The sequence below is a fragment of the Rousettus aegyptiacus genome, unplaced genomic scaffold (assembly GCF_014176215.1).
Source record: "Rousettus aegyptiacus isolate mRouAeg1 unplaced genomic scaffold, mRouAeg1.p scaffold_m13_p_7, whole genome shotgun sequence".
Taxonomy (NCBI): Eukaryota; Metazoa; Chordata; class Mammalia; order Chiroptera; family Pteropodidae; genus Rousettus; species Rousettus aegyptiacus.
The window spans coordinates 94,593,642-94,737,820 of NW_023416310.1; the positions used below are offsets into that span (position 1 = coordinate 94,593,642).

The following is a 144,179-nucleotide window of genomic DNA, read 5'->3' on the forward strand; positions in this document are numbered from 1 at the left end:
GGTAGAAACAAGCCAAGAGGGAGACTGGGAAGACAACATTTCAGGGAAAGGAACATCATAAACTAAAAATAAAAGGTAGATTTAAGGCTTAAGAGTTTATGGAGGAAATGAGAAGCTAGCTTGAATCAGGAGCTCAGCTATGGATAACAGAAAAGAATCTGAACTAAATCTTGGAGATATTCCTTAGCATGGGTTTCAGAGTGATGACATAAATTGTATTAAAGTATTTTGTGTATAAAGTATATGCAATTAACAGGTCGGACTTTATGAAATGGAGCTGTTATTAAAGGATCACCCTCTCTTTTCAGATATTTATCTGGAGCCCTGTGTTTTACAATCGTGTTTATTAGCTACTTCTGTTGTTGAAAGCTCCTCTTCCGATTTTTTAAAATTGAAGTGTATATTTTCAGGGTCAAACTAGAAAAGCAAAGTTATAGACCATGATTTCTCTCTCTTTACTCAGAGGCTACCTTGTGTTGAGTTCTTCCAAACTCTTCCAAAAAGTGTTTTTGGTAAATTTCAAATACAGCAGTCCCCCAAAAGCTTGACTTTTTGTGTCAACGTCTGTCTCCGTCTCCCCACACCCCCAACTCTGCCCCTTCTGACACTTTCTGTCGGCTCAAGTTCTTTCATGACTGACACTCTCAAATATGCTTACGTTTGTTTTAGCCTCACATACTCTATAAATTACCCAAAACTTTCATAACTACCAAGCCGACACTTGAGAAACACAGTATGCTATTTTATTTTCCTCTTCCATTATCCAGCCCCTGCACACGTATTTTTCTTGTACATGAACCCAGTACTAAAAATACACATCAGTTGAAGGTTCTGCCAAAATACTTGGTGAATGAGTCATCCAGCTTACCAGAGACCAAAAGAAGTATGGGGGTCCTGAAATAAATCCCTTTGAAATGAATGAACCAATTTGTCTAGAACCTGACTTCATTAAGACATTGTAAGTGTATGACTGTGGGATATAAAGTTACCGGGGCAATCTGACACTCAGTGTACACCTCCTTTCATCCTTCAGGAGTTGACATCTTTCCCCAAACGTTGCAAGTTGAGCCGGTGTTCTCCCGTACAGCTAAAGCGTATTGTAGCCCCTGTTTTCTTTTTTCAATTTGTTCACAGATCTAATCTTTGTTTAAGAGTATTGATTATTTGTTTACTTACTTATTATCTGTATCTTCCCTCTGACTTGTAACTTCATGAAGGAAGAGGGACTTTTCTGTGCTGCTTCCCACTGTGTCCCCGGCCCTAAATTTGTGCCATGCACAGGATAAGGGCTCACGTTTGTTGAATCAGTTTTCAAGCCCAACGTCCTACAAGGCCAAACTAATAACCAACTCTTTTTTTCCTTGCATTTCTCCTAACAGTAAAATAATATTGACGACTACAATTTCCGAGTGCCTGCTACATGGTTAGTACTGTGCTAGCTCACTAATATAGACACACCATCATCCTGTGTAATCCCCACAGTCACCCTACATGATCTGTACTTTTATTGACTTTGCATGTGAGACTATCAGAGCTCAGAAAGGTAAGCCTACTCATCTAAGGTCAGAGCTGGGAAGCGGAAGCCTTCAGGCTTGAACCTAGGACTACTTTACGACAACTTCTCAGTTTATCACACGGCTAGGGTTTACCATCAAATATGATAGATCTTAAGATTATCAAGATTTAAACCCTTTTGTGTTGATTCTGGGTTAGGACTAAAGACAAGAATTGTCAGTTTTAGTGGCTTGCTGCTCCTTTTCTCAGATGTTGACTATAGGGATGGCTGGTTATTGAGAGCCCTATAACTCTGGTTATAGAGACAATTAATCGTCCTCCTGCTTCTTATCCCTCTGGCTACTTCAGTCTCCCACATTCTTTGGAAAGAGCAAAATAGAACCAGTGCCTTTTCCAAAACTCATCAATCTTTCCCAGTTACATCTCTGGCAGGTCCCAAGTTTCACAGTAAAGCCCCACTGTCAATTGTGTCCAGATGCTCTTATGATGCACCTGAAGTGTTTGACAGGCTATTTCAAGAGTGGTGACTTCTTCATGCAAAAGCAAGCAGGGAAGGAAGCGTGCCCTTGATCTGCTGCCTGGCGTTTTTCCTTGTGGATATCATTCCAGGCCTCTGTCTGAGACTTTGCAGGAGCTCTGATTCCATTCATTCTCTCCAGCAAGCCTGGAGTCAGAGCCTCATCCATCCCAATCAGGCACACTGCTCCTTTATTTATTTGCTTAAAAAGGAGGATACCTTGAGTTCATGTGCACATTTAAATGTGTCTTATCCCATTCAATCACTATTGTTTGTCTTGCCTCTGTAGGATGGGGTAAATTCTGAAGAATTGGGGGGGACTTTAAAATTCACCAAGTTTCCTGCATTGACATTTCACTCCCCTGCAATACAAACCCAAATCATGATTCTAGACTCAGTAAAATACAACTTCCAGCATTTTCTGATTATTCAAGCAAAAATTAATTTCTCTATAAACATTAGCACAAACTCTACAGTATCATTTATCACAGAAAATAATTATCTATTTACCTGTTTTTACCCATAATAGACTGTAAATACTGTGGTCAAGAATCATGTCACATTCATCTTGTATTCCTCACCAATCACCTGGCAGATCCTCAATAAGTGCTGAATGCACACAAGTTATTCATCCTCTTTTGGGACACTTTGCATGACAGCTTGCTATTTCAAGCCCCTTTTATTGTGTGGATTAGATTATTATGAAGTCAAATGTCTTGTGCTGAGCTGAGTTCAGTCCTTGACATTTCCACCTTTAGTACTGGTTTGCCTTCTGTACTGAACCAGATGAAGTGGGCTCCTCTTTAAGCATCTGAAGAGAGCTAATGTGCTTCCTTCAGACTGAACACCCTTCCTGCCTCTGCTGAGGGCCTTCAGGGGACAGCTTCTAAACTTTGGCCATCCTGGTTCCTCTTCTCAGGACAATCTCTAACTATCAAGATTCTTCTGAAAGAAGGGTACCATGCCATGTCCCAGATATGGTAATGGCACTGAGTATAACAAGACTCTACTGAACTGGACATTACATTTTTGCAAATTGCCTTAATAACCTTACTTTTTCAGTATTCTCCCAAAGCTCTCTAAGGTCTTTTTTTTTTTTCTTTTAACTGTGGGGAAGTCAGATTTCTAATTATTCTGGCTACCATGAATTTTATAACCTTAGAAGTAAATTTTCATATTTGTCACTGTTTAAAGATATCTTGTTTATTTGGGATTTTAGGGTCCTTAGGTCTAGAAGACTGAACTCTAAGAACAGTCGTGTATTTTGTAGTTAACTGATACCCTGTCTACTTTGATAAGCCTACAAATTTTTAACAGTCACACCTGAATACATTTCCAGATAGGTTCTGGCCTTAAGTCACTATTCTAGGTGAGCACCAGCAAGTAACAAGACAACAGTAGTAACAACAGCAGCAGGAAGGCTTTTGTGCACTGGCACCAGGCTCTGTGCTGAGTCCTTTACATGCCTGTCAGCTAGGGCAGGCTTTGCATGACGGTAAACAACCTCAAATTCATGATGGTATAAAACAACATTTATTTTTCTGTATCACTACTTGTTTGATGTGGGAAGGAAGGGGTTTGATTTTGTTCAACCTAGTCCCTGGAAAGCCGAGTGAATAGAAATTTTTTCTCAACATGTAATCTTCAGCATCATAACAGAGGAAAGAAAACATGATGATGTTGTTTTCTTGTATTTGTTCTTAAAGTTCCTTCCCAGAAGTAACACATGACATTTCTGTTCACATTTCATCAACCAAAACCAGGCACATAACCATATCTAACTTCATTTTTTTTTTTAATTTCTGTATCCAGCTCTTAGTACAGTGCCTGACCCAGAGTTGCCACCAAGAAAGTATGTGTTAAATTACTGAATGAATGAATGGATAGAATCCATTTAGTTATAATGTCCCTGGCCCAAGAAACCCCAGCTCCGAATGGCTTAAGGCATAAGGAAATTCATTATTTCACACATAAGAACTTCTAAAGTGAGCAGCTCCAGAGGTAAGTGATTCTGAGGCTTGGGGAAGTGATTAAGAGTCCAGGTCCTTTCATCTCTGTGCTCTGTCATCTCTCAAGTGCTACTGGGCTGTCTCCCCTTCTTATGTCAAAAGATGGTCACAGCAGTCCATGAGTCATAAACAATGACAATAGCATCCAGAGAAAGAAGAAACCAACTTCTGTGGGATCCTTTTTAAGAAAAGGGAAAGCTTTGCCAAAAGCTCTGCTAGCAGACTTCATCTCATGTCTCTGTGGCCAGAGTTAGGTCACATGCTCATGCCTGAACCAGTCCTTGGGAAGTGATCTGGAGCTTCTGCAATTGATGTAGTTCAGTCAGATCTATCTCTAGGCTAGGGGTGAGGTCACTCTCCTCTAAAGTCCATATGTGTGAGGAGGAGGGTGGACCTCTGAATACAATTGGAGTTTCATCAGCAAGAAAGAAGAAAGGAATGCATGTTGGGTAGAGCACATCAGAGTCCCCAAATCTCTTCTGACATTAACTGCTCCTCACCATCATAGCTTCAATCCCTTTAGCTTTCCGGGTCTATTGATGACTTCTGAGCTTTTCCTTTGTTTATTTCATCACCCACTGGCTTCATTTAAGTCAGAAGTTTGTCATGGTCATGTTGGTTAGCTTTGGAAGGGCCCGGTTCATTTTATATAGAATAACTTGGTATTAGCTGTATAAAGTAAACCACTCAACATATACAAGGCATAAATCAAATTCGGTTTCTTCACAGGATTACTTTAGGCCACCAGTCTGCCAGCATTTACGTCACCTTAGTTATCACCTGAGCAAGGAGAGATTACTCAGTGAAGTGATGAAGAATGTTAGAAAAAAAGACTAGCATGGACTTTGCACTGCATTGATCCAGAACTCTTGGCCATGCCTCACCTGTGCTGAGATGAGATCACATGCCTGCTTCCAAACTGTTCAACTTATCACTATCTCTCTCTAGAATCTGCTCCTCTGTCTCATTCCCCACTTCCACTTCTCTGTTTGACTCCTCATTATCTTTCAGGTCATCATTTAAATATTGGTGACTCTTAGAGGTACAGTAAGTACCTTGCTGTATTCTCTCAGACCACCAGAAGACAGCCTATCATAGAGTTATCACACTTTATTTTAAGGTTCATCTTGTCAGTCTCTGCTTTGAATCCATAAATAACCACATGAGCCACAGAGATCACATCCGTGTACTCACCATTGTACCCAAGTGCTTAGCACACAGAAAAGATTAACTGATAATTTTTTTTATGAGTGAATAATGGAATAGTATCTGTCAACTTTACAGCAAGCAACACATCCTCTCATATCATCTGCCAGATTCACTGTTCTTAACTATACACCATAGAATATAACTTTTCATTGTCTTGCCATGATCCATGGGGCTGGGCTAAAAAGAGGTCTATCTGATCCCCATATGGTTTATATCTCATCACTAATGCCTGCGATGATTTTAAGTTATACAACTCCTTGGTTAGTTTTGTGCTCATTTCTATGGTGATATTATGGCAGATGATACTTATTTTCCATTTTCCATAATTTAATTTCTTTTTATTTCACTTTTTAAAAAATATTTTTAATTAAGTCTTGTAATAGCCAAAAACTAGAAATAATTCAAATATATATCAACAGGTGAATGGATAAACAAATTATAGTATATCCATACAATGGAATAATATAGTAATGACAATTTAATAAAAGCAGTAAAAAGAAACAAACTATTGATACATCAACAGCATGGATGAATTTAAAAATCATTTCTCTGTCAAACAAGGCAGAGAAAAAAATACATATATTTATATATACTTTAAAGTTTTTATGTACGTGTAAAGTTCTGAAAAAGGCAAACTAATATACAGTGACAGAAAACAAGTCAATGGTTACTTGAGCATGAATATGAAAGGATTCATAGATTTAAAAGGGGCATAACAAAACTTTAGGGAATAATGAATAAGTTCTTTATTCATTAAAGTTTTGTATTGTAAATATTTGCAGGTTATTGCATTTCAATATTTTCTCAAAGTTGTTAGAAAAAAGGGCATATCACAGAGGGCTGTGGAAGGTATTTGCACGAAGTATAAATTGAATTCTAATACAATGGGAAACAACTAATGGATTCTAAAGAAAAATAGGCATGATTAGATTGAATATTTAGTGTGGCAGAAACACTTAAAAGCATGTTTTAAAAAAAAATCGTTTGTTATATGTTCTCAAAATTTTCAATCTCCCCAAATAAGGCAGGCACACAAAACTCAATACTTGCTTATACTTAATTGCTAATACTTTGAATTAGTCAGATATTTTCTCTCCTAAATGAGTAGGAAGGTCAAAGCCAGGCTAGGAAGACCACACTGACTATAGTACATGCTGAGTAAGCAATGGGCAGAAAATGTAGAACCACACATCCTTCTTCCCACAGTCAATTGAGAAAGGAATCACCAAAGAGGCAGAGAATAACCACTATGTACTTCCCATTTAAAGTCCACAATATAGTATCTGTTCTCTCAAATAGTACTTTGAAAAGCTTTGAGGTACCCAGAAGACTTGAGAAAGTAAATATATGTTCCGGCCCTTTCATATAGGATGAGAATGGAGCCAGGATATTTTAGGTCAGGAGGTTTGACTTCGATAGCAAGTGAGGATCGGGAGAGATGGATGAGGGATGCGGTTACATCCCATGTGGTCCTGGCTTTTCATCTTCCATTATTATGTGAGAGAGCACAGTGTGTCTGAGAGCCTCGATGCCATTTTCTTAGGAGATAAAGCATGAAAAGCAGTGACCAAACATCAAAGATAATCGAAAATCGGTATTTAAAAACTCCTAAAATCTGAAATCACTATCTTAAAGGTAATGGCTCGTTTGGTCCTTGAATTTAACTGTTAATGGCTAAGGGTAAAGAAGAAAGGAGGGACTGACTCTCCCTGTCCACTGCAACTTGTTCCTGAGGCACTCGAAAGCCCTTGAAGAAGCACTTTTGAATTCTCTTAAACGTTTTGAATTCTCTTAGAACCTTTTTCTAATATCTGACAACCAGGATACTGCTCTGGTTGAGGCAAAAATTTTATACCTTATTTTATCTCTCACTTCATCAGGACACTGTATAAACAACCTGACCAAACTAAGTATGCTGTCAGTGCTGAGAAGTGCCTTTTCCTCCCACTCGGATAGGAAGTCACCACTGTTGGTTTAGCTAATAGAATTTCTTGAAAGTTCCTTTGACACACAGCTCTGGAAGCTGTGCTTTGTTCTCTTCTTCTTTTAAGGGATGAAACACATTGAAAATGGTCACATTCAGGCACATTTGTGGAGGGCCTACTGTGTGGTAGCTAGGTCAGAAGCATCCAGGAGGGTGTGCTTTCTGGCTGAAGGAATAAGGTGGCACGTGGCACCTGGAGTATCGGCTTGTAAATAACAGTTGATTAACTGCAGAATTCATGAAATGCTGGAACGACAAAAGTAAAAGAGTTTTCAATGAAGCCTAGCTTTAAGTTAGATACAAACCTAGTTGAAAGAATGGGCTTTTCGAGCACATACTTCAAACGATAGAAATAAAAATTAAAATACAGTCACTTATGAATTTTTCAGACCTGGGACTTGTGACCCATGGTAGTGCTGCCTCTCTAAAGTTTTAACTCCTAAAAAATGAAGGGAAGTGTCAAAGTTGTTCTTTGTTCAACACCCGAAAGGTGTTTTGTACCTGGGAAAATAAAGACACAGACTCAATTGCAGATAAAAGTTAAAGACTGCACTTAAGCTAGTTACTTAAAGTCCAACCTAGCTCTTCTTTCTCCCTCAGTGAGAGAAGATTGAGATGCAAGAGAAGTTAATTAAAATAAATTTTCCCCGGCTTCTGTATAAATACAGTGAGAAAATGAGAAACTAACTTTAGAGTTCCGGATCATACTCTAGTTTGAAGCCAGGAACCTCTGTATTCCCTACTATCTCCCCAGTGCCTGGTACCTAGTACATGCTCGATAAATATTTTTTAATGAATTCAAGAAAACATATGTTCCTTGTAGGAAAGCAAACACACAAATGAAAAACCATGAATTTCTGGAGACATGTCTAAGAAATAATAGTTACCTCTGGGAAGAAGTGATAGGAGAGAAGGATTTTATTTTGTATCTTTTTTTATGTTTAAATTTTTATTGTGGGCTTGAGGCATTTTTATAATTAGGGTGAAATATTAGTTTAAAAATATATCACTCTTGGGTTACCCTTAAGAAACAATTTTAGCAGAAAGAAGAAAAAAAGTTCTTTCCCCTTGATCTTGCACAGCAGCCTTGCAGAGTGCCCTCCGGGGGCTGAGCTCTGAACTACTGGGTGTAGGCTTTGAGGGAGGTGGCTCGGGTTCTTGTGTCAGGGTTTATGGTTCTTAATCCCAATGAAATACTGAGGGGAGCTACTTTGAGAGCTGTTTTGGAGTTGTATAAATATATCTGTTGAAGAGACAAAAACAAAAGAAAAAGAAAAACCTAAGGCATTTAGCATAAAGAGTAAGAAATCTGGAGGCAGCCTGCCTGAGTTTGAGCCTTCCCGCCCCGCCCCCCAACTTATTAGCTGTGCAATTAATCTTGATCAGTTCATTTTGCCACGCTTCAGATTCTCATTGGTAAAATAGAGATTAGATAGTATACAGTTCCTAAGATTGCCGTGAAGATGGAACATGAGCCAATATTTAAAGTCACCTAGGAAAATGTCTAGCATTATAATGTGTGCTCAGTGTACATTTGCATTTATTAATACAGAAAAGCACAGGAAGAAAAATTAAGTTAAAAAATGTATATTTATGTAAATTTATATGCATCAGCTGTGTAAGTTTTTTCTGTATTCATGTGAGTACAGAAATTTAATAATAACCTTTCTCTTTCCTTTTGGGCATATTAAATTGTTCTCAATTTGACATAGGTACAATTTCATTTTTCAACCAATAGATATAAGAATAGCCCCAAAGGTGAAAAATAAAAGATCCGATGGTGAAATGAGAGTCTTTGCATTCAAGCGATCTTTGAAATGTCTTCTCATTTTACCTTTAAACAGACACATTTAAAAGGAAAGTCAGGAAAGCAAAAATCCGAACACAAAGAAGTGGCAGCACTCACGTTGTACAAATGACTTAGCTTGTGTTTTGTGAACATACCTATGTTTGTTCACTGAAAGACAGATAATGATAAAAATTTCAAAAGAAACTGCAGGGCTTCCTCCGAATGTGGGTGGCTGAGTTGACTTTAGAGCATAAAGCTTCAGTTTCCATGATCTGCCCACTTAGAGTAATTTGGAGACCAAGCCCAATTTCCAAAGGCAGTAACGAAAGACCAGGCAGGTCTGTCCACCCCTCCTGCTGAAATAAACTGGCCTTGCCTTCAGTGCTCTCTCTGTGTCTCATTTGTTAAATATACTTTCTCTGTCTGCCATTCGCCCCCACAGGCAACACGTTCCTGACAGGTCTCCAATTCATCCTTCCCCTCACTTCCCAGTAAAAAGCAGCTACTCAATTCAAAGTAAAATAAAGATTATGGGTCAAATCAATCTAAGTGACTTGAAAATCAAACTCCCTGCAGAAATCTTTGTTGGGTATCAATTTTGGCCTTCTGCTTTGGCTGTTTTCATTTGATGCTAATCAGAAACACATTGCTATTGCTGTTTAGTCTTAGTGGGAATTTTTTTAATCTTTTTTTTTTTCTCTACACCTCTCATTGACGATTTTTTTTTTTTAACATTTGGCTTTTCTTTTATTCCCTCCAAATAAAGACTTATATGACATATAAAATATTTAAAATTATCTGCCAGATCTATACCCCCAACTTATCTCCTTCCCAGTCACCCGTTTGCTGCCCCCTGAGACTACCTCCTTCCCACAGCCTGCCCAGCACTGAGGTGTAGCCCCCCAACCACACAAGTCGAATCTACCCTTGGACACAAGGCTCCTTCTACCGCACTGTCATAGGCTAATGACCTATGTGCCCACTTAATAGCTGACACAGAGAGAAAGGGAAAGGAATGTTGTCAGTGCGTAGAGCAAGAGTTGTTCGAGCAGGCCACGACCCCATTTGCACCAAGTTTGAGAAAGTGGCTCATACCGGAGTTAATCATTGTTTCCCAATAAACTGACAACCTTATGCAAACAGAGATCCTTGGCCTTTTAGCCTTAAAAGGATTTAAGAGATAACATCAACTACCACTTGAGCACTTTTTGTGAACCGGGCACTTTCTAAACACTTTGTGTGGATTCATTTGTTCAGTTTTCACCACAGCCCCTGAAGGGTAGGTATCCATTTTACAGAGGAGGAAACCGAGGCTCTGAGACATTAAGTAACCTGCCCAGGGTCACAAAGTGGTAAGCTGAGGCCCTGGGAGACTAACACGCCCACGAGCAGAAAATAATCCCTCTACTGAGTCTCTCATATCGTCGTCCACCCATGTTCCCCACCCAGACTCCACTCCAGGAAGAATGGCAACTCTGTGCTTCTACTGTTTCCTACACTGACTTCTCGCCTATCATCTCTACCACTTTCTGCCCTTTATCTGTTATATTGACGAGGGAGGTTTTCAAGGCTGATCTCCTCAGGGTGCCAGATATGCTAGGTATGCTAAGCCTGGCCTCACCCTTGAGATGCCTAGAGCCCTGCGGTGAGAGACCCAGCACAAGGAGATAAGGTTCATCAAAGGGTGCAGGTGACAGTGGGAGCAGAAGGTTGCCAGTTCTACAGGGGTGAGGGCTGAGTGAGGCGTTTCAAGAAAAACCTAATAGAAGGATTGTTACCCGGCTGTGGAAGTTTGGGCGGGTGCTGAGGATAGACTTCTTGTAAAATGGTGAGACTTAAAAGGCACTGTGGCCCTGTCATAAAGGATGTACTTTCCTCCTCTTACGAGCTGTGGGCCTTGGACAAGTCTATGTAATGTATGTGGGCCTGTCATTGTCTGTAAAACGAAAAATATGAGTAATAATAGCGCTTGCCTTATTTGACCGTTGTGAGAATTAAACAGGAATAGGGCTTAGAACAAAGGCCATGCTTAAATAAGAGTCGTGAAGAAACCTCAGAGTAACTGCAGTGATGTCAACCCGTAAAAGATAAAGGAATGAGTGGGCAGCAGGGCTTCAGGTCCCAGTGGATCCAGCCACACTTCCTGGAGATTGGTCCTGACTAGATAGAGATGCTGCAGAAGATGGAGTTGGAGAGGAGGGAGCAGACATTGTGGATCCTATCACACTTTCATTCCAAGCTTCAGGCTGTCCTAGGGTGGTCACCCTGAAACCCCATCAATCTCTATTAATCTCATCACCCTGTTTTATTTTCTGTATAGTGCTTGATGCTATCTGACATTATCTTGTTCATTTATTTTATTGTCTTCCCCCAAAACCCCCTTCCACATTTAAATTCCCTGAGAAAAGCATCTTGACTGTATCTACAAAGTCTAGAATTATCCCTAATTGCTAATCAATAAATATTTGTTACATTAATTAATAGTTGAAGTAATGCCATATATCCTCAATCCCACCTAAAGGGGTGCTGTGAGCTCATTTGTCAGCAGAGAGGAAGAACCCAGGAGTAAGAGAAATCTTGACAACCTAGAGAGCAAAAAATGATCCAGGAGCCCAAGATCCAAAGCATAGGTGGAGGGATGAGTGTGGAAAGGACAGAGAATGTTTCTTGCTTTGCATGTTGAATTTCATCTGCAGCTGACTAATATCCCTTTCAGACAGCTGGATTCTGATATCATGTGATTAAGCACATGGTCTAATTAATCATTTTTTAAATACAGCTCAGAAGATTATACCCAATGAGCAGCCATTCAGTCTCATTATGGTCCTTGTAACCTTTCCTTTACGTGTTGGTTTGCTCCCTAAAGAGAGCAGACATTTTCTTACTCTTAGCAAATCAAAAATATGCACGAGTGGTTTGTGTACACCCTGTTTAGAAAGCTCCATATAACCATGGAAGATGGAAGGTTACTCAGTTTGCTCTGTTTTTTTAATGTATGCACAAAGAGATAATATCTTTCTTGTAACATTTGCCCTTAATATAGTAATTTATCTTTGGAAAAGAGTCTCATTGGAACATTTGGCAAAGACAAAATTCAGTCCTCTATGACCATTGATGCAGAAATGCAAAAATTTCTGGAATCCCCAGCAAACTTCCCAATCAACGAGAAAGCCAAAACTACAATAAAAGATCAAAAGATGTTTCTCTGTGACAATGGTAAAGGATACAGGTCTTCCCCCTCTTTTCAAACATTTGCTTTACACCACTTTGCTTTTATGGACAGACCTGCATTAGTGCCTATTTTCACTAACATTAGAGAGGCAGTGTGCTCCCCGAGAAGCGAGAGTGGCTCTGCCAAGCTCCTTCCCCCGCAGCTGCTCTCAGCATCTCAGCATCAAACCACCATAGCTTTGAACTGTGTCTATGAGCATCTGTGCTTTATCTTGATTTATTTTGTGCATCCGTTAGCAAGATGTGTCCTAAAGTAATGGCTTCTTTGCTGTATGCCATTTCAGTTTATGAAAGGTTTTGTAGCAATACTCTTCTTTCAGACTGTGGGTGGGGGAGATCCTCTATAAATTAGTTTGGTTTTTTTTCAGTGTAATTATTATTAATAGTGAAATCAGATAACCTGATAAACAATAAAAAAAAAATCACAAGCATTTTCTCAGAAAAGTTAAAAGACAAGAATATCTGATTGGGATTAGAAAGAAGTTTCTTTAAAGACATCCCAATCCCGGTAAGAGTGCTATTGGGGCATTCTAATGCAGAGGATCTGGATTCCACTTGTCTTTTTTTCATTGTAATGTTATATTTTTATATTTTTAAAACTGGCATGACTATATATATGAAATACAACAACAGAAAATTTTCACTGTCTGCATTTCTTCGTTTCCAATAAATATTTGTTAAATTAATTAATTTTTGAATTAATGGTATATATCTTCAATGTAATGAGCTCATTTGTCAGCAAGGAGAATCCAGGTGTGGGAGGAAGCAAGAATTGCTGGAAAACTTCATTCCCAATGTTTGCACTCACTCATTCCCCCAGCATTTATTAAACTCCTCTCCTGTGTTAGGCATTTTTGTAGACAGTGGAGATAGAAAGGTGAACATGATGAAGACTCTGCCCTCCTGGATATGCTTATCTACAGAGAAGGTAGAGAAAAGAGAAAAGCTGAGGACAGAGCTGCAGAGTACAACATTTAGAATCTGGCAGAGTAGAGAAAAAAAAGGGCAAGAAACTACCAAATACCTTGTTATGATAGAAGGGAACTAAGGAGAGCTTGGCATCATGAAAGCTTTCAAGATCATGGCTTTAAGGAGGAGGGCATGGCCACCCAGGTAATTGCTATAGCAAGAGACCACATACATCAAAGACAAAGGATTTGGCCTCTGGATTTGGCAAGATTTTAATCAGCAAAGACATTGAAGAGAGTAAATTAGGTGGAGTCGTTGGGGACAAAAGCTATCAAAAGAAGAATGAGGAAAGATCTGGGACGTGAGAAAGCAGAAACATTATGTTTAAACAACTCTTAAAGAGTTTTGATATAAAGGGAATTTTGAAAATGAAGCTCTACTGGGAACTAAGCGAGTCCACTTCAGAAGACAGTAAGTCACAAGGACGTGGTAAGGCTGGAGACCTAGAACATCCCTGCTGGGCTCAGCTTCCTCCTAGTGTGGCCATACAGAAATTGAAGGCTGGTGTGTCAGATTTTCGAGTTTTCAAGAAAATCTAGAAAGCCGTATATTTTTTATATCTCCCAATTGTACATGTTGATTCATTTTATTTTAAAAATTTATTATGACAGTCAAACAAATCACATCTGTAGGCCAGATGGTTCAACAAAAGAAAACCCCCTGGTTTAGTGATTAGAACTGGAAAGGAAGAAGGTTGCCTGTCTGCGCTCAGTCCTACTTCTGTTCCATTTCTGAGTAATATCCACCTCACATACTCACTTTTCTGTTTCGTTCTAAAGTGGAAAAATTTTAACCACTTGATTTTTGTCTAAGTGGTACCAGATAACTAGTTTTACCTTTTCTCAGCTGAGTTGTTTTGACTTGTTCGATTAACTCTTTATTAAACTAACAATAAAACATATAAAAGAATAATGATAGAAAGCAATAACATTTACCTTCTTTTTAATATTTTGTAGTGAGAACACCCAAGATCTACCCTTTAGAGAATCTCAAGTACACAGTACAGTATTGCCAACTGTGGTCACTTGACTGTATTCCATTCTCCAGAAATTACTCATCATGCATAGCTGAGACTTTGCGCACCTTGACCAACGCCTTCCCATTTTCCCCTGTCCCAGCCCCTGGCAACCACCATTCTCTAGTTTGCTTTCTATTTCTACAGGTTTAACTATTTTATATTCTACATATAAGTGAGATCATACAATATTTGTTTTTCTGTGGCTGGCTTATTTCACTTAGCATAATATCCTCCAGGTTCATTCATCCGTGATGTCACAAATAGCAGGATTTCCTTCTATTTTTTTAGGCTGAATAGTACTCCATTCTGTATGTATGTGTGTGTGTGCATGCATGCACATGTGTGCATGTGCATCCCACATTTCTTTATCCATTTATCCATAGATGAACATTTAGGTTGTTTCCATTATCTTGGCTATTGTGAATATATGGTGGATATTTTATAGTGTATACATCTATCAGGTCATCAAGTTGTATACCTTAAATAAATACAATTTTTATTGGTAGTTATACATTAACAAAGATGAGGAAAATGGTAAGATATCACCTGTGGCATACATATATACTCCATGCGGATAAGTGGATAAAAGAAACTGTGTACCCGGGAAGCTGCCAGGCATCCCAGCAAATTGAAGATGCTCTACTGCTGTGTCGTGTGCCCTGAGCCATTCTATAAAGCTAAATAAGTATACTATGAGATTAAAACAAAAAGCAAGAATATTTACAGTAGAAGCAAGTTAAATATCAAATACCTAAAGTATAAGTCTAACAAAAGATGGAGAAAACCTCTACACCAAAAGAAAAAAATCCTATAAAACTTTATTAGAAGAAAGTAAAAATGTTATATAAATAAAAAGATATTCCATGTTCAGCAATTGGAAGATTCAATATTTAAATAGTATCAGGTCTTTCCCAATTGATCTATTGATTCAATAACTGGCCATTCAATAGCTGGCCTTGAAGTAGGCAATCTCAACCAAAATCCCAGATTTTTCTTGTGGAAATTGACAGAGAGATTCTAAAATTTAAGTGGAAATGCAAAAGGCCAAGGGTGCCGAGGTAACATTGAAGAACAAAGTTGAATATCAAGATTCACTGTAAAGCTACGATAATTAAAACAGTGTGGTATTGGCACTAGAATACACAAATTAAACAATGGAAACAGAATACAGAATATAGGAATAGACCCAAGCACATATAATCACTTGATTTATGATGAAAGATGGCCTTTTCATTGTACTGGGACAATAAGACATTAAATTCTGACCCCACTATACACAAAAATCAATCCAGTTATATTTTAGATCTAAGCAAAAAGCAAAAAAAAAAAAAAAAAAAAAAAAGTATAAGAAAATATAGGAGAATAGCATTATGACTTTGTTATATTCAAAGATTCTTTTAAAAGACACTAAAAGCATTAAAGTGTCAGAAAAGAAAAGATCGATTAATTGGATTACACTAAAATAAGAAGTTCTGTTTATCAAAAGCCCCCATTAAGAGAGTGAAAAAGCAAACCATGGAGGGGGAGAATATATTGATAATACTTATATCTGAACAAAGGACATATCCAAAATATATGTAGAACTCCTTCAAAGAGAAAAAGGACCAATAACCCAATTAAAATTAAAAAGGGTAAAAGATTTAAAGGGCTAAAGAAGATATTTATGTTACCAAAAACATATGAATAGGTGATTGACATTACTAGTCATCAGAGAACTGCCAATTAAAGCTACAATAAGATATCACTACAGATCTACCAAAATGGCTATCATTTAAAAGACAGGTAATTCCAAGTCATTGGCAAGCATGAGGAGCAACTGAAACTCATACCGTTAATAGGACTGTAAATTGGTATAACCACTTGGAAAACTTTGGTAGTTCTTACTAACATCCAATATATGCTTGAGGAATTTACTCAGGACCCAACAGTTCTATTTCAAGGCATACTTCCAACAGAAATTTGTACGTGTGTGTGCCGAAAGACATAGTCACGAATATTAATAGCGGTATTACTTTTAAGAGCCCCAAACCCAAATATTTATCAACAGAAGAATGAATAAACTATGGTATAGCAATATAAGGTAATGCTACATAGCAAGAGAATGAACTAATTCAAACTACATGCAAGGTTATGAATGAATCTCTCAATCATAATGTTGAGCAAAAGAAGTCAGATGCAAATGAGTGCATACTATATAATTCCATTTACATAAAGTCCAGAATTTGGCGAAACTAGTCTAGGGTGATTGAGGTCAAGATAGTATTAACCCTTTTAGGGGCAGTGAGCACGAGGGTCTTTTGGAGTACAAGTAATATACTCTTCCCTGATCTTGGTGGTAGTCGTCATATCATGAGAATTCATCATGAAGTGCACTTACGATCCGTGTAGGTTTCCATTCAATAAACAGATTTCCTTTAGAGAATTTTATTAAGCACCTACTGTTATGCCTGATTGATGAAGGTGTAGGGGACATGGCTGGCAATAAACAAGAGGAGCATGGGCCCTGACTTAATGAGACTTGCAGTTCAATGAACCCTTTTTCACTTTGTGTAGAAACAACAGACCATCTTGAAGATCAAAGATAGATATACAGACAAACCAAGTTTAATGGCTGTTCCTTCATTCTGGTTTTTGTGAGAGATTATGAACCTTCGCTTTCCCCGAAACTGCATTCACCATTTCCTCCTCACCCATTCACAAAGGTAGAGGTGTCTTTTACCTTGTCCAAGGTTCATCCCTCTACCTCTCTTCTGAGCTCTTTCTACTTGTATCTAGATCTTTTAACACATTGCATTTTGTATTTTTTATTTACGTGAATGTTTCCCCCACAAGGCTGAGTTTCTTGAGAGAAGAGTGCTGTTACTATCCTTTAATCCTCAGGGCTAGCTGAGTGCTGGACCTGTAGTAGATATGCCATAGATATTAGCTAGAAGGATGGATGGATGGATGGATGGATGGATGGATACAAATATATATCTTCTATGAAGAATACCTAGTCTTTCATTTTGCTTCTGATATATCTTAAAATATATTTGAGCAACAATCCTTTAATTCCTCATATGTCAATTGATTGAAGAAGGAATATCTTCTCGTAATATAAATTGTTCCTTTCTCATAATTTCAACACTGCCCAATATGTGATAGCTGAGTTGACTCACTTACCATATGACTCCAAGTGACTCTAAACTGTGTGAATTGAGTAATCCCTAGCACAATCAAGCTACTAAATATATCTAAAGTAAATATAGTTGATCCTTGAACAGCACACGGATAGGGGCACCAATCCCCATGTATAAATTTTGACTCTTCAAAATATTAACTACAGTCTTCCTTTGGTATCTGAGGGAGATTGGTTCCAGGATGCCCTGTGGATACTAAAATCCACAGTCGCACATGTCCCTCATATAAAGTGGTGTAGAACAATGCATGCAACTGGTTCTCCACATTCACAGATTCTCAGCTGTGGATCAGAAATACTGCTTTCCATTTACGTGGAGGACAAACTGTATATTTATTGAAAAAAAATCCATGTGTAAGTGGACTCTCACAGTTCAAACCTATGTAGCTGTACTTTAAAGCTCTCAAAGTGTTTTTTTTGTAACCAGTACTACTTTAAGTTCCTCAATGTGAAATTTCATAGCAAAATAAATCAGTGGCATAACAAAAGAAAAAAAAGTGAATTAGCGACTTGGCAATTAAAACCGGCATTATCTGTAACCTAGCAGCCCAGTCCCTCAAGTTTGCCAAAAGCATCTAATTCATACTCTTGCTTGGGATACCTTTTGAAGTGTCTTCCCACAATAACTTTCCTTACTCTTGCCTGGATAAGCCCTCAGTAAGTCATTTGCTGCTACAGACCCAATCCCACCGGCCATTCTTGACTGGGCAAAGACTGGAAACTGGGCACGAGCTGAGCTCATCAGAGACTCTGCTCAGAGCATTTGCAATTGGGATGAAGGGAAAGAGACTTAGTTTCTCTACTTGACTAGTCTTGTGATATTTGGGTTTGAGAGCCATGGGCCACCATGTTCTGCCATGAGAACTGGAAGACATCAAAAGAACAAGACACAATGTAGAGAGAAACAGAGGCAAGAAACGGAGAGAGCCCATGACCTGAGTTCACAATGATCTTCCACTGCCAGATATTTCTAAGGCCCAGCTGTGTTTCCTGCCATGCAGTTGAGTCTATGAAATAATGTTCTTTTGTAAAAATATTTTCCTTTATGTGTTGCATGAGTTGGTTTTTGTAACTTGAAACCAAATGTCCTAAATAATATAAGTGTTCATTCTGTTGTCTTGGAAGGAAATATTAATGGCTTTTAAACCTTCCATTGGGATAATCTAGTTTGAACTAATTTTGATTTATACATGGTAAAAATTAATTCATGACCATGTCATAAGTATATAAAGTAAAAAGTGAAAATCTCCCATTCCTCAGTTCCTAAATAACTGCCCTTAACCATACCTTATATATCTCCTAAGACATTTTAAATAAATATACAAACAGATGTATTTACACCTTATGTTACGTAAATGGAATCATTTTATAAATGTCCTGCAGCTTGTTTTTTTCATATAGTAATGTTCCTATGTATGATATGTTCTAATATCAGAAAATACAGATTCGTCTTATTTATACAAGCTGTATAATAGTCCATTGCATAGAAATACTCTAATTTATTTAATAAATCCCCTAAGATTTAGGATTTAGTTTGTTTTTAATTCTTCAGCATTACGGTCAGTGCTGTAATGTCTCACACATGTATCTTTGAGTACTTTTGTGAGTATTCAGAGAATAAATTCCTAAATTGTAATTGCTGCAGCCCATGATTTAGGCATTGTAGGGTCAATGAATACTGTTTAATCACATCCCCCGCCCCTCCTTCAATCCCTACCAATGACTCTAACTTTGAAGAAACCATTAAAACCTCCTGTAAGTGGGAACGGAAAGAGTATGAAATAGTGAGTCAGATGAAGCTCAGAACATTAAATGGTGAAAGGTTTTGTGTAACAGAAGCCAAAAGATGTCTGATTCTTCCTAATCTGATATAATCAAGGTCACTGAGTTCTTAATGGACCATACCGAGTCACTGTGATATAGATTTACATTCACCCACATCCTGCCTGGTAGAGTGAGATGTGGCCACTAAAGCCCAGTCCTTCTGTGGTTGAGAATTCATGAATTTGGGAAATACATGGAGATGGGAATTCTTTTGTCCTTCTGAACAAAATGGAAAAATAGTACAGATTTCTCCACCTCTAAAGGTTTATAAGGCACTTAGTGGTTTAGAAAGCACATTTTAGTCCTCATAGGATTCTGGGATAGCTATAACTAAAGCACCTGTATTACAGACAATGAAACTAATAACAAAAAGTATTTGGTGTCTTTCTCACAGTAATAGAACCAGTAAGTTTTATAAACCAAGAGCTTCTGGTTGCAAAACAGGCTGCCTTTAAGCGGTGCCACTTAGCTGGAATAACTGATTTTGACACCTAAAATAAGCCATTTAGTTGTAGCTAGTACAAGCTGGCTGTTAAGCAATAAGTTAGCTTTCATTTGGGTATTTGCGAATCATGGAAATACAGCTCCAGGGAACAAGCAGGGATCTGTTATGGTTTGAATCTTCAAGGTTCCTGTCTCAAATTATTGGGTCAAAATCCACATGTTAGAAAAAGATGAACTCCACTTAGCTGAGAGTTTATTAAGCATGAGCTCTTAGGAAATAGATGAGTAAATACTTCTGAAAATTTTCCCAAAGTCCTAAATTAGCAAAGCTTTCTGAGAAATTTTGACATGTTCGGAAACCCTTAGAACTATAGTACTGGTTTTCTGCAATCATTTACCAGCTCCCTTCCACTACCCGCCCCACCCCCATACAGACACCTCCATACAGGCTACCAAAAGTCATTCTTAAATTTCTTTGCGGTTTAAATTCTGTTGCCAAATCAGCAGCAGTAAATGTTTGCACACAGGGACACATCGCTCTCTGTGTCCGGTTGCCATGGGTCTCTGTTGGGAAACACAGTTCCCTCAAGCAACAGGGGCATTGCCTTTCAACAATGAGTATTAAAAATAGATGTGTACAAGCAAGAGGAACAACCATGGGAAGTGGGTTTTGGCATTTCCCTTGGTCATGTGTGCATCTGTTACCCACCAACTGATTTCTAGAATGTGATTACGGATAGCTTGCACTAACAAGTTTTATACCAAATTTCTAATTAATGAAAATATGTGACACTTCAGAGGTACAAAAGCGAAGTATGATGAAGAAACTATCAGGATGATTCAGACCCTAAAATAAAATAAATCAGCATAGCTCACAGGCTTAAGTATTCAAGGCATTTGCCTCCCTTCCCTCTGCTCTTCTTAATCTACATATTTTCTATCAATGATCTCATTCAGAACCATGGGGTTCAATGCTGTCATGTGCTGGTGACACCACTCAGGCCTAGCCCTCTCCACTGAGCACGAAACATGTGTGGCCACGTACGCTTGACATCTCCAAATGACTGTCTAACAAGGGTCCAAACTTAACATAAACCAAACTGAACTTTGTGGGTTTTTTTTCCCAAGAACCTATTTCTTCCCTGTTTTTAACTCCAAAGAGTAAATGGTCCCATTATCCACCCAGTCACTCAAACCCACCCTTAGGAATCACAACTGACCCCACCATTTCCCTCATATCCAGTTCATCAGGAGGTCAGTTTTCCATATCCACAGCTGTTCTTCTAATCCAAGCCTCCATTTCTCACCTGGACTACTAAAATGTACCTGCGTTTGCTCCTGATCCCTGGCCATTCATTCTCCCTTGATAGAACCATCTAATATTTTCCCATCACACTTAGAATAAAGTGTACATGCCTTATCAAGACCTGTAATGCTACATGAGATCCAGCTCCTATCTACCTGTCTGACTTGACTTAGCTCATTCCACCGTGTAGAAGCTCAGCATGCTCCAGTGTACCCATTTCTGACTCTCAAGTAACAAGCTTGTCCTTTAGGGCAGTTGCTTCTTCCTCTTCCTGGAATGCTCTTCACCCAGATCACCATAGGATTGGTTCCCTTTGTCATTCAGGAGTCAATTTAACCACGCCTCCTCAGGACATCCCTGAGCACCCAAACCTATATTACTCCTTCTACCCCTTGATCACTATCATAAACATCATCTCACCTTGTTTCGTTTTATTTTCAACATGGCCTGCTCACTACCTAAAATTATATTTTCTTTTTAATTTCTGGTCACCATTAGAAGGTGAATTCTTTGAGGGTCAGGGACCTTGTCTAACTCCTCACTGAATTCTCAAAGCCTCACTTAAGTTGAATGAACCCCTGACTGATTTTATAGATGTGTGAGAAGCTTGCGTGTGACTGTTAACCCAGGCAGAATGAGGGTGCATTTCTGCTTCATCTAGGAATTTCTTCTGGAGAAAGAAAAGATTCCAGCCAGGGATACCTGATAAATTGAGGCAGTTTTGTCACAAACTTAATCTAAATTGACACTTCATATTCCTGAACACATAAAGAACCAGGAAGCTAGTGACAGATTCATGTTTTCACTTGCTCTGCAAATATTTATCGAGAACCGACTTTATGGAGGGACGTTGATAGAGAGTAAGAATTCAGTGGTGAACAAGACAAATAGTCTCTGCTCTTGTGGAATGCACAGTGTGGTGGAGGAGACATGGTTAACAATGAACTATACAAATAAATGTCTTGGAACTAGGAGGAAAGCACAAGATGCTGTGGCAGGGAGACCCCTGTACTCTGGGATTTGGAGAAAGACTCCCTGGGGAACTGCCATGCCGAGTTGGCATTGAGGCAAACTGACAGAAAGAAGCGCTAACACCAGGCCAGTCCTTGGTCCTGCATCATCTCTCTTCTCTTTCCCTCTGTTGTCATTCCCTTTACAGGAAAGGAGGGCATTTTCTCTACACAGGAAGCAAGACAGAGTGACCCCACTGCATCTGACAATTGGTCTCGTAGGACCTGTCTGGGGCAATAAAGGGAAACGCAGATGACCCACTTGACCCAGCTTCTCTGTGATATGCTCACCCTTGTCCTTTACATATTCACTACAAATAAGTGCATAGCCAAGAACTTACCCATTTGGGAACAATTCCACCAACACCACTGGTTCATCATCATCCTCATTGGCTAGTATCCACTTAGAGCTTCGGGGGTACTGCCTAGCATCGTAAGTGTTTACTTTCCTGATCCCCTTCCATTTTAACTACTGTGCTGGCTACAACCATTCACATCCCTTTTCAGATAGGAAAACTGATACATAGGGAATTTAAGGACTTGTCCAACTCCACATGAGAAGGTGACAAACTCAGAATTAAAACCCTGGTCTGTAGGTCCACTCTTAGCTACAACTTTTATGCCACTTCTCTAGGGTAGAAATCAACAAGTGGAACCTTTCCTAGAGCAATTTGGCAAGAGGTTGTATTATATGTGTATACGGTCCTGTGACTTCTGAGATAATTCAGATTAGATGAAGCTTCACATATTCAAAACTTTGTGTTACTTGATTTTACCGGATGTGTATTCTCCAGAGTAATTTCTTTACTAGTTACATTTTGTACTCTCCAGGCACAGCATACTTTAAAGATAAGACCTCATTCATTCTCAGAAACTTGATTTGAGTCAGAAACCATTGTGACTACTTTGCTGATAAGGCAGCTGAGGCAGAAGACTGACAAACCAATGTGACCCAAATCTCATAAGTTGTGTCAGAAAGAGATGACAAACTGCACATCCCATCTCTTGTGTCTTAGGCTGGTCACCCACCATCTCTGACCTTCAGCTTTCTCATTCGCAGCATGACAGACATAGGCAAGGGCTTCTCTGAGAACCACCCTTTTCCCCAAATTCGCAGGCTCCATGGTGGGTGCAGTGGTCACCAGTTAGCTCTGTCTGCCCAACAGGCATGCTCTTTTCTCTTGGTACTAGCTTGTTGGTGCTCCTGTGGGGAGCTACCCTTCCTTGAGAGCCCAGGTACAGCTCCCTAGCCAGAGGAGGGCAGGATATGAGGGTCAGTAACTCCCCCCCCCCCACCACCACCACCCCTCATCCAAAGAGGAAGGCAAGGTTTCCCGAAGGAAAACGAAGGTGCCATTAAGCAGAGCTCACCATGTCCATCACAAGATAATTCTCCCTTGTAGCACCTGCTTGAGAACATAAACTTTCTCCAAACTGGATGTAAGAAGCCCCAGGCATGCTTCAGTCAGTAGGGAAAGAGATCTGTGAAACAGGAAAGGCAGGAAGGGCTTTGGGGAGAACAAAGGACAAGCATGGAGTTGAGCAACGTGTTGGAGGTGAGGCTCTGAGGAAGGAATGCAGACCATGTGGCTCGTATTCCAAATTTCCTTCTAACCTCTCTGCTCCTTTGCTCCAAAGTCTGCACCAGGTGGCTCTGTTCTCCCATTGTAAGGATTTTCGTTTTGGTTTTTGAACTTTCCAAATTTATGTTTAAGGAAGATGCCTACTGTTTCTTCCTCCATTATGGAATGAAACATAGAATTCTAGACTAATTTGAGGCCACTTAGATGAGAAGAAACAAATGTGACACCAAGCCAAGAAGAAACTAGTGAGATGATGGAAGAAAATAGAGGTAGTAGTCCAGGCCAGAAGCTGCAAAGGTGGCCTGAGCACCGATTCAGGCCCTGTTACATGTCTTATTCAGCCAATACAATGGGTCTTTTTAATTGAACTAATTGTCAACTTTTAAAAATCGAAGCATTTTATATAAAACGATTTTGCGTGGAAGCCTTAGGCCAAAATTTGAGCAGCAGCTTGTTACCTCTGGACTCATCATATAAGTTTTCTGTCCACCCTGTCTCTTGAAGCCTATGCTTCATTAACATTAACTACTAGGCCTTCACAGCCATCTGTATTTTACAACCTCTGCCTAGATGGTTCTCCAGCCTTCGCCGCAACTGCCAGAAGCCAATGAAGACATTTCCCTCTGCTTCCCTGCCCACCCTGGAAACTGAGCTCGTCCTAAGACTATTGTCAGCACCTGTGATATTTATCTTGTCACGCTTGGGCAGCCCTCACTTTGAGGAAGGGAACCTAAATCAATACGCGGACTAGTTGGAGAAAATGAGCTCCATCACAGACGGGGTTTACATTTCACTTCGTCTTCTGCTGCCAGACCCAAGAGTTTAATAGGAACAGCTTGAAGGAAGGCAAATCAGTGAAGATGGGATGGAATGAAATTAAGAGCTGCACACTGCGAAAGACCTGCCAGGCAGAGGACCCGGCCAGCTTCTAGAAACTGCCAGAGCCTGGATGACCATCATCTGAGCCTCCAGCAAGTCTGAATCTTTTCGCTGGTGGAGAGCCTTGCCTTAGTGTTGATGGCTGCTGCCTGATCAAGGTGGTGCTGCCGAAGGTCTGGGTTGCCTTGGCAACTTCTTAAAATAAGACAACGATAAGGTTTGCCATGTAGATTAACTCTTTCTTTCACAAAAGAGTTTTCTAGCATGTGATACTGTTTGATAGCATTTTACCCATAGAAACTTCTCTCAAAGCTGGAGTCAGCCCTCTCAGATTCTGTTGCTACTTTGCCAGCTAAGTTTATGAGATATTCTAAATCCTTTGTTGCCATTACAGCAATCTTCACCAGGAGTAAATTCCATCTCAAAAATGAACAAACAAACAAACAAACAAAAACATTTTTCTTGCTCATTCATAAGAAGCAATTTCTCATTCGTTAAAATTTTATCATGAGATTGCAGCAATTCAGTCTTATCTTTAGGTTCCACTTTTAATTCTAATTTGCCTGCTTTTCCCACCATATCTGCAGTTACTTCATCCACTGAAGTCCTGAATTCCTCAAAGTCATCCATGAATGTTGGACTCAGCTCCATCCAAACTCTTGTTGATGTTAATAGTTTGACCTCTTCCCATGAATCACGAATGTTCTTAATAGCATTTCTATTAGTGAATACTTTCCAGAAGGTTTTCAATTTACTTTGCCCAGATCCATCATAGGAATCACTGTCTGTGGCAACTATATAGCCTTGCAAAATGTATTTCTTAAATAATAAGCCTCAAAGGTGGAAATTACTGGATCCAGAGACTGAAGAATGGAGGTTGTGTTAGCAGCATGAACACAGCATCAATCTCACTGTCCGTCTGTCTCCTTCAGAGCTCTTGGGTGACCAGATCATTGTCGATGAACAATAATATTTTGAAAGAGATCTTTTTTTCTGAGCAGTAAATCTCAACAGTGAGCTTAAAATATTCAGTAAATCATGTCATAAGCAGACGTGCTGTCATCCAGGCTTTGTTGTTCCATTATAGAGCACAGGCAGAGTAGACTTAATATAATTCTTAAGGAACTTAGGATTTGGGGAATGGTAAATGAGCTTTGGTGTCAACTTAAAGTCTCCAGGCACATTGGTCCCTGTCGACCTGTCCTTTGAAGCTTTGAAGACGGGCATTGACTTTTTCCCCTCTAGCTGTTAAAGTCCTATAAGGCATCTTCCAACATAAGAGAGTTTTATCTGCATTGAAAATCTGTTTAGTGTAGCCACCTTCGTTAATTGTCTTAGCTGGATCTTCTGGATGACTTGCTGCAGCTTCTACATTAGCATTGCTGCTTCACCGTGCACTTTTATCTTATGAAGACAGCTTCTTAAACCTCGTGAACTAAGTAAGCTCTGCTAGCTTCTAACTTCTGCAGCTTCCTCATCTCTCAGCCTTCATAGAATTGAAGACAGTTAGGTCCTATTCTGAATTAAGCTTTGGTTTGTCTTCTGTCCAGACCACCAAAACATTCTCTATATCAGCAAAAGGAAGTTTTACTTTGTTATCAGTCATGCGTTAACAGGAGTAGCACTTTTAATTTTCTTCAAGAACTCTCCTTTGCATTCACAATTTGGCTAACTGGCTTTCAGCCTATTTAGGTTTTCAACGTGCCTTCCTCACTAAGCCTAATCATTTCTAGCTTTTGCTTTGAAGTGAGAGACGTGTGACTTTTCCTTTCACTTGGACACTTAGAGGCCATCTTAGGGTTATTAATTGGCCTAATTTCAATGTTGTTATGTCTCAGGGAATAGGGAGGTTTGAGAGAAGAAAAGATATGGGGGACTGGCCGGTTGATGGAGCAATCAGAACACACACAGTTATCAGTTAAGTGTGCCATCTTATATGCATGTGGTCCGTGGTGCCCAGAATAATTACAATAGTAATATCAAAGACAACCACAAAAATATAATGATAATAAAAAAGTTTAAAATATTGCAAGAATTACCAAAATGTCACCCAGAGACACAAGATAAACAAATTCTGTTAGAAAAATGGCATCAACGGACTTGCTCAGTACAGGGTTGCTACAGACCTTCCATCTTAAAAAAAATACAATATCCATGAAGTGTAGTAAAGCTAAGTGGAATGAATGAGATGTGCCTGTAGTTAACCAAGGGTGTAATAGTTCTATTAATTGATGAATTTAAGCCATTAAAGAAAATTAATAGGTATGTTTTAGGTCAGAATTAATTACATTTTTACTCAATAAATTCTTTGTTCATTCTGCAAACATTTATTGAACACCTACTACGTGTCAGGCACTGTCCTCGGCTTTGGAAAGTCTGAGTATGGGAGATAAGCACAAGTTTAGTTTTACCTTGTTATTTTTACTTGGTTTAGTTTATTGATATGAATTTTGGCCTGTTTTCCCTAAATCTTGTAGTATATGACAAGAAAATTCTAGAAGAGTAATTTCGGGGGTTGAGCCTTTGAGACAGATAAGACATCATAGCGTGGAAGGAAAAGCCACCCTATTAGTTAAAAGCTTTCCAGCACCATCCCATATGTGCATTTTTGTTTATAAATTATATATATAATTATATAATTATTAGGTGACACGTAATAATTATTATATAATAATTATAGCAATGTAGAATCTATTTTCTACATTATAAAATATATAATATACAATATTATTATATAATAATGTAGAATGTATTTTCTACATTATAAAATATGCAAAGAAGGTGGATACTTTGAAACAAATAAGATTTGTAATTTATTTTTATTTACTATTTTTTTAAATAGAAATCCTAATATTTCCCTGCCATCCTGCAATCAATTGCCTTGTGCACTTTCTGGGGTATGTCATCCCAAGGTAGAAATCACTAGATTAAGCCACTAGCTCCTAAAATTCTTGTGGGTCTGTATGGTGAGAGTATCAGACGTTTGCATCCACAGGAAGTGGATGCAATTAAGTGGCCGAGGCATTGCAAGCTCAGCACCTCCCCAAGGCTGCTCGTGGCCCTTTGGAACCTGTCCTTGCACAAACCATAAAGCCCAGAACCCCCAAGATGTTCTCCCAAGCCCTGACCTGCCTGCCCCTTGTAGCCACACCTCCTCCCCTCCCCCACTGCTTCTCTCCACCTTGACTTTCTTTCAGGCTCTGCCTGGCTGAACTCTTTCTGCCCCAGGCTGGTCCCTCAGTTGTTTCTCTACCCTGAAGGCCCTTCACCCATTCTTCACCTTGGATGTCATCACTCTCTGGAGGATCCTTCCATTTTAAGTCCAATCATCCATGAATATTCTCTCATCATAAATTTTATTTTTCCTTTACAGCACTTATAATAATAATTTGGAATCACAAATAGATTTGTGTGCTTTCTGTTTAATAGCTATTTACTCAATAGACTGACTCTGAGCTCTACAAAGAGAATTCCTGGGGCATTTGCAGCTACTATGTGTGGGCTGACTAAGTGGATAGCATTTAGCATATGCTCATTAAAGATATAGTAGAAGAAAGTAAAGAAATGAAATTTGAACAAAACTGGATTCTCCATAAATATATAGGCACATGCATATATATGTTTCAGAATACTGAGAAAGAGAAATTTTCTAGGAAAGAGATTTTGGCAAAAATAGATTCTGGTGAGGTTCTCTAATAATACCTGCTAGTGAGACAGATCACTAAAAGTGTGTGTAATTACAAGAAAAAAGAAAAAGAAAATTTCAACTAAACTAGGCCAATAGTAAGTGCTCAAAAGGAGTAATTCAAGTGTTCTTATATCTGGGTTCATGATAAATGCTAAAAAAAAAATTCTCAAAAGACTGAATAAATGAACAAATGACTGAACAAGATATAGAGACCAGAAAAATATTAAATGCTAAAAGAATAAAATAATAAAAATAATGTTCAGGGATGATAAACTGGCTAGCTAAATAAAAATAATAGGAGAATAGAAGTGATACCACAAAGTAGTAATACATTAGAAATGTAATACTACTTAATATTCATAGATAATGGTTACTTCGTATGAGGTACCACTTCAGAAAGTTTACATATATTAACTCATTTAATTCTCACAACCATCCTTATGAGGTAGGTTCTGTTAACCCCATTTTATAGACAAGGAAACAGGTACAGTTAGTTGACAATGTGTCAACTGACTTGCAGCTGGTAGGAGACAGGCTCGGAATTCCAGCCCCGGGCACCTGGCTTCAGTCTCGGCAGTCCTAACCACTGCACTGATCTGCCACTTTTAATTAAATGAAAATATGTCCACGTACCGTGACATCTGTTGTTTCAATGAGCAAGTTCAGTTTCATCCGTGGCCCTAAAAAGATTTATTCCAGATTTTTTTATTTTTATGATATCAAAAAAGCTGTTCATCTTTGAGGTTAAAAATGTGTCCTAAAAAGGGAGGAGTGCCCTGACTTTCTAGGGATGGAAGGCTAGATGCCACCCAAGGATTAAAGATCTTTGTAGAAGGGAATTCATTTACTCAGCAAAGTTTTATTTTATATCTACTTAGTTCGAGTCACTACTAGGATAGAGAGTTCAGCACTGATCCAAATAAGCATGGTTCTACCCTCAGGAAGCTTATGATTCGGTAGAAGAGAGAGACAATAAACAAAATAGCTCCTCACTAATTACTGCTGTGAGAGCAGTTAGGGCAGGAGTGTCAGGGTGCTGTGAGCAGGGCAAGCTCAGCCCTCCTGAGCAGTTCAGAGTAGAGGGAGGCTCTGGAGCTTTGTTTGCAGCCCTCAGCCTGTGTTTGCGCCACAGCCCCCCACCCCCAGCCACAGAAGATACTTCTTTGATCAATTCTGCCCCTCCCCTACTCCCATCCTATGTGTGACCTTAGGCAAACCACAGCATCCTTCAGTGCCTCCTTTTCACATCTGTAAAATGTGGATAATATTAATACTCATCTCATGAGAATATTGTGAGGATTAAATGAGGTAACAATTGTATAGCACTTAGAACTCTGCCAAAAAGTTAGTCAGCACTAAGTCTCAGCTGCTCTCATTATTAGGAGTATGATATTATCTCAAAACTGGAAGTCTGAATTTAATAAAATTGGAAAGATATTGAAGGGGGTATCAATATGAAGGAATACTTTAAGCTCATAACCAAGATGAATTTTTAGACCTAATCACTAAGAGGGTTGCTGAAGCAGCTACAGGATCTGCCACAATGGTTCTCTCCCCATGTCTCCCACGCTCATTCAAGTCAGAATTCCCAGAGGCAGAGGAGTCCATCTTGGTTTTTCTCTGAAACTTAATTGAGTGCAGCTATTTTCCCAGACAGTGTATCCTAATATTTCAGAGTTTAATAAAGTTACTTGGGGTTTGTAGGAAGGGTCTTGGATACCTCTCCACCTTTTGCCAATTTTTGATGTATTGTTAGAAAGTAATAGTAACCACAATTATAATCTTATATCCTTTTGAGTAAATTAAAAATTTTTTTAATTAAAATCTTTTTAACTTTGTTGTCTAGAATGACTTTAAAACAGAACAAAACCAGATTCAAACCAATCCATATTGCTTCAATTTCTTTGTAGCTAGATAACATGTTGCCTTAAATTTATTTGGCATTTGCCAGGGTTCTAAGTTTTCAGTGTCAGAAAAATAACTGGAAGTTCATATCTTCTATATTAAATAGAAAAAGTCATACCGGAGTGAAACTTCCCGGGCACGTCAGCCCTCCTAACGGTGTCACGTCCTGGTAAGTCCTCAGGCCTATCACATGTAGGCACAATAAAGAAATACCCACATCAGGGACTTGCAAAAAGGTAAGGGTAGGAGGGCAGAGGGAGTTGATCATCAGGCCTGAACAAAGGAACAAAAATATTTACACCTCTTGTGAGTCATCAGGAAAGGTCTCTCCAGCATACTCAGGAGGCCTCCTGAACTTTAAGACTTGGATTAAGTCCAGACACGAAATATGGAAAGGCATTTTCTATGCAATGCTTTCATCACCACCCTCATTCGGCCCCTCTTTCATCTGGATTAAGAGATACAAGACAGATTCTTGTAACCGCTCCCTCCGATTGGCCAGCTAACAAACTTGTTTACATGGACACCAGGAAGATTTTAGAATCAAAGGGCAAATGGACATTGAAATCAGGAATATCTTCACGTCCACAAGACTGTGCCCATATGGTAAGAATTCCATTTAGATGCTAAGTCTGATTCCCATCTTTCCTGGTACGTTGAGTAGTGCTCAACATTGTTGACTGTTTAGAGAGAAAGAAAATTAGACATTTATATGAGGCCATAGTGTTGGTTGCATGAGTTATCAGAAAGGTCATTCATAGGGATTACAGAACATACGCACACAAGCACGCATTTGTTAGGTAATTGTTCAAAAGTCACTTCAATTTCTGATGAAGACACTGCCAGTTCTGATCTAGTAATCCCAAACTTCCCATGTGGACAGATGTCGTCTTAGCAGCAAAGCTCATGCCATCTCATTACCAGAGAAAGGGGCTAGTACCAGGCAGAAAGCAGATTTTACCCTGGAAACTGCAGTCAGTACTCATACCAAGGTTTTTGCCCCTTTAAGCAAATCTTCCCCACAAAAGAAAGATATGTTTATTTGTATTTTTGGTTGACTATTTATTCACATTTCCTGCTGATGAGTCATTTATGCAGCTTACTGAAAAAAAAAAAAAAACTAAATAAATTGAGAACTACAGCTCTGCAAAAATTAAAGATCAAAGACGTACAACTGACGTAAGCCCCAAATAGGTATGGGTTAAGAATTTAATCAGCAAACAGATCAGTCAGAACACGAGGACAGCACTGCCCAGGAGGCTGGGTTTCCAGACTTTTTTCTTGGGGTCGGCACGGCTGGCCTCTGTGGAGCACCTCTGTTGGTTGTTCTCCTCAGATATTTGTAAACAAAGCACGCACTAATATTCGGTCAAGGAACCAGACCACATTTGCCTGGACTCAATGGGAGGAAAGGCTCAAGCTTGTTCCACATGGTGCCTGTGTAAAAGCTGTATGTTTGTTTCTGTAAGTAAGAGGCCCGAGTTGAGGGAAGACCAAAGGAAAATTGCCCTGGGTTTACAGTGTGCAGAGGCAAAGAAAAGCACCAAGTCTTCAGCAGGAACTTGCGGGCTGTGCAGCTGGGGCAGCAGGCGTGAGGTCCCCACATAGACCCTAAGTGGCTGGCTCTGCATTCCACATTCTGACTCTCTTATCCTTTTCTACTGCAGCCTTGTTTGGCTGCAAATCTGGAGGATGAATATTATTTTCATCTCTTCTTCTGGGCACATTTAATCCAACATTTTTAAAAATCAATCAAACATACATACATATACATACAGTAGCTTCACTAAAATATCTGGAGCGATCGAAAAGATAATAATGTGTATTTAGTGAGCACGTATGATGCACACATGCATTACCTGTGTTAATCCTCAAAACAATCCTATGAATGGGTGACTGTTAGTTATTATTCTCTTTTCAAGGATAAAGAAATTTGAGATCTGATCTTACTGACGTCCACAGCAAGTAAAGCATGGTCTACCTTGACTCAAAGTTTGAGTTCTTAGTCACTACTTTGCTATCTCCTTTTGGAAATTAAGTCTTTCTGCATCTGATTATTTTATTGTATCAAATCCTTTCTGTTTTGCAAAGAACCAATTCTCCAACTTAAGAGCCTCTTAATATCACCCTAAATCCACACTCTACAGAGCACACCTTTGACTCGTTATGCACTTTTTTCTCTACAATGAACAAAGAGAAAACAACTCTTTATTCAACTAGTCGAAACACTGACCTTCGCATGTTGTGTAACATAACAAGCGAAGTCGCACAATCATTGTATAGCCCCATTTCTATCTCTGCTATTATAACCGCCAGCCTTTAAAGGACTGTCCCAGAGTAAAAACCACAAGGTTCTCTGGAACTCACACAGTTCTGCATGCAACAAGCATTCAGGCACGTGCATATTAGGTATATTCTCACATGTCTCGGGTGTCTCGGGTGTCTTAGCTCCCCAGAAGGTGAGAGACATTCCTTCTCCACTCTCTTTCTCCTTTTACAAAATTGCTTTCAACTACCTCCCCACCGCCCCCCTCCTCTGCCTCCCTGCTCCCACAGCCTCATCCTTCTCAGATTTGCATGCTTCAACAAGTGCAATGTAGTTGAACTGCAGGGATGATTCCACTATTGTCCAAGGTCAAGGAGTGCATATGACTTCACCAAGGGCTGAAGAAAAGGATCAGCCTTACACGTCAGCCCCTGTATTCTCTCCCCTTCTCTGTTGTCTGCCTTTTCTCCCACTGTCTGCAGACGATGACTAGTTTTGAAAGTGACATAGGAGAATGACCCACATTAGCCTTTATTTTCTAAAGCTCAGCTTAGGAATGGAATCGGTTACATGTGAACCTGCAGTTTGCAAGCCAATAACCTACTCTTCTTAAACATATGTTCATCCAAAACTGCCCCTCTTCAACAAAGCGTTTTCATATTATTCACAGGATCATCCTTCCACTCACTGGGACCCAGTTTGCCCATCTGTAAAATTAAGGAGTGGATTAAACCACTTCTGAGATCACTTCTACCTTTAAGGCCCTTTGATTCTAATCTAGGTTTTCATTTTTCTACACTGGAATTTCCTTCCATTCATCCATTTATTCATTCATTCATTGAAAAAAAAATGTATATATGGAGTGGCTACTGTGCACTAGATATTATTCTAGGTAGAAGGATTAAGTAATAACAGGACAGATGACATCTCTCTCTCATGGTGTTTAAAAACTTCCCTCTTTCCTCTCCGCAAAACAATTTGAAAGTGTAAAAAAAGCCCCTGGTAGAACTGATCCAACAATGTTGCATAATGGGGTGAGCTCAAAGCCTGTTACTACACATATAACCTTGTGTAAGTCACTACCTTCTCTGAGACTTTCTTTATATAGAGAAACAGAGACCAAACCTATGTTGTAGAGTCATTATAAAGAACAGAGATGTGAGAAGAGAGCCTAGTGCACAGTAAGTGCTCAGTCATGGTAGATGATGTTGTTATTATTGTGAGTAGTAAGAGTTATTAATGTACTGAAAAATTTCTCCCTTGGGCTCTTCTCCTTGTTTTTGCTTAACCGATGGGATTTTTACCATAAAGGACATCTACTCTAAGTCAATCCAGACTTCTCTACCCACCGCCCTTGTTAAAGTCCACAGGATTGCAATATAATGACCAAATGGGATGTATCCCATATTCTTTTTCTATTGCCGTTGTAAAAAATTACTGCAAACCATGGCTTCAAACAACACATATTTACTATCTTACGGTTCTGAAAGTCAGAAGTCTCAATGGGCTAAAATCGAGGTGTCAACAGAGCTGCATCCCATCATGAGGTTCTAGAGGAGAACATGTTACCTTGACTTTTCCAGCTTATATGCAGATCTCCTGCATTCCTTAGCTTATGACCCCATCCTCTATCTTCAAAGCCAGCTGTAGAGCATCTTAAAATCTCTCTCTGACTCTTATGCTTCCCCCCTTATCCACTCTGAAAGATCCTTGTGATTACTTTGGGACCACTTAGATAATCCAGATTTTATATCCCTATTTTAGAGGTAGCTGATTAGCAATTTAATTCTATCTATAACCTTAATTCCCCTTTTCCATGTAACCTAACACATTCACAGATTCTGAAGATTAGGCCATGGACATCTTTGAAAGGTCATTACATCACAGGAGTCAGCAAACTTTTTCTGTTAAAAGCCAGATAGCAAATATTTTAGTCTTTATGGGCCAGTCTCTGTCCCAAATATTCAGCTCTGCCATTGTGATGTGAAAGCAGCCATAGACAAAAAATAAATAAATAAACAAATGGACACAGTTATGTTGTAATAAAACTTTATTTACAAAAACAAGCAGAAGGCCATGTTTGGTCTACAGGCCTGTTTGCCTGCTCTGTGGGCGTATATCAAAGGATCCCAATGAATAGTCATTAGCTTATTATTGCCCAAGTGAATTAAACAAATATAAATGTTAAGGATGCCAAATTCTTCCATAATCTGCTCCTTGCTTTGAGCTCAGAATCAGAGTCCCTACCCATACTTGGAGGCCTTTTTAATATCACATATTAATTCCTCCACCAATACGGGAGGCTAATGATGGTCTCAGATGTTTTTTTTCTTCCCCTCTTGATATGTGGACTCTAATTCCCCTTGTTTGAGTCTGGATTGGGCATGGTGACTTGCTTGACGAATAGATGGTGGCAGAAATGACATTTTGGAACTTCCGAGGCTAGATCATAAGACTTGAAGCATAAATCTATATAATTTTAAACAGATATAACAACAACAGCGACAACAAAAAGAATCATTGAAGCTTCTTCCCAGTCCTCTTGGAATGCTCACTCTGTAAAGCCCAAACCACACAGGCAGACCAGGTGACAGCCACAGCTGAGCTCCCAGCAACCAGCCAGTATCAGTCACCCTCCATCCAGGCACAAGATCCAGTCACGTGAGTGAAGAAACCCCAGTGACACTATGTGGAGATGAACCAACCAGCAAAACCCTTCCTGTTAACCAACACACAAAAGTATGAGCAAGATAAAATGGTCATTTTAAACCACTAAGTTTTTAGGTGGTTGGCTACATAGTAAGAAATCATCAGAATGACTGGAAATTTAACTCTAGAAGCAGAGCAATTTTTCCAATTTGCTCACTAGTGCTTCCTAATATTCTAGAACAGTGCTTGGCCTTAGGAAGTAGTCAATAAGTAATTATTGAATAAATGAGTGAATGATGGATCCATTTTGCCTCGCTTTGCCTAGTCACCTTCCCTGTAAACTTCAGGCCTCAACTTAAATCAGTCTCCCAAAGACTCTCTCTGGCTGCGACCTGCCCCTCCCTGACTAGATCAAATTCCTCCATTCTTTGCCTTTTCCTTCATTATGCTAATCTCTGTTATAATGAATGTTATGATTCTTTTAAGCAAATATTTAGTGCCTGTCTTCTTTCTAGAACATGAGCTCTCTGAGGGCAAGAAAGGGATCTTTCATGTTCCCTGCTCTACCAAGCACCCAGCAAATGCCCAGCATCAGTGAGGCACATAGCAAACATCATTGAATAAATGACACAGATTGCTCTACAAAAAAAGATATTATCTAGAGAACTCTGTGGATTTGTATATGCTTCATCCAGACAGTGGCATATGTCATCATTGTGCACGAAATACCAAAATATTTTTAAATCTCCTTCAGGGGCTTTTCCTCTTGACCTTTTCTGTTTTTTGCTTGACTGCCTGACAGAGGTTTCTGCTTTCCCCACGCCTTGATTGCCCCCACAGCTGCACCCTGAGCACAGACTTACTCAGAGAGGCAGCTTCCTGTCACGTGGGTGCTCCAGAATTAGTTTTCTGCCACAGCCGAATAGTATAGAAGGTCCTGAGCCCACTTCTGCTGATCCTCTGGCTGACCCCAAGGTCCACACTCTGAAGCACTGCTGCCTTTGCAGGCCCAGCCCTGGCTGCCAAGCTGCCCTCTCCCTAGTGGAAAGGAGGCCATCAGGTTCTTCACAGGCCTCTCCTGGGAATGGGTGAAGAAGAGGGACGCTGATAGGGGGGCCGTAGCAGCGCTTTCTGCGTGGGCACCTGAGAGAGAGGCGCAGAGCATGCCAATCAGAGCCTGAGTGGGGATGCAGAGAGCTCACTGAGGGTTAAATAAAAGCAACACTGTTGATTTCAGTGCTCTGTATTCCCACAACATGTCCCTCACCGTCAGCTAATGCCCAGCTTCCCAACTTCACTCAGGGATGAGTCGCTGTATCACTGGTGTTTAGGAGCTAATCCAACCACAGCAAGTCAGGGGGCCCTACCCTGGCCACTTCATCTGAGCCATATAAAAGCCCTGAGCCTGAGTTTCCTCATTGTGAAGGGGCCACAATGCCTATCTGATGCTGTACAGGTCCAGGATTCATAAAAATACTCACAATATTGACAAATAACAATGTGTGAGAGCTTACCATGTGCAGACATTGTGTGATAAACTCCAGACATAATAAATCGTTGACTCCTCACAACTTGCTTCTGAGGGAGAGCCTCTTATTATTCCCATTTTAAAGATGAGAAGACTGAGACTGCAGGGAGATCACTTGCCCAAGGCCACCCGCTGGTACATTGAGATGTGATCCATATGACTTTCCATTTCCTGAGAGGTTCAGAGCTTGGACTCTGGAACCCAAAGGCACATGTTCAAATCTAGGCTCTACAGTGCACCAGCTGGTGACCTTACCCCATTCACTCACTCATTCCTCAGCCTGGCCGCACAGCAATGTGGAGATCATCTCCCAGGAAGCACCCTGCTCACCTTGATGTTTTCCTCGGCTGTGTTATGGGTAGTTCAGCAGGAATACAGCCATATCCATAAAGGTTTCATTTCTCCCCTCTGACTATATAAAGGCAGTGTTCTAAAGGGAGCTTCCAGTACAGTTTGCTGTTCCCCATCCTTCAGGTTGGTGTTCTTCCAGGCACAAGAAGCTGAATATACTTTTTATACCTGCCCTTGTTATTCTGTCCTTCTAAAGAAGACCCAGAACTGGGTGGGGCTCACTGCAGACCACAGAACTGTCGAGCTCCAACTCCAGGAGGGTTCTTGATGCGGTGGCAGAAGAATTGGGAGGAGTATGAAGTAAAATTGTCCCCATTGGTAAAAATTAGACCAAATAGTGCCAGCCTGTGTGTCTTCTCAGTAAACAGTCTGCAATCCTGCTTCCCCTGGAATTACCAGCTCATTGAAATTTGCTTTCAGTATTTACGAGATGTTCTGAAGACAGGGATGTGCTACAGGAAACAAAATCTCACTAGAATGCCCCAAACTACATTGACCCCAGCCTACCTGAAAACCAAACTGTCTTTAACCTAAAACCCAAGATATTTCTAAAGCCAATAAAGAGGACTTTGAATTTAAAAAGGCAAATGAGAAGGAAAACTCCGAATAAGAATTTCAGGACAATTCTGCTTTACAAACAAACAGAAATGGTTTTCTTCAGTATTTTGACAATAATATAGGGAGGATGTGGCAGGTGCTGTGCTAGGTGCATTTAATCCTAAAGCAAGCAACTGAATTGCAGAATATGCTCCTGATTTGCAGATAAAGAAATAAGGCCCAGAAAAGTTGAGGAACTTGCCCACAGTCACAGAGCCTGTGAGGGCAGATAGAACTCAGATCTATTCTTTTAACCTCTAAAGCCCAGTATTCCTCTGTGCCTCCCTGCTAACTGGGTTAGTTTCATCTCGGGCTGAGAAGTCTTTGGGCCCCCACCACATAGCTGCCAAGAGGCAGCTTCAAGGATTGTTTCAACAAAGGAGAAATCGACAATTTAACAGCAGGAGAGCACTGTGCACATTTTCAGCTATGTCTGAAAAGAAGAGGTGGCTGCTGGTGGAAAGGGAATGTTTCAGTCTGATAATTGGGCTTATTGGCTGCATGACAAGTAGATCTGGTTTGACGGATGTCAGTGAGCTGCATGTGGAGGGATTAGGCCCATGTTTGTAGTTGAAGCAACTAGTTAAATTGACTGAATTTTCCACTTTTCAAATTGACACTGTGGCACCATATAGACCAAACCAAGATGCTCAGCTCAGAGGTTTCACACATTTTCATAGGCTTTGTCGTGTGGCTAACTTCCTAGAATTGTACGTTTGACTCTGAAAGATTAAGTTTGAGGTTTCTTCTTGATGGGCATGTTCCAAATGTCAAAGGCCACTTCTATGCATCTGAAATTTCCCAACAATCCCCAGCTTCACTGGAGACTGTATTCCTGCCTGATGCTCAAGATGGTATTTTGGAGGCCAGTGGAATTTACAATGTAAGTTTTATGTTTTAGCAAGAGTTTTATATGAATCCATGCTCAAAATAAAAAATTTCAAGTGATGCAGCAATATACAGAGTTAATATCCCTTTACCCATTCTAGTCTCCATTCCCAATCTTATTCCCTTCCTTAGAAATAGCCGCTGTTAACATCTTGTACACATCATTCCATGTTTTTCTGTGTAGTTAGGCGGGTAAGCGGGCAGGCGGGTAGGCAGATAGGCAGGTAGGCGAGCGGGCGGGTAGGCGGGCGCGCGGGCGGGTAGGCGGGCGCGCGGTCCGGTAGGCGGACGTGCGGGCGGGTAGGCGGGCCCGCGGGCAGGCGGGTAGGCAGATAGGCGGGTAAGCAGGCAGGCGGGTAGGCGGGTAGGTAGATTAGATAAGTAGGTAGGTAGGTAGGTAGGTAGGTAGGTAGGTAGGTAGGTAGGTAGGTAGGTAGGTAGGTAGGTAGGTAGGTAGGTAGGTAGGTAGGTAGATGAGATAGATAGATAGATAGATAGATAGATAGATAGATAGATAGATAGATAGATAGATAGATAGACAGACAGACAGACAGACAGACAGATAAATAAGAAAGAAAGAAAGAAAGAAAGAAAGAGAGAGAGAAAGGAACAAATAGAAAAAGAAAGAAAGTACGTGTATGTGTGTATAGCATTTTTAAAAATCAGAATTGTTATCAAACTATATAAATTACATGCTTTTTTAACTCAATAATATCTTTCCATTCAGTATATAGAGGTCTATATTATTGTTTTAAACTGTTATATAGCATTCCATAACTGACTTAATCATTCCCCTATAATTAGACATTTAAGTTATTTACAGGTTTTCAATATTGTAATGAACTTATAGACTTATCCTTGTATACTCTAGAATGTGTCTGAGGAGAGAGCCCTAGAAATAGAATTGTGGAGTGAAAGAATGCATATTTTTGTGTCCATTTTTTATTTTGATGGGAAAACTGCCAAATCCTCTCCTCAAAAAAAAAAAAAAGAAAGAAACTAACAATAAACAATTTCCTCCGCAATCAACAGAACATAAAAGAAAATGTGGAAATTTTGTGGCACTAACTTCTCAAAACACTCCATGCCAACTAAAATCTTATTCTTGGAATCAGAGCTTCCTGGTAGCTGATAAGCTCTCTACTGCCTGGTTCTGTGGAGGCATTTGGTGAGCTGCCTCTTTCCTACCCTAGCTAAAAGGACAACACTCTACTGCCAGCTGGGGCTCACACAGTTCTGTGTTCTCCATAACACTCATTTTTCTGTATTGTAGCTTGTCTACTCATATTCTGGCTCCTTGGCTAGGAAATAACCTCCTCTAGGGAAGAAACCATGCCTTGGTCACCTTTGTATTCTCAACACCTATCATGGTGTCTGATACTTGTCTGTGCTCTCCGAGCTGTTTGAATGAATGGTAGGATGGAGAGAAGAGGAAAGAGAGGGAGAGAGAAGGAGAGGTGGAGGAAGAGAGAGAGAGACAAAGAATGTAGGTTGGTTCCCTGACAAAGCCGTGAGGGTTCCAAACCCACTGAGACTTAGTAAAACTCTCTGTGAAGTAGAGAGACTTGAGGTCCTGTCACATTCTAGAATCCCGAGCATTTGGAACCAGAGAGAGAATGTGTTTAATTTCTAAGACATTCCCCAACCACATACCTGAAGCGGGTATAACACTGCCCATCTCCAGTCTAAAAACTGCTACAGGATTTTTGAGACAGAAAAGCCACGTTCATTTTGTTCTTATGAGTTTTCCGCATATCCTTCACCCTTTACTTGCTCTGCAGCTGTCTTAGATACTGAAAAAGTTGTGTTTTGAAAAAGGAAAATCAAGAGTTTGTGGTTTGACATGACTCTTAATTCTTGCCCAGGATCTGTCCCCTAAGTGCTCAAGGTCCTTCCACCACTACCCTGTCTTCTTTCCCACTTAATTTTCCAGACTTCCTGCAAGCTTCCTGCCCACTCCATCCTGCCTTAACTTTCTTTCCTATGCAAAGGAACCCTCTGAAGGGAATCCTGTGCTCGTTATTTAAACAGCTGGAAAACTGCTTTGTCTCTTCTCTGCCCACATGTTATACCCAGGACTTACAGGACATGTTTTATCATTTGACTCTTGGGCTGACTCAGGAAATTTCAGGAAATATCAAAAAGTTCCCAAATCCACTCAGGTTCAAGGAACTACCTAGAGCTGAACTTGTATAACCCATATCGCAGGCTCCCAGTGTTAATAATCTCAAGTGTAAGAGGAGAATCTCTACGTAAAGGTCAGTATCTACATACAAGAGAAAGGGGAAAAAATGAAAGGAAAGCTGGGAGGGAGAGAGGGGAAAAGATCTTAAAAGAAAGACAAGAACATTGTAGTTGAAGGACCTGACAAAAGATAGCATGTCTTATTTGAATCAACTAAAATAAGGGATCCACAGATACTGCCTTCTTTGAACAACCCTCTAACATTCTAGTTTAAATAAGCTGCATTCATATAACTAGCTGCTTGTGTGACTGGAACACTTGTTTTTCTGTTAATGACCAAATGTCTATTGCAAACACCAGTTGCTTGACTACCTTACACCTCCAAGATGGCTGTAATATGTCAGCAACATTGCTCATTAGCTTCACAGGTTAGTCCAGCAATATTTTAGCATTTCCTGTCCAAACCCACCACCTGTTAACCACAAGGGCTTTCCCTTCTTCTAGCCATGCCTCTAGCATTATTGCTCCTGAGTGTATAGCTTGATGATTGAAAGACCTTTAGTAAGTCTATATATTCTAGAGCCAAATATAAGTAATTCCCCACCTGGAGTTTTCATTTTCATTTCCTGTCTTTTGTCTCACAAAATCTAAGGACATCTTTCTTAATGCTATTGCTTGCTTTTTTATTTCATTCGTCCAACTAGTTATGTATATGAACTTCCTCTAAACCAGTTGTTCTTAGCCACAGTGTTGAAAGACTCCTTAGATGTATCAATGCTTTTGGTGACAAGTTCGCAGTGGCTGATTCAAAGTGGGTTGAACAATAAAAGGAATGTATTAGCTCCTATAACTAAAATACATATATAAATAAATAGATAGATACTTATATACACACAGATTGTGTGAACTTTAAGCATATTTCTGTATGGGTCTAGTTCCTTCAATCCGCAGCTCTGAGCTCTGATGGCTTTATCTCAAGCTGACTCCACTCATGGGAGAAAAATGGCAGCAGCGGTTCTATCTATGCCTCACTGCATCTAGGAAAAAGAGCTCCTGTTCCTCACCCTAGGCATCAAAACACAATCCTAGCTTTCTCTCCAGAGAAATCTGCTCCTGAACCAAACAGCATGATAACAGGTTTGCTTGAGAAAATCAGAGCCTACTCCTGGAGCTGGGGATGAGTCAATATCAACCTAATCCCATGACTAATATGCATTGGAGGGTGGGGCTGTGAAATGGGGACAGAGAGGCTGGCATAGCCACAAGAGAGGGCAGCGGAGCAAAGGGAGGTTTTGTAACTACTGAGCTCAGAAATGTACATAATCTTTAGAGTATCTCATGAGTGTCACAGTCCAGAAGTGTTCGCCCTAAAAATGTGAGTGGGTTGAGCATCTGAAATATTAGTGAATAAGTATGATTCAAAAGGTTGAGAATTTCTTTTCTAACCCATCAGCTACTCAAGGGCAAGAATTGTGGGTTAAGTATCTTTGTTGCTGTAGCATGTGGCAAGTGCGAACTGAGTTTACTCCTGATCTCTTTCACCACCCAACTGCTCTCCCTCTCTTTTCTCTCCTGTTAATATCCTAATGTTTACCCTCTCTTTCCTAGACCTACCTTCTATTTTCCCCAAAGGTCCACCATAGGGAAAGACACCACACCACCCTTTTTCTGGAGAATATAATTTGGAAAAAAGACTATAAATGCTCGAATGTGTGATGACATGAAGTAACTTCATTGAGAGGGTCAAATAGAGGGTGATGTCTTTGAATGTGAACAGCAAGAAAAGACACCCATCTATGGGCTTAAATGCCATTTGTCCATGGAACTGCATAATGCTTGGATGCAATTGGGTTTTATTAAATAAAAAGCTTTATTTAGACTGAACACGTGCCATTTGTCACCTGTAGAGATGATACTCTGGCCCACTATTTTAAAATGTGCATTTCTATTATTCACTTAGGGGTGATGAGCTAAAGCTGAGCTTCAGGTGCTTGTTCTCAATCCCCCTAGGGACAGGCATTTGTAAAAGATCTGTTTGTATAGTCTGGGGTGTAATCTCTGGCCATAGATCAGGATTTCTTCTACTCAAAGGGAACTGGCTTAAACAGAACTGAATTATGATATTTAAAAAACATAAGAATTGACAGATTCTGGTGCCCTCCTTTCTGTAATTGAAATCAAAGCAATGCTTAACTGTAAAATGCAAAACTTGCATGTGGAAATCAGAATGACTTCATTTTGGCTTTAGAGATGGCAAAATTCTGAATAAATGCAATTAATCTGAATACTTACAGACACTGAGCATGTTTCCAACATTTTGCTATCACCAAAACTGATGTAATGCGCTCTCTTATGCATGTATTGTTGTATGCACATGGAAACTTTCTCTAATACACACATACACGCATACACGCTTACATCTCGGAGGGAAGTCCTGCCACATAGGCCATGCACATCTGTGCAATTTCAACTTCTCTTGACATTACCAAATTACTCTCCAAAGTGCGTGCACTAATTTATACACCCACCAGCAGAATTTCCCCATATGCTTACCAGCAATAGTAATTGTCAGACTTTTAAAATATTTCCCTGACACATATAAAGTTGTCCTTTTTGTTATAATTTCTCAATTACTAGTAAGGTTGACCATCTTTTTATATCTCGACTGGCCAGTCTGTTTCTCTCTTCTAGAAATTCCTTTTTTATATCTTTTGTCTTTTGTTTTTAATTGGAAGGCTTATCTTTTTCTGGTTCATTCGTAATTCATTATATAATCCAGAAACAATTTTTTGATTATTATAAGTGAAAATATCTTCTCCCAGGTGATTGCTTACTTATTTAATTGTATTTAGGGAAGCTTTTAAAAAAAAGAAAATGAAAGAAAAGAAACTGATTTAATTGTCAAACGTATCAGACTTTTCTTTTGTGCTGTGTGCTATCTGAGTCTTGTTTGAGAAACCCTCTACCCTGAGAGGTTTTGTGGAGGTGACTTATGGACCATCAAGAAAGGAGAGAAGTGAGAAGGGGCCAGATCTGTAGGCTTTTCTATCCCTGCCCCCCTCAGAATAGCACCTCCTATGTCTGTTTTATATTTGGACTCCTGCATAACTTTGCATTGAGGTTGTCTTGCTGTTGAAGAAAAAAACATAACTTTGAATATCGTTGTATTTGTTCTGAGAAAAAGAGAAAGATGATGAGTTACATTAACTCACAAGAGAAATTAAAGCATAAATATAATGTGTCATGAAGCTTTTGTCTGCTGGGAAAGGGAGGAATGACCGATTTCCTGAGAGAAGGAAACTCTTAGCACTGTGTCCTAAGTGCGGTGAATCGCATGGACTCTCATGTAAAGGAGAGACATAGTGAGCAAGCACATAGTAGGTTTCAGAAGGTTCAGAACGATTCTCATATAGCCTTGCTTATGGAACCAGAAGGACACAAGGAGTTCATCTCTGAATACCAGGTCCTTTCATGGCTCTGAAATAAGAAAGTATGTGTGTCCTGGCCACGTCCCAGATTTGCTGTGAGCTCCACATAAGAACTCTGACTAGTGCCTGAGCATCTGGCGAATCGAAGGGTCTGTCTAAGGGAGAAGTTCTCCCTCATCAGGCATCTATCCTAGTTTTCAGCCCCTGCTCTCCTCTTTCAAGTAGAAGTAAGAGGGCTCACTACTTAGTGAACTCAAATCCTTCATGCTTTGAAGGATCTGCATGTTCAGCAGCCTCCAGCGGTGAAAAACATACACACAAATCACTGCTACCTTCCAGTTTCAAGAACTTTTCCCACCCACAACTCCGTGTTTATGAATTTAATGCCCGTCACCCAGTGGGGAAACCTCACTCCTTCTTTTTTATGGTGATGTCTGTCTAGTCCCTATTAGCTGGAATATCTCATTTTGAAATAAAACACACATACCTTCAGAGATATGTCTCTATCACTAGGAAAAATATAATGGTAAAAGAATTAAACATTTTACTTGATTATTAACTTGGCTTCCCCTTTAACTCTTACTCTTCCCCATATATTTCTATTTTTCCCTTTATTCTTTTTCTTTTTTCTTTTTTTAGTTCATACAATAGTATCATTTTACATTCTCTTTACTAGGGTTCTTTGGTTATGTTTCACTTTGGGTTTTTGTGTGTGTGTGTGTGTTTTTTTTTCAGTATAACCTGCTTAGGTTTAAATGATCTGTTTTCTTAAACAGGGTTAGCACACATGATAATATTTTTCCTGGCATTTCGCCACTGCCCTGTCACCCAGCTTTCTGGATTTAAGGCTTGTTTCTTTAGGAATGTGCACAACTGCTCTGAATAAAGATAAAGTAAAGAATTCAAAACTCTTCTCCCAAGAAAGGCATGCCGAGTGGTTTTTCATACCTGTACAGTAAAGAGGTTGAGTAAGGCATTTCCTTTGAGCAGAAAGAATATTAAAATTAAATAATACTCAGCCAGGTTTTCCTACCCCCAGCTTGGAGTATGTATCAGTATGACTTCCACTGTGTGTCAATCCATGGACATTTGCCCCACAAAGTCTTTGTTTTATAGGTCTGGGAATGGAACCAAGTGAAAAGAACACATAGATTTCTCCCCACGTTGTGAAAGATCTCTAGGTCCAGCTTTAAACAACTACATGGCCAACACACATGTAGTCTCAAGTGCTTACTCAGAAACCATCATGTATTTCAACTTACACTTTCAAAGTACAAAGGAACTAGATTCACTCTCCACCGTCAAGGTCCTGGCAGACAAGAAACAGCATTCCACTCACAGGGTTTCATGAAGAGACTTTAATAAAGGAATTATTTATAGGGTAAGTGGAGCCAATAAAGGACGTTAAAACTTCAGGGAACAGCAACAGCAAGAAAGCATTTCTACCTCTGGAGCTGAAAAGAAAGAGGAGGGAAAGGATGTTGTGGGAGCCTAGGGAGAGCAAGAGCTGGGGAGACAGGGCTGCCTGGCAGGAGCTGGGGTCACACAGGTGTGTGGCCAGATGGCAGTGGGGACACAGAGAAGGAGAAGGCATGGAATATTTCAGCTCCTCTCTCTTCTTTCCTCTTACCTCCTGCTTCCATTGGCCAGACCGTAGCAGCAAAGCTGGTAGACTAAGGAGCTGGGTAAAGCGGTCCATGGATCAGCCTCCTGAGCCACAAAGAAGAGCTGAGGAGTAGATGGTAGGGAGAGATAGCTGAGGTGGGCTAATGGCAAGTAACCAGCACTGGGTTAAGAACGAGTGGGTTTGCAATTTGCTCAAGACTTTCTTTGTAAGGACAATCTTATTTAGTTCATGAGACTTGCAGGGTGGTACATGGTTTAATTTATTGTGAAGAAGCACCCTGGTCTTCTGAGTGATCTGGCCTAGCCAAGACATGAGCTGAGACCCAGCTAAAAGAATTCCACTGACCTGATAGAGTGATGAAATGTTTGAGCTGGAAGGGACCTTTTAGAGAGCATCTAACTCAATCATCTCTCTTTAGAGATAAGAAAAACAAATAATGTTCCTTTCTTCTTACATCTTTTTCTTCCATCCTTCCTTCCTTCCTACCTTCCTTTCTTCCTTTCTTCCTTCTCTTTTCCTTCTTTTCTTTCCTGCATTACAAGACAAATATTGCCTACTATGTACCAGTCACTGCTCTTATGATGAGAATTCAGCAGCAACCAAAACAAAATCCCATTTTCATGGAGCTTACTTTCTAGTAGAAGGAGAGAGACAATAAGCAACAACAACAAAAATATATGATACATTAAATGAAATATGTACTATGAAGGAAAATAAAGCAAGATAAAGGGTGAAAGAGTAAAGGAGGATAAGGAACGGGGCTTCCTTTTTATATATTTGATGTGGAAGACTTCTCTGACTGGCACCATTTGCAGAAGGACCTGTAGGAGGCAAGAGATGAGCTATGTGGACATCCAGGGTGAGCATTCCAAAGAGAAGGAACAGGAAGTGTAAAGGCTCTGAGTGGGAGCATGCTTGGTGCAAAGCTCAGTGACAGAGAGGTAGGGTGATTGGAGATGAGACTGGAAAGCAGGCTGAGGAAATGTGTAGGCTGCATGAAACTTTGTTTCATTCTCAGGGCAATGGGAAGCCATCAGAGGGTGGCGAATAGAGCAGTGATCTGACTTATGTGTTGGAAGGTCCTTCTGGCTGCTGTGTGAGAGTAGACTGAAGGAGGGCAAGGGCAGAAGTAGGGAGACCATCGAGGAGGCTATTGAAATAATCCAGGGGAGGGAGGATGATTGCTGGCACCAGAGTGGAAGTGGCCGAGTTGATAAAAAGTGGTCAGATTCTGGATTTACTGATGGAGGAGAATGAAAGTCGTGAAACAGGAATCAAGGGTGACTATAAGCCTTTGGGCTTGAGCATCAGGAAAGATGGGCTGACATTACTGAGCTGGGAGAGAAAAAGGTTTGGTGGAGAAGAGGGAGAAATAGAAGTCAAGTGAGGGACTTACAGAATTCAAAGCCCTATTAAATGTCTATGCAAAAAAAAAACCCTATATGTACATACACACATACACATACCCACGCAATTTACATGTTCACCTATGTATGTGTGTGAATATGGGTGAGGTATAAAGTCGGAGATAGTTTTTAAATTCATGAGAGGATGAGGTCATCTACAAAGTAAGTGTATCTATAAAAAACAAAACAGCACTGAGCCCTAGAATGCACTAATAATATTAATATTTATTACATTCATTATTATTTCGCTAATACTTATTTAGCACTAAATATGTATCAAGTAGGGTTTTAACCACTTCACATACATTATCTTATTTAATTCTCGTAACAACTCCATCAGAAATTCACTAGCATCCCCATTTTACAGATAACAAAACTGAGGCTCAAAGAAACTAACCACACTTCCAAAGTCACAAAGCTAGTATGTGACAAAGCTGGAAATCAAGCCCAGATAATCTGACTCCAGATGAAGCAGTCAGCTCAAGCTTACAGGGTGAGTTTGTGTCAGAAGATGGCTTACAATCTCCTCTCAGAGATCTGCTGCCTCTGCTAATAAGTCCTCTAATTTCCGTGCCCAGTTACTCAAAGTGCAGAACTGCTCTTGAACATGCAGCATCCAGACATTGAATTTGCCCAGCCACAGTTTACACATTTGTTCTCATCTCTTTCTCCAATATTATGAAGTGCTCAACTCTATGCAGAGGCCAATCTGCATCATACATCTTATGTGTCTCTCTGTGCTCAGCATGGACCTTGCCCACAGAAGATACTCTGTGGTTATGAACTGACTGTGACTTCTCTAGCTTGTCTTGATGGTGAGACTGAGTGAGAAAGGAAGTCCTGTCCTCATGGCCGAGGTTATAAATGAAGGCCAAGAAAAAACCCATCTTTTGGAAATCACGCAAAACGGAGGACCTCTGGTTACATCTATGATACAATGACTTGTCTAGGAGAATTAATCATGACTGAGGACATGAGCTGGAAGGATGTCAGCATCCATTCTAGAGGCTGTGTTTGATATCGACCTTCTCTGGGGCGTGGCTGTCCCTGCACCAGTCAGGGCTCCTCTCAAAGAATGGTGTTTTGCAGTGTTTTGTACACAAGCACAGATAGCATCACTTTGGCTTTCCACAGCTAGTTTTCAGAGCTGTGGCGGAACCATAATGGGAATCTTCCAAAGAACTATTAGGGTAAACAAACTGTCAGTTCTCAGTTATAAATAAACTGCTATCAACCATCTGAAAAAGATAAAATTATAGCAATGTACCGAAATGCAAAGGGATGCACACCTCAGAATGCCATGCTATCCAAGACCTGTTGTAAAATTTATAACTTCCACCACTTCTATTTCCCAAATTGCTCAGGAGCATGGCGTAAGAAAAATATCTCAGGCTTTGGAGCCAGACAGGCTTAGGTCTGATGTTCTCTAGTGGTAACCTTGGGCTAGGTGTTTAATTCCTTAGCACCTCATCATCCTCATTTATAAAGTGGGGAGTAAGATAATTCCTAATTCATAGGGTTGTTTTGAGAATAGAAACAGAATAGATATGCAGAGCACCAATACAGAAACTGGGACATATGGTACTTGGTACAGTATAGCACTAGTAATGATGATGATGATGTTGACAGTGGCAGTTATGGTGATAATAACGATGGTGATTATAATGGCGATGATGGTGATGGTTATGATGGTGAAGGCTACCATACTGATGGTGATAATGATCGTGATGATGATTGTATTCATGGTAGCAGTTTTGGTGATAAGGATGCTGATGATGGTGACATTATCATCTTGATGGCGATAATGGCAGTGATAATGATGGTGATGATGGTGGTAAACATCATCATCTAGAATTTGAGAATTTGGGCTAGGCCCCTGACTCTGCAGGATAAAAACTGAAAGTCTGAGAGAGAATTGCTGCTTTCAGGAAGAATGTTTAGTGATATTAAACTAAAAGGCTTGAAAAACAAACTATGCAACTATTTATTATTATTAACAATGAGAATATTTATCATTCAGTTCATTTATGTGCCAGGCATGACATCAAGTAGAATATATGTATTTTAGTTAATCCTCATGATACATACCCCTTTGGAGAATAAAGTATAATTAGCTCCATGTCAGATTAGATTCCTGAGGCTCAGAAAGGTTAAGTGTGTGATCTGAGGTCACCCAGCTGGAAAAAAACTAAAGCAGGAATTTAAGCCCAGGGCTATCTGATTCCAGACCCCAAGCTCATAACCACTGTACCATACTGCCTGCATCCTGGCCAGATATACAATAGTTATTCTAAGAGAGAAGAAGTCAGGGTGTTCTGAGATAGTACAGAGGTCATAGGGCTTATGCTGATGGTTCTTGTGAGAAATTCACATGAATAAATAAAAGTGTTTTTGAGATACATAGGAGAGTTTAAGCAAATTGCAAAAAAGCATATCAGAGAGATACCTTGTTGGTCCCAAAGAGCATTTCTACATTTAAGATCAGATTTCATTTCTAAAATCCTGATTTCTTGCTTTTCTTAAAAGTTAGATGATCTAGAAAAACTTGATTATATTCCAGAATAGCTTCAATTAACTGGAGCAACTGCTGCTTTATTTTAGGTACACGTTCTTGAGTTGGCCCAGTGTCCAGACCTCCCTATTTCTTTTGCCTGCAAATTTCACTGGTTCGGACACCTGGCCTCATCCTATTTGAAGAGTGACTTGCTGTTGAGGCTCACATATCAACCAGGGCACAGTTCAGGTTGCAGTTAGCAGAGCAGGGGTCCTTGTCCAGTAAATCCCAAGGCTGAAGAAAGTGAGGAGGACCCAGACCTCCCATGGACCAGTCCACCTCCACCCAGGAAAGATCAATGTGTTGCAGTAACAGTAGGTGTTAGCTCTGATCAGCTCCGCCGTCAACAATGGCCTCCCGCTCACCTTTCGCCTGCTCTTCCTTCCCTCTTTGCTGCCGAACATTATTCTTATTCAACTTTCCTGCTACCTATTGTTTTTACTGTGGACTTGCTCCTAAAAGCGTTTAAGGAAGGTTATTTTCTTTCTCTTTTAAAAACGTCTTGTTTTCTACTTTCCATAGTTAGCACCCCAAGTTCATGAGAAAGCAAGACCCTAGCAAGCCAACAAAATAATAAAAGACCTCCTTTTGTTGAAAAAAAAAGGACACATGTAAATAAAAATAGAGATAAGGAAACATCATGTCTTTGTCACACTTCACAATTTTCAAGGCATAATCACATCTACCATCTTGTTTAATCCTCAGTACAGCCCAGTAAGGTAGATAGAGTGGGAGTAAAGTGCTCATTTTCTGAGACTACAGCTTAGAAGAGAAGTACTCTGAAGAGCTCAGTGGTCAGTAGTGCCCAAGCCTGGCCTGGAGTGAATCACCCCAGCCTTGACTCAGCTCTTGTCTCCCCATAGTTAGTTTACTGCCTTATCATGGACCTTTGCTCTGAAAACTGAAACTAAAACATGAAAGCCAAGGATCCACTTGTTATACTACTGCCCTTCCTCTTTTCCTTCCTTCTTCCCTCTTTCTACAAACGTGCCAGGCTTTGTGCTAACCCCAGGCCACACAACGAAGCCCATGTGAATAATGCCAAGAGAAGATGGCTCAAATGTCACAACAATGCCTCCTCTAGTTGTATGGCTTTTCATGATTTTCAGAGCTCCTTTTCAGCAATCCCATGTGCTGAGTGTGGGCCCATTTAACAGAAGGAATTTAGGCTCTGAAAAGCTAAGTGACATACAACTAGTAAGCTGTAGAACTGGGACTCAAACCCAGGTTTTACTACTTTGGGTCCAATGCTCTTTTCACTACTGATACTACTTGCACTTAACAGTGCCGGGCACACAATAGCTGCTCAAGAAATGTTTGCAAAGCCTAGTACCACATCGCCTCTCCAAATGACTAAAAACATCTAACATTAACATTTCTCTGTCAAGGCCAAGAAAACAAGGCCTCTCAAGAATCTTGCAAACCTATTGCTCAGTAAAAACCAACAATGCGTGAAACTATCATATTGTATTCACCCAAAGCAACATATGAGGCTAGAGAAATGTGAAAACAAACACCTCTGCTGAGGCAATAACTGCAGATAAATCTTTTTCTTAGGTTTGTTGACGTTCTTCTTTGCCCAAGGACAATCTGTTAGGAAGAAAATAATTTTTGCTATCTACCTAAACCCACATTCCAAACTCAAAGTCCAATAATGGATAGTAAGTAATAGGTCAAATTGCTTAACCTTCTCAGGCTCTTTTTCCTGAGATGGGTTTCCGAGTCTACCAGAAAGAGGGTCCCAAGAGCCTTCTCTGTGGTTTTTGTTCTTTTTTGCAATTTGGTGGGAGATGCATGGGGAGCAGTTTAATAGGAAATGTTAGGCTTGGCTTGGTTCATAGATCAGCACAGAAATGTGGGTGAGCAATTCAAGAGCCAAATCTGTGGTTTGACCTTCCCTGTTGGAGGTCTGACTATCTACACCCCTCACCTTGGAATAGTCCAACAGGATCTATGACCTGATACCACTTTCTAATCTGGTCCACCACCACCACACTGTATCCCTGAAGAAGGCCAGGCCGGAGTCAGTTCTTTCTTTGAAAAGAGCAATCTGGATGCTGGTGAGCAACAGAGTTGCTATGTAATTCACCAAGTTGCCTGCCTTCGTTTCCTTCCCCACCAATTTGGCCTCCTTTCCTTCATCCTGTTCAACCATCTCTCTACCACTCCTAGGACTGGTGATAGACAACAAGAGTGTGGTGGACCCTGTGAAAGAAAGGATATGGAGCTGTCAGGGAATAAAAACTTTTATATTTAACTCTCTGGCCCAATGTCTTTTCCATTCTTGTTTCCTTCACATCGTTTAAACCCGCCAGTGCTTCTCAGAGTGTCATCGTGGACCAGCAGCATCAATACCACCTGTGAAGCTGGCAGGAATTCATATTTTCAGTTCCCGCCCCAGAGTCATTGAATCTTTCAGGGTGGGACCCAGCAATTTGTGTTTCAGCCAGAACCTCCAGGTGATTCTGATGCTCATTCAAGTCTGAGAACCACCAATCTAAATAATTTCTTCTTCCTACTGGTTGTCATTCTCCTAGCTCCCCTCCTAGCAATCTGTCTTCTAATATTTACATAAATAGACAAAGATTTTTTGATCACACTAACTGATAAGGAGTCTTCAAGCCATAATCTTTGAGGTGATGTCAAAAGAAATGTTAACCTCTGAAAATTCAGCTAAAAGTAGTTCGGAAGGTGTGGTGGAGAGAACGTGGACTCTGATAACAGATAGCTGTGGGTTCAAGTCCACCAGATGTTCAAATCCGCCACCTGCAGGCTGTGGGTTTTAGGCTAATTATTCATACCTTCTGCACATTGTCCATGAAATGTGGATAAAAGACCAAAGTTATGGGATTGTTATGAAGAAAACTGAGATAGCATATGCGAGGTGACTATAACACACATCAACCACTCAGGACATATTCGGTTCTTCCTCTTCACCCCATCTTCCAGTAAAATCACAATAACAACACACACCTGACCGTAGTGTTCCTTCTTGCCTCTTCCAAGGCATTATCAAGCAGCTCAAGGTATCTCCTTAGGCCAGTCAAAAGACCAAGCATTTGTTAGTCTGCTGTCTAATCAAGATGCCCAGGCTCTATCCTCAGGGTTTGAATATGACCAATACAAATAAATCATAACTTCATCCTTTTTATTTGATCTAGTTTATGGTGGCTGTCATTGGAAGAGGGTAGAAGTGGGCATGAAATCTAGAGAACAGAGATTCAGTGGGAGAATTTGTTAGTATTCATCAAACACTATCCAACAGAAAGAAAGTGACAGGTACTTTATCAGAGGAACCCTAATGACTTTGGCCCCTAAAAAGGAAGAGGGGCAGTTCAGAGTTTTCCATAGTCCGGGCAGAACAGTCCTTAAAAATATTCCATTCCCTTTGTGCTAAGTCTGTGCTAATTGTCATTTACTGACTTCTTACTATTTGCCCAATCCTAAGCTTTTAAATGATGCCTATGCATTAGTGCATTGAAGCATTAGAAGCAATTACTATTACCCCCACCCACCCTCAATATACAGATGAGAAAACAGATTTAGATGTTAAAAATTAACTTGCCTAAGATCACCAAGACCTGGATTCAAACCTGAGATTCCACTCCAGAACCTGAGCTCTTAAACACTAAACGTTGAATTCTTACCTCAGTGTTCCAGGCAGCTCAATACAAGCGAGTGGGTCTCCTGAACAAGAGAAACCGCTATTCTACCTGTCAGAAAGTTTAATGCCCCCACTTCAAATCAGTATTTGTAGTGGGTGCATTTCAATTTCTAAACCTGTGCCCAGTTAGTTTCCTTATGAGCCACACCTGGGAGCTTGATGAACTCAGGGGCAGCTGATTGGATAAAGTGTCTAAAGCTACAAAGGTGAGTGTTGTGCTTTGTCCTGAGATGACCTCACCAAGGAATTGCCTACCTGAGCAGCCTGCTGGAGTCAGTGAGGCGGCCAGTTCTTTTCTTTATTACCACCTTAAATGCAGTACAGTTCAGTCACAGCTATATAATACTAGACAATTCAAAGAAAAATTTAGGATAATGTTGGAAGAAGCGAGCTTCTAAGAGCTTTAAGAATATACCAGAGTTAAGTGCCACCAGAAATTCTACGTTAAAGATGGCAAATAGGTTTCATTTCAAGTGACAAATTCAGTCAACTGGTGATGTGATTGCTTGGATGCCTGCCTGCATTAAGAAGGGCTCTGAGGCCACTGCTGAGCTAAATAGTAGAGAGTATTATGATTGATTAGCAATGTCTGCCATGATCACAGGATGTAGGCATAGAGTCCATGTGCCTTCCCTAAGTGCTAGAATCTCAGTTAATATAGACAGTTATATTGAATGTAGTGTCCAATTGCATTTAGGTAGATGATAACATATTTTGAAAATATTTACCAATGATAAATTATATGAAATCATTGCATACATTTCATATAATACAATTGTATGAAATCATATGGGAGGGGACTTGCTGGTATGTGCAAACTCGAATTTACTTTTTGGCACTTTTGTCCCCAGAGATTAGTTTTTACCTTAACATGGTAAAATATGAAGGGAAATAAAATTCTGTCAGTGTAAGGAATTTGGGGGTTTATTTGGGTGCTGAGTTTTCTTGTGAATGGGCATAGATGTCGCTTTTGGAACATGGGTCTGTCTGTTTATCCCACATAATCACAAATTAACAAGTTAAATAAACATTTTAAGGCAGTAAAAAGCAGTTTGGTGTTTATTTTAAATATTTTGATGAGAAATGTGTTTATTCTATAAATTGGAAGCATAAATCCCCTAAAACTTCATTTTAACTGTCATTATTTACAAATGATATAATTGTGTACACAGAATTTTTTTTTTAATTTACAGATGGAATATTAAAAGTAATAATCGAATTTAGCCAGGTTGGTGGATACAATATCAGAGTACAAAAATCAATTATGTTTCTGTATGCAAGCAACAATTACAAAATGAAAATTTTAAAATACCATATACAGTAGCATCAAACAAGCATGAAACAAGTAAGGACAAATCTAACAAAAGATGTATAAGACTTATACACTGAAAACTACTGAAAGAAATTAAAGAAGGCCTTAAAAAATGAAGGTCTCTACCATGTCTATTTATTAAAAGACTTAATATTCTCCTCAAATTGGTCTATGGATTCAACGCAATCTGAATCAAAATTACAGCAGATTAGTCTGTGTGCGCGCATGCACACACAAACAATTGGCAAGTTGTTAGTGAAGATAAGCCTTAAGAAAAAGAAACCTGGAAAGTTTGCATTACCATATCTTAAGGTTTATAATAAAGCTACAGTAATTAAGAAAGTACAGTAATGGTATAAGAACAGACAAACAAACCCATGAAATAAAATCCAGAGACAATTCCCACATATAGTCACCAGACTTCTGACAACAGTGCCATTCCTCTTCAGTGAGGAAAGGATGGCCTTTACAACAAATGATGCTGAGTCAGGTGGATTTCTATATAAGGAGAATAAGTGAATCATGACCCCTACCTCATACCACTCACAAAAATCAACTTCAGATGTGAAAGGAAAAACAATAATCTTCTAGACGATAACGTAAGATCACATTGGGATGAGCAATGATTTCTTAAACAGGATCTTAAAAGCACTGACTATGAGAAAAAAAAAATGTATAAATAGGACTATATTAAAATTAAAAACTTCTGCCCACCAAAAGATATTGTCAAGAGAATAAAAGGATAAGCTACAGAGTGGGAACAGATATTTGCATATGTCTATCAAAGGGCATGTACCTATAATGTATATTTTTTAAACTTCCATAAATCAGTAAGAAAAAGATAGCTAGTGTAATAGAAAAGTGAGCAAAATGACTTAAGTAGGCACTTCGCAAAAGAGGATGTAAAAATGGCCAATATAAAGAGTCAATATTTTACTCATCAAGAAAATGCAAATCAAAACCACAGTGAGATACTCACAAGAATAGCTAAATTTTTAAAAAGGAATTTCTAAGCACAAGTGTTGGTGAGAATAAAGAGCAACTGGAACTCTCATCTACTCCTGGCATGTAAACTGGTACAGCATTGAAAGTTGTTTGCATTATCTACTAAAAACTAAACACATAAGCACTCTATGACATAACCAGTTTCATTCTTACATATGTAAAACACAGAAATGTGTATGTATGCGCACCAAAAAAAAATATAGAAGAAAGTTTATGCCAACATTACTTGTAATAGCGGGGGAAAAAAAAACCGGAAACAACAAACATTTGTCAACAATAAAAAGGACAAGTATATTGTAGAATATTCATAGAATGCAATACTATACAGCAGTAGGAAGAAATGAACATCTGCTCTACACAGCACATGGACGAATCTCACAAGTAAGCATATGGTTGAGAAAAAGTTGCCAGACACAAGGAGCACATACTGCACGACTTGTAAATTTCGTTTATACCAATTCAAAACCAAAATGTATTGTAATAGAGGTCAAAAGGGCCATTCTCTTTGGGTGGAGTGGGGATTAATCTGAGTTGATGAAAATGTTCTATATTTTTATTTGGGTGGTTGCAAGGATGATTTTACTTTAAAAAACTAATCTATAGCAATAGAAGTCAGAATAGTGAAAATAATGAGTTTGAAGGAGGCATCTAGGAGTTGGTGTGCTATATATGTTGATCTAGGTTGTGGTTACATGGGGGCATTTACTTTGTGAACATTCACCAAGCTATTCACTTCTGATATCTCCCCTTTTTAGTATGGATTTTTCTTTTTACCTCAATAAAACTTTACTTTAAAAAACAAGTTCTATATTTATGAGAGAGAAGACAGTAAAAGCCCAAATGATATGGGCTGACCATCCTCGCTGGTGAAAACGATAAAAGAAAACATTTATTGAACATGTAATACAAGCCAGACACTGTGCTAAGAACTTAATTTACATGGACACTCTCATTTAATTCTCATACGTCCCATGAAGGTCAATCCTATTATCATACCCATTTTACAGGTGAAGAATCTGATGCTCAGCAAGTGTGTGGGACTTGCCAAGGTCTTACAGTTAGTAGAGCTGGGATTCCAACCTTGGTAGTTTCTGAAACAGAAAAATGGGAATTCAAATAATGATTCCTTAAAAATGAAAGGAAGTAGTAGTCAGGGGTGTGTGCCCCTGACGTGTCTAGTCATGGACCCACCCAGAAAGCTGCCCACTGTCTAACCGCCCAGAGGATCCACCCTCAGCCTCTCAGGCCCCACAGAAGGATGCTGTGAATTGGCTTTTCCTTCACACGTCGTCAGCCTCCATGACTGAGTAGGGGCGGGTGTGTTTGCATTGGATCTCAGGGAGTTGCTGCGGCTGTGTCTGGCACTCACTGGATTTCCTGTAACTGGAAAAGAGTGATGTAATGGTATTTGACCAGAGTGGAAAACAGGCCTCACCATAAGCAGTGTGTGAAACTGCCCTCTGTCGTGCCAGGCCTCACACAGGCCCTCCGCCCGTTCCACCATGTGCACCTGGCACACACACCCCTTCACACCTCCTCTCCTAGCCCTCTGAGACCATCCTCTTCTAAGAACCCCATGACTGAAAATACTAACATTTGGGTGATTTCCAAGCACTGCCTTTCACCAAGAGCGTAGAGTTGCTCACCAGATAGAAACGTTTCCGTGGTCTGGGTTGGAATGGTACAGTGAGGAATTTTGCTTGGAGAAATTCTGCAGAGGTTTTTTTTAGAGAACTCGTGGTGGGTGACTGATTTCTGTCATTTCTTCTAGACTGTAAATAAACTCAAGTAGCAGGAGGCCATGAGACACCAGGAGTCAGGGGGAGTGTTCTAGCATTTGCAGGTCAGGAGCCTCTTTGGGGCCTATGGACAAGTGGGAGCCAGACTCAGGAATGGGGACCTTCAGCTCCCTTCAGAAACATGTTTGTGCAGCCCAGGGAGACACAGTAACAAATGAGGAGACGCTGGTCTCCCCCTTCAGTGACTGACCAGGCTGCCCAGTTCCCTTTCTCCCACAGCATTCCAGGGTGATTTCATGAGATTCTGCTCTTGCCAAGAAGGCATCAAGTGCCTAAAATAAGTTTTACTGATATTTCTAGAAAAATCACCAGCACTCAAAGATTCTCCTCAGTCAGTAATTTTCCATTGGGTTGCCTTATATTTATACTACATTGGCCCATTCTTATCATTTATCCACTTATATATTTTTTATGAATTCATTCATTGGCTAACTCACTCTTTTAACAAAGAATTATCGACTGTGTGCTCTGGGGAATCAGCTGTAAACAAGAGACATTCTTCCCTTTCCCAAGTCACATAGCTATGTGTTCCCAGTTCAATTTTTACGTATAATTGTACTTCTAGATAGAATTTATTGAGCACCCACTATGTTTTAGGCACTCTTCTAGTCATTTTACATGTAGTAATCTCATTAATCCTCACAGTACTCTGGGATAAATTTCTATTTTATAGATGAGGACACTGAGACAGGGGAGCTAAAAATAATTTTTGTAAGGCCCCTTGGCTAAGGGGTACAACTGGGATTTAAGCCCGGCAGTCTTATTCCACAATCCACGCTCTTAACCACTTAATATATTTATGTAGACAAATAGGAAAAAAACCCAGAAGGCTGTAACTAAATGTCAATCAAGGTTACATCATTACCTGGAGGTAGGGAGAGGATAGAATGATTAGTGGTCTATATTTTATTCCTGCCATATATTCTGTATCTCTCACTCTCTCACTCTCATATTCATTTGTACCGTGAGAAAAAGTCAATACAGTTATACAAGCACTTAAAGAGCAGGTTTGCAGGAGTGAGGCAGGAGAAGGGGCGACTGGTGGGCAGGAGTGCATGTCTGAGCCGAGGTCTGAGAGAGGAAGATACCTTTCCCTCAGGAAATACCACACAAGAAGGAGACACAGCTTCACCTCAGGGTTCTTTCATCAACTCTGCCAGAGCTGTAAGCCTTTTTGGTGACATCGCCCGATATTTGCAACTAGGAAGATTCTAAAGTAGGTAGAATTTTTAGTGACTGCGCCAGCCATGTGAGAACAATGTGTGCTCAGGGAATAAACACGTTTCATAATCACCAGCCCAGAGAAGGTTAACTACACAAAAATACCTGCTTCAGAGTAAGGCTTGATGTAAACTCAGTCGCTATGACAAGTGACCAGTGACCCAGGCTGCAGGTGCCTCCTTGCCCCAACCACTACCCTGCTGTGAAATAAACAATTACGTAATTCTTATCTCATCGTCATTCTCTTATTCTGATGTCAACATGTTTGTTTATTTACAACAACAAAGGATGAATGCTATTTCATTTTGCAAAAGGGAAGAACCCATAATTCATTTAGTCTTCAATGCAAATGTATCAAGTAAAATATGACCATCCCCATTTTAGAGATAAGGAAACAGAGGCTCAGAGAGGTTAAACAACTCATCATCTAGTAGTTTTATACAAGATGAGCTAATAATCAAAAGGAAACCAATCTTTTAATATTTCCTTAAATAAACAAGAAAAATGTTGATACAAAACAAAATACATCACCAGCTCACCCATGTGGATGTTGAAAATGAAAGGTTTGGGGAAGATACCTATGTTTTTGAGAATTCATTTGCTTTTCATAAAGTAGACCTGAATGGTATATTCAGACCAAAATCTTATCTTCTGTACTCAACATAGTGAGGTTATGTTGGGAAGTTGTTTTTGATTCTAAGTGCAACAGGAAGCCATTGAGAAGTTTTAGGTGACTACTCTGATCTGATTTGTGATTGAAGCTCTCACTCGGTGCTGAGAGGATACTGGATTGAATGTCTGTCTCCTCAGCTGAACAATAGGCCCTGTTCTTATTTGCTCTTTTTTCACTTGTGCCTGTCTGTATCCATTCAAGTGTCAGCTCTGTGAGAATAGAGACCTTGTCTATGTCCTCATTACTGTATCACTCATGAATGGAACAGTGTCTAGTCCAGAGTAGGCTTCCGATAAATATTTGTCGAATCAATGAATGAGTGAATTAATACAAGAACAAGTGAGTAAATGAAGTATACAAATGAACATGAAGTGTGGTGAGTTCTGTGAAAAAAAAGCATAGAGGGCTGTGACACATTTTAAGAGGAAAATTTGACTAGAGATGGGAGAGTGATAATTGTAGCTTAAAGTGATTCAAAATATATTTATGACATAAATTTAATGGAACTTGCCGATGTACTCAATATGGGATATAGAGCCTCGGAGAACGCACTAGGTATGAAGGCGAGCTTCATTTCTTCAGGCCTCCAAGCTGGACATCCAACTGAATTTAGCTTAAGATGAGTGACTGTTTTTAAGTCATTTATTAGCTATTTGTACAGGAAACCTGCATAATAGCGAGCATGATTTTCTAAATAATGACATTCACTGAAAATAGGGGAATAAGAGCGGTTATTTTTATAGTATCTACAGGAATCAGTTGATAGCAGTCTCTCTATGATGCTTTCTTCATCATTCCCTCCCTTAGTCTCCTGATATTTCTATAAGGTTTCCATGGCTAGGTTTCCATGACACCACAAAAGTCAGTTTCATCCATTCTGTCAAAAAAAAAAGAAACTGGTCAGAAAAGAAGCTTTTTCCTCTTTTCCTGCACCTGAATGAATGCATCTACTCTCCATCCCCCAAGACACACAGACAGACACACACACACACACACACACACACACACACACACACACACACACTGCTCTTAGCAAAGAGCTAGGTACACAGATATTTACAACCATCAATTGACTTGTCTTCTTGTCTTCTTGGGTTAAAATACCTTTCATATCTTAGAGACTTTTGTGGATCATATGATTAATATTTATAAAGAGTCATTTCCAAGTTAAGTGTTCTTCCACTCTAGACTCTAAAAGTGAATCTCTTGAGATTCGTTTCTGAAGGCAAACACTATTGTTTTACAAGCTGCAAATAAAATTTCTCCTATGTTATCATCCTCAAAGGCCTGCTCTTATTTTATTATCTTGATTTCAAAAGCTAGAAACTGAGATTATTTTCGTATATGTATAGGAAGCATAGATTTCTTTTTCCCTTCAGTCTCCTCATTCAGATTTTGTTGGCTAGACCTGAGCTCTCCTGAGCTTTCCCTGTGATAGATTTTATATGCAATTTCTATTTCTTTAACGTGAGTGTTTTGGCTGTGCTCACAGAGGATTCATTCACAAATTTCAGGAGGACTTCACTGTCCAGATGCAAGATATGCTTTTCTGCAACACAGTGAGCTATTGACTCCCTGATGGATGCATGTCTCTATTAATATTTCCAAATCATAAAGCTGGGATGACTAAGTAAACATCATGTGAACTCTATCACTTAGGCTTCCTCCGTTGACTGTAGCATGTTTACTTTTCTTGGGTCAGCGCACCTGTCTGTGTATGGACAATGACTGTGAAAACAGTTGAGAGGCTATGGTATTTTCTCAGGCCAAATGCTTCTGCAAGGCAGTAGTAGCATCATAAAACACATCTTAACCATCAAAACTCTTTGGGAGTCAAATAATGGGGTGAGTGTACTGTGGGCTCTCTGATACCAAAGATATTGTTCTGGGTTCTCAGAAATGCCCACACTCATTGCATTGTTTTAATTCAACTGGAAACACATCCAATTTCTGTTTTTTTTTTTTTATTTGTCTCTATAGGTGTAAGGGTCTATTAGCTCAAACCAGGCACTGAGTTACATCCTTATGGGTCCGGCTGGGAATGTTGTACCCTTTTGATGTCTGTAGGGTAGTTATATATTTTTATGTGTCTCAGTTTCATAAAGAGCTCAATAAAGAAGCTCCTTGGTGGGTGAAACACAAAAATAAATGAATATTTAATTTTTTTAAAAAACATCTCTTTGGGACTTTTTCTGTCACGGTGATACATGGGACCCTGAGTAAGAATATGAGACAGTTTTAATAGATAGGTGTTTAAAACACACCACAGTGCCCCAGTGGCTTTTAGATATATAATTAGGGATGGGGGAAGGAGAGCCTTGTTTATCATGCTTCTAACTCTTCAAAGTTTTTCCACTGCATCTATTTGTTGCCATAGTTGACAATGCCCAGCATGTTCTGGGCCCCACTTTTCCTCATTTCATGCTCAGTCACTTGATCTTGTTTCTCTGTAACCCAGCTGCCTGTCATTTTTTCAATTCTTTGACATCTTCTTCTCTCTTCTTACCCCAGGGCCTTCATACATATAATTCCCAGTGCTAGACAACTCATACCGCATATACGTGCACACATGCACTCACTCACGGTCATCAATCACACACCCTCCCCTTTCCACTAAATTCCTAGTCATCCTTCCTACCCTAATTCAAGAACTACTTCTTCAGGAAAGCCTACCCCAGCCCTCCCAGGTTAGATTAGGCTCTTATCTTATACATTCTCATAGAACCTACTCTTTTCCTTTAGAGCACTTGACTCAGTTGGCAATTACATAACCATTTGGGTAATTCTTTATCAATGGCAGTCTCCACCCTAGATCCCTAGATTTTTTTTTCTTTTTTTTGCTTAACATTATAACTTCAACCTCACATATAGAGCCTGGCCTCTAGTTGGCTTACAATAAATATTGGATGGATAGATGGATGGATGGATGGATGGATGGATGGATGGATGGATGGATGGATGGATGGATGGACGGACGGACGGATGGACAGATGGACAGACGGATGGACCGACGGACAGACACATGGACACAGGAATACACATGCGTGCACATGCTTCTGTCAGGGAATGGGAATATTGCTAATGTAACTTCCAGAGTATATTTTGGGTTTTCTTTAATTCACAGTGCTGTGATAAACAAAGTAGAAATGACAATATTCTTCATATGACTCAACTTCTTTGCTAATTCTGTTTACAGAATCAGCATTCATTCAGTCACATAAATGCCATGAATGATTCATGTGCCTCTGGTTAGCACTCAAGAAAGAAAAATCTATTTATAGGACTTACAAATATCATATAAATACCATGTCTTGTTAACTATGCATTTGTGTTCATTTCAACTTAATCACAGAAACAGCAATTACTCCTCTCTAACACCATTAACAGCCTCCTAATGTGCTAGAGATAAATTACTCAATAAACAAATGTTTAAATACATTAGCAGGGACCAATGAAGTGTTATATTATACACTCCGGACCATCAGCAGCAGTCACCTTCCCTTCGTTTTCTCTTTCCCTCTCCACCTCCGCATAGTGCAGCAGCCTGTGGAATCTGGGACAGCTCCAAATAGATGGGGTAGAGAGTACGCTGAAGCTTAAATGATATGGGGAGGCCCCGTCAGTCACTACTGACTGGTACAGTACAGCTGGGAATGCATTTTTGATCAAGTACCAGATAATTAAAATAGTTGTAGGATAGAGAAAGGTTGATAAAAAGCACATGGGGAATCAGAGAGCTTAAAATAGTCAAGATTGCATACCAAGACCAGGTTTGAATTTTAGATACTAAAATTTTGGATACTGAAATATGTGCACATCCAAAAGCTGGCTTAGGGGAAAATGGTCATATTATACTTCTGGCAATAAAATTTCATTTAAACACAGAAATCAAGGCCTTTTAGAATCACCTTATGTTTTGGCTTCCAAATATGTAGTCTAGTCTTGCCTAAAGGGTCCAACAGTCCAAGGAATCATGGAAAACAGGTTTTGTGGTTCATGAAAAATGCCCTCTCCCAGGACATAATCTATGAGGACTGTAGTGGTGAGTTCTAGGTCAATAGACACCAAATGTCCTAATATACTCCTGAATTGTGGCTTCCATTTTCTTTTAAAATTTGTCAAAATTAGAATAACTAATTTTTCAAAGTTTAGTTAAATTGCATGGATTTGCCATCATAGTAATCATCCTCCCAAATGTATTTTTCTGGTGTTTTGAAAAATAAAAACAACACATGCTCATCAAAATATACATCTATATCTATATATATAGAAATCTATATAGATATATAAATATAGGTATCTACATAAGATAGTGCAGATATTTATAAATTAAAAAGTAAAAGTCCTTCATTTGCTCCTTCTCTTGTAAATCATATCTCATTCCTCAGAGATATCCAGTGCTTACAATTTGATAGATTTATTTTTACACAAATAGGATTCTACCACATATACCATTCTGTAACCCCCTTTTTTTCTTTTAAGATATATTTTAAATGTCCTGTTGGGATGAGATGAAGGGTACATGGAACTTCTTTTGCTATAACTCATGAGTCCATAAATATTTCAGGATAAAACATTTTTTAAAAAGCATTATTTTCTATTTTAAAAAAATGTCTTATAGTTATAGGGCCACTTCAGTACATTACAACTACCTCATTCTGTTGAACAGGTTACTAATATTTTATTGTTAGGCTGTATGGTAATTCTTTTAACTAGTCTCCTATTAATAAGCACTTAGGTTATTTCCCATTTTTTAATATTATAATAATAATGCAGTGGACAACCTTGTGCTTTTAGCTGTAATTGTGATACAGTTTGGCAAGCTAAGTGCCTCACTGATTTCTATTGTTCTTTTGTATGAGGTAAGTATCTAAAACTTCACAATTTCAGGTAATCATGTCAGCAATGTTTTTGTATTAACATATCTGCATTTTTGTAAGAAATATCTAGCCAGAGCAGACACAAGCATATTACTGAAAGTTTTGTGTCTATTCCCACAAAGTTGCCTTTTTGGCTATGGTTTCTCCTGGAGGGGACACGTGTTCACCAGATCCTAACCATGTGTTCGGAGGAGACTCTTGCTGAGGCCTTCATGACTAAGCAGACTTCAACTTTGACATAATCAAAGAAACAAAACCCATCTGCAAGTTTAACAAAGAGGAGAGAAGGAGCTTCCCTGATCAGTTGAAAACGAAAGAAATAATGAACTTTGAAAAACAATTGCTTAAAACTGTGCCATTGCCAGGCCTCTTCCTATTTGACAGCCAGTGACAGAAATTAATATATCCTCCCTAGAATAAAACCAATTCATCAAAATTCAACACTTCATCCCTAGGATGAAGCCAGACTTATTTTAAATGTTAATATGTGCCATGGTAACACATATCCATCTTGAAATTTATTAATATAACAAATTTAGGAGCCTCTATAATGTGCAGGGGACCACAACATAGGTATTGAGATACAAAGATAAATAAGGTAACTTCTGCACTCCCCAAAAAAGCACTCTGTCTAGATCAGCAGTTCTTAGCCTCTTTTACAGCCATGGACCCCTCTGAGAAGTTGATAAAAACTATAGAACAAGGAAAATGCACATGTGCACATACACCCAAAACCCAAGTGATCTTAGCCACTACCCTAATTTGAAAGCCAATTAATAAGCAACAGACCTATGTTAAGATACCTTGGTCTACTAGAAATACAAATGGTTAACTGGAAAAATTAGAGAGCATCCAGCTAAAGGGTCCTTTAATGAAAAATGAAATCATACCTTATAGAATTTCTCATTTACAAAATGCTTTCTTCTATCAACATCTTTCTGTAGTAAGCCAGCTCCATTTTTGTCAGATGAGGTAGTATGCTCAGAGAGCATGTGATTAGCCCAAGGCCACTCAGCTATCAGCTGCAAGAACTCTGACCAGAATCGAGGTCTATGACACGTACTCTGTTTTGCCAAATGGAGTAGATGACTAATGTGAAATGCCATAAGCAAGGTTTTAAAAAAATTCCTAGTATCCATCATATAGAGATGAAAAGTTCTGAATAGTCATCAGGATTACCTTTGTATATGGACATTTTTAAATTTTAGAGTCTTTCACTATTCCTTTCTCTCCCTTCCTCCCTCCCTCCATCCATCCATCTTTCTTTGCTTTATCACTTAGTATATATTGGTTTATATAGTCAGCTTCCCCTACTAAATTACATATACCTTGAAGACAAGGACTACAGTTGCTTTACTTCCGTTTCCTCTGTGCCTAGCAAAGTGCCTGGTATAGTCAGCACTAATTGTCTGTTGAGTGAATGAGAGTTCATTTTACAAAGAAAGAAATTAACAACATTGGCTTCTATCAAATGTGTCCTCAAATAGTGTTCTACCTGCAAAGCTTGTCTCTAGGACATGAAAAGTGTCATCAGTGGTTTGACATATTACTTTTTGGTTTTTGTGCATTTTTTGTTCTCTCTCCTCCCCATTTTTTTAACTGACTGTGATGTTTGATAAATGGAACCAAGCTTGGTTGAACATTTAACACTAAACAGTCTTTCACTTCACAGAATCAAAACTTTGCCATGTTATGTGCCAAAATAGAAGAGACCTTAAACGATAATTTAATTATTTAATTTAGCTGCAGAGTTTAGATATTTTTTTTTAGCTGAAAGCTTATTGAAAAAAAAAATAGGAAAAAGCCAAAATGTGACTTGCCAACCCAAGCCAAACGACAACTTTGGAAGCAATGTGGTTATAAAAACGATGAATGAATGATTTAATGGCTCTTTGGTCTTAGAAACTATACCCACCCTTGCCAAGAAGGAGTGAGAGAATAAGTCTGTCCTTTAACCACACTGAACTCCTTGAAGGCAGGGTTTATCCCTAATCTATCCTTGTAGTCTAGAAAATTGTCTGGCACACGGTGAGTGCTCAGTAGATTTTTGCTAAATTAAATTGTATTTTTGCAAAATTTACATGTATCTGTAATACATGTTCATATGTTGCACATATTATATAAATATGCTATGTGGGTGAATACTCTAAAAGGGCAGGCTATGCTCCATGTCTTCCCACATACAAACTGAAAAGCCCATAGCACTTACTTGTGCATGACCACAGCTAAAGTCAGTTATGTTACAGAGCTCTGTCTAATACGAGCTCTGTCTAATATGTGTTACTGTCTATATAGTAACAATGTGGTCTCTGAATTACATAGTCATAATATGTTCTCTGAAATATTTTCCTAAATATAGAGGTAAAATGATCCATTCCAGTATATACTTAGTGTATATATTCAAACTCAGGCCAGGACTAGAGACAATACTACCCTGCTTCTACCAGTCAGTTTCCCTACACCACACAGCCCAACCTCCCAACCCTAGGGAGCTCCGCTGCACCATATTAAGCTGAGTATGGTTCAACACTGTGGCTTGTTACCCCGTATAAAATGGCCTCTTCCTGCCATTCATCTTAACCTCGGTGGATGGTTCCAATTCACAGTGGCTGACGCAAGTGTGTGGCTAGTGAGCTAGACTCTTAGCAAAGAAGCTAAGGGAGAGCAAAACATGATGCTAAAATGCCAGCTTTATGAAGGCTCAATGTATTTTTAAAGACATGGTTGACAGAATAGAGGGTTAAGTTGATGACCTCCTGCTGGGAGCAACTAGGGCCCAAAGTAAGTCAGGACTCAGAGGAATTAAAGAAACCAGGAGAATAATCATTAAAGCACAATCCCAGGAACATACATTAACAAGTATTGAGCAGATTCAGGCAGAATTCCCATTTTCAGGAACACATGCATGCTTATACCATGAAGTTCTGAAGTTTCTTATTACTTAGAAATACCTACTCATCCCAGAAACAACAGATGACCCAGGAGAACCTAGCCACAAGGAAAATTAAATTGGAGAAAATACTGGGGGCCATTATAACACTCAACGCAGAATAATTCTACTTTCTCTCAAACCACCTCTCATTTAGGGAGTGGATCCTGAGGGCTCTGAGGAAGGGGGCCAGGACCTCTCCACACCTCTCTCCTTTGTGCTCTCCAGACCCACACTGGCTGGACTGAAATGTGGTCACTTTCCACCAGCACCTAATTTAGCGCCCTGGCACTTAATAAATATTTAACACTATTGAATGTACTTACAGGAAACAGCTTGGAAATGAATTGCCTAGTTTTCAAGCAGCTGCTTGGGAATTGTGCATTTTGCAAAAACCAAATTAACTTGTTAATAAAAAAAAATGATTCCATGCATTACATGATATTCTTTTCATGTTAGTTTCAAAGCCACATGACCCAGAAAATAGTTTCCTTACTAAGAGGAAATGACTCGGGTTTTTTTTTTTTTTTGGTATTAAAATAATGGTGATATTCATCTGATCATTCAGCAAATATTTGAGCACCTATCTTGTATGTCCTGTGCTGTTGTAGGCACTGGTAAACAAGGAGAAGGGCTTTTCTAGTGTTTACATACTAATTAATAAAAGCAAATATACAAATAAATAGATATATAATGTGTACTGTGAAGAAAAAATAGAAAAAGGGAATAGAGAGTGATAAGAGACACTATTTCAAAAAGAGTAAAAAGTGTCTCAGAAGAGATGATATTTAAATAAGTGATCGAAATGGAATGAGAGTGCAAGGCATATGAATATCTGGAGAGTTCTGGGAAGATGGGGGGCCCTAAGACAGGAACGTCTTTGGCCATACTCAAAGAAGCTCATATATTTGGATGAGAGAGGAGGAAATGAGAGAAAATGATAGAGGTAGTAGGAAATCAGATTTTGCCAGGCTTTACAGGCTATGGTAAGGACTTTGGATATCAGTCAAAGTATGAAAGAAAGTCACTGGAGGACTTTGAGCAAGGCATGATCAAATGGAACTTCAGATTACACACCCAAACAACTTTATTTTTTTCCAAACAACTTTAAAACCATCCAAGTAGAAAGTTCTGTTTCAAAAAATAACAAAAACAACAACAAACTTCTGTTTCCAATCAAAGATGAACCAGATATTTAGAGAAACTCTACCAGTAAAAAAATTGCACATCTAAAAGTATGTTGAACTGGCATAAATGTAAGGAAATTCCTTGAGGCTAAAAATATGTCCAGAAGGATAAATAAGTACTGTAGTGGCATTTGTCATGGGATTATCTGTCAATTCATGGTGACCTAGAATCTTAATTTTAGAAGGTCTTTCATCTAAAAGATGGAGACAAATGCTAAGACATAAGAAAAGTAGGATACTAGCTCATGAGACTCATAGTTGGCACCTCATTGGTTAAAAAGCAAAAAACCATCCTACAAAGAGAGATTGTGAACTCTCATATATCACTAATGGGAAAATAGTACAGTACTTTGGAAAACAGTTTGACAGTTTCTCAAAAAAGGTGAGATTATACTTTCTATATGACCCAGGAATTTCCTCAATATCTACCCAAGAGAAATTAGATCGTATGTTTACACCAAGATTTGTTCATAGCAGTCATGCATAATAGCCAAAAAGTAGAAACAATTCAAATATTCATCAAGCGGAGAATGAACTTAACAAAATGTGGCATATCCATACAGTAGAATACTACTCAACAGTAAAATAGAAATAAACTACTGATACAATGGCATTTTTGAATCTCAAAAACATTTTGCTAACTAAAATAAGTAATGTACGAAAGATGAAATACCATATGATTTCATTTATATTAAATTCTGGAAAAGGTAAAGCTATAGGGGCAGAAAAGAGACATATAATGGTTACTTGGGGCAGAGATTGAACACAAAGAGCTGTAAGAATTTTTTTGAGGTAATCCAAGTTTTTTAAAGCACATTGTAGTATTTGTTGTTTGTATGACTGAACGCATTCATCTAAACTCATTGAACTTTACACTTAAAAATGGATGAATTTGTTGCATTTAAATTACACGGTAAAGCTATAATGATTGGGAGAATCATTATAATATGATAAAATATTATAAACGACATTGTGTTAACAAATTTGAAGATGTATATAAAATGGACTAAAAGTTGTCAAAACCAATCCTAGAAAAAATAGAAAACTTGAATGATCCTATCACTGTAAACAAAAATCAATTACTAGTTACGAATCTTTCTTTAAAAATACATAGAATCCAGACAGTTTTACAGGTGAGTTGTATCAAATATTCAAGGAATGGACAATTTCAACCTTAAACTATTCAGATTATAAGGGAAGGAAGGGTAGGACAGGAGATACTCTCCAATTTTTTTTAGAGGCTTGTATAACTTTCATAGAAAAAACAGACAAGAAAATAGGAGAAAAGAAATCTACCTTCCAATCTCATTTACTAATATAGATACAAAAGATCCTAAGCAATATATTAGCAAACCAAATTAAGAAATGTATAACAAAATATAACTCATAACTTGGATTTGGGTCTTATTCCCAAAATGCAAATTTAGTTCAAATTTACAAAAATCTATTAATGTAGTTTGCCACATCATTGAGCAAAAGGAGAAAAATACATGTGATCATTGCAATAAATGAGAAAAAATTTCAATAAAATTCAACAGACATCCATGATAAAATATCTTGGGAAAACTAGGAATGCAAAGGAACAATCTTAACCTGATGAATGGTATCTTTAGAAAACCTGGAGCCGCCATCATATTCAATAGAGAAATACTGCAAGCATTCCCGTTAAAATCAGGATCATGCCCTCCATCACCACCTGTATTCAACAATGTGCTGAGGATCCTAGCCAGAATAGCAAGAAGAAAAACATAAAACATACAGGCATTCAAAAGTAAGAACTAAAATTCACAATTGATATAATTATCTATCTAAGACAGAAACATCTACAAATTCTTATAATTAACAAGAGTTTAGCAATATTGCTGAATATAAGATCAATATACAAAAGTCAATTTTATATCTAGTTACCAGTCATAAACAGGTATAAAATTTATATTTTTAAAAGATACCAATGAGGCTGGAGGCATCACTCTGCCCGACTTCAAATTATACTACAAAGCAACAGTAATCAAAATGGCATGCTATTGGCAGAAAAACAGACACATAGACCAATGGAACAGAATTGAGAGTCCAGAACTAAACCCATATTTATATGGGCAAATAATTTTCGACCAAAAAAAGCCAAAAACATACTGTGGAGAAAGGAAAGTCTCTTCAATAAATGGTGCTGAGAAAACTGGAAAGCCACCTGCAAAAGAATGAAACTAGATTGTTTTTTATCGCCATACACCAAAATTAACTCAAAATGGAGCAAGGACTTGAAACAATAAGACCTGAAACAATAAAATGCATAGGAGAAAACACAGGAACTAAACTCGAGGACTTTGAAATTAAAGAGAATTTTATGAATTTGACCTCAAAGGCAAGAGAAGTAAAAGGAGAAATAAATGAATGGGACTATATCAAACTAAAAAGCTTCTGCTCAGCAAAAGAAATTGTCAACAAGGTAAAGAGACAACCATCTGAATGGGAAAATCTATTTGCCAGCAATGCCTCCGATAAGGGCCTAATATCCAAAATATACAAAGAACCCATACAACTCAATAACAACAACAACAACAACAAACAATCCAATCAAAAAATGGACAGAGAACCTGAACAGATACTTCTCCCTAGAGGACATACAAACAGCCAAGAAATATTTGAAAAGATGCTCAACATTGCTAGCTATTAGAGAAATGCAAATCAAAACCACAATGAGATACCATCTCACACCTGTCAGGATAGCTATCATCAACAGGACAAGTAATAACAAATCCTGGAGAGGATGTGGAGAAAAAGGAACCCTCATACACTGCTGGTGGAACTGCAAATTGGTACAGCCACTATGGAAAACAGTATGGAGGTTCCTCAAAGAACTTAAAATTGATCTACTATATGATCCAGCAATCCCTCTACTGGGTATTTACCCCAAAGACTTGAAAACCGGTATCCGAAAAGATATTTGCACACTGATGTTCATAGCAGCATTATTCACATTGGCCAGGACATGGAAGCAACTGAAGTGTCCTACAATAGATGATTGGCTAAAGAAGCTGTGGCACATATATACAATGGAATATTAATCAGTTATAAGAAGAGATGAAATACTGCCTTTTGCAACAACATGGATGCACCTCAAGATAATCATGTTAGGTGAAATAAGCCAGACAAAGAAAGTTGAAAACCACATAATATCACTTGCATGTGGAATTTACATATAAACCTAAAAGCAACAAATGGACAGGGCAAACAAGCAGAGACTCATGGACATGGACAATAGACTAGTGGTTACCAGAGGGTAGAGAGTGTGGGGAGGGGAGAGGTAGATGGGGTAAAAGGGGTCAAATGTGTGGTAACAGAAAGAAATCTAACTATGGGAGGTGAACACACAGTATATATGTATGTATGTATGTATGTATGTATGTATGTATGTATATATGTATGTATGTGTATATATATTTATTTAAATGTATATGTTTAAATTTTAAAAAAGGTACCACTGTAATAGCTATTAAAATATAAGGTATTGTGGAACAAAATGCTACAAAAGATGTGTAAAGCTGTATGTAGAAAATTATAAAACCTATTTAAAGGATATTTATTAAGTGCCAGCACTCTGCTAGGTAGTGGAAAATCAAAGGCTAGTAAGACAAAGTGTTCCTACTTTCCAATGCTGAGAGAAACTGGTGCCCATGAAAAATGAATGCCAGACTGCAAGGCAAGTGCAATGGAGGTGAGTTTAGGTACAATGACAGGGATGATTCGTGTTTGGTAGGGTCAGAAAAGGATCATTCAAAGCTGGAGACACTTGTGCTTACTCTCGATGATGAGTAGGGGATCTTTCCAGGAGAGCAGGGAGCAATAGGAAATAAGCAATGCTTGCAAAGCAGAGGGAACACTATGGGAATAGAAAATGGCATGGAATTTTCAAAGCACCCTACCCTCAACATACCATACAAGCTCAACAGGAATTTGCTGAAAATGCCATCAATTGCCCCACTCCAGACCTCTTGGACTGTCACATCCATCCCATCCTGCCTCTTCCCTTCATCTCCTGTCTGTTAAACTGTTTCCTGGACCTGAAGGTCCAATTCCAATTGCTTTCCCTACTCTCCCACCCTTACCCCACTGTGGTCCATCTCTCCCCTCTCTTCTGATACTACCTTATATCTCCAATTTTAGTGGAAGGCCAGCTGCATTCTTCTGTTTAGCAAATAGCAGTTGAAGAATTTCTACTAGTTTTGCACACAAGCAAGTTGCTAATTGAGTGGGCATGCCACATATGTGTTTCAGATAGATTGTCATCGCTCAGTGTAAGGGCTTCTTCAGAGCTGTTCCTTGCAGTACATTGTGATCTGAAGGAAATCTGCATTGTTGTCGGTTTTGTTTTAGTGCATGACATCACAGTGAATGACCTTCGTCTAACCCACAGGGAGACCGAGAGACAAAATCTGTAACTCTTGGCCTCGCAGATAAACTCTACCCTGTGTGCTTCAAAACAATATGAATTTCCCTCCCTCTCTCACCTCACTCTCCTCTCTAATTCAAATCCCCTGTGTAAGAATGCAAACAAGTTATGGACTCCTGGGCTGCATTCTGCTGGTTACAATGCTAATTTGCACGTCTGCTTCCTGTGCACCACAAAGCAGGCTCATCAGGTCGTGCATGGAAATAAAGTCTGATATTTCTCTGCTGTAAACGTTCTACATTATTTTTGAAAGTTAATAATTTCGTTCAGTTCAGAGTAAGCAATGCTATCTCCCTTCAGGTTCAGAGGAAGTATGGAAGTAGGGAGTAGTAGGGAGAACACTGGACTTGAATTTACCAGGAAAATACTGCTGGGGAAATCCCTCAGGTCTGTAGAGCCTCAGTTTCTCATCTTCAAGGAGGTAATAACATAGCTTTCCAGACCTGTGTTATTTTGCTGTTGGGCCAGTGGCTGTGTCAACACTTTGAGAAGTATACTCCATCCCAATGCCACGTGCTGTCGTTACCATGCATTCAGGAAATGAAATACTATGCAGCTTTTTTAAGTTAAATTTATTGGGGTGACATTGGTTAATAAAACTATATAGGTTTAAAATGTACAATTTAATAATACAGCATCTGTATATTGCATTGTGTGTTCACTACTGAAAATCACATCTCCTTTTTTCACCATATTTTTGACTCCTTTTACCCTATCTACCTCCCTCCCTCCCTGCTTTCCCTCTGGTAAGCACTAAACTGTCGTCTGTGTCAGTGAGTTTTTGTTGTTTGTCTTGTTCATTTGTTGCTTTCAGTTTTATATCCCACATGTAAGTGCAGTCATATGGTTCTGAATTTTTTCTGTCTGACTTATTTCACTTAGCATCATAATCTTAAGATCTCTCCGTGTGTTGCAAATGGCAACATTTCATCTTTTCTTATGACTAATAGTCCATTGTATATATGTACCACGTCTATATTCAGTCATCTATTGAAGGGCACTTTGGTTGTTTCCATGTCTTCAGCCTTTTAAAATGAGGTTGAAACTCTATATTAACTATGGTGAATTTACTCTATGGTTAAATGTTAAATGTTAAATGAAAGAAATAGTATATGTCGAAGTAGTGGTGTGGTGTGTTCTCATTCTTGTAACAGAAAATGTAAGCGTGTATTATCACATAGCTCAAGATCTGGATGGAGGCAACCTAGCGTAATGATGAAGCATATAGACTTTAGTGTTGTAGCGACTTGGTTTCAAATCCATTCTCTGCATGACAGGATGACCTTGTGCAGGCTGTTGAGAATCTCTCTCAGTCTCATTTTTTTTAAGGAAATGATAATGGAATTTGCTTCCTGAGGTAATTAGGAAGATTAAATGGGTAAAGTGTGTAAAGTAATTAGCATAATGCCTGCCTCACAATATGTAATCTATAAATGATGGCCATTATTATTACAATAGAAGAAAAGATAGAAAAAATGTCAATAGCTACTATCTCTGGGTTTAGACTTAAGAATGATTTTTATGGACTTCTTTAGGCCCCATACCCACCTTAGTCAACCATTTTGATGTGTTAACATGCATTTTTTTTTATATATGCATATTGTAACATAGGTGTCATTTTATAATGTACTTTTAATATACTTTTAAATTATGTGAAACTATCACATTATAGCTCAATGATACTACTTTTTTCACTGAGCACTGTTTTTAAGATCCGCCCCTGTTGCTGTGTTTACATCTAATTTATTCTTTCTAAATGCTGCTTAGTACTTCAGAGTGCTCATCCTCAACATTTCATCTAACTGCTCTCTCAGTGGTTGGACTCATAGGTTACGTTCAGCTCTTCTCCACTACAAATATTGCAGTAAGTCTCTACTTGCAAATCCTCTTAAAGATGCATGCAAGATTTTCTTTGAATTCTAGGTGTGGAATTGCTGGGTTTGGGGTATGTATATTTTTGATTTAACTAAGTGGTGCCAGATGCTCTCCAGAAAGGCTGCAGTGGTCCATTAGTAATGATGAGGTTCCCCTAGCCCCACATCCCCATCAAGATTTGGCTGTATCCATCTTTCTAACTTTTATCAGTCTAATAAATATAAAGAGATAATTCATTGTTGTTTTAATTTACATTCCTCGGATTACTACTGATCTGAGGTATAACTTCATATCTCTAGCAGTAATTCAAGTTTCCTCATATAAGTTTCCTATTGGTATCTTTTGCCCATTTTTCTTTTGAGGTTGCTGCCTTCCTCATTGACTTGCAGAGATTACCTGTGTTATTCATTTAGCTCTTATGGGTTTTAGACATTTCCAGTATTTTTTTCATATCGCCATCTGTGTAATTTTCCATGGTGTCTTTTCTAAACAGAAAGCCTTTATGTTGACGGACTCAAAGTCATCAGTACCTTGCCTTATGATTTGTGTTTTTGAAATGTTGTTTGAAAGGCTTTTCCCTGCCCTTAGGTCACTGAGATATTCTCTCTACATCATGCTCCATTCACTTTATAGTAGTACATTTTCTTCTTAGGTCTTTAATCCATGTAGAGTCCTTATTTATATGTTATGCGAGACAATGATCCAGTCTTATTTCTGTCTCTATAGTGAGTCGGTTTTCCCGATGTAAGCTTCTAGGTGCTGATTTGTGATATTTTTTTCATCGTATTTAAGCTTCCACATGTACATATAGGCCATTTGTCTAGCTCTCTGTCCTATTTCATTGGCCCAGTTGCTCGTTGCACAAATGCGTCACTGTTGTTCCTGTGCTTTGTCGTGTGTTTTAATATCCAGTAGGGCAAACTCCCTTTCTATTCATGTTTTTTTAAGCTTGACTTAGCTATTCATAAACTTTTATTTCTCCAAATAAATTTTAAAATAAATTATCATGTTCCTTAAAAAAAAAATCTAAGTAGAATTTTTATTGTATTGTATTGAATGTATAAGTTAAATGGGAAAATTGATGTCTTTATAGTATAATATTAAGTTGTCTCATCCAAAAACAGAATTTTCTTCACTTATTCAGATCATCTTTTAAATTATTTATTAATATTTTTTAAAGTTTTTTTTTCCTCTGCAGATACTTTGTATATTACTTTATTACTATAATTAATCAACTCCTAGATATTTAATAAATTTCTTAGTTGTGAGAATACCACATTATTATTTATCATGTTTTCTGATTGGATGTTGCTAGTGCTAAAAAAGGTTGATCTTTTATGTAACATCTTAGTCAGTTCTTGTACTGGTTCTAATAGTATATCTTTTGATTTAGTTGGTCTTTCTAGATAAATGTGCAAATGAAAACAGTTCTATATTAGTCAGTTAGGGAACTTTTTTGCTATTTCTAGTGCTAAGAATTGATCATAAATTTATGTTGAACCTTATCTTGACTATCATTATACAATTTTTTTCTCCATTAGTCTGCTAATACACTAATATATAATATAAATTTTCTCTGTTGAACAATCTTGTATATCTAAGATAAATTCTACTTAATCTTGATGTGTTATTTTTAAATCTATAGTTGCATTAACTAATATTTTATTTCAGATTTTCAAATCCATGTTAATAAGTAAAATCAGCCTATTATTTTAATTTATGTGTTGTCCTCATCTAATTTTGAAATAAGGTCATGCTAGCATATGTAAAATGATATATATAAATTTTGCCCTTTTTCTATTTTCCAAAAAATCTATGAGATAAAAATTAATATTTCTTAAAAAGTTAGTAGAACTTTCTATAAAACCATCCGGTTCTAGAGTTTTGGGTTTTTTTTTGTTTTTTGAATTTGTTTTTTTTAATGGTGACATTGGTTAATGAAATCCAATGTTTCAGCTGTACACATTAACAGTAAGGCATTTATATATTTACACTGTAAGTTCACCTCCCTGGAGTTTTTTGAGAAAGACAGATATCTGTTTATCATTTCAAAATATTTAATACACATTAATGTATTCAAATTCTATATTTCTTATCTATACTACTTTTGCTTATCTGCTTTGTTTATCTCTTTTTAGGAATTTATCCCTTTTAACTAGGTCTTCAAACTTATAAGGCTATAGTTGATCATAAAATGTATTATTATGATGGAAAAAATATGCCAGCATATTAGGAATTATCCCCAAGTGTAAGCTTGAGGATAATTCCTATGTTTAAATATGTTATATGTTCTTTTCATTATAGTCTGAATGTTTTATACAGATAAGCTATTGCTTTTACATAATCAGAAACAACTTATGATATTTCTGTTTTGCATCAGAATTAATCCATAAAACTTACCTAATTTCAGAAGGTATTTTCAAATGCCAATGCCCGATTAGGTGAATCCTCAGGCAAACTTGCTTTCTCAGGTACTAAATTCATCTGTAAACAAGAAGAGCCCTTCCAAAGGGGAAATTATAATTTGTACATTGTCTTGAATTTTTCTGTATACTTGCAATACTTCACAAATAATAATAATTAACAGGCAAAATCTGACCCTCTTGGGTTTATGACAATTTATATAAAAGGGCATTTTAACATAGCCAGCCATGGGTACATTTTTTTTTATTTACAATTGAACTCTCAAAACATTAATCATTTGTTCTTTTTACTGCTTTTACACTCAACTATGGGTTTTATCAAGCAGTGTATATTTCACTTAAGGCCTCAAAAATATTCCAAGTTTTTCTTTGTATTTTGTGGTGAGTGGTGCCTTACTTCTGTTTGGTCTTTAATGTGTGTTGTGTGTGGGTCCTGAGGATTCGATGAAGCTATTTTCTTTCAAAAAGATGTCACATAACACAAATTAAATCCAATAATTAAAGAGACACAGACAAATGGATTCAGCTAGCTCACATATATTTTTAAACAAATGAAAGAGAATGCACGTGTATAAGGAGGGATTTTCACCATCTTCCCCTTTAATTACGTGTCTTTGACTTTCTATGTATAAAGATAACACACACACACACACACACACACACACACATCCACCCCAGAGTAATTCATTCTTCACCCCAGCCCTTTTTTCTTGCAGTCATACTGAAATAATTCTAGGTGTATCTGTACTTTTTCTTGACACCAACAAAGGCGACCACAGAATCCTGGAGTGAATTATTTGAGAGGGGCTAAAAACCACACACACACACACACACACACACACACACGCACAAAGATTTTCATTCATAGAGCTCCCTACCCTCATCTTCAAAAACAGAAGAGCATAGTTTGGAAATGTGCCACACATAGCAGATGTTCAAGAATATTAAGATGGATGTACAAGAATATTGAGGGAGAAAGAGTCTGAAGGCACAGACCCAGGTTCTGTCAACTCTTGTCTGTATGACCATGGTCGAGATATTCAACCTCTCTAGCTTGGGTTTTCTAATCTACAAAATGGGGGTGATAACAGCACCAAACTCATATGGTTGGCAGAAGGATTAAGTGAGATGACATATTGAAACACCGTATTTTGTAACAGTTACATATACAGGTATAGTATATAGCTGTGTATGTAACTTTTGTTTGTTTCCCCACTAAACTTCATCAGGTCAAGGAGCTTTGTTGGTTTTGTTTGCCATTATATCTCCAGCAACTAAAATAGTGCTAAGGATATAGTAGATCCTTAACAAAAGCAACACTAATGCTGAGTGAAAAGTGTTTATCTTAGTAACCAAAACACATCTAGTAAATGCTTGATAGTACTATAGTGATGGTGATTACGGGCAGTAGATGTGGTTGTGGTGCTGGTAATGGTGGAGGCAGCTACGATGGTGATGTGGGTGGTAGTTGGGATGGTAGAAAACTGATAGAAAAGTGCAGTGGTTGAGAGAGAGGCCCCGGGAAACAGGCTGCGCGTGCTGAGTCCTGAAACATTAGTTAAGGACTATGACCTGGATCTCGCTCTCCCACTCTGTGAGATGTGTATGAAGAACATCTCCTTTGTAGGGTTGTTGTAAAGATTAAATGAGTTAATATTTTAAGCATACTTAGAAGAATGCTGGCCATTATCAACATTGTTACTACCACACCTACTACTTACATAACTGGTCAAGAACTGCTGTTATGGACTATAATTTTAAAGGAATGCATTCAGTAAGGTGCTATGTGAAAGACTGAATGAAAAAATCATCAAAAGGATGGAGGATACAATTTAAATGATCAGCAAATAAATATAAGAATTTGTCTACCTAACAAGTAATCAAAAAATGGTAATAAAAACACGAAGAAACACATGTGATCCATTAGAATAGCAAAAATGAAAATAGTGATAGCACTCAATATCACCAAGGGCTTGAAGTAACAGGCACTTTTGTACGTAACTGGTGGGAGTATAAATTGGGACATTTCTGGAGGCCAATTTGTCAATATATGTCAATATTCTGGAAAGCCCATTGGCCCAGAAACACCAGTTTTAATCATTTAGCCTAAAGAAATAATCAGAATAGTGTTTTATAATACATGTATCTATGCATGAAATATAACCATAACATTGTATGTAATAGTAAACATTAGAATTTGCATCTGTATAGGAACTAGTTAAATAAAATATTTTTATCCATATAATGGAATATTTTTTCAGTCATTACAAATGACTTATTTGTTGACTTGGAAAGATGTTTGTGTTGTGAAAAAAAATCATATTATAGGACAATTGGTAGTATGATTACATTTGGTTTTTTAAAATTTATGTTTATACATATTGATAAAAGCCTAGAAAGATATCACAAATGTTAAGAGTTAATGTTAACAGTCATTACCTCTGGGTTACAAAATTACAGGTGACTTTCATTTTCTTCTCTACATTTACTTGTATTTTCCAAAACTTTTACAATAAGTATCTATTACTTTTATAATGAAGGGAGAAAGCAGTCAAAAGGCTATTTCCATATTGTAATTGATCAAGTGTCTCACTAATTTGAGCAAGGGAGGTTAACCAAATTAAAAAGTTCTAATCCCAGACTCAATTCTATCATCTGAAACAGTAGCAGCTAACAACTAGTAACCATTTAGTTACCATTTTTGTGACCGATAGTCTTTACTCTGACCCAAACGGGGAGTTGTGGTGGGATCTCCCAGTGCATTTAGTGCAATGACTCATCTAAAATAATGGCAAAACCATTTGAGACCATGCACGGTCAAAGGCTGGACAGGGCCAAAATGATCTGGGCGCCTTCAGAGGAGATCAAAAAAACAAATATACTCTGCCACGGGGATAAACTAGCAAAGGGCGCCCTGTTTCTTTTCTGCAGGCTCCACCTTCATTAACACCTCTTCTCCCTTGATATGTTGTATCTGTTCATCCGTTTGTTTCATCCAGTGGTTTTCAAACTTTGATGCATCAGACTGACCTAGAAGGCTTGGCAAAACAGATTGTGGGCAGCTCCCCCGAAGTTTCTTATAGATCCAGGGTAGCCTGGAGAATTTGCATTTGTAACAAGTTACCAGCTGATGCTAATGCTGATGGTCTAAAGATCACGCTTTGAGAAAACGGGAATGACCAGCCTATATAACACTAATGTAGCCACGTGTATCATTCCGTTTTAAAAACCACTTTATTGCTAGAACAAAACTAAAATAATAAATTAAATTTAAGGTTTAAATTGCCCATAGTCTGAGTTCCCAATAAATCAATTTTAATTTGTTTCTACTCCCTTCTGAATTCTGTCCATGAAGACATTCATTTTGTTATATTTGTAGTAATCATAGATAAAAGTATGAAAAATGATAAATTTCTCCATATTATTGAAAGATATGTTCTCCTTATCTCCTCCAGCTAACCATTGACAACATGGTTCTGACATAAATTCTTCCACAGTTTTCTCTGTGCTCACACAAACATGTATGAAACATAGTGTACAAACATGGTCAGGAGCTCTGGCTGAATCCAGGTTAAAATCCTGGCTCAGCTCTTAGCAACTATATGTCCCCGGGCATCTCTAAGCCTTAGAATTTTTTTTACTGCAGAATCGGAATAATAAGATATCCCTCGGGTTGTTGTGAGATTTAGATTAGTTAACATATGGGTAGCACTTAGCCCAGTGTCTGACTTGAAATACATAATGAATATAAACCATCGTTATTGGTGCGCATTGGAGAGGGGTTACACACATTTCTCTGCACCTTGCTGTCCCTGCAGCACTGACATTCCTCCAGGTGAAGACACAGAGCTCTAACTAACTCTAATAGATAATTTTCTGCAATAGCATGGCTGCATCCCTACCCGGTGAGCCATTCTTCTGGGGATGGACATTCGGTTTGGTTCCGGATTTTTTACTACTACAAATCCTGCAGCAGTGGCATTAACAAGGAATCCTTGTCCCCCTCAGCACTTCGAGGCAGTCAGTTCTGCCTTTCTTTCACCCTTTTGCACAGAAACTGCCTCTTTCCCCAGACCCTTCCTCACACATGGGTTTCCTCCCCAGTCCACCTCCACTTGTCTGCTCTCTTCCTCAATCTTTTCCCTGTCAGGCTGGCCAAGCCAAGCCAGAAACCCACAGAGACTTGAGGAGGACTGGCTGGCAGTTGAGGTGCTGAAGCCAGAGCCCCTGAAGTCGTACTGTTGCCATAGTTCCTGGGTTGGAGTTGAAGGCAAAACCAGTCAAACATGCCAGGAAGCCATTTTAATTGTGATGAGGGAACAAAAAACACCCAGGCAATCGGTTTCTGGATGTCCCCCAGGTGCTTCCATCCACCACCTCCAGAACATCTCTGGCAGGGACACCAGCTGCATATTTAGCCTGTTTGAGGAATTAGCGACTAATCATACCTTGTATTGGCAGAGTGACTTATGCATTCTCAGAAGATTCTCTTGGCTCTAGTATGTTATGGGTTTTCCTGCTGAGTTAAGTGACCCCCAAGGCTCACATCAACAGAGCTGTGATTTAGCTGTGCTGTTGAGGTTTGCTGATATACTGCATCCAGCCACCTGTGAGCCAGGTGTTATGTGTTGTAAGGTAGTTTAAAATGTTCCCTTAAAATTCCCATGAGCTCTTCCAGATCCCATTAGATATGGGAACTAACAGTTATGGAATGTATATGTCCCCAGCATTGATTGTTCACTAAGTGATCCGTCACTTAGTCCTCCCTGAAACCCAGGAATTGTTATCCCCATTTTGCAGATAAGGCCACTAAGGCTCAGGGAGGTGAAGCAGATTGTCCAAGGTCACTTACCTAGTCAAGAGTAGAGCTGAAATTTAAGACCAAGTCCACGTGAATAAAACTCTGCATCCTCTCCACCACAACACACAACTAAACCATCAAAGCATAAACTTTAAAACAAACACAAACTATTTCTGAAACATAATCAGGAAAAAGCCACTTTCCGATAGTAGACTAGGATGTGTTTGTGTACCAAACCTCTTTGACAATTCTATCAAACTAGAAGCCAAATTACCTCTTATGCTCCTGTCCGAGCAGTTAGGTGTAAAAATGACGCTGTGACGACGGTGGTGGTGGTGGCGGCAATTACCTTTCATCCACTGAGCACCCTCTCTGTGCCAAGCACGATGCTCGGCTCTTTTCCATTCTCGCCCTGACCCTTTTTCATTCTCAAAACGAGCCAAGAGTTGTGTGCTGTAAGGCACATATACACACAAAAAATCCTGCCCAGGTGTCCAAGCGTGCAGGGCCAGGACACAGCCAACCTGAGATTTGGCCTGAGGCCCCTGGCTCCAGAGCCTGCGCTCAGAACGGCGTCTCTGCGCTTCATCTCACATCGGGTGCCGGTCAAAGAAAACAGATGTTGGAAATGCCCCACAAACTTCCCCCGCGGTGGTGGCCATTCTTAGATTTATGTGTTTTATCCTGCAAGGCTCAGGCATATTTAGACACTTTAAGCTAATCATTACCTGTCACAATTTATCTGGGTTGTTTATTGTCAGCAAGTACATGTAGACTTCAGGACCCAATTGCCCTCTGCTTTACATCACCTTTTTTTCCTCTATTGTACAGCCATAATGTTAATAGGCGATCTCTATTGCTAGCAGAAGGTCATTTTTGTGGAGTTGATGATACTATAGGTACTTGGCCTAAATGCACTGGATAATTGCCTCAGTCTTTTCGATAATTTGCCATCACAGGCTCTCACACAGCAATTGTCAGTCACGGCTAAGACAACACCATGACCTCCAAGAAAGCAAGAAAGAGCATAACTGAATTTTGTGGTCAGGACCACAAAAATCTCTGACCCTGAATTTTAGATCTCTGCCCAAGAATTGCCTCTCCAGACTAGAGCAGAGCTGCCCACTTGGTTACCCAACTCCTCATCTCACTATCAAAGGTCATATTGTAGTGACGTATCCCTGCTCTGTGCCAGCCAAGTTGGCGGGCGCAATGCATACCAATGGCATGGCATTTCTGCTTGACTCGACAACAGGCTTCTATATAAGCAGACTTGTAAAATCTTACTAGCTAAAACTACACAAAGTATCACTCCTTTTCAATGTGAGAGCCAGCTACTGAGTCCACCCAGCATCACTTTTAGTTGGCACTTTTAGTGTAGAGAACTGCCGCTACACTAAAATGAGGTAGCTCTTCCTAATTCTGCCTTTGGTCAACCCGTATTCCAAGGCACTCTCTGCCGCGGGAGTAGGCAAGGGTGGAGGAGAAGAAAGGTCACATACATGTGGAAACCCACCGTGTGTGCTAGTCCCCTCTTGGAGAATCACGGTGGGGATTAACACGTCAAAGGCTCTGAAGCGTCCTACAGTGTAGACACATATTAACTTTGTTTCACCCAGTGTTTCCCAGCCTTATCTGAGTACTCAGCTCTTTTTGAGGACCGGAGTTCCATATGGCTGTAAAGGCACACTCTACCATGTGGCCATGACCCCTGGACTCTAGGGTAATGAAAATTAAGACAGCATGCAGAGGCCAGTGGAATAGTAAGGGATTCCGTTGACTTCATGGCGCCCCACTCCCTTCCTGAAAGTCCCAGAACAACCTGATTCAGAAAAGTTTTCCCAAAGCTCCAGAATGAGAACAACTGCCCAAAACCCCTTCCACCAACTCCAACCCACTAATAACATTCACCATAACATCCTGCATTGTTCCGAGTTGGGGGAGAAGGAAGAGATGCTTATCGAGAGACAACAACCTTGTCCTGTTAGGTTAGATTTTAATCTTGCATGGAGGTCATGGCAAGACTCCTTCAAACCGTTACTAGATTTCAGAATCCTGACTTTTTATGTAGATGACAGCATATATTCTTTATCACTCTCACTCCTTTTTACAGAGGCGTGAAACTAAACCGTAAAGTCTAAAGTCATAATTGTTCGAGAGAAATATTATAATGCCAGTAAACGAAAGGAAAGCTGCTGGAGCCATTTAGAATTATCCTGGCAAAGATCAAAGATGCGAGGAAAGTTGGAGAGTTTTCTGCTCCCTGAGTTCTGCTTCTGAGTTCACTGCTAATTCAGTTTCAGTCTCTGACTCCTGTATGATTGACAGCAGAGCTCAGCAATATTCATTGGCGCCAGTGCGTCAAAAAAAAAAAAAAAAAAAAGAAAAGAAAAAGAAAAAGAAAGGAAGAAAGAAAGAGGGAAAAAAAAGAAACCCATTTTGGGAAATGTTTTCACCTTATTCAGTTCTTTTTAAAAGGCAGAATTCTAAGAATTTCACAAGTAATACACATGACTCATTTCTCCTTTTAAAAAATTGCAAGTAAAGCTAAGTTTCCCTTTAAGCAATATGTTCAATCCCAGTGCCTTCTCCCTACTCCCAGAAATAATAAGAGTGTTTAGTCCCCTACTTGTACATCACCCCAAGCATGCACACCTGTGCACACACATGTATGTGTAATTCATATGAAATATGTAATATGGTTCGGGTTTTTTTTTTTTTAATCAATGATATACTATTTTGCAACATACTTTTTTTTTTTTTAGTGCAAAATGTGCTTGGAATAGCTATCCTACTGATATATATCTAGTCATTCTTTTCGAACGCTGTGTGGCATCTCCTCAGTTCTCCCAGCACGAGCAGGGGATTGCTAGGGTAGACCTGAAGATGTTACTGCTGGGTCACAGGGTACATTTTCATTTTCAAATGATGCCGCCAAGCTGTGAGCAAAGAGCTCCCATCTGCGAGAGAGCCAAGGGAAGGAATCCCCACAATGACTCAAGGAAGTCAGAAAGGAAATGAAGCAGGTGGTTGCACTGGCTGCTTTTGAGAAGCTTCTGAGATCCGTTTCCATGCCAGCAGTCCCCAAAACCCATTCACTGTCAAGACTACTGCCGTGGCTCCTTTTCTCCGTCCCAGGGCAGCCTTCTGCCTCTCCGAGCTTTCTTTTTCCCTTCCAGATTCTCCTTGCTCTTCTGTGTAAATTGCTATTCCGATCTTAACTACTATAAAATACGAGTGTGCTCACGCATAGGTGAGGAAGGCAGACATATTATCATTGAATGTTTACCATTGAATTTTTTTTTCTATAGGAAAACTAAATAACTTTTGTTTCATGAGAAAGTAGTGAGTATATGGCAGCCAGTTCATATACTCTTAAACAGAGTAAAAAAGCAGAGGAAAAAAAATATCTACGTCATAATGATGAATTTTCACAAAAAGTGATAGATTTGCACTAAAGAAAGGTAGGATATTATAAGCAAGATATTGGACACACTTGTATCCAATTAGGTTTTTTTCTAAGCTTAACATCTAAAACCTCAGACATAAATTTTAAATCTAGACATAACAATTGCAAGCACACTATTTGTGATCTTGCTTCCATCTAAATCTAGGCACAGAAGGTCTGATGATGATGTGTTACACCGTGGAACTTTAAATAATGGGAAGGCCAAAAATAGATATCTATAAGCCTCAAAGGCCCAAGTCAACCACTAAAAAGACCATACAGTCTTTTATTGAATAATGCAGTTCTTTCAATCTACCCTATACCAGCCCCTAATACTCCCAACACCCCCACAACTCTGATACCATCTAAAGGAGGGAGTGGAATTGTGACATAAAAGTCTTTCACTGAGATTTGAGGGAAGTTTTGCAATTCTAGCTTGAAGTTTAATTTCCTTCAGGGTGGAAAGTTTTAAGATTTGGTAATAGGAGTCAAAAGATAAGAACAAGAGTTTATAACTTTTTTACTTTCAACTCATATTATCATTTGTGGCCTACCAAGCCAGCAAGGATAGCAAACAGTATAAGTTGAGGGGCACCAAAAGGCCTAAAATATGATAACATACCAGTCCCTAAGATTCCTAACATTAACTTCACTATGTAAGGGCTTAGTAGACGTGCTCACAATGTTTTTAGTGCTATTTTTTAATTTTAAAATTGATATATGCATAAGATTTTAAAGAAAAAAAAATCTAACATTACAGAAGCTATACAATAAAAACTAAAAAGTCTCTTTCCGCTTCCTTCAGCCTATATTACATACTCTGAGCACTACTATTAAAGTTTCTGTATAAGGATAAACTGTATATCCTTTCAGAAATCAGGTAATATACATTAGATAGATAGATGATAGACAGACAGAAAATAGGTATATATATATATATATATTTGTGCATTAAAGTTTTTCAAACAAATATCATTCATACTGTCTTTACCTTACTTTTTTACTTAATATAGTTTAGATATCTTTCTAAATCATCGTTTTTTTGTTTTTGTTTTTGTTTTTGTTTTTGTCACCCATGTTCTTCTCAATGTCTGCAGGGTATTTCAGAGGTCCATACTCCTCTGAATGTGTTAAAATTAATTTATAAATCTGATCTCCCGGGGAGGCATCTGAATAATTTTAATTTTTTGCTATTAAAAAAATAATAAATCAACATCCTCAAACAGATGCTATTGCATATAGGAATAAGTATGTCCATAAGATCATTTTAAAATAGTGGAATTGCTAGAGCAAAGAGAAGAACACATTTTAAATTTTGGTAAATATTGTCAAATTTCCATTCAAAAAGTTTATACTCATGGTGTCTGAATGCCAGTCTTCTCCCACATACTCACCAACCCTGAGTTTTATCTAGCATTGTAGTTGTTGTTGATTTAGTGAAAATGATTTATTTTGATACTGTTTTTGTCAATCTAGTTTAAGTATGTTGCTTTGCTTGGTGTTTCTTTTATTATGATGCCATTGAACATCTTTTCATGATTATTAGTCACTCATATTTTTTTCTGTGAGCCTATTTTTTGTAATCTTTGCTCATGTTGTACGAGCTAACTCTATATAAAGATTTTATCCTAGTTGATCATTTATCTTTTTATTTTGTCTATGGCATTTCTTACAATATAGAAGTATTTCTATGTACAGAAGTATTTCACTTATATAGTTAACTATATGACATTTTCTTTATAACTGCCGGAATATATTCATTTTAGTTAGACATTTGATGATATCTTCTTTTTCTCACTCTGGAGCACATACAATTCTTACGTATATTTGACATTTAACTTTTACTGACCTATATTTTAGTTAACATCTGTGTGTCATGTATATTAATCTCTCCAACTAGATTAAAAGCAACTTTAAAATCTGGAGGAACAAAGGCCTTCTTTATATTCCCCACCCCCACAGTGTCCAGTATCTAGAAAGGAAATTTTTAGACCAAACGAGAGCACTGCTAAGAATACTGTGAAACTCTAGAGAGGTATAGGCCCAAATTGACAAACTGACCCAAGGAAAGAATAAAAGATTCCCCAGATAAGGTATGACTGATTTCCGGGACAAATCCACTCTCTGTTCTGCCTAGAGTGGAATTGGCTCCTAGTTCTTCATGATCTTGCCTTTGCCCGTCTTCCCATCTCAATCTCGTACCACTCTTCCCCTTGCCCTTTATATCCTACTCCCCTGGCCCTCCTCTGTGCTTCAAATATGTACCAACTTAGCTTTTACCTAGGCCCTTTGCCTGGAATGTTCTTTCCCTTGATTTTCACACTCCCAACTCCTTTTGGTCACTCAGACCTGTGGCAGATTGGATTTTCCAAATACGGCCACATCAATACATGTCCTACAATGTAAGGTTGACACTCCTTCATCAAGACATGGGGTCTGTGTTGCTCCCTGTTAAAACTAGGTGGATCTTTGTAATCAACTTAATCAACAGGGCACAGCAGAAATAATACTACGTGACTTCCAAGGCTAGGTCATAAAGAATAATAGCTCTCCCACCTGGCTCACTCTCCCAGGACACTTACCCTTGGAACTGAGCCACTACATTTTGAGGAGATCAGAACACGTGGAGAGGCTCCGTGTAGGTGTGCCGGCCAGCGGTCGGCTAAGCACTCAGCCGACAGCCAGCATTAACCACCAGACATGTGACTGAGAAAACCCTGAAATGGTTCCAAGCCCCAGACTTCGTGTCTTCCAACTAGGCCCCAGACATTGTGAGGCAGAGACAAGCTGTCTCCACTATGCTCTCTCAGAATTCCTGACCCTGAGAATTTGTGAGCATAATAAATGGCTGTTTTAAGCCACCAAGTTCATGAGTAATTCATTATATAGCCATAGTAACTAGAATAAGACCTCAGCTTAAATGACCTTAATCTAAAGCTGTGACCCAATTATCTCATCACCTTATTTAACTTTAGTTCTCTGCATGACATTCTGTTAATTTTCATATTTGTTTTGGTTCATGGCTTTGCTTATTATCTGCCTCCCTCCACTAGGAAGTAAAGTCAGTCTGCACAAGCATCCTATCTGTCTTGTCCATCTCAAAGTCCTCACCAAATATGACAATGTCTGGCACATAGAATAAACAAATGAATACATGAATAAATGTTCCCAGGCAATTAGTTTCTTCCATTAAACCTTATGTTTGCTACTTGGTATAACAAACTTTTACTGGGACCTTACTCTATTCTTAGGGGATGTGTTATAATTTCCTATTCTGTAGGTGCATGTGTACTTCAAAGAGTGATTTAATGCAAATAGAAATAAAAATAAGTAATAACCAGGAGCTACATCTAATGAGGATTTTTTAATTGGGTTTAGAAATGACAGTGTTAGGGGAAAATAAAGTAAGGCAAACTCTTTGAATATTAAAAAAGAAAAAGCAAAAAATATAGCTTACCAAAGAAAGTGATGGACATCAATCACATAAAAAACTGAATTCTACCATTACCCTATGACTTGTAATTTCTTAAAAACAGGATCATCCTCTTTACTTACTCAAAGAATACCACCATATTGGTCAGGGAATTCACTAGATGATATGGGAAAAGCCAGCTCTTTGAAATCTGATTCTTGATGGTTGAGAAGAATGTTAAACCAGTAACTTTCCTCTCTTCCCTACTTACCACTCTTTGCCCAAGAGGCGTTGGAATCAGTGATCAAACCAACAGAAGAATGAGCAAGCCCCATAGTGTGTAAACAGAACTCAGGCTTTTAAAAGTTTGAATGTGATTGCTCTTAGAAATTGTTTATAAAGTAAGTGTAGTTTAGCCAGCTACCTGGGAAGTTTCTTCCTGAGACAGCTAGCTTAAGGGCATCTAACAATGTCTGTTTTCTCCCTTGAACAAGCACATTTACATATTTGTTTTCCAAATCAAAACCACCCTTGCTGTTTTATAAAATGTTGGCGCCAGTTTAACAGTTCCATTGGCCTCTTAGAGAGAGAACTGGAATCTCAGCGAGGAGCACAGAACTAGCATGTTGTAAAGAATGCAAGGGTAAAAATGTATTTTTTATGACATCCTGGGGAAAATGAACACCTAACAGCCATGAGCTTGGAACTTGCTTGCGCCTATTATAACTTACAGCTTACAGTGATGACTTCTCGTCACTAAAAAATGTTCAAAGTTCCTTGGCTAGAAAAAGCATAGGAGATGAGGTATGGCCTGTTTGAAGCTAACTATTCCTCTGGAATAATAATACAGTGCATAACAACTAATGCTTTCCAGAGGATTCTAGGATTAAAATGAGAGGGGCTAAATCCTCTTCTCTTTTCTATAGTCCAGCACTTAAATGTTACTCCAAGGCTCTTCATTATGTATCTACTAAAATACCCAAGTCGATACTATTTGCTGCCATCTATACCTTTCCTTCTGATTTGGCACCGATTCTGTAACTTTTATCCTGAATCTCAGTGTAGCTAAAATTCCTCATGGTCTTCTTTTCAAATGTGGACTGAGAAAAGTGAATTCAAAGACTATAAAGTAAAATTGCTCACCAGTCTAAATCTTCACCTATTGAATCAAGAAGATAGCTGAGGTACTGACCTGAAAACAGGACTATGAGCAATCAGTAGACTAAGTCTTAATAGGATCAAAATTGTGGATTCAGGTCTACACATGGATTAATTTTACCTACTTATTCAGGACTCCAGAGGATATTTCTCTAGTCCTTTCGCATGACCTTGATGGAAAGGCAATTAAATGAGGAGAATGTGAAACTAGCAAATGTCCATTATACAGTCTTTGGGAATTTGTGCTCCAACCTGCATTTATTATCTCAGGTTAGGCCAGGTCCCCATTCCCTCAAACAGATGACCCGTGGATAAAAGTTACCATTGGCTTTCCAACCCTGGAACTTGCCTTTCTGCAAGGAGACTAAGTGGAAGCTAATTAGATGCTTTTTACTTAGAAAGTCTATTCACAGACTAGGTTTTCTGCCTTCAAACTTAAAGACCGCATGTGTGCCAATGTTTTTAGCCCAACTATCTCTGAATATTTTTTAACTTACTCTTTCAGTTCTTATGCCTGCTCTATTTGTACAGCATAATTATTTGGGAAAAGGTTGTTCCAGGAGCAATCAATCAAAATAACCAAAACCCAATCAGTAGAATCATCATAAACATCATCATTCTTATAAGAAGATAGCAAAGGTAAACCTGGTTTTAAAAGAACAGATTCCAGCAAGCTTAAAATTCATGAGAGTTCTTTCTATGTTAAGTACAAACTGATAAATCAATATTCTCTTTATTTCTTTTACCAAACTCCATATTCTAGTTCAAGAAAATAAGTTTTCAGAAACTCTTTTAGAACAATTTGAATGGCAAGTTGAAAATCAAATGGTTCTGACACAGCAGTGATTTTGATGAGTTAACTGCCAATGAATATACCATATAGGTAAAATTTTTCCTGAAGTGCATGTGGGTGTGTTTAAGGGTAGAGCACTTGGGGCAAAACACATCTTAAGCTTTTCAGAAACCCCTATATTTGCAAAATCATTTGATGGATTTTTTTTTTCACTGATTCCAAATCTGGCCTATTTCAAGAACAAAGAATTCCTGGCCTTTTCTAGGCATCCTCCCCCTTCGTTTCTATATGAGCATACTCCTTCCTATTCTCCAAGGGAGAAAATGTCCAACTTCAGAAACTCAGCTTATCTATACACTTAGGTCTGCAAGCAAAGCAGCAGGCTGGAAGGAAGAGACCCTAAAATTCAGTTCCAGTGGTGTTGGGCTACCCAGTTCAACTCTAGCACCCCATAATTGCTCTGGAGTATTTCGTAGCCACCCTTCTAATGATTCATATGGAGTTTAGGGTCCAGTTTTTTTCAAGCCAAGCTTCTCCAATCCCAAGATGTAACCTATCACTGAATTGTGATTATAAATGCAGGAACATATAGTGGTCCTCAGTCTTCATCTTGCTGGTTTTTGATTTACTGTTTTAGCGTATTAAGATTATTTTGAATCTGAATTTAGGCAAACACTCAGGGAGATTTACATTATACAAGAGGATTTGGGTCTAACTTAGTCTGTTATCAGTGGTCTTAGAGATAAGACTCAGAATCCTTCTCGAACTGTATTCCAACTCTTGTGACCTATCAGTCTGGGTTGGCAGATGAGATTAAATCTATTCACTGTGCCTGCTTTAGATGTTCTCTTTTCTGTTCATTAGAATTATTCACAAATGGAAAGTCAAAATTACTATCTTAATACCTACATATCTCAAGAGCTAGATCTATTTTAGAATTTCTGCCCATAACAAGCTTGTCCAAGTCCTTTGGAAGCTATCTTCCCCAACCTTGGGAAACATGTGAGTGCTGAGAATCACCTAGCTTTAATGGTGGGGTCACCTTTCCCAGGTGTACATCCTTTCCACAGCACCAATCAGTGGTCTGTTGCTCATAGAAAAAAAAAACAAAGGTAACCTATTGTGGGTGTTCCCATATTTTGACTGACAAAATCAAAGCAAATCAAGAATTTATCAAGTTATATAGAAAAAAAAAAAGAGAGAGAAAGCAATGGAACCTTAACTACGGTTGATATTGATACCAGGCTGGGTGGAAAATATGGAACATACTCTCCTAGTAACAGATTATGTAGACCAAAGGCAAGAGAGCACACTTCCTCCATTTTTTATTCCAGCCAAGAGCCTCATCCAACTCTGTGTTAACAATACCTCTGATGTAGTTTTTGCTTTCTTATGTTCCAATGTCAGATTGACTTTGTTTATCACATCTAAGTATTTGTACACAGATTATAAATTTGGCGAAAGCAAATTTCACTTCTACAGCCCCAGTACTGAGCCTGATATCTACCATATATTAGACACTTAATAATTATTTGATGAATGAATATGAGATTTAAACAATTATTTTCTATTGTCTTCTCCTGAGAAGTATTAAAATCTTCATCTCTCTCCACCATTATTTTTACATAAGAGCAGTCTAAATAAGAATGAACAAGTTGTTATATTTATTGAACTGGATTTTCTGAATTTGGCAAATCACAAGAATTTATTTTGAAAGTGAAAGTGGGAGAAACTGATTTCCATCCTTTCTCCTGTCTCTCTCTACTTTTAACCTTAAAACACAGCATAAACACACACACATGCACATGTGTGCATACACACACACACACACACACACACACTAGAATAATGCAGGCAGTTTAAGAACATACTCACATATTTTGTTCAATAACAGAAATGAGTTTGCACACAGAGCTATCCATGATGTCCTTTCAATCCCTCTTGTATCCAAGAATATTTTTTACTAAATGGCTGGTATAGGTGAAGCCGGCCAGTCAGCTCTAGAATCAAAGAGGAGTGAAGTGGCTCCCATGAAAATAAAACCACCATATTAATCTTGTTTGGCTGGGTACCAGTCCAGATAGCCATCCATTGACAATCACATAACCTGCATTCATCCAAAGCAAACAAAACAGCACCTGATTCCAAAAGAGAAAAGAGGAGAAAATGAAATGTTTCTGTCCCATTGACCTTTCAAACAAAAGACAAAATGTAAGCTAGGATGTAATATCGAAAGCATGGGTTTGGTAAGATCACAGTAGCTAAGTCATTTTGGGTACAGAGTGTATATTTTTGAGTGTACCTGGTGCTTTCAAATTGGGACATTATAATAACTGAAAATTATAGGGCACCGATGGAGCCTCATAGTTAAGAGCACAGCCTTTGAAGTTATGCAGACCCAAGTTTGAGTTCCTATTTTGTCACTTTCTTACTATGTCCCTTGAACAAATTAGTTATTCTCTGTGTGCCTCGACTTCCTCAGATATAAAGGGGATACTGATACTTTCTATTTCATGGGGATGTTGTGAAAATTAAATGGGATAACCCACATAAAGTACTCCCAAAATGCCTGGCACAGAGAAACACTTAGTAAATGTTTAGTATTATAGCTGTGATTCTTACATTAATCTGAGAGAAATGAATTTGGCAGGAAGTTTGATGGATTGAATGAAATGTCACAGACGTGTCTTATCACTGAGAACATAGCCTTGCTGAGGAATTAGCCAACCAGCAATCTCAGTAGCTAATTACAATTCATTTGGAATGAAACAGAAACAAATATGCCATTGTAAAAACCAACATAGAGAATTGCTAATTAGGATTGTGACAGTGGTTTGGGGGTGGAGGGCGGAGGGGTGGAATCCAGTGTGCTGTGGACAGAACCTCTGACCAGTGGTCCCAGACAAGAACATACTCTGAAAATCTTCATCCAAAAGCTGAATCAAAACCCTGAGATGCCAAATCAGTCCTGTCACATGCCTGCCTTTTGGAAGCCAAAAAACTGGTGCTTGGGGAGGTAAACACTCTACCTGGGAACTGACTAAGACCCTTTCCAGGACATTCTATGAGGTTCACTGCACTAGGGGTCCCTAAAGTGCCTGAGATTGGATGTTCAAATAGAGGTCCTTCCGGCAGAAGCTCGCGCCCCATACAGGTTTATGTTTCATTAATTTCATCAAAGAGGAGTGAAGTGGCTCCCATGAAAATAAAACCACCTGCAGACACCAACATGGACAGGCCCTGGCCTCATGGAGCTCACAGCTCAGCAAGAGGGTGACTGATGGGTGTGACAGTACAGGGGCAACAGGTGCTTTGACAGGGATCTGTAAAGGGTATTTGTGGAGCTCAAGAAAGAAACATGGAAACAGTCTTGAAGGTGAAGAGTCTTCTTGGAGAAAATACGCTGGATGGAACAGGAAGGATGAATAGAGTGAGAAAGGCAGTAGGGGTCAGAGTGAGAGAGCAGGAAAGGGGGAAGAGCATGGGCAAAGGTCCAGAGGAGGCGCGAGAGCGTGGCATATTGGAGGGATTGAAAAATGGTCTATGCAACTGCAGCAGGGAGCGAGAAGTGTGTTCATTTTTGTGATAGATAGCCCACATTAATTTGCACTTACTCTCTGCCAGACCCTGTGACAAGCAGACCCATTATGAGTATTAGCTCATTAAATCTGCACAATAATCCTATGAGCTGGGACTACTGTTCACCTCATTTTACTAATAGGGAAATTGTGAATTGGAGAGGTTAGGATTCGTGATATTAAAACCTGAGCCAAGATCTCACATCCTCTAAGTGAGCTGAGATTTCTACCCAGCCAGTCTGGCTTGAGCGCTCATACTCACCACTGCACCTCCCCAGAGGCATGGGGACCTGCCACCTCAGGGTCGCTCAGGCAGAGGGTTTAAGCACAGAGAATTGGAAAGTGCTTTTGTGTAGACATTTACATCTATGGGTGGCCTAAAGTTAAATTGAAATAATCTGTCCAAATAAAGAAATCTCTCCAAATGTTTCTGAGCGATGGGAAATATGACCCCAGGTTTTCACTCCTACCTGATTTTTATACAGGTTTTACCTCTGTGGACTCCCAACTCTTGCAAAGTCTTGACTGAGGCTATTTTGAAATCCTTTGGGTAGAGAGGGCTGTTCCATCTGAGAATCAGGGAGTTTCTGAATGTGCCTGAGGCTGGAATTCTATCCAAATACCAGGGGAAGGAAGAATTTTACCTAAGCTCTGAGCTTCCTGGTATCAATTTGGGAAAGAAGAAAAGTCACTATGTATATATAACTTTCCTACATACAATGGCCAAACAGAGTATTGGTCACTGTCAAAGTCCTGAGCACCTAACACAATAACTTGCACATAGTAGATGATAGAAGAAATATTGAGAATGAATGAAATAGAGCATGAATCTACAAATAAAAGGAGTTTTCGTTGCTTGTTTCTTGGCTTTCTCCTTAACATGGGTTATGATAGTGTGAGGGGAAACACTAATAGGATCACAAGTTATAATAAGCTCAGATGCAACTTCTGTGACCACTGAAGTAATACTGTCTCGAAGAGATTTTCGCACACCTACATGGTAAACCTGGGGTGCTTCTCAGGATACAGTTGCCTCGCCTCTTCCCACCCCTCAGATTTACTGCTCTGAGTCTCTGGGGGCAGGTTATTAGAAATCTGTATTTAACAAGATGATTCAAATGTTCTCTCAAGGTTAAGGGTCCTGTTCTCCCTGGTAAGGTTCAGGGAGGAATCCAAGAAGGAGAAACCAACATCTTTCCTACTTTTCTTATCACCCCAGTCCTAAGAGCCAGAGAGATAGACTGCAAGAAACTTCACCAATAGGCGAGCCAACTGACAGAAGATGAGGAATTGAATTTTCCCCTTCTCTGTGCATTAATTTAGAACATTGACTCTCAGAGATCCATGTGATGCTACTTAATATGGTGCACAAGGCAGCAGTCACTCACAGCTGACCCTGGGAGTATTGACCAGTCCCTATGGAAACGGTTTTTGCTTCTGAGCCTGACTTTACCAGTCTGCTTCACAGCAAAGGCCATCACCCCAACACCGTTGAGACAGGTTTAACATGACAGCAGCAGCCAAGCCGTAGGCAGACACTAACTAATGTCTTGAGTACATCCCAGCTGAGAACCAGTTCTCATCTGAGACACTAGCCAGATAGCTGACTCCTAAAGAGTATCATACACGAATCATTTATTAGCAACTCTGTCACTGACAGCTGCTAGCAGCCTCCGTGAAAAGAACTAGGGGAATATATACAGGGAAATTGTTTTCAAGACTTTGAGTTTGAAAAGACAAGATCAAAAGAACCAAGAAGAAAGGTATAAGATAGATAACTTGCCTTTTTCCAAATACTAACAAGAATCATAATTAACATGTAGAAGTAGTTACTACATGTTAGGCACTGCACTAAGGAATTAACATGTCTCATTTAATTCTCCTAACAGCCCTATGAAGTTAATATTATTTTAATTATCTCTATTTGACATAGATATGTAATGCGGTCACTTTACAGGAAAAGAGAAAGAGGGGAAGGGAGAAAAAGGAAGAGAGGGAGGGAGGAAAAAGAGGAAGGGAAGGAAGGAAGGAAAGGAAGGAAGGAAGGAAGGAAGGAAGGAAAGAAAGAAGGAAGGAAGGAAGGAAGGAAGGAAAAAAAAACAGAGCTCTCAGTTTTCTTCTGGGATAGAAAGAAAAATGACTCTGAAACACCTAAAGCAAAAGAAATTTCTCTGAAGATCAGGAATAATATGAATGGAAACTGACTTTTTACCTAAATTTGGAACAATGGAAATACTTAAGAGATTGATTTATTTCATGTTCTGTAAACTCAGACAAAAATAAGTTGGCTGAATTTTAACCACTCCCAATTCTCTCTCTCTCTCTCTCTTTCTTTCTCTCTCTCTCTCTCTCTCACACACACACACACACAGAGACACACGTTGTTTGTTTTCCTAATTATGACTTCTTGGGAATGAATGGAAAATTTGGCAATCTGATTAACTGGAGCTTACAATATAATACCACAAAATGGGTATTTTAGATGCCCTTTGTTTCTTATTCTCCTTGGAAAATTGTCAAGAGTTTAATGAAACTAATACGTTGGGATTTAGATCTCTCATAACCAGAAACCAGAGCCTCTCCAACACTAACTAGAAGTAACTCAAGTTCTTTGTGCCTGTTGAATGTCAGGCACTGAGCTAAGTGCTGTGTGCGCACTGTCCCACTGACTCCTCTCACAATCCTGCAAGGAATATATGATTAATAACTCCATTGTACAGATGAGGTAACTGAGGCTCAATGAGATTATTATGCAACTTGCCTAAATGGTAAGTGAAGGGACTTCATCAAAATTAAAAATGGGTATGCTTCAAAAGACACTATCAAAATACTGAAAAAACAGCCCTCAGAGTAGAAGAAGATATTTGCAAATCATATATATCTGACAAGGGAATTGTATCCAGAATATATAAAAAAATCTTTTACAACTTAATTATTTAAAAAAAAAAAGAAAGAAAGAAAAAGAAGAAGGCCCAATTTTAAAGCAGGCAAAGGATTTAGGTAAACATTTCTCCAAAGAAGATATTCTAATAGCCAATAAACACATGAAAAGATGCTCAACATCATTAGTCATTAAGGACAAGAAACTCAAAACCCCAGTGAGATACCACTTCACATTCATCAGGACGGCCATAATAAAAAGATAGATAATATGTTGTGCAAGGATGTAGAGATTGGAATGTGTATTGCTGGTGGAAATGTAACATGGTGCACCTACGTTGGAAAACAGTTTGAAAGTTCCTCAAACATAGAGCTACCGTATAATCGAGCAATTCAACTCTAAGGTGTCTGCCTAAGAGAAATGCAAACATACATCTATATAAAAACTTGTACATCAATGTTTCTAGAAACATTATATATATAATAGCTGAAAATAGAAATAACCTAAATGTCCATCAATGGAAGAATGGATAAACAAACTTTATTATACCTGTATAAAGGTATATTACATATCAATAAAAGAAATGACATACTGCCACACCCTACAACATTGATGAAACAAAAACATTATGCTAAGTGAAGGAGGCAACTCACTAAAGACCACATTTTATATGGCTCCACTTACGTGAACTGTCCAGAACAGGCAAATCTGTAGAGATAGAAAGTAGGTTAGTGGTTTCCTGTAGCTGGGACAAGGTTGGGAGAATAGGGTTAGGGAGTAGCTGGTGATGAGTATGGGGTTTCTTTTAGGGGTGATAAAAATGTTCTAAAATTGATTATGGTAATGGTCACACAACTCCGTGAAAATACTAAAAACCATTGAATTGTACACTTTAAATGGGTGAATTTTATTTCATTTAAGGTGTTTAAAAAAAAGTGCTTCTGTGAATTAGAACTACCCTAGAATTTACTAGAACTGTACTTTTTCTTTTCGTTTTTTACCTTCAGCTCCCAAGGGAAGACTCTAGAGCAGAGTGACTTTTCTCCCCTCCCCTTCCCATAAAAAGCACTATTTCCAAAAGAGACATAGTGTGAATGAAGACTGGTCGGGTCTTCTCAGTGTTCTACATCTATAGCCCTGCCCAGTCATGATCATCCTCCTCCTACCGAGTGCCGAGACTCTACAGAGTCTCAAATTATTTAAAGATAAAAATATTTCCCTCTACTGTTTCCAAGCCTTCCTCACTACCTATCCCCCCCCCCGCCAAAAAATAATCTGTGAACAGAAAACTGAAATAATTTTTTTCTTAGCCCGAGCTAAGAAGAACAGCAAAAATAACAACCATAAAACCAACCCATTCTCCAAGAATTCTAGTTATGTGGGTTTTTTTTTTTTTTCTGTAATTGCAGCAGCATCTTTTAGGCAGACTTGAGCTGCAGTGTGAGGAATTTCGTTTACACAAAAGTCATTTTCTTAGAAGCATTGCTGAACAATGGGCCTTTGAGCAAACATATAAGTTTTCCATCTATGGACTTTTTTTTTTTTTTAGTTTCTTTAAAGATTTTTATCTGTGAACTCCAAACTGCAATATGTTTAGTCTTCCCATAAAGTAAGAGAGTGAATGTAACTTCTTATAATCCCCTCTATTCTTGTTACCTATAATATTTTATGGTTTCCCTTTAACTCTGTCAGCCCTTGCGATCCCTCCCTGTTTTACTGTTGTTCATTTTTAGCTTAATAACCACCTCATTCTATGCACCATCTCTGAAAATTTCGGGGAATAGCCATGGAAGAGAAACACGCTCTTTGAATTTAGAACAGTACATTATGTGTATACTTTTATATTACGTTCCATTTGTGCTGCTCCAACAGCATTGGCTAAAATCAGTGGCAAAGTGAAATGACTGCGATGTTTTCCATTCAGAAAGGATGGCTTATTTAGCAGATAGATAATAGCATTTATTTTCTTAACCATTAAACATAGTTTGGTGTCTTTGCCTCCCAAATGAGTTCTAGGCATCAACCTAGCAAGTTTGAGCCATTTGGCATGGCCAAGAAGATTATAACTTCAATGTTTTTATTTTGTTTTTAAAGCCTCTCCTTAACCCTGAAGAACTGATAAACTTATCAGAAAAGCTCTGTCTTTAAGTTTGCAGAACTACTGTACTGTTTTTAGTACCAACTACAGTCTCTAGTAGAGTAATAATAATAGTTAATGTTTATCGAACTCTTCCAAGAAAGAGTGGTCCAGCCACTCTTTAAAGATATATAGACATAGACATAGACATAGATATGGATAATTAATTTATTTAACCTCGACAACAACCCTGTAAGACAGGTACTGTTATTATCTGTATTTATAGATGAGGAAATTGAGGCACAGAGAGATTAAATAACTTACCCAAGCTCACACAACTGGTAAGTGGCAGAACTGAGATTAAAACCCAGGAGTCTCACTCCCAAGCCACTATGCTTTGTTGCCTAGTAGCGGGAGCTTAATAAAGTTCTTCGGGTGAACCAGTGGAGATAGAGCAACAAAAGAAATCTGTGATGGCAAAATTCCATGTACTCACCTCCACCCATCTTTTCCAGGCATATGCCCTCCAGGAAGCCTCCCCAGATTACAGGAACAGAGAGGACATTGTTCTGTCCCCCCTCCTCCATGCTTGTTCACCTCCTTCCCAGTCGTGCAGACACCTTTACAGGGGATGTGTTTATACAGAGAAATGTGTGCTTGCAAAGCAAGCTGGTTCCCAGGAACCCAGATGGCAGTGTGCAGATCCACAAGGTAAATCTCTCCTGTCACTAATTATGACCATAAGAATCGAACAGAAGGATTCTGGTAAAGCAATGATGGATAGCAAAAAAATCTGCAGGAATCCAGAGTTCCAACACTGGGTTTTAACCTTATCCATTCCTAGTATTTCCATGAGACCAAGATGTCTTGATGAAAAATGAACTTTATTAACTAACTTGAAACTCTCTCTTTGGTTCCTTACTAATTAATCTGACAAAGTACCTGGGCTGCTCTTTCTCAGTTTCTAAACCAGAAATCAATATTTCGGGTCAAAAGCATTTGGCACCACATAAAAATTTGTAATAGAGGCAGCACTCTATTCACTGAATGCATCATCGCTGCCTCGGCCATGTATTTGGAGTGTCAGCAGATACAGAGCTGATGAAAGTCCTGACAGAATAGTTACACTAACACTTTTTAAAAAGTGAAGAGGAATGAGGAATTAAACAGAGGTAACTGAGATCACGTAAGAGAAAAAAAGGCCCAGCAACCTTGCCTCACCTGCTGGGAAATTTCAGCTAAGCCTGGTTTTGAGCCGCATCCTGCGGGCACTGAGTATGCTGCTTTACATGCGTTTGCTCATTTAATCTCCCCAACAGTCCTACGAAATTATTTTATGATTCTCATTAAAAAGAAGTAGAGGCAAGATTTGAACCCGGGTCTTTTAAGTTCTAAAACCCTTATTTTAAACATCATAATTCTCCTACCTCAACATATGTCTGAGAATAAAGACAGAACCTTTGCAATAAATATCTTTCTGGAACCAACTGCACTCATTTCAACAGTCTCCTCAGTAGGGTTTTACAGGTAGTAGAAACTCAGGAACCCGAATATATTTCTCTCGAGAGCCTCATTTCCCCAGGTCTGTCCTTCAGGAATACGGAATTATTTCTAGGACTAACTGGGGAGTTAGATGTAGATAAAAGAAAATAAATTGTAGGTAATAACAAATTTAAATATAGGAAGTGATAAATTATGTTCTTGTTATATTGTTTTCTTACAACTCTTCTGCCGTATTATACTTGTGTAATAAAATTTGGTTGTTGGTGTCCCAATGTTGCATAGTACATCAGGTTTCAACAACTTTTCAGCAACATTTTTTCATTTGATTATTGTAACAACCTTGTAAGGTAGGCAGATAGGAGACTATTTTCTAGTTTTACGAATGAAAACTATGGCTTTGTATTCCCAAGGTGGCATGATTGCTAAGCAGTTGAGCTGTACTGGAATTCACCTCTGTTTAACTGCTAGACCAGTGTTCTTGTCAGTATTCTGCATTGCTTCTCCAAAATCCACTGATACACATTTTCACACAAACCTGAAAGATGCCAGTTGCAAAAGGATATATATATAGTATAACATTTACATAACCTATAAAAACATGCAAAATAATACTATAAGTTCACATATGTGTGTAGCGAAGGTATTAAAAATGTATGAAAGTGCTTGTAACCAAATCCAGACCACGGCTAGTTGCCTCTAGAGAGCAGGATGCAACCAGGGAGAGTGGTAAGCAGGGCCTTAAACTTACTCTATCTGTGGTCCAAACCAGGGACTTGTGTTATTTTTCTTTATATATTTGTATATGTCTTACATATTCTATAATACCTTTTTCAAATAAAAATGAAGAAGGCAGCCATTAATTCCACAAACATTGACAAAGGGGAGGTGACATGCCAGGCATTGTGTTCAGTGTTGTAATATAGTAGTGACAATATAAACACTGCCTGTCCCCACAGACCCTCTGATCTTGCAGAGAAGATAGAAGAGAGCACAAGTAGCTATGGAAGCTTGTGACGAGGAGACCTAATATATTTCAAATGATCCAGGAAAGTTTCCAAGAGAAAAATGAAGCTTAAGCTGAGACTGAGGAATGAAAGTTTTGGTTATTAGGAAAGGGAAGAACAGCCCAGATTGATTGTATTCAAAATGTCCAGGTCTAAAATTAAACATTGGAGCAAGCGGGAGAGAGAGAGAGAGGCATAAGATAAGGATGGACCATGATGATGACAGAGCCAGATCATGCAGGACCTCACATTTGTTTCTTGCTGATATTTTAACTTGATGGAGCACTGTGGATGTGTCCAGTATGGGGCTGCAGGCTGGCAAGTACAAAGCATGTGTGGGGAAGGAAGGGGAGTGAAGCAGAGTATTTAGTTTTTGTGACTTCACCCTCTTGCTAGATCCAAAACTGGTTCCATGTTCTACTCTAATACAGAAGCAATTTCAGCAATTGAGGGCAGGGAGCAAGAGGCTTGGAGGCAGAATGTGAGTGTTAGTGTGAGTTAGCTAGTGCTTTCCCTCCCCTTCCCACGAAGGAACTGCTCTGGCAGATTTCTACATCGTAGGTATTTTACCATTTGTCCTGGCAAATTACACAACTCAGTTAGTGATTAAATTACCAACAGAGCTGCTATTTGAGTAGGGAAGGTTCAAGGTTGTTTCTTGCTCCTGCACTTTGGTTTAAAAGGAATTGAATTAATTCTTTCTTAATCTCCTTGGTTAGAAGAAGGAAACATAAAAATCATATCTGGTCTCCAGTAGACAATGTAAAAAGTAGCATTCGAGTTCATTCAACAGCCTCCAGCGTCCTTGTGTCTAACCTTGGTCCCATGTTTAGGTTTATGAAGTGTGAGATCATTGTCAGTTTCATTTATCTCTGTTATTAAATTTACTGGGCCTCCTTCAAAGGACATTATATCTTCTTATCTAATTCAAATAAATGTCTTACTCATGGCTAGAATGTTGATAGTGAAATCTCATTGTTAACTCAATAATTGAGATAATCTCATTGTTTTGCTTTCCTAATAGAATCTTGAATTCATTGCTTGTGCCTGGGATTCCATTCAGTTTTACCAAACTTTTCTTAAATGGCCACTTTTGAGCATTCTCTGTGTCTCAATGTTTCTACAAGAATGAAACATTCTCTCCCTTTTCTTTGACTAGCATTTATCTTGGTCTGTTTATCTTATATAAAATAATCACTCAATTTGACATTTTCATTTATTGTTATTAATTATGATTCAATATACTAATGATGTGGTAGCTAAAGACACAGGCTTTAGAATAAGTCTTAAGTTTGAATTCAAGCCCTGTGACTCAAAAATGACTTACCTCAGCTTCATCATCTGTAAAATGGGAGAGGATAATAGCTGACTTATAAGGGTGTTGAGGAAACTTAGGGAGATTATTTTCAGTGCATTGCCTGGGCTGGGTAGCTCGCGGTAACCATTCAGAGTTTAGCCAAATAGAATAAAATACTTTACTCGGTATTTAGCTTGACTAGAAATATGATTTATCGTTTAAAGATTTGAACTAACCTTCTGAATTGTGACTTGTAAAGGGATTCGCTTTCTGCTTTATACCATCCTGTATTTAGAGCATTTGTATCTGAATCACCAGTGTTTCCTGTATTATGAATACAAACTGGCTTATAAGTTCATTTTGATTTGGTCCATCTTTCTATTGACTTTCAGAGCTGCTAGAGGTAGGCCTCTTGGTCTGGAGGAGGCAGTAGACTGCCCTTCAGCACCAGCTCAGGTGACTTTCCCAAAACAGAATGTTTGAGGTTCCCAACCACAGCAGCCAATGCTGCCTGGTAACCAAGAGCAACAGCCTTCGGGGTTGGAGGCAGCCAAGATAATGAATGGGATTATTACCCATAATCAGCCTGTAAGAACCATGGCTACCACCCGCACACCGCATGCACTTTCTTACATTTGGGGCTTTATGCATACTCTGACCTCTTCCTAGAACAATCTTCCCTACACTTCTTACTCACACTAACTCCTACTCATTTATCAGGTCTCAGCCTGCATGTCACCTTCTCTAAGAAACCTTCTCTGACTCCACAATCTGGGTGGTAATCTCTATTATGTACCCCCCCCCAGCCCCACCCCATGACATTCTGTAGTTATCATTCTTATGCGTGGGCAGTTCTTGTTTTGCATAGTTCTGGTATGCATGATCTCCAGTTACCACAACTTTGGTTATATAACATCAGCCCTGCAACAACCCAGGTCAAACTTCAGTTACCACGACAAATGAACTGAGTAGTTAGTTGCATTAAGCCTGAACTTTATTGCTTGCTTTTCAGTCCACAGATTACTTCATTAAAAAAACAAAACAAAACAACAACAACAACAACAACAGATTCACATCATGCTCAGTAACAAATCATTTCTTCCAAAGTCTGTTGGTGATTGGTCACTTCACATTCATTATCCAGTTCCCATATAGATAGCAAAGTATGTAGTCATGTTGCCTTTTTGTCTCCCAGGAATAAGCCCGTGTGACATTTTATGAATATGGTTGAGCGAATGAGAGAATTAGCCAGAAAAGATGAAAGTGCAGCAAAGAAATGAAAAAGCAATTACTCTGAAAGTCGAATTCAAATTAAACATAAACAGAGTTATAGAAGAAATACCTGACATGGAGTATGACCATTTGCCAAGACATACAAGAGATGTTTTCTCTGTGTTGTTATATGATGGGAAGAGAAGGCAAGTGCCGTACAAATGACTCTGGTAAAATGTTTACACTAATTCTCAATGTGTCTAATGTTTTACATTGCATTGTACTAAATAATAATTTTACTATTTTTTTTCATTTCCCTATGCACTTATAACCAACAGTAAGAGACCTTTTAAATAAAGATTATGCAACAATCAGTTTTTCCCATTGATTTGGATGATCACTTTGCACAATTTCAGCTTACATGATAAATTTTATGCTCCTACACTGCTGTACAAAGTGAGAGCTGCTACATTGTACTTAGTTACCAAACATACACAGATATAATTTTGAGTTTAGAAGAATGAGTGAGTGAATGAATGAATGAACGAATGAATTCTAAGTGGGCTTCACATACATAAAATATTAGAGATGAAAGAGGATATTCTTTCCGTCCCTCACCAGCATGATTTGTCAAAGTTTCTTCTCCATCTGGATGCTCATAGCCTCTATTCCAAGGAGTAGATCTGCTCTGTGTTCATATTCATTCTGTAGCCTTAATAATAGCCCTGAAACCAAGGTCCAGCTCCTCAACCACCAGGTCAGCACAGCAACCATCTCAGTCTGGAGGGGAGTTTATGATTCAGGTACCCCCAGTCTTAGACTATAGTTGTGAAGCATAGAGATATCTTAAATAAATGAAGTTTATTGTTATAATATAAACCTCAGGCTGGCCAATAACTTTGACATCCTCTCCTCCCACATCTTTACTAGACCTGTTAATAAACATCTAGATTTCATACTCATTTTTTCATACGGAGAAGGACTAACGTGGCCAAGATGTCAACATTGCCATGACAGCGCTTCAAAATCCATAACTGTAATCCCAGGATAATTGAACACCTAACTCTTCTGGTATTTTCTCATTACTTTTATCATTATAATCCTGTTGGAAATGCAACTGGGAAGAGACAGATGATGAAAGGGGCAACATTTCCACAGCTTTTGGATGTCAATGGACAATCTTATTAAGCCATTTCCAGGAAATACCACAAACTAACTTATTTATGTTTCTTTTTTCTCCTGGGATTTTTCTCTGAGAATGTTTTAAAAATTGAATTAACTTCTTTCCAAGAGCAGTTAATAATTCCTTACTCCATAGATACATTGAAATTTTCTTCCAAATATATTGCCTAGAGGGTAGTTGGGAGTTTCTTTCCTTCCTTCCTTTATTTGGCAAACATTTATTGAACACCTAGTCTGTTCCCAGCTCCATACTTGACACTGGAATCAAGGCTAAAGAGTCAGACATGCCCTTCTGGATCTCACGGACTAATGGCAGAAACAGGCAATAAACAGATGAACAAATAAAAGACTTGAAATTAAACTCTTACCACATGCTACAAAGGGATCAAAAAGAGTGAAGGGAGGCTACCAGGAAAGACCTTACTCAGAGAAGATGGTCAGGGAAGAACTCTGAGGAAGTGAGACCTGAAAAATGAGGAGTCGAGGGAAGAAATTTCCTCACAGAGGAAGCACATGCTGATGGGCTGAGACAGGAAGCATGTGGCGTGCTCAAGGAAATGTTCAGGGAGGAAACTGGAAATTATGTGCTTAATCGTACAGAATGGAGGCCTATTTAAGGACAGAGTAACTAGTATGACTCTCTGGAGTTGGCCTTCTGCCACCGCAGAGAGCCTAGTGCCCCCTCCACAGCCCAGCCCTCTCAGGCTGAAGGAGGGTCCGTGACAGACTTTCATGGGAGCTTCCGCTTCACCCCGTCTGCTCCTTTTTGCAGCAGGCCTGTCCTGGCCTCAGCCTCCTGCTCTGAGGCTCCATCAAAGCCCAGTTCTCTGAAACCTAACTGACCTTGACCTGAGAGTCATACTAAGGGTCTTAGTTCCAGCCTAAGCTTTTTCCCAAGTACTGTCTCTTGCAACAAAGTAAAGGATAGCAGTTGAGTTTTCTTCGTCATCTGCCACTGTCCACGAACAGGAGTCTGAACGCTGTCTCTCAGGAGGGCAAGGGGACGACCCTCCTGAAGGAGGAGTCTTCTTGAGGGGGGCGGGGATGGCGGGACACCCTGGCCCTGAGCCAACCCCACACAGGAGGGAACCTCACTTGGTAGGGGCACAGAGAGCTATCAAAGCTATTTTCCTGTCCTTTTTGCTTCCGAATTCCAAAAGGAGCACAGCCTACATTTTTCTTAAAGCATAGTTGGCATATTATATAAGTTTTAGGTGTGCAGCATAGTGAGGCAGCATTTCTATATCTTATGATACGATCGCCACAATAAGTCTAATTACCATCCGTCACCATGGAAAGTTGTTACAAATATCATATGTTTTTGATGATATTCCCTGTGACATATATTATATCCCCACGACTTACGTATTTTATAACTAGAAGTTTGTAGCTCTTACTCCCCTTCGCCTTTTCACTCATCCCCTCATTCCCTCCCCTCTGGCAACCACCAGTTTCCTCTGCATCTATGACAGACAACATTTTTAAAGCTCATTACAGCACATAATTGAGAAAGTCTGTGATTTGAAACTAAGCCAGGTAACTACTTACCACATGTCATCATGTCATACAATAAAACTGTATGTCGAATAATTTTTAAATAATCCATTTTAGAACTTTTTTGGCTGTTTAATTCAACTATTCAGAGGGACTTTATAATATTAATATCTGTTATTAACAAGGTTTTGGAGGAAGGGGATAACAGAGAAGCCGATATATCCAGAAAGCAACTTCTCTCTTAAGCCTGGTTCTTTATTAATTAAAAAGGAATAATACTTCGACACCCCCAGGACTGTTGAGAGTACTCAAATGTATCAGATGTGTGGCCCAGGCCAAATCCTAGTTAAGATCAATCGTGGTCACGATTACCATCAGATAATAATGAAACACCATTTCTCTTGCAAAAAAAAATTTTCGGAACTTTGACTTTTTACCACTAGGACAACCTCTTCCATCAATGAGGGCTGAGCAAGGGTTTATTCTATTTGCTAGGGTGATTATTTTTGTAAATTGTCCTTAATTTCTCTTACTAATTTGAATATTATAGTTGGATGCTTACTCCATAAACATCACACTTCAGTCCTACAGTCAGCAATTCTGAAGCCACATGGAGTCCAGCTAGTAAAAATATAACTGTAGTCTTGGCTTCGTTAGAACTAGTGACATATGGTCTATAATACATTTAGTCCATTTCCTGGGCAAGAGATGCTTTGATACTCATTACTCTATGAAACAGTTATATATACTTATTGCTCTATAAAATAGTTATATTTTATCAAGATTTAAAGAGCCTAATTTTAATCATTGTAATTTTTGACACCAGTAAAAGAAATAATTGTTATTTTCTGGTCCTTAATGTATTTCTTGTGTGCTAGCCATGTGGCAGCCACTGCACTCAGTGTTCTGTATGAATTACCTCATATAGAATTAGATTCCTCTCCTATACCCATTGTACAGATGAGAACACAGAGGCTTGGAGCCATGAGGTAGTTTTCCAAGCTTACCACCCAGTGGCAGACACAGGACCCAAACTCCCATCTCAGCCATCTTGACTGTGCTCTCTATGGGAGACATTTGTCCCACCTTTTCAGGCTGTGATGGTTAAGAGCACAGACTCCTGGGCAAGTCACATCACCTCTTGTGCCTTGGTTTCCTCATTGGTTAAACAATGACAGTAATCACGCTTACCACAGACAGTAGTTGTGAGGACTAAATGAGATGAGTCATATAAAGCACTTAACCAGTGACAACTGGCCTCACCCTTTAGAAGCCCTACCTACTCCCTCTGGAATATCACACTTTACTTGATCAGAAAGAATTTCCCCAAACGATCTGGCCTGAGGGTCCCTTGTTCCCAGCCGAGGCCATGTTCTGTAACTTTCTCCACAACCCCACTTGGCTTCCTCAGACGGAAGTTTAATTTTATTTCAGAGTCCTTACAGCTTCCTTAATCAGCCCCATTTGATTCCTAGTCTAAGAAATATATATATTTATTTCCATGATTCTGTTTATTCCTGAGTTAAAAGATTGAACAGATCTCCAGTGACATGTGTCTCCATTCCCAGCCTTCCTCTTCATAGAAATGAAATCTTAAGGAAATCCGTCTGTTCTCAAAGGATGTGTGTTGCAGGAGGAAGGAATGGTCTCATATTTGCTGTAGACAGGCCACATGAATTCACTGAGGGCCACACAAGATACTAAATTCTTTGTCTATCTCGTTCTCCCTCTCCCCATCTATTTCTTTCCCACCTACCTACATATCTACCTATCTTCTCATTGCCAGTTCTCATTATCATATGCAAATCCCCTGTGAGGAAGTGTTTAAAAGATGGTCTCTAGAGCCAGACTTCCTGGGAATAGATTCCAGCCCCACTACTTACTAGCTGTGTGCTCTCAAGCAAAATGCATAACCTCTCTATGCCTAGTTCTTTCATCTGTGAAAGGGAATATTAAAAGTCCCTACATCATAACGTTTGAGAAGTAAATGAGTCTAATGCTTAAGGCAATGCCAGGCACATAGCTACTTCACTATGTTGTTATTGTTACACCACTTAATAGACGGTATACTCTGGTTTTCAAAGGTTAAATAACTTACCCCAGGTCACACTTGCCATGAGTTGCAGAGCTGGGACTAGCTTTTGGCAGAGTTGGTGCTCCAACTGCAATGCTATATAGCCTCTTGTTTAACACATGTCATGTGTTCATTACTCAACTGAGCATGGCTGTGCATTGTGGGATACTTAAAAGGGACAAAAATGCCCTTTGAACCAACAGTTTCATTTCTAAGAGCTTGACTGAAACTGGAAAGTGTATAAAGGCATAAGTATAAGGACGTTCATTGCAACATTATTTGTGATGGCATTAGACCAGGATACTTTTTTAGTTAAAAAGACTAAAATATCAAAAGGCTGTTAAATTTAATGCAAACTAAATAAATGGATATTTTTCTATAGACGATCTTTAGAGCACAGGTTTTCATGAAAAATATCAAACAGACTTTTTAAATATTGTGGAACTGGCTGTGAGAAGTATTCACAGACTGAAAGAGAGAGAACTGGGCCTCACGTATTCTCTAGCTCTGACTCTTACTCTTGTTCTCTCTCCTCCTCGTCCTCTCTCTTGATAGCTATCCAACCCAAACTACCAAAGTGCCATCGACACCAGGGTTCAGCAGATCTAAGAACTCAGCTCTATTTCCAAAAGGAAGAAGAGTTATTTTCTCCTAGTTTCACACTGAAAAGTCCCAGGAATGGTCTCCGGCCCTGCCTGGGACAGATGGGGTGACGAATATGGAGCTGGGTACCCCACATATGACCACAGAAGCAATTGCTGCACTTTAGTCTCCCCCCATTTGGATCTACCATGTGTGAAACAGATACCTGGATAGTCAGGCAAAGGGTTAGGCTTTTTTTTTTTTTTAATTGCAAAAAAATTGTTATGCTGCTTAAATTAACACAGTGCACTGTGCATTTCCCTTTGCATGTGTAGACACAACCCTTTTTAAATCAGTATTAAAAAATAGAATTGGCAGTGGTGTTTGCTTTCACTTGAGCTTGCCAGAAAGATTGGAAATGAGCGTGCTTCTTCCTGCCTCTCTTGGCTGTGTTCCCTATTAGAAGTTAGTGGAGACAGAATTCTTCTCTTCCTCAACTTTCCCTTGAGCAGTAAGTGGACTGAGGTATGGGGCCTAGGAGAGAGTCCCCCACTTTTTGCAATCTAGTAGGTGGTGATGTAGAAATATTAGGTGCTGGCAAAAAAAAATTTGTAGCTTCTTATCAAGTTCCCATGCTGTTGTTTAATCCTTAATCATCCTTCTTGGCATACTTCCCATTGCTACTGCTTACATAAAATTGGAAGGGACTAATTGCCTCAATCTGTATTTTCCATAAAGCTATGCTTAATGCAAAACCCACAGGGACCCCCTGTATGATCATTTTGACCTAATAGGCTGTTTTATTTGCTTCCAAGAAGTCTCTTCTATCTTCCCCTTACATTCCATAATTTTCTTAGTCCCAAGTGACAGTCAGCAACATGGGAGATATTTAAATATTTCCTGCAGAGTAATAAGACATTAGTTGAATTCCATACTGATTTCTCTGAATAGGATCAATTATCAATGGATGTTGCTGCCATGAATAAGAGTCCTTATGGAAATTACCTGAACTATTTCGTTTTGCCTAAAGACTATTCCAGGGGCAGAGAACAATCATTCTTCAGAGCTTCTATACCCCTCCCATTAACATGCAAACAGCAACCAAAACTCAGCTACAATAGGAGGGCACACAGCCCACACAGGGACATATACCTAGAGTACCCAGCTCAGGTGACCAGGGAGACTGTGCCACTGGGCCCCACAGAACACCCACTATGTAAGGCCACTCTATAACCAGGTCTACCTAATACATAAAAAACAAACACAGAGAGGCAGCCAAAAGGGGGACACAAAGAAACATGCCCCAAATGAAAGAAAAAACAAAGCTCCAGAAAAAGAACTAAATAAAATGGAAACAAGCTATCTACCAGATGTAGAGTTCAAAACACTGGTTATAAGGATGCTCAGTGATCTTAGTGACAACATTAGCAAAAAGATAAACACAAAAATGGATATAGAAAATTCAAAAAAAGACCAGTCAGAAATAAAGAATGCAATAACTGAAATAAAGAGTACATTAAAGGGAATCAGCACTAGTTTAGATGAAGCAGAGAATTGAATCAGCAATTTGAAGGTAAGGTAGCAGAAAACACCCAATCAAAACAGCAAAAAGAAAAAAGAATCCATAAATACGAGGATAGGTTAAGGGGCCTCTGGAAAAACATCAAGCATACCAACATTTACATCATAGGGATGCCAGAAGGAGAAGAGGGAGAGAAAGCAAGGAATTGAAAACCTATTTAAAGAAGTAATGACAAAAAAATTTCCTAACCTGGTGAAGAAAATAGATATACAAGCCCAGGAAGCACAGAGAGTCCCAAACAAGAGGAACCCAAAGAGGCTCACACCAAGACACATCATAATTAAAATGCCAAAAATTAAAAACAAAGAGAGAATTTAAAAGCAGCAAGAGAAAAGCAGTTAGTTACCTACAAGAGAACTTCCATGAGACTATCAGCTGATTTCCCAACAGAGACTGCAGGCCAGAGGGACTGGCAGGAAATATTCAAAGTGGTGAAAAGCAGGGACCTATAACCAAGATTACCCAGCAAAGGTGTCATTTAGAATTGATGAATGGATAAAGAGCTTCTCAAACAAGAAAAAGCTAAAAGAGTTCATCAACACCAAACCAGTATTATAAAAACTGTTAAAGGGACTTCTTGATGATGATGATTATGATGATGATGAAGAAGGAGGAGAAAGAGAAGTAAAAAATATGAATAATAAAATGGCAATAACTACTTATCTAGTAACAATTACTTTAAATGTAAATGGATTAAATGCTCCGAGCAAAAAAATATAGGGTGGCTGAAAGGATAAGAAAATAAAACCTTTACATATGCTGCCTACAAGAGATTCACTTCAGATCAAAAGACAGACTGAAAGTAAAGGGACAGAAAAAGATATTTTATAAAGATGAAAGTAAAAAAAACAAAGCTGGTGTAGAATGAAATCTTTCCATCCGCAACAACATGGATGGACCTAGGGGGTATATTGTGCTAAATGGAGTAAGCCAGACAAAGAAAAATGCCATAAGATTTCATATGTATGCAGAACTAATAGAACAGGATAAACAAACAAGAAAAACAAGCATTCATAGATACAGAGATCATTTTGATGGCCACCAGATTGGGAGTGGAGAGGGGGTGAAGGAAGGAGGGGATTAAGAGGTACAAATTGGTAATTACAAAATAGTCATGGGGATATAGAGTATAGCATAGGGAATATAGTCAGTAGTATTATAATAACTATGTATCATGTCAGATGGGTAATAGATTTATTGAGGTGATTACTTCTTAAGTTATATAACTGTCTAATCACTGTGTTGTACACCTGAAACTAATATTATATTGTATGTCAACTATAATTGAAAAAATGAAAAGTATGTGTAAGGGGAAGCGTCAACATATGCACACACAAAGTCAGATTGTTCAGCTAACTGAAATTGAAATTTGAGGGCCCTTTTGACCTCAAACATGTCACTCAACTGTAAGTTCTTTCAGAAGAAAAAGCTCACTGCACTCTTCAGGAACAAAAGTACAAGATCCACCCAAGCTCTTGTATAAATAAAAAAACAAACAAAAAACAACAATAACAACAACAAAAAAACACTCAAGTCTAATTCAAGCAAATGCAGGAGGCCAGCCCCGAGGTGCCACCCCTTTATTGCCAAAGGCCCTTGCACTAAAATATCTTTTCCTCTAATGCTTGAATTCTGCCTTTTGTGAAAACTACCTTAAATCCCCAAAAATCATGGTAGGAAAGTATAATCATTCCCTAATAGCCTGCAATTAATTTGTTGCTTATATAGCCTTTATTAAAACTGTGTCTCATGCAAGAGACGCTAGGCAGGTTTTTGGCAGAAGGTGACAAGAAAGACTGAGATCTACAAGAGCTATGTTTCAAGCAAACACCGCTATCTGAAAGAAAGAAATATTTTAGATATATATAAAAGAGAATCGGATTGGTCTAGTCAGCTTTCACTAAGGTACACATATGGCAAAGGGTTCATTACTATAAAATACTCTTTCTCAGTTGCATTTCCTCACCCTGGCCCTATAACCAGGTCCTGTCCTGAAGTTGGCATCTATCATTCCCACATATATTTCTACTATGGTTATTTTCATAATATTGCTTAGGCTGTTTTAAAATTTTGTGCACATACTATAACTTCACCCTTTTTGACTTGCTTTTTTTTTTTTTTTTTGCTAATTATGGTTTTTGAGAATTATTTATGTTTATACATGTGATTTAGTTCATTCAGTTTCACTGCCATGTGATAAATATTGCTTTGGTGGAATATAGCACAGTTTGTTTATCCATTCTTTCATTGATGGACATTTAGATTATTTACAGTTCTTTGCTACTATAACAATGCTGTAATGAACTTCTTGTACGTGTGTCTTTCTGCATATGTGAAATTATCTTTCTAAGGCATATACTCAGAAATGGAACTGCTGGGTTACAGGTTCTGTACTTGTAATTTTATGAAATATTGCCAAATGGCTCTCCAAAATGGATTATCAGTTGTCCATTCAATGAAGAATGGTATTGTTCTAATTGCTCCATATTCTCACCAACTCTTAATATTGTCAGACTTTTCAGTATTTGTCAATCATATGAGTGTGGATTAGTATATTGCCACTTTAATTTACATTTCTCTACTTATTAGTGAGATTGATTATTATATCAGATGTTTATTGGTCATTTGGCTTTCATCTTCCATTAATTTCCTATTGACATCATTCATCCAATTTCTCATGGATTCATTGTCTTTTCCTTATCATTCATATCTATGCCTGACTTCCTCAAGCAGACTGTCAGCATCTCTAGTTAAGAGTCAAGGCTTCTGCCACTCATTCAATTAATATCCACTAAGTGCCTAATATGTCCCAGACACTGTAGAAGCATTAGAGAAACATGTCCATGCCCTGGAGACGTTATTATGTCTTTACAATCCTTTGAGTATGCCTGGCATATAAAGAGGTTTTTTGAATGAATGAACAAAAAATAAACACAATTCTGTGCAATCTGGGCACAACTCTGTGCCATCTTTGTGTGGGCAAGTGTTCAAAGTTACTCCATATAGCTCTAAAGGGAAGAGTGAGTGTAAACAGGTAAAAGCCATCCATACGGAACACTTGGCTCAAACTGGATAGAGCAGTGAACACCCCATCATAGGAGGGATTCAAGTATAGCCTGATTCTACCTAGCCAACCTGTCATATAAGGAATAGAGCATTGATAAGGGCTTGGACTAGTTAGGATCTTCTCTATTCCCTGAAATTTTACAAAATACAATATATCCTTTTAGCTAATTCAAGATCCTACTTTTTAAAAAATCCCTCATATATATAGTCAATAATATTGTAATAACTATGTACAGTGCCAGATGGGCACTAGACTTATTGGGGAGATCACTTCATAAGTTATGTAAATGTCTAACCACTATGCTGTACAACAGAAACTAATATGATATTGAATGTCAACTGTAATTGAAAAATAAGATTACTCAGCCATAAGAAGAGATGAAATACTGCCATTTGAGACAACATGGATGGACCTCAAGACAACCACGCTAAGTGAAATAAGCCAGATAGAAAAAGTTGAAAATCACATGATATCACTTATATGTGGGATATAAACCTAAAGGTAACAAATGAACAGAACAAACAAACAGAGACCCATGGACATGGACAATAGACTAGTGATTACCAGAGGGGAGGGGAGAGGCAGGAGGAGGGGAAGTAGATAGGGTAAAGGGGGTCAAACATGTGGTGACAGGAAGAAATATAACTACGGGAGGTGAACACAATATATATATATATATATATATATATATATATATATATATATATATATCTTACTGTTAAAGTGTACGGCTATAACTTTTTAGATTTCATTAACCAATGTCACCATAAAAACTAAATAAATAAAATTTAAAAGAGAGAGAGAGAGAAATTAGTAAGAACTCTAAGATGCAGAATTTTGTTTTAAATCATTGAAATTAAATAATATTCTTCCCCACAAAAAAAAAATATCCCTCATAATTTAGGTGTAAAATTCACATCTGTTGATCTTGTATTTTCATATTAAAATGCCTGAAATTGCTTACCAAATGCTATAAATCTAACCCTTTCTTATGTCTGTGGTTAGTTTTGTAAATCATTTCCATTATATCCCTTTCACCTTACATAACCCTTCACATTAGGACAGAAGGGACTCAACTTTTTATTTTATGCAGATGACCTAATGTATTGTACCACCATGCTTGAAAAAACAATGAAGTTATTTGCTTCCTATCTCAACATTACTCTTCTGAATCTAGCCCCTCCATTACCATACTTAGAAGAATTAAGCTTAGAATTAAGCTCTTTTTTGGTTTAAAAACAAACACATTCTCCTAGAATCACAGGTTTAATAGCAAGAAGAGACCTTAAAATCCCTTCTGTCTGCTCAAACCAGGCATCTGGTATTAGGTGACACTAAAGAATCGAAGAGTAGTCCTCTTTCACCCTCTGAATATCTATCTTACTTGTATGTTATAGATTGCCATATGGCTACTTAAGCAGTCAATAAACATTTATTGAGTGCCTGCTAGGAATGCCATGGTATGCTACAGTTATGACCTGGCATGATGGGTAATAGAGAGAATCTCTGCTCTCCTTGGACTTGCAGTCTTAGAGGACAGAGGTCATATGTATAAAGAAAATGAAAACAGTGTGACACACATGAATGAAATCCAGAGTCTGGCCCACAATATGCCCAGGATGACACCCAGAGTTCTGGCTTCCATGCCTGGATGGACAGTGATGCTCTTCACTGAGAGAAGGAATACTGGAGGGATCAAGATAGAAGGCAAGGGAAGTAGGGAACGAGGGGAAAGATCACAAATCTGTGTTAAGCGTACTAGGGGTAAGATACTATTAAGAGTTTAAGAGTTGGATGTAAGAGTTTAGAACTCAGAGAAAATAGCTGGGACAGAGATACAAATTTGTGAATCATTTGCACATAGGTTAAAAATAGGAGGTGGGAGAGAGCCTAGGGCCATACTTGGAGAAATGCCACTATAAGTGGCTAGACAGGAAAGGATGTATCCACAGAGGAGGCAGAGGAGGATAGGTGGGTATCACAGAGACAAAAGAGACAAGAGAAACAGAGGGCCTGTTGGCTTTAGTTTGAAGTAACTGACAAAGAGTTAGTGGAGAAGTCAGGAGTTGTGTCGATCCCAGAGGAACAGGGTAGGGATGTTGCTCAGATATGGAGAGGAAGAGGAAAAGGCATTTTGGTCAGGAGGAACAACATAACCTAAACCTAAACAACGAAAGAGCAGTTGGGAAATGATGTGTATCAGAGTGGAACTTCCCTGTGGAGTCACCTTCTGGAAGGGGACATTGGAGAGGAAGAGGAATCCTGAGCCAGAAGGGACTTGGATGTCGGGCAAAGAACTTGAGTTTTCCTCTTAACAAAAAAAGAGTTACTAGTGGGTTCTGAGCCCAGAAGTGACTATGTAAAACCGTGACAGATGCTTCGCAGTTATGGGAGATGTGATCCTTCTTAGTGACTGGGTGGGAACACACTTCCGAAACACTAATTCAAACTGAAATTCATCAGCAAAGGACAAAAACACACTTTTGAGTGGGCAGATTTGTTGCACTATTGTGTGAGATCATCAATGGGAACTCCTCCAACCTCCAAGGGAGACACTATTAAGAGGTGATATTATCATAGTAATAACCATCATCTCTTCAAGCAGAAGGGTAGAAAACCAAAGATCCAGACAGAAAATGGGAAAATTAACTACTTGCCTCCTGTAATTTCAGACTTAGTGAATAACCAAAACCAAAAACAAAACAAAACTATACTGGGTCCAAGGAGTTGAGTTAACGTAGAGCCTTAAACTCTTCTGCCCCCATAGCCTTGATTAATTTTACAAATAAGAGGTCTATGCTTGCTCTGGTAGACTCATGGCACTCTGAGCACTTCAGTGCAGGGATTCACATCTGTGTGTTTTAGAAACAAAATGCTGCCTCCTGTCCCTAGCAGGGAAATAGAGAACTGGGGCAACATAAAAGGGCTTAGATTCCTTTCTGGGGCTTAACAGGAGAAAAGAGGGTGCTGGAGAAGTCAGAAGAGTTGGTGGCAGAAGAAGAAAGGCAAGAAGAAAGAGAGGGACAGCAATGAAGTTGGTTCTTCTCTGTGTGCCCCTTTCCTCTCCCCTACCCAAATGGCAATATGGCAACATATTCCTTCCTTCATTGGTTTATTGACAATTTCTTATATACTCAGCATTGACCTAGGCACTAAGAATTACCGAGTGACCAGCACAGACGCTATATCTGCCCTCATGGGATTTGCAGTCTAATGGGAGAGACAGAGATTCAAGCAAGCAATCACATAGGTTGATGTGCATTGGTGTATATAATGAGTTCAATGAGTGCAGTGACGGACAGCTGCAAGGAACAAAGACAGGGAACCCCATCTGGATCCTAAGGATGACTTCTGTGAAGAAGTATCATTGGAGCTGCAGCCGAAGGATGATTAGGGATTGGGAAGAGAATCAGGAGAGGTAGGAAAGGCCCTAAGGCCCAAAAGAGACTAACAGCACTAGGAATGAGGAAGAAAGGCCAGACCACAAGGGTAGGTAGGGGAGATGGTGCCAGGAAGGTCCTTAGGGGCCACACTATCCAGGGCCTCCCACTGCTTAGGATTTAGGGAGTTAACTTAAAAGCAATGGGCAGCCAAGAAGCATTTTTAACCAATGGGTGGATGGCAAGATCATATTTTTATCTTTGAATCATCATCAATAACAACAGCAATATGAATGGTACTGCTACTAGCATTGCATACATGTTTGGAGTTAGTAAAGTGCTTCTCCATCCTCCTGACTCTAGGATTTGTCCCTGACCCTGGCCCTGTACTTTTTCTGGGATCAATGGATCACTTGGCTACTGAAGAAGGAGAAAGAGGCAGCTGGCAGATGTTCCCCTGGCATAGTAGCCCAGAGAAAACTGCCTTCAGGAGGTTGGCACACACTTAGAAACATAGGAGTCAGATAAGGGCATCTTGGAACAGTTTAGAAGTTAATCTAGCTGGTTTAAGAATGTTGTTCATATGAGATAAGTGCCTAAGATACACTGTGCAGTGGAAAGAGCCAGGGACAAAGCCTCAGAGGCAGGGTACAATGCCCCGGTGTCTCTATGTGCTTATACATTTACAGGTATGCTAGAATGTATTTCATGGGAAAGAAACCTAGAACTCAATACACAAAATCTAGTAACAGTAGTTAGCTGTGCATAATGGGACTATGGCAATATTTTTAGTCTTCTTTATGCCTTACTGGGATTTCTAAATGTTTCTCTAGTAAACCTGTGGCAGTCAGTGAGTGGGTAAGAAGATAGCTTCTACTGCCTTCCCAAAATCCTAGTTGGTGCTGGTCCTGCCCTTCCTGGTCTTCACATCCCCAAATACCCTTGCTCAGCATCAGTTCTTTCCAGGATAATCTGAATGAGAAAACTCAGCTCCTACTGACCCATTTTCTCTTAGGACAACTGCTCTGCTTCTTAAGATCTCAAACTACAATGCAGAGGGACTGATGATGGAGCTTACTCAGTCATCCCTTCAGTCTACCAGCAATCACTGAGCAGCTCCCTCAGTACTAGGGTCTGTGATTCAGCTAAGAGAAAAACAGGTCGCCACCCATAGAAGGAGACCAAGCTTCATCTTTGTATGTTTTCTCACCCATCCCACCTGCCAATTTCACAAGGCTAATCTTTTAGTAAGTTTATGTTGCTATGATCATTTGGATCTGGTTGTCAGGGCTGACTTTCGAGACTGACCAAAGTAGAAAACAGGCATCCATTAGTTATAAGTCCCCAAATATTCTGGTCCCCACCCATACCATAGCATTTGGAATATCCATGTAGAATCTATCCCAAAACAATGCATGTGACATAGAAGGCATTCAGAAATGTTTCTTGGTTTATTTCTTAGGAATCTTCTAATAGCTGATGAAATGGTTTTAAGCCAAAAAAGGGGATTCACATAACCAAAAAATCCATAGTAGAACTGAGTCTTATCAGACATGGGTCACATGTCCGTTATTGAATCGGTCAGTTTCCTAGCAGGATAGAATATATTAATTAGCTTGAACGTGGTCAGGCGCCAACCCCTTGAGTGCGAGTCAGCCTCCCTTGAAAGCACACATTGAGTATGGTATATGGATCATTCCCCAAAAAGGAAACTGAACTATTGATACCATCAGATAAAGGAATAGATGCCCATCAGGCAAAATAGCAGATGTCCGCAAACCTAAGGGAGTAATTCAGGGCCTTCCCGAGGCATTTGCTTCCAGCTGAGTCCATGGAGGCAACATGGTGTGGGAGGCGGAACACTAGGCTCAGAACGAAGAGACCAGGGTTTTGGACTCACCGGCCCTCCTGGCTCTAATCTATCCTCAAATCCATTTTCCACAGTTCTCTTGATGATTCACCTAAAATGCACGTCAAACCATATCTCATCTTGGAATTCTGCATTGCCACATCTACCCCATCTGTCTCCCCACCCCAACCTCATTGCATACAGGATCAAGTTCTAGGCACCTATGTGATGTGCAAGGACCTCTGCCTAATTTTTAACTTCACACTATCATCCCAGCAGCCTGAATTCCCTGTAGCTCACACTCAGGCACACACACCAAGCTGAATCTATTCATCTGTGTCTCACACCTTTCCCTGCAGTATCCCTTTGCCTTCCTTCACTCAGTGTTTACCTTGCCAATCCCATCTCATCCTTTGCAACTTGGCCTGGACATCATCTCCAAGAAACCCTTCTGTCTATTCTTTCCATGAGCATCTTAATATCCTAAACATACCTCTCTCTTTGCATTTGAAATATTCTAATTACATTCCCCCCAAAATAATCATGTTAGGAATCTTGTCTTATATGTATAAGCCCCAGGTACTGGCACCCTCACTGGCCCCAAGTAGATGCTTCATAAATGTTTATTGAACTGAACATTTCAAGACTCTGTTTCCCCATATAAAAAATCAGAACACTGGACTGTATAAGCTATGAGATTTCTTTCAGCTCTGGAAGGTCATGAATCAGACTAGCTCTTATCACGTAAGAGTGAAATCAGGAGGGAATGAAATACAGAAAGCATAAATTCTGATTTGGGAGGCAAGAATTCAGAATAAGCCCCAACTAACAGAAGATATCCCTGCCCAAACTGGACAGCCCATGACTTCTGTATACATAAAAGGGAATAAATAAAGTTAGCATATGTCAAAAAAAAAAAAAGAGCTATTTTATCCAGGTTAGTACACTGCATAGAGCATGTGGGCACTCAAAGACACAGTGAAGAGCTTGCGCTGGTCACAGCGTAAGCACTCCATAACTTTTTTTGAATGCCAAAAAACAACTTTATCTGATTCTCCACCCAGAGGATGGACTGGCATTTACCTGATAAGGGAGAATCAAGGAAACATCTGTCTATATCACACACACAGCCATAGACTCTCCTGAGTGATTCTTACCATGCCAGCAATTTAGCCTGCAAAACCTATGAAAAGGCTTCTGCTAATCAAGAGGGAAGGGCAAAAAACTTGAAGTCCCTTAAAATGTCAAAAGCTTAATAGCAATGAAGTAGTCCTACCAGACTGTGAACCACTTGAATGTTTGTACTGAAGACTCATATTAAGCTCTATCACCAGCTTCTTCAGATTCCTTTGCTGTTCTCATATCTGGTAGAGATCGAATTAGCAGCAGATTGGATTTATGGTTAGTGGTAAACCCACTCTGAAAGTAGGACAAAAAAAGTCAGTATTTAATCATTATTGGGCAGAATGACTCTCCCAAGAGCTTCCTCATTTTTCAGAAATTGTATGTCAGTTACTTGAGGTGGCAGGATGCAAGTTAAATGTTCATGAAAATCGCATATTCTAGGACAAAGTCTAATTAAAAGCTTTAAGGATACGTTTGCATCAAAATAAAATGATTTCTATTTGATTGATCTAGCACTGATTTGCTAACACTCAAGGGAAGGTTTATTTACAGGGACATTACCTCATCATTTGTGGTGCTGGTTTGTTTCTTAAACCCCTATGAGTTTGTGCCAAAAGATGTGTTTGGTCTCATGACCAGAGTTTTAGTAACATAAATGTACTTTGCTTGTTTAATTTATTCATTTAATTTCTGTTTGGGCGATAGCCATCTGTCTTTTCCCTCTCTTCTAACTCGGACTTCCTGACAATTTTATGTAGCAAATTAAAGTAATATTCTTTCTGAACCTGAATTGATTTTGCCTAGGTCTTGTTTCAGAAATAATAGCAAAGAGAAATAATGGACTTGAAGACCTTGAATTTCACAGATTCCTTCTTTGCAGTCTGGCTTGAAGCCATAATATGAAGTCAGAGCTTTTTTCTTCTTTCTCTCTCCTCTTCATCTCCCACATTTAAAGAGCAATCACTTGATTTGTGTCACTGGTTTGTATGACTTTGTTGCTGCTGCCGAAAATAAATCAGTTCAAGGGCTGGTAATTAAATCATCTGCTTATATATTTTCTTCCCTTTAAAAATCTCTCAGAACCAGAAACCTTTTCCCCCTAGTTCTGCAAGACGGTGTCAAATGGATCTTACACTCTTGGGTTCTTGAGGTTAAAGAAAACCCTCAAGGTCACGAAGTCCAGCAAAATGAATATGGGTGGGCAAGGCAGCCATCTGGCTATAATTTAGCCCCAATCTTCACATGACAGTTTAGTTTGGCCTCATTTATTCAAATACTTCCCCTCCTTCATTCTCTCTCTCTTTCTTTCTTCCCCTTTCCTCCATAGAGTGGAACAAAGTAACTGTTGGCTTGGTAAATTGACCAGGATAAAAACAAAGAACATTTGAGGAAGGAAGCCAACATCTACTGCCAAAAGAAAAAAAAAAATCATGTTAAGAATTGATTTATTTGTTCCCTATAGATGAGGTTAGCCTCATGATGTCTAGGTCTCCCTTCTATGATATGTAGATGCGGCTTTAAAATTAGTCGTAATCCCTCCAATAATGTTCCATTTCTAATGTTCTGTCACCTCATGGTATAGGGTCAAGGGATATGTCTTAGGATAAGGATTTGTTTTGGGAGAACCACATTTTAGACCTGGCATTGTCTCTACCCAGCTATTGGCTGATAAAGCCTCTTCAATTCTGTGGGTCTCAGTTTCCGAAAATGTAAATTTCATTCCCAAGTCTCTTCCAGTCCTAACATCTGGAGTCTTTGGTATCTTCTGAATATCTTCTCCAAATGCCAGTATTCTGTTTGTAGTTCTCTTATGATACCTAACTTTAAATTATTATTAAAAGAAAGCAAAATCTGCACTAAAAGAATGTTTTCCACTTTGATCATCCACTTTTCCTCTACAACACCCATAGGAATTATGTGATAATATTTACGGGCTCTATCAGTGGCCAATTTAAAGACACTCCTTCTTTGTAGAGGGCAGTTCCTGCTGCCCCAATGACACGATCTGTGAAGCCAGCCCAAAGGTGGGCTTGGCCTAGTCTCACCCCAACTCGGCCCCCTCTTCAACACATAAGGAAGGTCTTGGCCACCAAAGGAAGAGGAGTATTTCTGAGGCCATTCCCTCAGCTGTCCAACAGAGCAGCTACTATCCCCATGTGGCTCTGGCCACTTGAAATGTGCAAGTTAAGATGCGTTATAAGTACAAAACTGCACACCAGATTTCCAAGACCCAATATGAAAATAAAAATGAAAAATATCTCAGTAATAATTTTTTGTATTCCATTTTGAAATGATAATATTTTGGATATGTTTGGTTAAATAAAATATATTATTAAAATTAATTTCCCCACTCCCTTTTTGTTTTTTTAAAGTGGATACCAGAAGTATTTAACTTATATGTGGAGCTCACATTCAAACGAATGATACTCAGAGGTTTCTGCTGCTTCCAGTTGGTAGTGGCTGATGAGCTCACTCTTTTGGCACATGTGACTCGTCCCCTCCAAGGGCCATGATCAATTACAGAAATCTACTGTAGATGAAGGACGGGCAGTAAGGTATGAGGCCCATTCTAGGCCAGATTCAGATGAGCACATTTCTTTACACGAGGCAGAGAAAAAGGCCCAATACCTCCAAAGGTGGGGGAGGAAGTGGAAAGTTTCTCAAAGCCAAGTTACATAATTGCTGATGTTTTTAAATTTCTTTGAAAAAAGTTCGACAAATTCACACTGATTTCAGCACCAGGAAAGCTGCCAGTCTGGCAGTCCCTTACTGAATTTTCCCTCTGATCTGAGGTACAAAGTTCCTGGATTGTGTAAGTTTTTCTTCCTGCTATAGTACTTCTAACCTGCTTGGAAAGGTTACAATCAAGAATGTAAAATTACAGCAATGAGGTACATTATAATGTAGGAGAAAGTTTGTACAAGTGGAAACACAATAGAACCCAAACAGTCTGATTTAATGCAAAGAGGAAAAAAAAAATCTATTTGTTTTCACCAACTTCCTCCTCTCTAAAAGGTCTTTTAGACCAGGGGTCCCCAACTCCCAGGCCACAGACCTTACCGGTCTGTGGCCTGTTAAGAACCAGGCCACATAGCAGGAGGTGAGAGGCGGGCGAGTAAACAAAGCTTTATCTGTATTTGCAACCGCTCCCCAGTGCTAGCATCACCGCCTCAGCTCCACCTCAGATCGTCAGGCATTAAATTCTCCTAGGAGCACTGGTCTCTGGTGCCAAAAAGGTTGGGACCACTGTTTTAGACAACAGACTGCAAAAATCTTCAATCAGATATATGCTGTCGGGCCCTCTTTGTTTCTTACCATCAAGAGCTACATCTTACACCTGATAAATTCCTCTTTGGTTACCCTCTTTACTAATCTCTCCTGACTGACACACTCTGTATTGTAGTCAGGTAAGGTGCTCAGTTTCTCGAGCATGCCCTGCTGTTTCCTCTGTCTGAAATGCTTTCTCCTAATCACATCCTTCCTCCCGGAAAAAAAAAAATTTACAAATCTTTCAAATTTCAGTTAGAGCCTGATGTTTTCCTGAGGCCTTGCCAAAACATCAGACTCCAGTACAGGCTTCAGGTTCCAGCCATATGCCTGAATTGCACCTAAGCTTATGAGTCTGTGCCCTTCTCCAGTTGGCAAAATGCTTCAGGCTGTGGACCAAATATCATTCATGTTGCTGTCAGCAGTGCCTGCGTAGTTTCTGGCTTATTATGGAGAGATAAAAAGTGCTTGTGGAAAGAACAAATAAATGAATGAATGAACAAATAAACATTTAGTTCTATTGTTTCAGTATAAAAAAAAAACACTGGAATTATTTGAATAACTGAACTAAAATGTTACCTTCCCAGTGCTAAAATAGACGGTCTTCACTTTTGAACTTTGAAAACTCTGCATGGGACCTGTTTAACTCCAAAAGACATACAGAAATGATCTATTTCTTCATGTTTAATTTATGCTTAAATCTGTTTTATTAGCAAGTATTCAGGAGGCATGATGAAGAAGCAATCCAGTGGCTTTTGATGATAGATAAACTATCTGGATGCATTATCAATCAGTCCATTGGACACACACTTTCACTGCTTGGTCTAAGAATCAAAATAAATGCACATTCATCCATCTACATTCTGTTACGCAGGCCCTTTGTGATCAATAAAATGTATTTTGCAAGAGATTTGGTCGGTAAGAGATCTATTTCTATACTCATGGAGAAGCAAAGTGAAATCATCTATCCCAAACTGAAATAGAAGCCATTTCATTCTTACAAAGGCCCAAAACAATAATATTCATTCTCTTATTTATTTTATTTAGAGAAAAATCATGAGATAAGCCCATAAGGAAAACAGAATAAAATTCGTCTCCTATTTTTATACCGTCCGTGATACAGAGTAATCTTCACGAGGGCGAGAGTCCCAAACAAGAAGTACTCCATAGATATCGTTGACCAGGTAGATGTGAGAATGACATGTGAGACAGAAGAAGACATGTTATCAGATTACTCCCATCACCAACTGGTGTTGAGAACAGCTCATGTTTGGTAAATATGTTCTCTCTTCTGAAAAAAGAAGTTTCATGTGATAATGTTGTTAGACTCTACCTTCCTCCCCATGTCATTCTTGAATAAAATTAAGACAGTCATGCTTTATGTCAGGAGAAAGCCAAATGAATGATGGAAACTGCTTTCATTCCAAAAGTATCAATAAGTAAACATGGGAAAACATGCTTTTGCAAAGTGACCACATTGGTGGATTCTTCAGAGTCTATTAGATTCGAAAGGAGATGTTGGTACCGGTAGCGAGACAGCAGTCCATGGGTGCTTTATGTGTGACCGGTTCCATCTCTCTCCCCGTTGAGTCAACACACTGAGAAGGGGTTGTGCTAAGTTTCTAGGTTCCTGTGTAATTCAAATGTTCAAAAAGCATGTTGAAATCTGAACTTGGTGGGGAAAGATGGTTCACAGAATGGAAAGTTACAGCCTTAATGGGACTTGGTGCCAGAGTTATGACTGGTTAAAAATAGTGGGTTTGCAAACAGCAGCAGTTTTTGTCAAAATTAACTATACCCTTACTGATGTTACCCTAAAGTTCGTCGAGTATGAAAAAAAAAAATTGGAGAAACATACTTTACTTATGAGTCCTCAAACTAAAGATGTTTTTAAATTCATTAAAGTAGCCTTGAAAGTTTGAAAAAAACCTTCATTTTTAAGGTGTACAATGTGATGTTTTAATATACATATGCATTGTTGAGATAGTAACCAAACTCAAGCTAATATAGCCATCATCTCAAATAGTTACCATTTTATTGTTGTTGTTGTTGTCGTTGAATTGTATGAGTTCTTTATATTTTTTTGGATATTAACCCCTTATTAGATAGATGATTTATGAATATTTTCTCCCATTTGATAGGTGCATTTTCATTCTGTTGACGGGTTCTTTTGCTGTGCGAAGCTTTTTAGGTTGACATAGTCCCACTTGTTTATGTTTGCCTTTGTTACTTTTGCTCTTGGTGTCAGATCCAAAAAAAAATCGTCACCAAGACCAATGTCAAGGAGCCTCCCATTTCTTTTTTCTAGGGCGGAGCCCTAAAATGCTCATGTTTCTGTGCTTTCTCCCAATCACACAGCGCTAAGCCAGCTTTTTGCATTCGCTGGTGAGGCATCTGGAAAATCTCACACTCACCTATGGTGATGGAGCATGCAGGAAGCCAGGCATGGTGGGGAGGAGGCACCAGAAAACTGGGGGTGCCTGTGGGCCGGTTGGGTGGCCCACAAGCAAAGCATCCCAAGCAGTGGCCTCCTGATGGAGTCTGTGAAACAGTTAAGAGAATACACAGCCCTGGTTACTGTGAGTCCCCATTTCTCTCTTGTATGAGAGAGAGAGTAGTGGGCTTCGTGTGCTGCATCCCCTACATCTGGAGAAGCTGGGTGCTTGCTCATTTTATCCCTATAGGAGAAATCAGAGCCAAGGAGGTCTTTCTTGGTGTTGAGCTGTGCCACTTTGGGAAGAGGGGTGAGTGATGTGGATAAAGTGAAACTCTTCTTCTTACTCTCTTCAATGGGCTTATTCTCTGATTTTTTTATTTTTTTCTTTTGTCTTTTTGGTTTTTTTTTTCTTTTTCTTTTTCTTTTTTTTTTTTTTTTTTTTTTTTTTTTTTTTTTTTTTTGCTCCCAGTGGTGTTTTATAACTTTTCTGCTGGACTCCAAGACTCCCGGACTCCCACAAAGATACTCTCATCCATGGAGGTTGTCAAAATCAATGTTCTGTGGGGGGGCAACAGCTGAAAACTCCTATTCCACCATCTTGCTGATGTCACTCTTCAGTGAAAGCTTGAGAAAACTTTAGACAGTTTGTATATAGGATGCTTCCCCTACTTCCTAGAAAATAAATATTTTCCATCATCTTTATCATCATCATATCAATGTGCATAGCCCCAGCACCTATATGAGTCATCGAGGGTGCTACATTTTAATGGTCAAAAATATTGTCTGTTGGACTATATAGTCAAGACAAGTCTTCCATCTATTAGCAGTTAGACTTCAGGCAGGTTATTTAACCTCTCTGAGAATAGTAATATCTATCTACCTTATAGGGTTGATGTAAGGGTTGGATAAAATAATGCATGTAAAGTGACTGGTCTATAACAAACACTTTTACTTTTATTGTTGTCATCGTAATCATCATCATCACAAAAGTTAATACGGTGTGTGGTCATTTGGGGCAGGACCAAAATGTTTACCTTTCCTAACATAAACAATATCATCCTATTAAGCAAAATAGTAAAATAAAGTTATGAGAGGAGGAGTATACTTCTATAATTATATATGTATTTCAGGAGGTCAGTGTCATTAATTTTGGTAAAAACAACTGTAAGCCATGCATTCAAACTAATTACAAGTTCGCTCTTCTCTAATCCTTAACTTCAAAAAAACCTCATCTTATCAACATTTCAATATGTTTTCAGCTTTATTTGTGTCACTAAATATAGTTGAAAGCCATAAGCTACAATTCTTTTTAATATATTCTAAAATTCAGGTTTTACTCTTCTCAATTGATGCACTTAGTTCAAACAAATGTGTCTTAGGAGTGTAAAAGGAGAGGGAAAGAAGGCAAAGGGAAAAAGAAGGGAGGGAAGAAAGAAGGCAGGAAAGTCCTTCATACATTTACGTGAAAAGAAGACATTCGCTAGAAAACAAGTTTGCTACAGAACAGTCTTTGCTGTGGAAGGTGAGCAAGGCTTCTTTACTGAGCAATGATGGAAAACTGTGAAGACTGACAGATTATACCCAGCTAACTTAGATTCTAGTTCTCAGCAATGTATTTCTCAGAACCAGAGCACAAGATGAGGGAGCTTCAAAGAAATTGTGATCAGTGCAACTGGATGGACTGCCAGCTATCAAACTCTGAACTGTCCATTTTAAACCTGGTTTGGCTAATTTAACCTTGTAAAGAGAATTTTAAGGTTATAATACTGAAAAGTCTCTGAGAGGCCCCTCTGAGACAATATCTCTTTCCTCACTTAAGTTGATATATTTTAGTTGCCCTGTGTGTACACTGTGGGAGAAGATGTAGGTTCTAGTAGAATGGTTTAAACAGTTCAAATATTACCGATTGGATTGGAGAGGCTGTATTTCACAGAAGTTCCAAAATTGTTAATTGCAGACCACCTGCTTTGGCTTTACTGGTTTGCTTTTTTCAGAGGGAAAATATTAAATACAGATCTCTAGTCCCAGTTCCAGATATTCTTAAATCAAATTTCTGTAGTGGAGGTTAGAGGAGGGACTCCACATCCTAACAAGCTCCCCAGTGATTCTAATGTACCGTCATGTTTAAGAACAACTGCTATAGGATTAAGACCAAGGAAACCTTGCCTAGTTGACCTTCAAGGACCCTGTGGTTCTATGACACATGATGCCATAAATCTTAATCAAAATAAAGAACTCTAAATGGGAAATGGGGAGGGCAGAGGCAAGGAGTTGTAGGCATCCTACAAAGCATACTCTTTATATCTCTGCCCATTCTTTATGTTCCAGTTCAAATATTATCTGTGTATGTAAAAATATTTCCATCAATATTTATTGAGTATATACTGGATGTGCTAGATGAGTAACATCGGACAGCAGAACAGGCATATGTTAACTAACTCTAACATATGCTGTGATGAGTGCTTCCTGGTGGTATTAACAAAATACATGTGGGAATAACCACTAAATCTGGTGGGGAAGAAGAGGGAATTTCAGAGAAGGAGACTTACAAAATGGACTACAGAAGCTACTTCACTACACAACAAAGGGATGGAGAGGTGCAGTGAGACTGTAGGAAGCTCTTGGTGTTTTCAAGAAATGATGAAAATCTCCTAGAACCTCACTGTTCTCTAGCACAACATAGAAATGATGAACTATTTCAGCCGAGAGGACCTAGGATCGATGACAGTACAGCAGTAGTGAGCATACTCAGTGCTTAAATCTTGGTTTCTAATATCATCATTCTCCAAAGAAAGGAACCAGGACTGCTTGGAAAAATGACTAATCCTAGAACTGGGGCAGGTAATATATAAGATCAGCTGCCAAAAGAGCAGAGGAGCCAAAGCCGGAATGATCTGAAGAACAAAATAAATAAAATAGGATTGAATTAGAACACAAAATATAAAATAAATATTCATAAGCTCACACTGATTTAAATAATTACAGAATGAATAAATAAATGGGGGAAAGAATCAAATCTCCCATGAAGAATTCCTAATAATTTATACAGATGTTCTCAAGAAGGAGCATAATTCCCCACTCCTTAAGCGTGGGCTGTTCATAGTGTCTTCTTTCTAAGGAGTATAGTATGGAAAGAAGGGGAAAGGAATAACTTTCCAGGAGGGCAAACTGACAAATGGTACTTCAGTCAGGTCCAAAGTCACCATCAACAGTGACAAGCCATCTTGATCATGTGCACCCTTGGGATGATGTGGAGGGAAACGCATTTCTTTTCTGGCGGTCTTCCTCCTAAAAATGTGTAACAGTATAATCATGAGAAACATCCCAGTTGAGACATTCTCTAAAATACCTGATTAGTACTCCTCAAAACTATGAAGGTCATAAAAAAAAAAAAGACAAGGAAAGTCTGAAAAACTGTCACAGCCAAGAGAAGCCTAACAAGACATAACAACTAAACGTAATGTGGTTTCCTGGATGGCAGCCTGGAACAGAAAAAAAGACGATCAGTAAAAACTAAGGTGATCTGAATAGACTTCAGCTAATAGAAATGTCTCAATACTTGTTCATTAATGTGTCAAATGAACCACACTAATGCAAAATATAAATAATGGGGGAAACCAGATGTGGCTATTAGGAACTCTCTGTACTGTCTTTAAACTTTTCTGTAAGTCTAAATTTTCTAAATATTCTAAAATTTAAGTTTATTTTGAAAAATAGGGATGCTAACACCTGTTCACCTACCTGCCTGGTTTGGTTGTTATGAGTTTTAAATGGCATAATGTATGTGAGAATACTTTCTAAACCAGATGCAGACCACAAATTTAAAAAGGTTTTAAGTATTATTTTATTTAAATAATTTTTATTTTAAAATTCTTTTGAATTTAAATTATTTTTCAATATTTAATATTATTCTTGGAAGAATATGACCAGACCATGAAGAGCCCCAGAGGCTGTGTTGAGGAGTTTAGATTTGATTCTGAAGATAATGAACTATGAAAGGTTCCTTGGTAGAAGAGGATTGTGATTAGATGTAAATTTCAGAACTGGCAATAGAAGAAAACTAGAATCATCGAAACCATAGAAATCTGGACAGAGATGCTCGAGACAGGGCAGAAATGGCATAGGGAGGAATCAAGGGGCAGGGCCTGACGCCCTTCTGAATGAAATGCTTTCCCCCTCAGTACCCTCCTACCAGACTTTCCAAGGACAGTTAATCTGATATCATTTTAATATTTTCAATAAAAGTAGTTCCTTATTGAATAAGTATATGTAAATTTTTATACCTCGATAAAACTTACAAAGACATAAATCACACAGAAATCTTTTGTCATCCATATGTCCAACGTGGGTTTGAGAAGATTTCATCCTTACCTTGATAGCCTAGCATATGTTAGTGGCTAATTGCTCAGCCTGTTTCCTTCTCTATAACATGGACATCAGTATAGTACCTACCTCATAGGTCGCAGTAAAGAATAAACAAGATCACCGATGTAAAAGTATGTAGCTCATTGCCTAGCACATAGCAGGCAAATGACAAATGGCAGCTATTACTAATGGTAGTAGTGGAAGCAGTGGACCTCCTTGATCTTGCTCAAGAGAATTATTAAATATAGTAAAATAAATAAATTCCTGCTGCTACTTATCCTGAAGCACTCCATATATTTGCCCTGGTAAGAAGCAATGAGATCATTACTCATAAGCGTCAATAACTGGGGGCATCTGTTGTTGGTGACTTTCCTCTTGAGGCTCGCATATAGAACTACTGTTTGTGTTCTCTTTATCTTAATTTACAGTATTATATATTAACATATAGTAAGCATTCAATAAACATTATCACATTATCTGTTCTTAATAACATTATTATTATGTCATGTTTCTCCCAGTTGGTGGTATTACAGACTTGTTCTGTTTCAAGTAGAATGGAAGGCAACTGCCTGTCTATTTGAAATGTCCTCCTAGGGTTCCTCCAAAGTTAATTTTTGAGTCTTCCACAGAGGCTACTTTTTTATGTCAGATTATCCCAAACATACCCTCCAGATTTCATTAAAGTCTATTCAGCTGTTTCCTGTAATGTGATGACAGGCAAACTGACAGAAACTTAATTTTATGAGCATAAGTTGTGAAGGCTCCTCTGTGCCCTGCTGTTAATCTATTACTAAGCTGTCGGCAGCTTGAGGGTAGGACCCTGTCCCACCCATGCACACACAGGGCTTGGCTCCCAGATGCTTCTCACTAGAAGCTGGTGCTAATCACTGCCAGGAGAAACCGCTAGGAAGCACCACCTCTCCTCCTGGGAGTCCCTGGGCAGAGAGGTGTAGCACCACCAAAGCAAACTTCCTGACACCACAGTTTTATCTGGGGTTCACTCACCTGAAATATGAATGCATTAGCCACCTCTAACAGTCCCATGAGGCTATTTTCTTCCCTACTCCACCATTCCAGGAATCTCTCTGCAGGTTTTTTAAGGCAAGAACTATCTAATAATGAGTAATTTCACTGGTTTATATTTAGCAATAAGGAAGATTTTTTTTTAGGTCATTGCAGGAAAGTTCTCAGAAACTGTGCAAGCCGGAAAGAACCAATAGAAGGCAAATATCATTGACTTGTTTCCCTTCTGGAGGAGAGATTCACCACCAGGAATCAGGTCTTAAGGAGTAAGAAGTAGGGACTCAGTTTCCTCATCAACAAAATGGGCATTAGCATATTTACCATATGCTGAGCAATAAACAAAATAGCAAATATAAAAGCACGCAGCGCAGTTCTCAGGCATGGTTGGTCCATTCCCCACCCCCCGCCCCGCCGCGTCCACCTCTCAGCCATTGTCCTCATTTCCTCTCCTCCGCTGCAGCCCCATGGTGGTTCTCTACTTTTAGGCTCCTCCATCTAATAACCTAGTATGCTCTTGGCTTTCCCAGAGCCCAGTTGTGAGGCTCTGTCTTTCTTCACCTTGAAATCTTTCAGCCTTGGCCTAGCATTCTTGGCTGGCATTGCTATACTACATCCCATAGTTCTAAAGTTGGCACCCATTACTTGCCTGTGCAGTGATTCAAAGTTTCTCAGTCTTGCTATGTACCCTCCTAGAGATAACTAAAGCATAGATTAAATGAGTTGATTTATATAGAGTTATTATATGAGTGCCTGGAACATGGTAAGTAGTATTGTATTGATAGCTATTGTTATGGTTATTTTGAACTAGTTCAAGCCTACTAAAAAGTTTAGTATAGAAAGTAACAAATACTCATGCCCCTGCTGCTTGCCTTTATCACATCATTACATTATACCATATTTTTATATCTTTTTTAAGCAGCAAAGCATTACAAATATTACAGAGCTGAAGCCTCCTCTGTACTCTTTCCAACTTCCATTCCCATCCCTCCCTTTATAGCAGGGGCTACGGTCCCAAATTTGGGGGTAATCATGCTTTTATATTTTTATTTTGTGTTCTAAAATTTTATTTAAGTGATATAATACTGTACCTAGCCTTTTTCAAATTGCATTTTTGGTTGACATGTTTTCGAGATTCATCCATGTTGAAAGATGTAACATTAGTTAATTCATTTTTGCTACTGTGCTGTATTTCATTATACAAATATCCTTTGATTTAGTAATTCTACTGTTGAGGGATATTTCTATTGCTCCCAACCTTGGAGAGAGAAGAAATCTCAGAGATCATTGTGAAGACAAGAAAACAAAGCTAAAGAAGGGAAGCAATTTGACATAAGTCATACAGAAGCTACTAGGACTTAAAAAGAAATTATAATAGCCTGGAGAGGCCAGTTTTTGTCTGTCCAACACTCTTTCCCATTTGCTTTCTTCAGATTACTTTGAGGAACTCATCCCTCATTCCATGATACCCTGTTGGGAGTATCAGTTATTCCCTGACTAACTATCAAGAGACCCCATGACTCAGTGTTTGTCAACCACAATATTACATTTCTCAGCATACACTGATTGGTTGAGGGGAGAGCATGTGACTTAAGCTAAGCCAATCAAAATCTTGGAACTTTGCTGAGCTAAAAAAATATAGATCTGGGGTTTCCAAAATTATCTTTTCTGACCTGTGGGGAGAGTCTACCTCCAGCAGAGAAAACAAAGCCAACGCTCAAAGAGAAGCAGAGATAAATAGAGATGAGAAAGAAGAGAAAGGTATAAAGAGGCTTGATAACATTGTTTGAGCCCCTGGCTGCAGCATTCCTAAATTTCTCATTTATGAAAGCTGATAAATATTTGTCCTTTTCCTTCATTCTTAGCTTAACTGGTTTGACTTGTGTTTCTAGAACTCGTAACAAAGAGTCCTGACTCTAAGTTTGCTCTTTTTTTCTGCTCTGTCACCCTTTAGATGTTCAGGAAGCTGTTATTTGAGAATGATGAGCTGTACCACCAAACTTGAACTTAGGAAACAGCAAGACTATGGTCAAAGTTATAATGCAACATTTCTTTCTATTAGATATTTTACCCTGCTATGCATGCACTCAAGTGCGTATTTATTATGTTTCTACTATGTGCCAGAAGGGAAATAAATGACAAGGATAGCACGGACATAGAGATAATGCAGTATTTTTCTAAGTATTTTATATGAAGTGACACAATAGTAATTGTAAATAGACTGCCATTAGTAAATAATGTACATTTTAATACCTGGAGAAAAGACTAAAAAGCCAAAAAGGAATTAAATGTAAGATTCAAAAATATTTGATTACCCAGAGAGGAAATAGGAAAGGACAAGAAGAATTGAGAGAAATAGAGAACAAATAGCAAAAATGTAGGCTTAAACCTAACCTTATCAATAAGCACATTAAAGATAAATAGACTAAACATGCAATTAAGAGGCAGATATTTTTACACTGGATTCAAAAGCAAAACATAACTATTTGTTGTCTATAAAACATACACTTTGAATATAAAATTAGAATGAAAGCAAAAGGATAGGAATAATATACAATACAAACTATGAGCATGAGAAAGCTAATATGGCTACATGATACTAAACAAAGATGTTCTAATGAGGGGTACTATCAGAGACAAAGACAAAAATTTTATAATGATAAAAATGTCATGTCATCAGGAAGACATAGCAATTACGAATGAGTATTAACTTAGAAGTTTAAAATACATGAAGCAAAACCTTACAGAACTAAAGGGAGAATTAGACAAATTTGCAATTATAGTTGGAGATCTTGACCTCCCTCTTAGTAATTGAAAGGACAAGTAGACATTAATTGATAGAGCGAGTGATGTATATAGAATATCAAACACTATCAATCACCTCGACCTAAATGATATTTATAGACCATATGAAATCAGTGCACATGGAACATTTACCAGTATATGCCATATCCTGAACTATGAAAGAACTCTTATTAAATTTTAAAAGTAAACTGAAATAAAAGTATATTCTCCAACCACAATGAAATTAAGTTAGAACGTAATAGCAATATCTAGAAAATCCTCAAATCTTTTAGAACTAAACAATGCTTTTTAAAATAACACATGGATCAAAGAAGAAATTACAAGGAAAATTAGAAAATATTTCAAAATAAATGCTAAAGAAAATACAGTAGGTCCAAATGTGTGGGATGTGTCTAGAATTGCATATAGAATAAAATTTATTTATTTAAATGCTTACATAAGAGGGAAAAATCAGTGACCTGTGTTTCTATCTTAAGAAACTAGAAAGAGCAAATTAATTTTAAAGTAAATAGAAAAAAAAAGAAATAATAAGTATAAAGGCAAATTTTAATGACATAAAATGAAAAACAATAGAAAAACTTAACAAAAGCTTATTCTTTAAAAACATTAATAAAATTGATAAACTCCTAGCAAGACTGATCAAGGAAGAAAGAATGGGAACACAAATTATGAATATCAGGAATAAAAGAGGACATGTCCTTACAGATCTTATAGACATTAAAAAGGTAATAGGAAATATTATATATAACTTTATGCCAGTAAAATATAACAACTTATATTATTTGGACAAATTCTTTTTGAAAGATACTTGTCTTTCCTTGACAAATATTTGAATTGGGAATTCAAAGCATTCCCAATAAAAGTCAAGTAGGTTTTTTGAAGAAAGTTGTATGATGATTATAAAATGTATATAGAACTGCAGATAACACAGAATGGCCAAAACTATTTTGAACTGGAAGAACAAATTTGGAGAACTCATATTACCTGATTTCGAGACTTACTGTGAAACTACAGGAATCAAGACAGAGTAAAATTTGCATAAGAATAAATAAATAGATCAGTTAATCAGAATGCAGTCCAGAAATTGACATATATATATTTTTCAATAACAACAAAAAAATCCAAGACAATTTACTGAAAAGAATAAAATCTTTTCAATAATTTGTCCTGGAAAATCTGAATAAGCATACAAGGAGAATAAAAAGAACTTTGACACTTAACTCATTCCAAATACAGAAATTGCTTCTAACTAGATCCTACTACTAAGCATAAAAGCTTAAACTATAGACCTAAACATGAAAACTTCTAGGGGAAAAAAAAAAAAAAGATGATATCTTTATGAGCCTAGGATAAACAAAGATTTCTTATAGGACACAAAGAAACACACATCATAAATATTAAATTAGACTTTATGAAAATTTAAAACTTACACTCATACCCCAAAACTGGCAATGACTAAAATGTCCACCAGCAGGAGAATGGATAAATAAATGTGGCATGTTCAAATAATGGAATACTACTCAACAAGAAAAATGAACACAGTACTGATATGTTCAACAACACAGACAAAACTCATCTATTGTGATAGAAGTCAGAGCAGTGGTTTTCTACAGCAGTTTAGGAATTCGTCGAGGAGGGAGGCATGAGGGAACTTTCTAGGTTAATGAAAGTGTTCTATATCTTGATTGGTGTATTGGTTACAAAAGTGTATACACTTGTCAAAATGCAACAAATTGAACAAGTATTTGGGATCTTCGCATTTCACTCTATGTAAATTTTACCTCAGTAAAAACAATGCTCTCTTTAAAAAAAGAAAAAGAAGAAGAAGAGTGGGGAGAAAGAGAGGTGGAATGCAGCTGAAGGAAAATGTGGATATGAATCCCGGCCCTACCACTTATAATTTAAATAATATTGAATGTGTTACATAACCTTTCTGCAACTCACACTTCTCATCTAAAAATGGAGATGATGAGAATATGGTTTTCATTATGGTTATTGGAAAGATTAAAGAAAGTGGCCCCTAAAAAGGGCTTAGTAACCGAGCCTGACCTGGTCCCCTGCCTTCCCCAAATGGCTCAGTCTTGAAGACCTAGTTCTTTGGATCCTGTCTATGAAGTCAGCCTCTTAAACTCTAGCCCTCACTGCTTTGTCCTAATCTCCTCTTGCTCAGCACTTTGTTTCTTCACCTCACATTTTGAAATAGTCATTATCTTTCCAGTACCCTTCTCTTTTTACCCCATGGTTACATATGACCTCCACAGTAGATTGCAAGCTCCTTGACACAGGAGCTATCTATGCTATTGCCACAGCCCTGGGAGAATGTGAGTTACCTAGATGGTATTCCATAGGTGCTTCTCTGTATTCTTATTTTATTTTTGAATAGGAAATATAAAATGACAAGAAGGAATATTCAGTGATGAGTTTTCATTTTCCAAAAATTCAAAATAATGAAAGGTGATCGATGAATCTCCTCCCAACCTCTCTCTTCTACCTAGTATTTGGGCCCCCCCACCAATAAAAGAAAACATCAAAAAATGTTATTCCCCATTATTCTCTATGAAAACATGATATATAATCCTGTTTCTCCCTCTTTATTACATAAAAGGTGCTACACTTGTGCATTTTACGTTTTTTAACTAGCAATGTATCTTGTACCTCTTTGCAGATCTCTACTTAGAAATCAATCATAAAATGTCCCATCAACTGATGTGCTATACATTGTTTCAAATCTTTTACTGTTACAAACAGTGCTATAATGAGGGACTATTTACATAGGCCCTTCACACAGGTACCAGTACGACCGCAGGATAAATTCTTAAAAGTGGGATTTTGGGGATAAAGGATATATACATTGCTAATGGATATTGTCCAATCATCCTCACTAGGTGTTTGCCAATTTACATACGCACACGCAATGAATGACAGTGCTTGTCGCTTCCCAACAGCTCTGGCAAAGAATTAGGGATCAAACACTTGAATTTTTGCCAATGTCATAAGCAGAAAATGGTATCTCGGATGTAGTTTCTCTTAAAGCGAAACTGAGAATCTTGTTATATGTTTAGATGCTATTCGTTTTGCCTTCTTTGTGAATTGTCTGTACCCATTTCTTGCCCATGGTTCTGAACACTTATTGGTCTATTATCGGTTTCAAGTCATTCCTTACCTATCAGAGAGACAAACACTTTGTAACCTAAATTGCAATTACATTTTCCCAGTGTGCCGTTTGTGTCTCTGCTTTTGGGGTTTCTGCCATGCAAAATTGTTTTAATTTTTATATTCTTTAATTTATTAATCTTTGACTTTATGGCTTCTAGATTTTGAGTCACAGTTGGAAAGGACTTCTTTTTTTTTTTTTTTTTTTTTTTTTACTACATTGGCTGTTTCATTGTACACCAGATCACATTCCAAGAAGATCGAGGATTTCAATGTAAAAATGGAAACTTTAAGAGTTTTAAAGGAAAAGACAGATGCCTCTTGACTCGAATTGAGTCTAATTTAATTGACACATTTTGCATATTTGGGGACACACTTGACTCTATGTTGGGCACAAAGAAGGAACTTTGCTAATCTCTCCTGAGGTTAGACTTTCATTATCATATTGGCCGAAATATTTACCAGTCGGCCTCAGCCGACTGCATCTCTAACCAGGAATTCATATTTCTCACTCGGGATGTGGTCCAGATGCCTTTTTTGTTGTTGTTTTTTGTTGTTGTTGTTTGTTTTCTCAGGAGTAGGTAAAACAAGCTGTTTCAACCACAATTACTTAGAAACCATTATTGGTTTTTTTGTTTTGTTTTCTTTTGTTTTCGCCTGTCACTAAGAGACAAGACAGGGAACTAAATCATTCATTTATTCATTCATCCAACAAATAAGTCTAATAAATGTATTAAGCATCTATTAAATGTCAGACAGTCTGCTCAGTGCTAAGCAGACATGGTGAAAAAAGCAGACAAAATCACTACCCACCCCCACCCCCCGAAGCTTATATTCTAGGAGGAAAGGTAGACCTCAAACATGTGATGAGAGGTGACTGCCAAGAAAAAGTATAGGGTGTTGTGAGAATTCATAACAGGGGCTTTGTCTTAGTCTGACAGATCAGGGATGAATTCCTGAGGAATCTCATTTGACCTGAGCTCCGAAGGATGAGTAAGAACTAAGCAGGCAAAGGACAGAAAGAGATTTCCAGACAGAGGGAACAAGCAGGACAAGTAAGGACCTTGACATCAGAAGGAGCATGGCGCAGTATAGGAACTGAAAGAAGCGTGAGGCGACTGTGTCGGAGGAGAACAACGGCACGCAAGTTACACAGGGGCTGTTGTCAGCTGGGCTCCCTGTTTCTTGGGATCACCCCTAGGGAGAGAAGAGGAGGAAGTACGAGTGGGTGGAGGGAGAAGTTGGCCTGGCGCAGTCACAAGAAGACATCAGCCAACCCTGCAGGGAGCTCTGCGTTGAGATGGGCCTTTAGTGTTGGGACACGGGGGAACAGCCTTTGTGTCTCCATGTTGAACCCTCCGTAGAGATGGGCTGCTCTCAGACAGGCAGGGCCGATAGGCGTGGCCTGTCAGGCAGCAGCACTGCCAGCAGCTGGAAGCATGAGTCCTTCTGTCCTGAAAGGAAATCTGGGCTATAAAACACAGCACCCACAAAAGGAAGCAAGTCATTCTGAGCCTTTTAGGTCATGGTAAGGAATTTGAATTTTATTCCAAGTGCAAGGAGAGGCCAGTGGAGAGTTTTAAGCAAATAAGAGCAATTACTAGTCTGCTCTATGTCTCTAAAGTGGACAAGTGTGAAAAGAGAGAAAGCACCAAACAGGCCACTGCAATGGTGTCATAGACTTAAGTGTTCGCAGAGGAGAGAAGTAGAAGGTGGGGAGCAATTTACCTGGGTTTGGCCTTAGGGTCAAGAGGATTTACTGATGGATTGAGTGTAGGTTGGTGGAGAAAAAGCAAAGAATCATAGACGATGCCTAGTTTTGGGACTGAGCGTTTCATGCATGGTGGTGCCATTTAATAAGATGAGGAAGACTGGGGAAGGAACACTGTTCTAGGCCGTCTCTTCACATCTCTTCCCAAGAAATCAGCTTCATAATATTGTTATCAGCTGTTTGCTATCTTTGTGCTATTTCTAAACACACAAGGATATGTTACCTATTCTTTGGGCCATGGGTTTTTACTTGAAATGCAAGTTAAAATTTTTCTCATTTTTTGGTGTCCAGGTCCAGTTCTATCTTCTCTAAAAAGATTTCCTTGATTATTAGAACATCGGTGTGTGTGCAGGGTGTGAGTGTGTGTGTATGTGTCTGTGTAGGTGTGTGTGTGTGTGTGTGTGTGTGTGTGTGTGTGTGTAGAGAGAGAGAGAGAGAGAGAGAGATTGATCCTGGTAATTTATAAATGAGAAAACTAGAAACCAGTAAAGATTAACTGACTTGCCAGAGACTGTACTGGATACCAATAGAGCTATGACTAGATATCAAGTCTCCTGATTCAGTGGCTAAAAACTGCATTAAATCAAAGAAGAATAAATAATCAACAAGGTGGGCAGAGTGAATTCTGGATTAGCTAGGAATTTATGACAGAAGTGCAGGCAAGAGATGGTGTGGGAGTGGAGAGAAGAGATGAACACACGTAGAAGGTTTCTAGGAAGCAGCATTGTCAGGATGTGGTTGGTTTGGGATAGAGAGGGTCAAGGAGAGGGAGGTGTCTAGGGTAACTTCCGGGGTGACCTGATGTCATTCACTAAGCTTGGAAGCACTGAGAGAAGACACAGTTTTGGGGAAAAATCATGACTTTGGTCTTCATCTCAGTTCTAACTGTCAAAGGGTACTGAGTCGCCTGAACTGATAACTCTAGGATTAGGGGCTTGGCACTAGGACCATTCCCTGGGATCACCAAGGGACTCGTACTTTAACCTCCGAGGAGACACTGCAGGACTGGTGTTCCTGGCTTAGTGGATGTTTGTCACTACTACTTGGAACACCAGAAAACAATGGACTGGAATTTGACACTGACCCTCTCCCTGCCTCCTGTCTTCCAATTTTCCACCATTGCCTCTCATTGACAGAACCTAACTTGGAAGATCAAGTGTCTGGAAAATGTAACATCACAGAGCAGATCAGGGAGCACTGGGCTTGGGGCTGGTTGTGAGATCAGTAATCAATACAATAGGTTTAGGGAATGAACCCTGGGTTAAGAAGCAGAAAACTGGGTTTTATTTCCAGTTCTGCCATCAGCCAGCAGTGTGACCTTGGACATGTCATTTCCCATCTCTGAGTCTTTTCTCTCTTCCCTCAAATGTGTAAACATCTTGATGTTGCATGTAGTTAGGTGTCTGTCCTTTAAGAGGCCACCCTGATCCCAACCCCTTAGTACGATTTGGTGCCTCTCTTGTTGCTCATATAAACTCCTCTTTTACCTCTTTTTTAAAAAATTTACCTTACTTTTAAACTGAGAAATGACTAATATACAATTAAAAGCACAGGTATTAAATGTTTGGTTTGGTGAGTTTTGACAGTTGCATACACCTGTGTAGTCACCAACCCAAACAACATAGAAAACATTTCTTCTTCACCAAAAGTTTAACCCTTCCCCTTTCCAATAAAAACCCCATAATCCCAGGCGCATATCCTCTGATTTCCAGTTTGCCTGTCATTGGGCTTCATGTAAGTTTAGTATGCAAAATATATTCTTTAAATGTTTTATTTTGTTTTAACCACTACTAAATATACAGTTCAGTGGCATTATTACATTCACAATGTGTGTGACCATCACCACTATCTACTTTTTTGTATCACATTGCATGTTACTTTCCTACTGATGAGTCTGAATCCCCTGTGGGATTCACCCCTGAAATGCTAACATCACATTTTATCCCAGTGATTGACATTTAGTAAATACCAGTATCTGTTGGTTGGTCAATTGAATGAATGAATGAATGAATGTCTAAAGTCTCACATTCTATCTAATAATAATAATAGAGTCACCAACTTCTCTGTTAATTCTCCTCCATTTCTCAAATAGGATGTCTGTGCTAGGCTCTAGAAATTAAAAGATGACCTAGACAAAATTTTTGCCCTATGAGACCACAGCCAGATTAAAGATTCAGAGAAGGAAATAACACGTAATAAAATAATTAATCCTTAGTACAAAGATAAACAGAGTGGTATTTGTGGGTGCAGAGATGAGGTTATACCTTTACTGCCTTGGGACGTGGAGGAGGGCTTCATACAGAAGCAGATTTAGTGCCATTTGAGTGGAGTGGTGTTATTCCGGAGAGTCTAGGGAACTAGAAGGAAATTTTTAGGGCCAGAGTCAGGGTTCTTCCTCTTCCTGGCTTTTACTTTCTGCCCTAATGCCTGAGACTATGCTTGGCAAAAAGGTAAGATAGCTGCACTAATTTTTCTTTAAGCTTGATGGGTTTTTGTCTGGCAACTTCCCACTCTGCTTCCTTTTCATTAAAGTTCTTCCGTATTTCTCAGTGTTTCCCTATTTCTTGATGTTTCCCTTGAGGTAGTTTCTCTTTTTTAGCCACTTTAGATAAGTGGCTTTTATTATTTGTGACTTCTCATAAGATGTCTTTGTTCAAGACTTTGGGGTTTTCCCAGGAGAAGCCATTATACATCTTCAAAATAGTTTTACATATTTGTTGTTCTCTTGTTTTAGAAGTAGCTGCTGCATAAATGTGTACCTCCTAGCTACTATGTGTACTCAAATTCATACACACACATTCTTTCACCTGTCTCTCACTCTACCCCATTCTCCCATTCTTGTAGCTCAAGAATTCAAACCACAAAGTTGTTGTCTATGGTCCAAATGATGCTACTAAACTTTAAATAACTTGAGAACCAAGACTCTTTTGTTTAAAGGGCTGGATATTTGTGCGAATGGATGGACAGACAGACGGATGGACAGACAGATGAATGACCAAGACAGTCAAGCTTTTAGAAGCCTGCTAAGGCCATTCTTGATCACAACCCTCAGAAGGTAGCTCAAAATGAATTTTGGCAATGATGATTACAACGGTAATATTGATGGTGGTGGAATGTGATAAGTGCAACAAAAGAAGAATGAAACAAGATCCCGGGAGAGGATAGCCATGAAATTTCAAAGAGATAGGCAGGGCTAAGACTTGATGCTTCCTCTCCTGTACTCATCAAACAACACTTAGGGAGTATTCTCAGGCATCACCTTCTATTCAACCTCTGCTGTGCATGTGGCGTATACAAAAGAAATGTCAGATGGCATCACTCCCTGTTTTAAGGTAATTCACAGCCTAAAACAGCAAAGTAAGACTCTTTCTCTTGGTAAACCTAAACTAAGAAATTCGTTTTTTAGAAAGACTCGGATGAAAGATTTTGAATTCTAGAAGACAGAAATCATCTAAAAGTATTTTTCAATAGTCTTTTTTTATTTTCTACTGAAGATGATATTAAGTAATAAGATATTATCCATACTGTTTCTAAGATTCTGCTTATAAGGTTTCTTTCTTGAATTGTTTGAGAAGTCCAAACAAGACCATACCCTATTTTAGGAAGCACAAAGAGGTCCACCTATGGTCAAGCTCAGTAGAGATGGCAGGTGGCCGGGGGAGGGGGGGAGGGTAGGAGTAAGACATGCTTCTCTCTCTTTTGTATCCAAAATGAGTTATATAGAGAAGATATGAAGATGTCGAAGAATATCTCCTGCTTTCCTTAACCTCTCATTGTAACTAGGGTAAATAATATATAACAGGGCAATTGCCCAAGGGTTGTGATACCACACAGTCCAAAACTCCATCTTTGTCCATGTGAAAGAGGGATTGTCTTGTGGCAATAGCCAGGAAGACTTCTACAACATGCAAATCACGGTTGTCTGAAGATCCTGGCTTCTTCTGCCCAGCAAGAAAGTTGACTCTAGTTGCAGAAACAGGAATAACTCACAAGCTAAGAGTGAATAGATGAACTTACCTAATCACCTCCCCTCTCTTATGAATGTGAAGGCAGAACTATTAGAGAATAAGTCTATAAGCAGAAGTAGCAGGAGCTGAAAAGGCATGAAAACCTATATGCAACATAAATTTACATTTGAGCCAAAAGTATAAGCAAGCAGAATCTATGAGGTAGCTCATTATACCTCGAACTTGTTTTCCCCAGACTACTCATTAATCCTACAGATCTCAGTTTAAACATCGCCTCCTTATAAAAAAAAAAAAAAGTGCCTAATCAACTCTATCCTCATGCCCCACCTCCCTCCTACCCCTAGACACAGACGCTTGGTCCGCTGCACTGTTTTAAAGCTTAGCTGCATCATTCTGTCTTGTTCCAGGTTATTTAGAAAAAGAACTCCAGTTGATATTTTATTAGTTGTTATATAATAATTTATTTTCAAAATGTTGGATTTTTTTTTTTCAATTTAAGATTCTATATGCGTCTTTCCTATTTGGGAGTGAGAGAAACGTATTGAACATCATGTTCAAATAAGTAAGTAGAACATCTTTCTTTAATATTGCTATACATCCTATTTTATAAGATTGATTTAGATATTTTGACTGTTGAATTGCCTGGTTTTTCAATACTTTGAAAGAATAAAAATTTTTCTTAATGAATAAGCAGAACATTGCTTCGAAGCAGGATTTTTTGGATCATATAATTCTTTCAGAATATTTTTCGGCATCAGAGTTGCTGGGGACTGTCCTATAAATCGTAGGATATTTAGTAGCATCTCTGGCCCTATCCACTAGATGCCAGTAGCACCCACCCAGCCCCAGTTATAGCAGTCAAAAATGTCCCCAAGCATTGTCAAATGTCCCTATGGGTCAAAATCACCCCTGCTGAGGGCTGCTGGTTTAGAGGGTGATA

The 144,179-nt window shown here is 38.8% G+C and overlaps 1 long non-coding RNA gene across 2 annotated transcripts; it reads right to left on the bottom strand.

Moving 5' to 3' along the window:
* Positions 1-57,321: 57,321 nt before the first annotated feature.
* On the bottom strand, positions 57,322-108,990 carry LOC107500892. 2 transcript variants are annotated; one of them, XR_001594622.2, is made up of 4 exons: positions 108,893-108,990; positions 76,932-77,033; positions 73,014-73,212; positions 57,322-60,087 (listed from the first exon to the last, which is right to left on the bottom strand). It is a non-coding gene; the product is annotated as an uncharacterized LOC107500892 (long non-coding RNA). The 2 variants fall into 2 exon arrangements; XR_001594621.2 differs by lacking the exon at positions 73,014-73,212.
* Between the last annotated feature and the right edge of the window lie 35,189 nt (positions 108,991-144,179).